Source organism: Stegostoma tigrinum, unplaced genomic scaffold (assembly GCF_030684315.1).
Source record: "Stegostoma tigrinum isolate sSteTig4 unplaced genomic scaffold, sSteTig4.hap1 scaffold_231, whole genome shotgun sequence".
Taxonomy (NCBI): Eukaryota; Metazoa; Chordata; class Chondrichthyes; order Orectolobiformes; family Stegostomatidae; genus Stegostoma; species Stegostoma tigrinum.
Genome location: NW_026728165.1, coordinates 216345 through 360523, shown reverse-complemented (window position 1 = coordinate 360523; position 144179 = coordinate 216345). Strand labels below are relative to the sequence as shown.

The 144179-nt window shown below is 49.7% G+C and overlaps 2 long non-coding RNA genes across 2 annotated transcripts in view; both read left to right on the top strand.

Annotated features, from left to right (window-relative positions):
- LOC132207959 (uncharacterized) overlaps positions 1-7795 on the top strand; it is a 14094-nt gene extending 6299 nt beyond the window's left edge. The window contains exons 3-4 of the long non-coding RNA XR_009444043.1: positions 3246-3514; positions 7628-7795. This is a non-coding gene — a long non-coding RNA (uncharacterized LOC132207959). The remainder of the gene's footprint in view (positions 1-3245; positions 3515-7627) is intronic.
- Positions 7796-52665: 44870 nt separating this feature from the next.
- On the top strand, positions 52666-95389 carry LOC132207958 (uncharacterized). The gene is made up of 3 exons (XR_009444042.1): positions 52666-52779; positions 57171-57283; positions 95290-95389. It is a non-coding gene; the product is annotated as an uncharacterized LOC132207958 (long non-coding RNA).
- The last annotated feature ends 48790 nt before the right edge of the window (positions 95390-144179 follow it).

The following is a 144179-nucleotide window of genomic DNA, read 5'->3' as shown; positions in this document are numbered from 1 at the left end:
TCCACGTCCTTCCTGTGATGGGGCGACCAGAACTGTACGCAATATTCCAAATGAGACCGCACCAGCTTTTTGGACAGTTGCTCTGGATCTCAATCCCACTGCCAATAAAACCTAAAACACCGCAAGCCTTCTTCACAGCACTATCAACCTGGATGGCAATTTTCAGGGATCGACATAGATGGACACCCTCTGCACAGCAACACTACCAAGAATCTTTCCATTGACCCAATATTCTGCCTTCCTATTATTCATCCCAAAGTGAGTCACCTCACATTTATCCGCATTGAACTCCATCTGCCACCTTTCCGCCCAATTCTGCAGTTCATCCAAGTCTACCTGTCACCTGCAACATTCTTCCACATTGTCCACCACTGCACCGACTTGAGTGTCATCTGCAAACTTACCAACCGATCTACCAATGCCTCCGTCCGAGTCATTTATAAAAATGACAAACAGCAGTGGTCCCAAAACAGATCCTTGAGACAAATCAGTAGTAACCAGACTCCAGGCTGAATATTTTCTATCAACCACCACTGGTTGCCTCCTTAGCCAAAGCCAGTTTCGAATCCAACCTGCTAAATCTCCCTCAATCCCATGTCTCCATGTTTTCTCCAATAGCCTACCATGTGGAACCTTATCGAAGGCTTTACTGAAGTCCATGTCCACCACGTCAACTGCCCGACCCTCATCCACGTGCTTGGTCACCTTCCAAAATTACTCAGAGGCTTGTGAGACACGACCTGCCCTTGACAAATCCATGTTGACTTTCATCAAATTGGTGCTTGCTCGATGATTATAAATCCTATCTCGTATAATCCTTTCCAAAACTTTTCCTGCAACAGACGGAAGGCTCACTGGGTTTATAATTAGCTGGGTCATCTCTACTGCCCTCTTTGAACAAGGGCACAACATTTGCAACCCTCCAGCCTTCTGGTACTAAACCTGTAGACAATGAGGATTCAAAGATCAAGGCCAAAGGCTCCGCCGCCTGTTCCGTAGCCTCCCAGAGAATCTGAAAGTTTTGAAGGATGCTGCGTTGTATCCGGAGGTTGGTGGGGTGGTACGTTAGGACGAGGGAGACTTTGTTTTGGTTGTTGTCGCGGGGTGGGGTGAGAGGGATTTGTTGCAGGAAATGCTGGAGACACGGTCGAGGGCGTTATCAACCACAGAGCGGGGCAAGTTGTGCTCCTTGAAAAATGAGGACATCTGAGATATACGGGAATAGAATACCTCATCCTGTGAGTGCAGATGCAGAGGCAAAGGAATGGGGAATAGGGGATGAAGTGTTGCGGGAATATGGTGGGAGGAGGTGTAATCTTGGTAGCTGTGGGAATTGGTGGAGTTGAAATGGATATTTGTTTCTCAGTGGTTGGAAATAGAGTGGTCCAGGTAGGAGAGAGAGGTATCAGAGATTGTCCAGGTTAACTTCAAGTTGGGGAGGAAGGTGTTGGGGAAGTGGATGAACTGTTGGAGCCCCTTGTGGGAACACGGGGCGGTGCCGATACAGTCATCAATGTAACGGAGGAAGAGGTGGGGTTGAGGGCCAGTGGAGGTACGGAAGAGGGAGCGTTCCATGTAACCTCCAAAGAGGCAGGCATAGCTTGGGCCCATTTGGCTACCCTGGCCACCCTCTTTGTCTGTAGGAAGTGGGAGGAATTGAAAGAGAAACTGTTGAGGGTTGTTCAAGGACCGGAACTTGCCCCTCCTCAGTGGTCAAAAACACCCTCGACCGTGTCACCCGCGTTTCCCACAACTCATCCCTCACACCCGCACCCCATAATAACTACCAAAACAGTGTCCTCGTCGCCCTCACGTACCGCCCCACCAACATCCGGATTCAATGCGTCGTCCTCCGACCCTTCTGCCATCCGCAATCCGACCCCGCCACCAAAGACATTTTTCCCACCACCCTTAGGTGACCCCCTTATCCGCTCCACACTCCCCTCTAGCACTCCCTACACCCAGCACTTTTCCCTGCATATCCATAAATGTTGTCATCACAAAGTTTAAAATTGACTGGTCCCGATACCTCACCCCCATCCCAGGCCCCAGGAAGAATTTCCTCATCAAACAGATGTTTACCTGCACATCTGCTCATGTGGTAGACTATATCCACTGTTGCCATTGTGGCCCCCTCTACATCGGGGAAACCAAACAGAGGTATGGGGACCGCTTCACCTGTGCTCAGTTTGTACTAAAGAACTGCACCTCCCAGTCGCGAACTGTTTCGACTCTCCCTACCAATCCACAGGTAACATGTCCATCCTGGGCCTCCTGCAGTGCCACAACGATGCCACCTGAAGGTTGCAGGAGCAGCACCTCATATTGCGCTTGGGAACCCTGCGCTCCATGGTATCAATGTGGACTTGACAAGCTTCAAAATCACCCCTCCCCCTCCCGCATCCCAAAACCAGCCCACCTATCCCATCCTGCCACCTCAAACCCCACCCCCATTTCCTACCTCCTAACCTCTTCCCGCCCCGGAGACCTGTTCGTCCTCCCCGGACTGACCTATCCCCTCCCTACCTCCCCACCTACACTCACCTCTGCTGGTTCCATCCCCACCTCTTTAACTTGTCTGTCTCCTCTCCACCTATCTTCTCCTCTAACCATCTTTGATCCGCCTCCCCCTCTCTCGCTATTTATTTCAGAACTCTCTCCCCCTCCCCCTTTTCTGATGAAAGGTCTCGGCCCAACGTGTCAGCTTTTGTGCTCCTCAGATGCTGCTTGGCCTGCTGTGTCCATCCAGCTGCACGCTTTGTTATCTCTACATCTCTTAACAACCTCATTAAGTGAGTTCTAGAGCGAACTATGCAGGGTAGACTTTGGGTTTATCATTCTAACTTGCCAGTCCTGAAAGATGAAAGTTGGATGTTTGTTTCATAGCTATGAAAGATATCCTGAAAGGATTTTTCAAATCTTTTGTTGAGAATTGTACCCATTTAGTCACTAATCCTTTTCCTTCTTTAAAGTGTCCTTGGTAGTGACAAATTTCAAATATCTGCGGAATTTTATTTGGCTTTGTATTGGTTCTCTGTGATTCTCTGTTAATGGCTCCGCGACCTGCCAGCTAATTACAGAATTTATCATTGATGTGCCTGTACCAAAATCTTTCGTCTTATACTATTTCTCCCAATTTCAGGAGAAAGTCCAGAGAGACCTTTTAAAGGAAAGGGGATTAGAAAGAAAATCTATCGATCAAAATCATGAATAGTTGATAAATTATTTGCATTCCATATTTCCAGAACCTGCCCCGGAAGAGAGAGCCCAGAGAATTGCCAAAGCTGTCCGCAAACAGTCAATAGAAGTGAAGGAAAATTGGGAACAACTGAAAATCCGTGCGAGCAACTGGCAGAAACAGGTGGAAAAGGCGTTGGAGAAACTTCAAGAACTGCAGAAAGTTCTGGATGATCTTGAGGCTCATGTGATAACAGCTGAGGGGGTCCACACTGATTGGCAACCTGTGGGTGACCTGCTTATTGACTCATTGCAGGATCACATTGATAAAACCACAGTAAGTGCAATTACATTACACTTCACTTATGAACAGATGTAACCACAATGTTGTATGGAGACGATCAGTAACATGAGTACTGAAGTAATATTGATTGAATGGTTGTTAACTTAATTTGCAAATTAAAACTTAGTTGAGCATGCCTTCTGATGATATCACATCGTTAATATTAGTATAGTTGAGGATTCTATTAGTCAGTGACATCAGCTGAGTTATCTGCTTGTTGCCATGTTATCAGGGTTAAAGGTAAAGTCTTAGCACGCCATTTGGCGACTCGTTAGAGAGAGACAACTGGTTATGATTTAACCTGAAGATCACCATGCCTCAGGGAAGTAGAGGGGTTGAGGCGAAGACCCTTTGTGGTAAGCTCACTGGTACGGCAATTGAGCCCTCTCTGCAGGGCATCACTCTGCATCACAAACCAACTGAATTTGAATAGAGTTTAGGATTGGAGAGCAATCCATGCAATTTTTTTTTTAATCAATGTTTCTCACTGGGACTCTCTCACTGGTAAACTTTTTAAAAGCCAGCTCAGCCATACAGGCGAGATCAGTTCCTGATCTCAGCTGAATTTTTTGACCTGGGGTGGGTCAGCGTTAGGAGTTCATTGATTGGAATGAATTCTCATTCAGTTAGCGAGAAGGATACTACACGTGAATAGATCGATGTTTTGAAAAGAGGATGAGATATGAGCAAAAGTTTAATTGATGTGGAAGACCAGCCACAATCATCATCGATGGTGGAGCAAGCTTGAGCGGCCATGCAACGTTGTGCTGCCGCTATTTGACTTGTTCTGTGGAAAGGAAGGAAAATGGTCCAAGTGTCAAAAATGCCGAAGACCACATCATTCTACAACCTCAAAATTTGATTGTGTTCAGCACATTATCACTCCTGGTACCCCTAAATCCTGGTCCATCATCTCAGCAGCTCGACTCTGCCCAAAAGCTGGTTACTTGTGACATTTTTGAGGGATCTTCCCAAGTCTGAAAATCATTTTTGTTTTTGTACAATCAGAGTTGGCCAGTGTGGAAGGAGGTCGTTTGGCATATCGTAGCTCTTTGAAATAACTCCCCAATTCGTCCCCCTCTGCTTGGCAATGACTTCAACCACTTATAAAATTTCTTTAATGGAGGGAAACTTTGAAGGCGTGTGATTGGAGTGTTAACGATCCCAGAATACAACTGAGCCTTATTAAGTTGTAAGTTCTGATGATCAAGAGCTTGATGAAAGAGGATTGTTTGAAAAAGTGCCTTAAAAGAGGAAATGTACAGAGGCTAAGAGGTGTAGGAAGTTAGCGAGTTTTGAGAGGATTTGTTGCTTGGCTTGAGGTTCTGGATGTGAGTTTGCTCGCTGAAGGTGTTGGAAGTCTCTTCTTGGGTTTGAAGCCGACACAATTAAATGTTTGGCAACTAGTAGTGGGCCCTTTAAAATCAAGAGTGGGCAAGAGGACATAATTAGACGAGTGCAGATATCCTGAAGTATGGTTGGACTGGTGGAGATTACCAAAATAGCGATAGGCTTAGCCAAGTAACGATTTGTAAACAAAAATGAGAATTTAATAAAATTACTGTTAATAGTATCAGTCAGGTAGAAAGTACAGAGAATAGGAATTGGTTCAAGTTGAGACTCAGGCAGTGGAGTTTTAGACGACCTCAAGTGTTCAATGGACAAATGTGGGTCTCCATCAGGGAATGCATTAGAATTGTCAGGTCCAGAAGTGAAGTAGTTCCAGGTCAAGGTTTCACTGCTAATGAGCCGAGACAATAGACAGGTAGGCAGGATTGAAAAGATGTAAAGAGACAGCTTTAGGGATTGCATGAATGTGTGGTCGGACGTTCATCATGGGATAAACAAGATGCCAAGGTTGTGCTGAGACAAGCGTAATATTACATTGTTGCCAAGGCGGAGTAATGCAATCAGTAGGTAGTGAATAGAGATTGGTGTGGGGACCACAAAGTGGTCTTCCCAGTTTTAAATTGTTATCTCTACATAGTTGCGCAACTTTATGTTCTGTTCAAAAGGCATTACTGACAAGGAAACAGAAGTTAGCCATTTGTTTACTTGTCAATATATCTTGATTTTTCCACCATGTTCTCCAATTATTAACACAACATGTGCACTGTACGAACTGAACCGTTCAAACCTTAAAAGGAAATGTTAAAATTGTGGAATATAAAGTTAAATTTATTTCATTGAAAATTTAAATAAATTACATGAAGGTTTGACCAAGACTGCAAGGAATTAGATGGAACACCAGATGAATAGAACAAGCAGTAGTAAAGTGGTATTAGCTGGATGTTCCTGAAGAAAGAGAACACAGCCAACCTTTCTTCCATAAGGGGGATTAATTGTGTGGTGTCAGACACAGTCAATTCAATCATTCCTTCTGTCTTTGCTGTCTGGCTATACGATGGTTGTAATATTTCCTTTTTTAAATGCTCAAGGTTAGACATACTTGACATTCTCATTTTATAAATTTTAAGAAGTTGACTTATTGTCAAGTCACGGTAGGATTGAAAACACATTCTATAAGTGTTTGAAGTCAGAAGTCACATGACACCAGCTTGTCGTCCAACAGGTTCATTTGAAATCACACAAGCTTTTGGAGTGCAGCCCCTTCATCAGGTGCAGTTTGTGAGGTGACCACAGAGAGACACAGCTTATCAGCAGAGAGATCAAAAGATCATAGAATTGGCGTGAGTGGAGTGTCAGATAATAACTCTATACAGGTGACCAAGAGTGTTAGAGGCAAGTAAAGCGTTTATAAAGTCAATGTCAGTGCTGTGTTGTCATGATAATCAGGCAGCGCAACAGGAATGTACAAAAGGTGACATCTCAGGTCAGACTCTGACTTGTAGTTTAGAGGCTTGTGTTCAGAATCTGTCTGAGAGTTTTAACCTTTATTTCAAAAGCAAGAATTTATAAGATACCACACTGACTGTAACTGCAAGTTGTGTGTTTCTTCAACAAAATATCTGCAAACAAACAAACATCCTGGATGAGGACTTATTATCTGACACTCCACTCACACCAGTTGTATGATGTTTTGATCTGTCTGCTTATCAATTGTGTGCGTGTGTGTTTTCCTCCCTGACCGCACCTGATGAAGGGACTGCACTCCTAAAGCTTGTGTGATTTCAAATAAACGTGTCAGATTATAACCTAATGCCATGTGACTTCTGACTTTGTCCATCCTAGTCCAACACCAGCACCTCCACATTATAACTTTTTGGAACCAAGTCAGTGCAACAGGTACATGTCGAACATTTGACTTCGGAAGAATGCCGAGTGCTGAAAAGTTCATTAATAACAAAGGATTTCTTCATTATGCCATCTATCGTAACATGCTGCGTCTCACAGTCACAATGAAAGGATGGCCACTTGAATTTAGCAGGGCCAAGAACAGTTATGGACATTTTTAGCATGAGAGGAGGCCATTCAACCTATTTTAACTGTCCCAGCTCTCTCCCAGCGCAACAAAATTAATCCTTCTCTCGAACTCATTCCACATATTTCACAGAATTGAAATATATATGTACATACTTAAGAGATTTTAACATCAAGTGAGCAGTTCTCGCACTTCACCTTGTCACTAAAAATGGAAAACGTGACTTCGAAAGAGTGGGTCTTTATTTTGTTCTGTTTTGATGATGAAGCAGATGCAAGTCAAAGTGCTGGAACTGGCATCTTGAACTTAGCAACTGTTCAACGTGTATAAAATGAATTCTGTGCGCATCTACTAAAAGCAGTTTTATGGAAGGAAAAGGTACCAAAGAAGATTTGGTGTATTGTGCTTGATGCTATTATACTCCAACCTGTGAAAACAGAACTCTACGACTGAGAGTGTTGAGATCTGAGAGGGTGCTATCTTGTTTGAATGTGCATTGCTAAGCCTAGGCCTATTTTCCCAACAGCAAAATTGGTAATCCAGCAAGAAATGGATATTTCTCACATTTGTTGGCTGTAAGTGTCTGGTTAAAGTTTGAGTACAGTTTCCTTATATACAGGTGCTTAACCTGCTTTTACAGTTGGAACATGTGTTGTGCCAATGAAAATTTTTTGAATGGTTTCACCTCCAGTTTTCCTCTTTATACATATTTGGTATTTTTTCAGGGTAAGGACTATCTGCAAAATCTGTGATTGGGTTTTGAAAGACAGCAGCCTTTGTTTTGGAGAGATAATGGGAACTGCAGATACTGGAGAATGCGAGATAACAACGTGTGGAGCTGGATGAAGACAGCAGGCCAAGCAGCATATTAGGAGCACAAAAGCTGACATTTCGGGCCGAGAACCTTGTTCAGAAAATGGGGAGGGGGTGCGGGTTCTGAAATAAATGGGGAGAGAGGGGGAGGCGGATGGAAGATGGATGGAGGAGAGGAGAGTATGGGTAGGGAGGCAGGGAGGGGATAGGTCAGTCTGGGGAGGCCGGACAGGTCAAGGGAGCGGGATGAGGGGAAATAGGGGTGCGGTATGAGGTGGGAGGGGGGATGGGTGAGAGGAAGAATAGGTTAGGGAGGCGGGGACGAGCTGGGCTGGTTTTGGGATGCAGTGGCAGGACAGGAGAGTTGGAAGCTTGTGAAATCCACATTGATACCATTGGGCTGCAGGGTTCCCAAGCAGAATATGAGTTGCTGTTCCTGCAACCTTCGGGTGGCGTCATAATGGCACTGCAGGAGGCCCAGGTTGGACATGTCCTCTCGGGAATGGGAGGGGGAGTTGAAATGGTTAGTGACTGGGAGGTGCAGTTGTTTATTGCAAACTGAGCGTAGCTGTTCTGAAAAGCGGTCCCCAAGCCTCTGCATCGTTTCCCCAATGTCGAGGAAGCCACAACGGGGACAGCGGATGTTTTGGATATTTCTTAAGCATTGATTTTCATTCAGAGTTGGTTGGATTTTGCTGAAGCAATAGACATAACTCAATATGACGTAGACAATGTCAGAGTTAATGTTTCGCGTCCTGTGACCCTTCCTCAGATCTCACTCTTCACTGATGCTGCCAGACCTGCTGAGCTTTTCCAGCAACTTCTGCTTTTGTTGCTGATTTACAGTGCCCACTGTTCTTTTTTTTACAACACAGACAAAACTTGATCTCTGCAGGAAGCATGATGCTGCATTCTCCAACTTCCCTGCCTTTTTGTAATATAATATTGTCTTTTTAGGACAGAAGTGGCTTTTTTTTGTTTGTTTTAACTTCCGCACATACTTTCTATGCAGGTTAAAAGTCTATACCTTTTCAGTTCTGTGCTGTATAATGAAGACTTGGAACAATTTTTTTTTTATAAAGTAGAAAATCAGTGTGGTTTGTTTTCCAAAATGTGATGTGTAAGTGCAACGCTTAACAGTGTGTTCATCAAACTATTGTTTCCTTTGATCTTTGTGTTGCAGAAATTTCTAGAATCATTTCATATATATTTTTCTTGATATATTTTAGCAGCTTTCCTGGAGCAAGTCTGTTTTCCTTCGGATGAGACGACTTTCAGACATACTCCCTTTATTATGAGATTTAATTGCGGTAAAATGAGGAGGATTTTTATTCACTGAGACACACATGACTATATGTTTAAAGCATTGGCAAAAGAGTTCTGTTCAGACTGTCATGTTATCTGGTGTTTGTACCAGGCTTTCCGATGAAATGCAAGTGATTAAGGATGCTAATGATGCCACATGTTATTACAAGAGGAAATGAACATTCAAGTAAGGATTTTATGCCACATTTATACATAGCATGGACCATGCAGCATGGATGCAGTGACTGAGTGAAATGGGATGCAGTGACTGAGTGAAATGCTCACACCGACTTGCCCCTCCAGTCCAGATCCGCTCACTGTGACGAGCCCCTGCAGTCCTGACCCGCTCACAGCGACTTTGCCCCTCACTCCTGACCCGCTCACAGTGACTTGCCCCTGCAGTCCTGACCCCCTCACAGTGACCTGCCCCCTCACTCCTGACCCGGTCTGCATTGAGGAAACCAAGCAGAGGCTTGGGGACCGCTTTGCAGAACACCTCCACTCGGTTCGCAACAAACAACTGCACTTCCCAGTCGCGAACCATTTTAACTCCCCCTCCCATTCCTTAGACGACATGTCCATCATGGGCCTCCTGCAGTGCCACAATAATGCCACCCGAAGGTTGCAAGAACAGCAACTCATAATCCGCTTGGGAACCCTGCAACCCACTGGTATCAATGTGGACTTCACCAGCTTCAAAATCTCCCCTTCCCCAACTGCATCCCAAAACCAGCTCAGTTCTTCCCTTGCCCCTACTGCATCACAAAACCAGCCCAGCTGTTCCCTTCCCCCAACTGCATCCCAAAACCAGCCCAGCCTGTCTCCGCCTCCCTAACATGTTGTTCCTCTCACCCATCCCTTCCTCCCACCTCAAGCCACACCTCATCCTGCCTCCTTGACCTGTCTGTCTTCCCTGGACTGACCTATGCCCTCCCTACCTCCTCACCTGTACTCTCCTCTCTACCTATCTTGTTTTCTCTCCATCTTCGGTCCGCATCCCGCCCCCCCTCCCTATTTATTCCAGTTCCCTCTCCCATCCCCCTCTCTGATGAAGGGTCTAGGCCCGAAATGTCAGCTTTTGTGCTCCTGAGATGCTGCTTGGCCTGCTGTGTTCATCCAGCTCCACACTTTGTTATCTTGGATTCTCCAGCTCCCATTATCAGTGGCATTTTCCTCTTCATCAAAGTTTGTGCAAAAGCAACACGATATGGGGCGGCACGGTGGCTCAGCGGTTCGCACTGCAGCCTCACAGCACTGGGGACCCAGGTTCAATTCCAGCCTCAGTCTGTGTGGAATTTGCACCTTGTCCCTGTGTCTGCATGGGTTTCCACCAGGTGCTCCGGTCTCCTCCCACAGTCCAAAGATGTGCACGCTAGGTGGATTGGCCATTCTAAATTGCCCATCGTGTTCAGGGGCGTGGGTCTGGGTGGGATGCTCCAAGGTTTGGTGTGCACTTGTTGGGCCAAAGGGCCTGTATCCACACTGTAGGGAATCTAAACAATCCTGTTCCCACATCTCCATGATATAACCCTGCTGATCACTGCACACAGAGATGTTTGATAACAAAAGGATAACAATAATATTCAAACCCAGTGCTGGAGATGTATTTTAAATACACTGAGGCCAGTGTCGATCTCCAATTAAACTTTTATTTACAAATGAACTGTCTTCAACTTTAGCACTGCCTCATTCAGAGATAGTTGCCAGGGTGTCAGCATCTCTGACCCTCACACTTCTTATCTGTCAGCCAGGGCTCCCTGATTTGGGCTGTTAATATGGAACAATCAGGCAACTCATATTCTGTGAGGTTCAACTGGCCGACCTGGTCACAAACCAGTGCAGTGTGTTCATCGAAAATCAAACGTACCAGAAAGATACCATTCCATACCAGTGCAAAGGAAGGCATGAGGCGAAACTGGGGAGGGAAGGGAACTGCTTATTGGCGGTGGCCCAGAGAGTAGAAGAAAATCGAATGGGAAGAAGACCATTTGAGACTGAGGGAGAGAGATGTAATTGCCTGAATGAGGCATTCCAATTGCGAAATGGATTTTTGTGTGTACACCATGTTCAGTTTCCCCGATCTGTGCTCCTCTTTAAATCATTAGTATCTGAAATTTCTGTATCATTTCCAAATGTTCTGTCTCTAATGTTATGCTGTTGGAATTGGTTGAACTGCAGAGATTATTTATTTGCACAAATGTGTTCAGTGAAATGAGTTGCATGCTATATATTTATTATTCTTCCTGATTCTATTATACACATACAAATTAAAGTTAGTTCCACTTTTGAACAACAAACTGCTTTTAGATGTCTGATGTATCTCATTTGCCTGCCACTTACTCTTGTTGATGAGTTGTGTTTCTGTTTTGTGAAGAAATATGAATGAGCTGGAGCACTAATGGCAATGCCCAATGTGGTGATCTTCCAACATTGCAGCTGGAAGGTGGGGCAGGGAGGGGGATGGGTTTCACAAGAACTATTACAGAGGGAAATGGAGAGACAGGTGATGTATGTGGCAGCACCGAGACAGTGAGGAGAATGAAATGCAGCCTGAAGGGGAATCTGGCTGTCGTCTCAAAGTCACGGGCTGAATGGAAGAGGACAGAAAGGATTCACTCAGAGGAAGAGAAGATCAGACGAGACTAACTGTGAAACAGGCAGTAATCATTGGCAAGTTACTGATCGGAGGGTGAATCAATCGGGCTCACTTTAAGACTGTTTACAGTCACCATATAGTTTGTGGGAGATGTGTAGATCAGGCCAGGCTCATAGAGAAACGCTTCCCGGAGTAATTAACATGGAGACCCCACTGGGAAAGAGTGAGGGGTTGGCCGTCCTGCTTCCACTGCTGCTGGTGATGTCCAGGCCAGTCATTCTGGCCAGAGACTTCAGCTGCATCATCGGCACGAATGAACAATATGGAGGGTATGACAGTGAACTAGACTCGACGTCCAGATTTCTGATGGAAACGGTTAAAGTTGCCAAGCTGCATAACATCTTCAGCACCCCTGCAGACTGAGCATAGAGTAGAAACGCCTGGTCATAGCCAGACGGGTCTATCCACCCATTGGATAGATTTCCTGTTTGCGCCCACACGTCCTCGATCATATCCATTGAAGTCAAGCCGGTGTTCTTCTCTGACTACTGCTGGCTGACTGTCACCTACAGGATGACCAGCGGGCTGGCAAGGGAACACGGAAGTTGAATGTGAAACTGTTGACCCCAGAAAAATCATGAAGAAGCTCAAAAGAGAGCACACAGGTTGGAGAACGATGAAGACCCTTTTTGCACTTTGTGGGAGGCAGTCAAAGGGAACACCAAGAAGTTCTTTGTCCTGAAAAGTGTTCAGAAGGTGAGAGAGAGTTGGGAAAAACTGTTCAAACTCCAGAAACCCGTGCAAAACCTACTCTTGCTACAGACAATCGGGTCAATGTCGCCGAGGAGCCCCAGGAGGCGTCGAGGCAGCAAGCCCCACTCTCTGCCTTGGAGGCCTCCAAGATAATCTTGTGGTTCAGGGTCTGCACTGTGGAGCAAGAGAGAATAACAGTCAGAGACAGACAGCACTGAAGCAGACCGTTTGGTCCAACTTGTTCATGCTGACTCGATATCCTAAATAAATGTAGTCCCATTTGCCAGCATTTGGCCCATATCCCTCTAAACTCTTCCTATTCATTTTCCCATCCAGATGGCTTTTAAATGTTGAAATTGTACCAGCTTCCAGTCCTCTCTCTAGCAGCTCATTTCATACATACACCACCCTCTGCATGAAAATAATGTACCTTAAATCCCTTTTTCGATCTTTCCCCTGTTACTTTAAACCTATGCCCTCCAGTTATGGACTCTCCCACCCCAGGGAACAGACAATGTCTGTAAACCCTATCCATGCCTCTCATGCTGCTACTAATCTCTATCAGGTCATCCCTCAGCCTTTGATGCTCCAGGGAAAATAGACCCAGTCTATTCAGCCTCGTCCTTTAGCTTTAACCCTCCAACCCAGTCACCATCCTTGTAAATCTTTTCTGAACCCTTTCCGGTTTCACAACATCCTTCCGACAGCAGGGAGACTGAAATTAGATACAGTATTCCAATGGAGGCCTAATCAGTGTCCTTTCAAGCTGCATGTGACCTAATGAGATGTGTTCACATTCCTTCTTCTTGAAGATGCTGAAGGAGAGCTCTGTGCTCAGCAGCCTCAAGGATGAACATAGCTCGATAAGTTTGTCTCAATCTGACATCCGGAAGCTCAGCAAATCCTTTTAAGCCAGTCCGTATGACGCTCTGACCACAGCCAGCGCAATGACTCCCAGTCATTCCTGTCCTCGATCCTGGGGGTCTTAGACAACACCAAGCAGGAGATAATAAAATGTGAGGCTGGATGAACACAGCAGGCCAAGCAGCATCTCAGGAGCACAAAAGCTGACGCTTCGGGCCTAGACCCTTCATCAGAGAGACCTCCCACCCACAGCCTCCAACCTCATTGTTCCCCAACCCCGCACGGCCCGTTTCTATCTTCTTCCCAAAATCCACAAACCTGCCTGCCCTGGTCGACACATCGTCTCAGCCTGCTCCTGCCCCACCGAACTCATCTCCACCTATCTGGACTCCATTTTCTCCCCTTTGGTCCAGGAACTCCCCACCTACGTCCGTGACACCACCCACGCCCTCCACCTCCTCCAGGACTTCCAATTCCCTGGCCCCCAACACCTCATATTCACCATGGACGTCCAGTCCCTGTACACCTGCATTCCACATGGAGATGGCCTCAAGGCCCTCCGCTTCTTCCTGTCCCGCAGGCCCGACCAGTCCCCCTCCACCGACACTCTCATCCGCCTAGCTGAACTCGTCCTCACACTCAACAACTTCTCTTTTGACTCCTCCCACTTCCTGCAGACTAAGGGGGTGGCCATGGGCACCCGCATGGGCCCCAGCTATGCCTGCCTCTTTGGAGTAACGTGGAACAGTCCCTCTTCCGCACCTACACAGGCCCCAAACCCCACCTCTTCCTACGGTACATTGATGACTGTATCGGCGCCGCCTCTTGCTCCCCAGAGGAGCTCGAACAGTTCATTCACTTCACCAACACCTTCCACCCCAACCTTCAGTTCACCTGGGCCATCTCCAGCACATCCCTCACCTTCCTGGACCTCTCAGTCTCCATCTCAGGCAACCAGCTTGTAACTGATGTCCATTTCAAGCCCACCGACTCCCACAGTAAAAAAAAGCTCTCTGATGAAGGGTCTAGGCCCGAAACATCAGCTTTTGTGCTCCTGAGATGCTGCTTGGCCTGCTGTGTTCATCCACCCTCACATTTTATTATCTTGGAATTCTCCAGCATCTGCAGTTCCTATTATCTCTGATACCAAGCAGGAGAGCCTGGACCGACCATTATCTCTGGATGAGCTGGAGAAGGCCTTCGAGTCCTTAGAAAAGAATAAAACTCTGGGAAGTGATGCCTTTCCAGCCGAGTTGTATTCCAACTTTGGGAGTTGATTGGCCAGGGCCTGCTGGAGCTGTACGACAGTATGCTTCTGTCAGGTACTATGTGCGAATCCATGAGGAATGGTATCATCACCCTGACCTGCAAGTGGAAGGGATTGAGGGAGGAAGTTCGAAATCAGCGACCAATATAATTGGGGAATGAAGCCTCCAAAATCCTGTCTCAGTCATTTGTAACTGGGTCAGGTCTGCTCTGCGATTGGTGACTGACCCTGACCAAACCTGTGCTGCAGCGGACAGGACGATTTCTGAGAGCCTCGTGCTCCTAGGGATACGATCACCGGCAGGCAGAACAGAGGGGTGGATACCTGCCTCATCAGCCTGGACCAAGAGAAGGCCTTTGGCAGGATATTGCACACCAACATGTGGGATGTGCTTTATAAAATGGGCTTTGGGGAGAGAATCTGCAATTGGGCCCGACAGATCTACACCGACATCATGAGCGCAGTCTCAATCTGCGTATGGGAATCACAGAGCTTACCCATCAGATCCAGGGTCTGGGAGGGCTGCCCACTCTCTCGTGCCTTTTTGTGTGCTCTATCGAGCCCTTTGCTGAGTCCATCAGTAAGGATGTGAGCCTGAGAAGTGTGATTATTCCAGGTAGAGCAGGCCTGCAGGTCAAAGCGTCCCTGTACGATAACGATGTCACCAATCTCTGCTCAGCCCCAGTGTCAGTGCGCAGGTTCATGAGCATCTGTGACCCTTTCAAACTGGCCTCGGGAGCCACGGTAAATCGAGACGAGAGTGAGGCCATGTTCTTTGGGATCTGGCCTGAATGATCCTTCATTCCCTTCACCGTCAGGGCAGATTACCCAAAAGTGCTGGGCACACAGTTCAGAGAGCCTGGGGCGTGCAGAAAGCCTTGGGAGGTGCACATTGTGGGTAAAATCCTGGTCATCAGGTGTGAGGCACTCTCTCTGTCGTTGTGCATGGCACAGTTCTGGCCCATCACCCACACTGCACTGTTTCCCTCATCCGAGCCATCTTCCATTCCTACTGGAAGCCTAAGATAGACCGTGTCTGCAACAACTCCATGTACTAAGCTCTGGCTAAGTGGGGGAAGAACGTACCCAATGTCACCCTCATCCTGATGTCCACCTTGTTGTGCATTAAGCTGTGTGTAGACTCTCAGTACGCAAAGACCAAGTGTCACTTTGTACTGAGGTACGACCTGATCCCAGTGTTGCGAACGAAGGGACTGGCCTCTCTGCCACGGAAAGCTCCAAGTAGTTGGACCGTTCTATAACATATGTCCTTTGTTGTGAAATTTGCAAAGAAACAAACGTCTGACCGCCAGTCCATCAGGTCGTGGTCAGCACGCAGCGTGCTCGAGACCCTGTGGGAAAAGGAGAGGCTGGATCCTGTCGTGTAGTTCCCAGAGCAGACTGACAAAGTCATTTGGTACAATGTGTCATCATCAGAACTTTCCAACAAACAACAAAACATAGATTGGCGGGTGGTGAGAATCCTGTCAGATTGTTTATGTACACCTTGTTGGCCTGTGCCACAGTACACTGCCCTGGAAGTGGCTGTGGGTGAAACCGAAACATCAGCTTTTCTGCTGCTCTGATGCTGCCTGTCGTGCTGTGTTCATCCAGCCCACACCTAGTTATCGCAGACTCCAGCATTAGCAGTTCCTACTCTCTCTCGGCTCAGTGTGAGACCTTTTACAGTTACCGTATAGCTACAGGGAGTGTGTGGATGAGGCCAGGCTCAATGTTTACCTTCAGCATATAGTTATTGGGAGGTGCACGGATGAGGACAGACTTGCTGTGAGACTGTTCACAGTCACCGTACAGTAAGTCGGAAGCATGGAGATGAGGCCAGGCCCACTGTGATACTGTTTACAATCACTGTTTAGTTTCTGGGAGGAGTGTAAATAAGGCCATGCTCGGTGTGAGACTGTTTTGTGTCCCTGTATAATTACTGGAGGTGTGTCAATGAGGTGAGGGCAATTGTCAGACCGTTTACAGTCAAGTAGGACTTCCTGTGAGTTGTGCGAATGAGGCCAGGGCCACTGTGAGACCATTTACAGTCACCGCATCATGACGCGGAAGCGTGTAGATGCTGCCAGGCTCCCTGTCAGTAACCAGGTGGTGTGTCCACGAGGCATAACTGGGATGCACTAAAAGCTTGGGGCATAACTGGGACGATGGGGCTGCTGCTGCCGAGGCACAGTCGGGAAGGACCACTGTCTGAGGTTTTCCTGCTGAAGGTAAATGAGGGTCCATTCAGTTCTCGGACCCTCCCCGTGTCTCACATGTATGTAAATATTTTTGTTGTATGTCTAAGAGAGGTCTTTGGTTCATTGGGTGGAGCCAAAGTCCAATGCTTTATTTGTTTATTTGATATGCAGCTGGACAGAACGCAACTGCAGTTGTGACATTGTACATATACAAAGAGATTTCTTGTGAAAAAGGTGTATTTTTCAAATCAGAAATGTGACTGGGAGGAGTGTGGATGAGCCCAGGCTCACTGTGGGTCTGGTTACGGTCACCACATTGTCTCTAAGATGTGTGTATATGAGGCATGGCTGGCTGTGAGACTGTGAAAAATCACTAATTAATAAGAGTTTGTTTCTTCAATTATTTGTTGGATGTGTGTGTCACTGACTGGTCCAGCATTTATTGCCCATCCCTGATTGCCCTGGAGATGTTGGTGGTGAGCTGCCTTCTCGAACCGCTGCAGTTCGCCTGCTGTGGGTTGCCCCCACAGTGCCATGAGGGAGGGAATTCCCATCTTTTGAACAGTCGCAGTGAAGGATTCCGGATATATTTCTAAATCAGAATCACGAGTGGCTTGGAGTGGGATTGAAGGAGGTGTTCCCATGTACTTGATGCCCTTGTCGTTCGAGATGGAAGCTGTCATGGGTTTGGAAGGTACTGCATGAGGAGCTTTGGCGAATTTCTGCCATGCATCTTGTAGATCGTACACAGTGCTGCTGAGGCCGCTCATCATTGGTGGTGGAGGGAGTGGATGATTGTCGATATCGTGTCAGTCAACTGGGCTGCTTTGTCCTGGATGGAGTCAAGCTTCTTGCATGTTGTTACAGCTGCGGCCATCCTGGTAAATGGGGAGCATTCCATCACAGTCCTGACTTATGCCTTGTAGACAGTGGACACGTTCTGGGGAATCAGGAGGTGGGTTAGTCGCCGCAGCATTCCTCACCTCTGACCTGCTCTTATAGTCACTGTGTTTATCTGGTGAGTCTGGTTCAGTTTTTGTTCAAAGCTCACCCCCACGACGGTGACAGTGTGGGATGCAGTGAATGTAACAAATTGTTTGTCGGGGGGGCGGGGTTGTCTCTTGTTGGTGACGGTCATTGCCTGGTATTTCTGTGGTGTGAATGTAACTTCCACTTGTCTGACCAAGCCTGGGTATTGCCCAGATCTAGTTGCATTTGGACAAGGACTGCTTTAGGATCTGAGGAATCATGAATGATGCTGAACATTGTGCAATCATCAGGAACATCCCAACTTCTGGCCTTATGAAGAATGCAAGTTCATTGATGAAGCAGCTGAAGATGGTTATATCTCGGACACTGCCACGAGAAACTCCTGCAGGGATCCCCTGGAGCTAAGATATCTGACCTCCAATAAGATCATTCATTTTCCTGCGTGCCAGGTATGACTCCAGCAAGTGGAGAATTTGTCCCCTTATACCCATTGAGTCCAGTTTTGCTCGGGCTTCTTGATGCCACACTTGGTCAAATGTAGTCTTGTTGTAAAGGGCTGGAGCTCTCACTTCCCCTCTGGAATGCAGCTGTGTTGTCCATGTTTGAACCAAGGCTGTAATGAGGTCAGGAGCTGAGCTGCCCTGACAACCCAAACTGGCCGTCGCTGAGCAGGTGCTGCTTGATAACAATGTTACTGACACCTTCTATCACTTTCCTGATGATTGAGTACAGCCTGATGGGACAGTATATGGCCAGGTTGGATTTGTCCTATGTTTGCAATCCAGCACATACGTGGGCAATTTTCCACTGTGTCGGGTAGATACCAGTGTTGAAACTGCACTGCAACAGCTTGGCACGGGGAGCGGCACGTTCTGGAGCTCAAGTCTTCAGTATTATTGCCAGAATATTGTCAGGGCCTGTGACCTTTGCAGTATCCAGTGTCTCCAAGTGTTTCCTGACATCACGTGGGGTGAATTGAATTTACTGAAGACCGATATCTGTGATGCTGGCGGAGTCCGAGATGAATCATCCACTTGGCCTTTCTGGCTGAAGATTGCTATGAATACTTCAGCCTTATCTTTTGCACTGATGTGCTGGGCTCTTCCATCATTGAGGATGGGGATATGTGTGGAGTCTTCACGTCCAATCAGTTGTTTAATTGTGCACCACAGTAAATGACGAGATGTGGCAGGACTGCAGAGCTCAGATTTGATCCATTGATGGTGGGATCACTTTGCTGTGTCTATCACTTGTTGGCTATGCTGTTTGGCGGCTTCACCAGGTTTCTTTATTTATTCATTCACAGGACAAGGGCATCATAGAATAGAATCAGAGAATCCCGACTGTGTTTTGGTATTTCCAGGGGGTCCCGGGAGGGGTGGTGTGTCGGTATTTCCAGGGGATCTCAGGGAGTATGTCAAGATTTACAGTGGGTCGCAGGGAGTTTGTCTGTACAGGGGTGTGGGGCTATGTGTCCGTATTTGGAGGAGCTCCTGGGAAATGTGTCAGTGTTTAGAGGGGACCCTGGGAAATGTGTCATTATATACAGGGAGACCCTGGGAAATGTGTCATTATATACAGGGAGTCCCAGGGAGTTTCTCAGTACTAAAAGCGGGGACAGGGAATGTGTCAATATTTGCAGCTGGTCCCGGGGAATATATCAGTATTTACAAAGGGTCCTGGGGAGTGTGGCAGTATTTTCAGGGGTTCTCTGGGACGTTGCCAGTATTTAAAGGGTGTCTAGGGAATGTGTCAGTATTTAGAGGGCTTCCCGAGGAGTGTGACAGAATTTACAGGAGTCCCGGTGATTGCATCAGTATTTGCAGGGTGTCCCAGGGAGAGTATCGGTAGTTACAGGGGGTGGAGTGTGTCAGTGTTTACGGGGGTTCCGTGGAATGTGTCAGTGTTTAGGTGAAGTCTCGGGGAATGTGTTCGTGTTTAGAGGGGTCCCTGGGAAATGTGTCCGTATTTACATGCAGCCCCAGGGAGTTTCTCAGTATTTACAGCGGATTACAGGGAATGTGACAGTAGTTACAGTGTGTCGTGAGGTGTGTGTCGGTATTTACGGGATATCCCAGTATTTGTGGTTAGTTGCGTAGAGTGTGTCTATACGTACAAGGGTCCGGGGATGTGTGTCAGTATACAGAGGAGGCCGAGGGAATTTTTCAGTGTATAAAGCGGGAAATGTGTCAGCGTTTACAGAGGGTCCCTGGGAGTGTGGTGGCATTTTCAGGGATTCTCAGGTACTATGTCAGTATTTACAGGGAGTCCTGCGGAGCGTGTCAGAATTTATAGGGGCTCGGTGCATACTGACACACTCCCCTGGAATCCCTGTAAACACTGGCACACTCCCTGGGACCACCTTGAAATACTGCAGCTCTCCCTAACACCCGCTGAAAAAACAAAGTCCACGGGCCCCCCTGTAACTACTGTCCCCCAAGTCTCCCTGTCAATCCTGACACAATCCCTGAGATGCCCTGTAAATACTGACCCTCCATGGGACCTGTGGGTCAGTTTTACAGGTGGTTTCAGGGGCTTTGTCAGTATTTCCAGGGGGTCACACAGATGTGTCAATATTTACAGTGTGTCCCCGGGGACTCTGTTGGTCTTGACAGGGGATTACCAGGTTGTGTGTCAATATTTACAGGGTGTCACAGGTTGTGTGTGTGTGTGTCAATATTTACAGGGTGTCCCTGTGTGTGTGTGTGTGTGTGTGTGTGTGTGTGTGTGTGTGTGTGTGTGTGTATTTACAAAGAGTCCCTGGGGAGTGTGTCAGTGTTCATTGTGGCTCCAGGAGAGACTGTCAGTATTTATAGGACGTCCAGGGAGACTGTCAGTCTTTACAGGGGGTCTTCAGGAGTTTGTCAGAGGGTGAACGCTGAGGCAGTGCCTCATTATGCAGGTGTCAGAATTCAGATAGTGTCCCTTGATGAGAGGGTCAGTACTGAGGTATTGCAGCTCTGTGAGCAGGTCAGTTCTTAACCAGTGTCTCGTTGTCAAGTGGTCAGTGCTGAGGCAGTGACTCCATGCTGGATGGTCAGTGTCGAGGAAGTGCCTCATTGTCAGAGGAACATTACGGAGGGTAAGTCTCAAGGTAATGGTGACAGAGCTGAGACAGAGCCACATGATCAGAGATTCAGGGCTAAGGGATTGACTCAATCACAGCATTGTCTTGAGGCAGTCCCTCTTTGTGAGAGGTTTCGTTCTGATGGAGCGCATTTGACAGAGGCGGTCCATACCGATCCGTTCTGATGGAGCGCATTTGACAGAGGCGGTCCATACCGATCCAGTGCCTCATTGTGGTGGGGTCAGACTGAGAGGCTGCTAAACAATTATCAAGTCAGTTGTGACATATTACAGTTCTATCCTGGGGTCAGTCCTGACAGAGTGCCTCATTGCCAGAGTATCAGTACTGAGGTATTGAAGCGCTGTCTGAGCATCAGGGGTTAGGGAGTGCCTCATTGTCACAGGGTCAGAAATGTGGGAGTGCGTTATTGTCAAAGGGTCAATGCTGAGGGAGTGCTGCCATTTAAGGGGGACAGAATTAAGGAAGTTGCTCACATTTCAAGGGCCAGTACTGAAATAGTTTTGCACTGGGAGGTCAGTGTGGAGGGAGGGCCTCAGAAGCAGTGGGTCAGTTTGACGGTTTCCCTTATTGTCAGGGGGGCAGTTCTGAGGCACTGACTCGTTGTCAGAGGGTCAGTACGGAGGTATTGAATCACTGTCAGCGTATCAGAAGTGTGGGGCTGTTTTATTGTCACAGCGTCAAAACTGATGGAGCGCATTTGACAGAGGCGGTCCATACCGATCCAGTGCCTCATTGTGGTGGGGTCAGACTGAGAGGCTGCTAAACAATTATCAAGTCAGTTGTGACATATTACAGTTCTATCCTGGGGTCAGTCCTGACAGAGTGCCACATTGCCAGAGTATCAGTACTGAGGTATTGAAGCGCTGTCTGAGCATCAGGGGTTAGGGAGTGCCTCATTGTCACAGGGTCAGAAATGTGGGAGTGCGTTATTGTCAAAGGGTCAATGCTGAGGGAGTGCTGCCATTTAAGGGGGACAGAATTAAGGAAGTTGCTCACATTTCAAGGGCCAGTACTGAAATAGTTTTGCACTGGGAGGTCAGTGTGGAGGGAGGGCCTCAGAAGCAGTGGGTCAGTTTGACGGTTTCCCTTATTGTCAGGGGGGCAGTTCTGAGGCACTGACTCGTTGTCAGAGGGTCAGTACGGAGGTATTGAATCACTGTCAGCGTATCAGAAGTGTGGGGCTGTTTTATTGTCACAGCGTCAAAACTGACGCAGTGCCTCATGAAAAATGGGTTAGAATTGCGAGAGACCCACACATTACACAATCAGCAATGATGTATTGCAGCATTGTGAGATGGTCAGAATGAGAGAGGGCCTGCACTGAGCGATTTCATCATTTTCAGGCACTCCGTAGAGGCAGAGCCTCATTGTGATCGGGTCAGAATTGAGGGAGTGCCACTTGATTACAGGGGCAAGACTGAGGTATTGCAGTTCTGTCAGGTGGTCAAATCTGATGGAGCTCCTCATTGTCAGGAGATCAGCACTGAGGGATTGAAACACTGTCAGAGCATAAGGGCTGAGGTGTTACAGGTCTATGAGAGGTCAGTACTACGGGAGTTCCTCATTGTCAGAGGTCCAGGACCGAGGGAGTGCACAATCGTCAGACTGTCAGTACTGAGGGAATGCCTGATTGTTCAAAGGGTCAGTACACAAGGAATGTCTCAATGTAATGTATGATTAGAGATGCAGTGCTGAAGGAGTGCCTCATTCTCAGTGTCAGTTCTGAGGCAGGGTCACATTGCTGGAGGGTTGTTCTGACTTAGTGCATTAGTAACAGCGGGTCAATACTGAGGCAGTATCTCATTTTAGGGACTTAGAATTCATGGGTGCTGCATAATTAGGAGGTTAGCCCCGAGGTATTGCAGCTCAGGTGCAGTCATAAGTCGGGGGGGAGTGCAACATTGTCAGGGGCCAATTCTGAGGTGTCAGAAAAAGTCCTCCCAGAAACATCAGCAGGACTTGACAAAATCTGTACAAGTGAAGCAATGCCTGGCCCGTTAAATAAGAGCAGGTTTGTTGGAGCCGATATAAACGATAGACCTCAGTGTCATGGAGGAAGCATTGAGGGAATCCTGTACTGATAATACAAGATAATACTTCATACATAATTGCAGCATTGTCAGAGGATCAGAACAGCCAGAGTTCATTATTATGACAGACTGAACACAGAGGAGGAGCATCATTGGAACGGGTTCAGAATTAATGGTGAGCAACAAATTCAGAAGGTCAGTACGGAAGTATTGCATTTCTATTGGAGGCTCAATACTGAGGAATTACCTCTGTCAGAAGTTAGTACTTTGTCAGTAGTGAGGAATTGTGGCATTGTCACTGTGTTGGTCTGACAAAGTGCCTCTTTATCAGAGGGTCAGAATTGATGGGAGTGCTACATGATTAGATGCTCAGGACTAACAGATTGCAGGACTGTCGGCGGGTCAGATCTGTGGGAGTGATCATTGTGAGATGGTCGCTGATGTCCAACCCTAAAACATAGAGCGCCCTGTAAATAACTCCTGAAAAAAAAGGCCCCTTCAACTAAACCCGAAAACAGAGCCCCCGTATTTAAGTCCGAACACACAGAACCCACTAAATTACCCCTAAAACACTAAGCTCACTGTGAATAAACCCCAAACACAGATGGCCCTGTAAATGAACACTAAAGAATAGAGCCTCCGAAAACAAACAGCACCCGTGAAATAAAGCCTAAAACACAGGAACCCCAGTGTATAAACCCTGACATTCAGAGCCCCCTGTAGATAAACACTAAAAAAAAGTAAAAACTAAAAGGAACTGTGGATACAGTAAAATCAGGAACAAAAACAAAATTGCTGGAAAAGCTCAGACCTCACGCTCGCCCAATCCGGCACTCACCAGAGCCTCAGGCCCAAACTAAACCAAGCTTCAGCCGCACTCCTCGCCCTCACACACGGAGCCGCCTGCACAGAGGCCCTCAAACACCTTTCTATAATCCGTAAAAAGCGGGCTTCACTGTAAATAACCCCTAAAACACAGAGTCCTGTTTTAACAAACTTCTACAATGTCAACTTCACCCCCTGTAATTATACGCTCAAATACAGAGACCCCTTTAAAAGAACACGAACACATATCCCCCAGGAAGTAAAAGGTGAAATACCGGGCTCCTTCTTAACAAAGCTGAAGGCACAGAGCACCTGTCAATACACCCCAACATCGAGCCGACCTGGATATTATCCGTAAAACAGGGCCCCTTACAAATAAACCCTAAAAGACAGAGCTGGCTGTAAGTAAAGAGCCCCTTGTAAATAAATACCAAAACACACAGTAAAAACCGGAAGAACTGCGGATGCTGCAAATCAGGGAAAATATCCAAAGTTGCTGGAAGAGCTCAGCAAGTCTGACAGCATCTGTGAGGGAAAAGAAAGAGTTTACGTTTTGGGTCAGGTGATCCTTCCTCAGAATCTCTGGCTGGCGCGTCTTCAGTAATGCAGGGTCAGTTGCTTTAAAATATCCTTTTTCTGTGAGGCTCTATAACATTATAATAGAAAAACATCAGAACTAAGCAGGAGTAGGCCATCCGGCCCCTCGAGACTGCCCCGCTGTTCAATAAGATCCTGGCTGATCTTTTTGATACTCAGCTCCACTCACCCACTCGCTCACCATAAACCTAAATTCCTTTCATGTTCATAACGTGATCTGGTCTTGCCTTAAACACATTCGGCGAGGGAGTTTCAACTGCTTCACTGGGCAGGGTATTCCACAGATTGACAATCCTTTGGGTGAAGAAGTTCCTCCTGTCCTCAGTCTGACATCTGCTTCCTTTTATTTTGAGCTGTACCCGCCTCGTCCTCGTTTCACCTGCCAGTGGAAACAACCTCCCTGTCTCCACCTTATCTGTTCCCTTCATAATCTTGTATGTTGCTATAAGCTCTCCCCTCATTCTTCTGAATTCCAATGAGTATCATCCCAGCCAACTCAGTCTCTCCTCATATTCCAACCCTCTCAAGTCTAGAATCAACCAAGTCAGTCTCCTCTGTGCCCCCTCCAGTGAGAGTATATCCCTTCTCAAGTCAGGAGACCAAAACTGCACACAGTAGTCCAGGTGGAGCTTCATCAGGACCCTATACAGCTGCAGCATAGCCTCCCTGTTTTTAAACTCCATCCTTCTCGCAATGACAGACAAAATTCTATTTGCCTTTATAATTACCTGCTACAATATTACTTTGAGCGATTCCTGCACAACGACACCCAAGTCACTTTGCACAGTAACATGCTGCAATTTTTTTACCATTTGAACCATAGCCTACTTTGTTGTTATTCCTATCAAAATGGATGACCTCACATTTATTGACATTGAACTCCATCTGCCAGACCATTGCCCACTCACTTAGACTGTATAACCATCTGCAGGCCTTCAGTTCTTCTGCACACTTTGCTCTACCGCTCATCTTCGTGTCATCTGCAAATGTTGACACACCACACTTCATCCCCGACTATAAATCATCTGTATCAATTGTAAACATTTGCAGTCCCGACACTGATCCCTGAGACACACTACTAGCCACTGACCGCCAACCAGATAAACACCCATTTACCCCTACTCTTTGTTTTCTGCTAGTCAATCAATCCTCTGCCCATGCCAATACATTATCTGTAATGTCATGCAACTTTATCTCATGTTGCAGCCTTGGCATCTAGTCAAATGCCTTCTTGAAATCCAGATACATGATATCCACAGGTTCTCCATTGTCCACCATGCAAGTATGTCCGCAAAGAATTCCACCAAATTAGTTAATCATGACCTCCCCTTCATCAACCCATGCTGGCTGTTCCCAATGAGACAATTGATATCCAGTTGTCTTGCTATTATCTTCCTTAATGATGGATTCACGCATTCTCCCAACAACCGAAATTAAGCTAACTGACCTATAGTTACATGCTTTTTGGAAAACAGCCAATGTGACACCACTGTTTAAAGAGGAAGTTTACAATCTGCGGGAACCAGCCCAGATTCCAGTGAATTTTGGTAAATAATTACTGGTGCAAGCCTCTTTACTATACTTTTGTACTAAAGGTCCTCTTTACCAATGTACCCACAAGCACTACATATTAGCGCTCTCACGCTCTCATTCATCTATAACTTTACTGACCTCTGACTGGCGTACCTTGTTTAATATTACCGCATTTCATTCATAAAATTGCCATCTTGTCATACCTTTCACTATGAAAGGGAGACTGAATTAAAATGCTCCTTCCACCCCATTTACAGCCCTTTCACAGTTTTAATCCTCACGGCTTTATTTTGCTGACAGCTGCAAAACGTGGCTCTACATCAGTGTCTATCCCTGAGTACATGTTAATTTTCTAACCTGTTCAGAACAATACCATCGTGTCATCGTTTGAAGAAGCATAATATTAATCAGCCCTCAGCAACCGTCTCCCAGGGCTTGAATAGCTTGCAGGATATCAAACAAGTTTTCTGCATTAGCAGAGATAGTAGGAACAGCAGATGCTGGAGAATCTGAGATAACAAGGTGTAGAGGTGGATGAACACAGCAGGGCAAGCATCAGAGGAGCAGGAAGATTGATGTTTCAGGCCTAGATGCTTCTTCAGAAATTGGGAAGGGGAAGGAGGTTCTGAGATAACGAGGGAGAGAGGGGGAGACGGATAGAAGACGCATAGGGGAGAAGGTAGGTGGAGAGGAGACAGACAGGTCAAAGAGGTGGGGATGGAGCCAGTAAAGGTGAGTGTAGATGGGGATGTAGGAAGGAGCTGGGTCAGTCCAGGGAGGATGGACAGGTCAAGGGAGCGGGATGAGGTTAGTAGGTAGGAGGCGGAGGTTGGGGCTTGAGGTAGGAGGAAGGACAAGGGTAGGGAGGCAAGGGCGAGCTGGGCTGGTTTTGGGATGCGATAGGGGGAGGAGAGATTTTGAAGCTTATGAATCTCACATTGACACCATTGGGCCGCAGGGTTCCTAAGCGGAACATGAGATGCTGTTCCTGCAACCTTCGGGTGACATCGTTGTGGCACTGCAGGAGGCTCAAGATGGACATGTCATCTGAGGAATGGGAGGGGGTGTTGAAACAGTTAGCGACTGGGAGGCGCAGTTTTCAGTGCAAACTAAGTGTAGGTATTCTGCAAAGCGGTACCCAAGCCTCCACTTGGTTTCCCCAATGTAGAGGATGCCACAACGCGAGCGGTGGATGCAGTATACCACATTGGCAGATGTGCAGGTGAACATCTGCTTGAGGTGCAAAGTGTTCTTAGGGCCTGGGATGGGGAGTGAGGGGAGTGCTGTAGGAGCAGGTGTAGCACTTCTTGCAGTTGCAGGGAAAAATGTGCCAGGTGTATTGGGGCTGGAGGGGAGTGCGGAGCAGACAAGGCAGTCACAGAGACAGTGGTCCCTCCAGAAAGCAGATAAGGGTGGGGAGGGAGAAATGTCTTTGGTGGAGTCGGATTGCAGATGATGGTTGGAGGATGATACGTTAGATCCAGAGGTTGGTGGCGTGGTACGTGAGGATGAGGGGGATTGTGTTTTGGTTGTTATTGCGGAGAGGGGGCACGAATTACGGGAAATGTGGGAGACGCGGTCAAGGGCGTTCTCGACCACTGTGGGGGTCGGGGGGAGGATTTGCGGTCCTTGAAATATGAGGAAACCTGAGATGTATTGGAGTGGAATGCCCTCATCCTGGGAGCAGGTGTGGCGGAGGTGAAGGAATTGAGAACAGGGGGTGTTATTTTTGCAGGAAGGTGGGTGGGAGGAGATGTATTCTAGGTAGCTGTGGGAGTCGGTGAAATAGATATCAGTTTCGAGGTGGTTGCCGGAGTTGGAAACAGAGAGGTCCAGGAAGGTGAGACAGGTATTAGAAACAGTCCAGGTGAACAGGTATTAGAAATAGTCCAGGTGAACAGGTATTAGAAATAGTCCAGGTGAACTTCTGGTTGGAGTGGAAGGTGTTGGTGAAGTGGATGAACTGTTCAAGCTCCTGGTGGGAGCACGAGGCGACGCCGATACAGTCGTTAAGTTATTGAGGAAGAGGTGGGTTTCGGGCCAGTGTCGCTACGGAAGAGGGACTGTTCCATGCAACCCACAAAAAGGCAGGCACAGCCCATGCGATGTTTCTTGTGACTGCAGCCCCCTGGCGGCCCGCCCGTGGTGGTGCTCATCTTTGCTGCGATCTGCCGGCTCGGTCCCCGAAAGGCAGCATCGGTTCCCAATCTCCGCCCTCCCGACAAACCAACCCTTTAAAGGCGGAAGGCACCCACCCCCTTATCATAAAGGTCAGGTTGCGGGGTGGGGGGGCAGGGCGAGAGGGTGCCAGAGCATTTATGCCAGAGGCGCAACCCTTATCTGGGGGTTATCTAGCACCCGCGCGCCCCCAGAAATAGGGATTATGGATGCACACCGCTAATTTTGGAATCCTCTTTAGAATAAAAAGTAGAGCGGGAGTGTGAATAGGGTTTTGGGATGGGGGATGGGATAGGGTGTGGGGGTGGGGGTGTAGGTCGGGTTGGGGGAGAGGGGGAAGAAGGTGCCCCTCTCCTTCCATTGAAGGGTGCGTACCCACAATTTGGCCCCTTAGGCTCTTTCCTGTTCTGGTTCGGGTTCGGCCGATGGCGAAGGTTAGGGTTTGGGCTAAGGTTAGGGTGAGGGCTGATGCCTGGCACTCCCTCCATACTGACCCTCTAATATCTATGTACACCCTAAAACACAAGAGTTTCCAGTAAATATGCCCTCAATCACAGAGTACCGTGTTAATCAGCCCAAAAAAGACAGGGCCCTGAAGATAAACCCTGTAACGCTGAGTTCACTGTAAATAAACCCTAAAACACAGTGCCCTCTATAAACAAGCTCTAAATCAGAGCTCACCGTAAATATTCCCTAAAACACGGAGATCACTGCAAAAAAGAAACTCAGAACAAAGAGCCGCTCGTAAATTTTCCTAAAACACAGAGTTCCTTGTAAAAAGCCCGAAAACACAGAACCTCCTGTAAATAAAACCTAGAACACAGAACCTTCTGTATTAAACACAGAAACAAAGTTGCTGGAAAAGCTCAGCAGGTCTGGCAGCATCTGTGGAGGAGAAAAATGAGTTAACTTTTCGAGCCTGGGTACCCTTCCATTCTGAGGAAGGGTTGCTGGACCTGAAAAGTTAACTCGTTTTTCTCCTCCACAGATGCTGGCAGACCTGCTGAGCTTTTCCAGCAACTTTGTTTTTGTTCCTGAATTACAGCATCCACAGTTCTTTTGGTTCTTATTAAACACAGAACCCACATTAGATAAAACCTAAAGCACAGAGCTCAAGTACATAAAGTACAGAACCATAAACGCACAGCCCCCAGTAAATAAGATTTAGGGCTGAGGCTAGGTTTCATGTTTATGCAAGTGTGAACATTAGGGCTGAGGCTAGGCTTAGGTTTAAAGCTGGTGTTATCTCTGAGGGTAGCGTGGAAGAAAGCAGCTTTGCATTCCCAGAGACAGAGCTGAGGGAGAGCATCTGTGTATTCCATAGGAGGCACGGGAACAATTGTAACCTTAACAGATCAAATAATATGACAGATTAGTTTACAATTAAAGATCATTGTGACTGTGGTCACAAGGTGAAGAGCTGGATGAACGCAACAGGAAAAGCAGCACCAGAGGAGCAGAAAAGCTGACGTTTCGGGCCGAGACCCTTCTTCAGAAATGGGGGAGGGGAAGGGGGTTGTGAAATAAATAGGGAGAGAGGAGAGGCCGATAGAAGACGGATAGAGGAGAAATTAAGTGGGAGGACGGGATAGGTGGGAGGAAGGACAGGTTAGGGAGGCAGGGACCAGCTGGGCTGGTTTTGGAATGCGGTCAGGGGAGGGGAGATTTTGAAGTTTGTCAAGTCCACATTGACACCATTGGGGTACAGGGTCCCTAACCTGTCATTCCTCCCACCTCAAAACCCAGCCCCATCTCCTACCTACTAACCTCATCCTGCCCCCTTGGCCTGTCCATCCTCCCTGGACTGACCTATCTCCTCCCTAACTCCCACCTACATTCACCTTTACTGGCTCCATCCCTGCCTCTTTGGCTTGTCTGTCTCCTCTCCACCGATCTTCTCCTCTATCCATTTTCTGTCTGCACCCCCCCTCCCTATTTATTTCAGATCCCCCTCCCCCTACCATTTCTGAAGAAGGGTCTCGCCCAAAACGCCAGCCTTCCTGCTCCTTTGCTGCTGCTTGGCCTGCTGTGTTTATCCAGCTCTACACCTTGTTAACCCTGTAAATATGCTCTCAAGCACAGACACCCTTTTAAATAAATCCTAAGAAGGGTCATTCAGGAAATAAAATGTAAAAGAAACCATAAAAGCCAGAGTCCCTGTAAATAAAGTGTAAAACATAGAGCTCCAAGTAAATAAATCCTGAAACACAGTGCCCCCTGCAAATCCTCCCTTAAACTAAGCCTCATGCAAATAAACTCGCAGAGGCGACTGCAAACAAACCCCAAAACACAGGACCTCCAGTTAATAAAGCCTAAAACAGAAGGCCCATTGTAAATCAACATGAAAAAACACAGCTCCCACTGCAGCACTGCGAATTAGTCGGATTGAGTTAGTACCTCAGTCAGCAAGTCAGTTCTGAGGCAGGGCCTCTTTGTCAAAGAGTCAGATTTGAGGGAGTACCATTGGATGATGGTTATTGCAGCACTGTGAGAGTACTGGAGTGAGAGAGCACCTCACTGTCAGAGGGTCAGTACTGAGGGGGTACCTCACTGTCAGCGAATCAGTACTGAGGGAGTTCGTCACTGTCAGAGGGTCAGTACTGAGGGAGTACCTCACTGTCAGAGAATCAGTACTGAGGGAGTACCTCACTGTCAGAGGGTCAGTACTGAGCGAGAACCTCACTGTCAGAGAATCAGTACCGAGGGAGTACCTCACTGTCAGAGGGTCACTACTGAGGGAGTACGTCACTGTCAGAGAATCAGTACTGTGGGAGTACCTCACTGTCAGAGGGTCAGCATTGAGGGAGTTCCTCACTGTCAGACAATCAGTACTGAGGGAGTACCTCACTGTCAGAGGGTCAGTACCGAGGCAGTACCTCACTGTCAGAGGGTCACTACTGAGGGAGAACCTCACTGTCAGAGGGTCACTACTGAGGGAGAACCTCACTGTCAGAGGGTCACTACTGAGGGAGTACCTCACTGTCAGAGGGTCAGTACTGAGGGAGTTCGTCACTGTCAGACGGTCAGTACTGAGGGAGAACCTCACTGTCAGAGAATCAGTACCGAGGGAGTACCTCACTGTCAGAGGGTCAGTACTGAGGGAGTACCTCACTGTCAGAGGGTCAGTACTGAGCGAGAACCTCACTGTCAGAGAATCAGTACCGAGGGAGTACCTCACTGTCAGAGGGTCACTACTGAGGGAGTACGTCACTGTCAGAGAATCAGTACTGTGGGAGTACCTCACTGTCAGAGGGTCAGTACCGAGGCAGTACCTAACTGTCAGAGAATCAGTACTGAGGGAGAACCTCACTGTCAGAGGGTCACTACTGAGGGAGAACCTCACTGTCAGAGGGTCACTACTGAGGGAGAACCTCACTGTCAGAGGGTCAGTACTGAGGGAGAACCTCACTGTCAGAGGGTCAGTACTGAGGGAGCACTTCATTGTCAGAGGGTCAGTACTGATGGAGGACCTCACTGTCAGCGAATCAGTACTGTTGTCATGTTCGTTTTCGGAGACCCTCACGGATTTGTTGCAATATCAAGACACTGACCTGTTTAGGAAAACACGAATCCTTTTATTACCAAGCAAGTACAAGCTGTGGAGAATCACAGTACTTAACCCGGCACAGAGCGCAGAGTCTCGCAGGTAATTCTCCCCGAGCAGCGGACAGTCCCCGCTCTTCATACTTTACAAAATACATGATACATAAAATAATTACACATTTTACAATGACATGATACATAAAACAATTACTACAACAGACAAAGACAGGATACCGAACAATTATTATATCAAGAACATAAAAGACCAGGATTTCGTCCCGAAGATAATAAAATGTGAGGCTGGATGAACACAGCACATCTCAGGATGCTGCTGGACTTGCTGTGTTCGTCCAGCCTCGCATTTTATTTTCTTGGATTCTCCAGCATCTGCAGTTCCCATTTTCACAGGATATAGTATCGATTGCTCGTGAAGTGGCTGCTGATGGCATGAGGCGATTTCAAGTTGTTATCCGGACAGATTGTTCTAGCCAGACACACTGGCAACTTGAAATCACAAATTCAGTTCCCTGGCCCCTTTGTCAGCGACAGAAATTGCATGCTTTAGAAGTTTCACACCTTTACAAATGTTCCCCACCGAACCCTATTTGGCACAGTTTAATTCTAATTGTATTCAGTCAGGAAGCTTAAGACAGTGTCTGCATACCGATGTGTGGGAAGACAAAGAGTTACAAAAGTTTTACACTGAATTCCTAGCTGGGCAGGAAGCTTCAGGGCAGTGCCTGCATCCCTGTGCGTAGGCAGATGAAAGACTTTAATTTGTACAAGTATCGAAATCAATGGGATGTTATACAATAACATCTCATTGTGAGAGTACCTCATGGTCGGAGGGTCAGTACCGTAGACGTGCAGTGTTGTCTGACGGCCAATCGGGTCAGGATTGAGGGCTATTACAGGGACAGGACTGAGGTATTTGAAATAGGGCAATGACTGGTGTGGATCCTTTTTATTTTTTTAAAATTAGACGACACCAGAAAGATTATCAACCCGATGTGATGTGATTGGGTTGACAATCAGTTGATGACAGCAGAAAGGTCAGTGGCCTGATTACCGCGGCCGGGACTTGAGATTTCACTATTGCCGACCTTCTCATTCTTCTCGCTCAATTTCACGGAAGAGCTGTTTTGAGAGAGAGTAGGAACTTTCTGAAAGTGATCGAGGGCCCTAGTCAATATGTATCTAACAGAGAAACAGGTAAAACAGAAACTTGTTTGATGTCGCGCCAGCTATTCAAGTCCTGGGAGACGTTTGTTGAGGGCTGATGAATATTATAATTATTCATAGTTTCGGGTGACACGATGGATGGGAAGATATTGTTCTGAATAGATTAGAAAATTAACACATAGTCAGGGATTGACTCTGATGTAGACACAGGTTTGGACACTGTCAGCAACACGAGTTCAAACTGTGAAAAGGCAGTAATGCGTGGTAGGACATTTTAATTTATAGTCTCCCTTGATTAGTGAAAAGTATGGCAAGATCGCAATTTTATGAATGAATGAATGAAATGCGTAACAGTAAACAGAGGACCCTAGTGCTCTCTCTGATGAAGGGTCTAGGCCCGAAACGTCAGCTTTTGTGCTCCTGAGATGCTGCTTGGCCTGCTGTGTTCATCCAGCCTCACATTTTATTACCCTAGTGAGTGGTCAGTAAAGTTATGAATGAATGAGAGCGCGATAGTGGTCACATGGAGCGCTGTGGGTGCATCGGGAAAGAGGACCTTTCGTGCAACAGGAAAGAGGCTTATGATATAATGTCACACAAAAACCACACAAAAGGATATTTGAAGGCGATTGGCCCTGTATCACGAAAGACACACCAGCCAGCCTCCGGAAGCCTTGTTAAGTGCTAACCGATATGAGTAAACAGGGCAGACCACAGGATATTCAGGGGCAAAGGTTACAAGATTAACAAGTGACCAGTTTTCGGAAGAAGGGTCGAGGCCCGAACCGTCAGCCTTCCTGCTGCTTGGCCTGCTGTGTTCATCCAGCTCGACACCTTGTTCTCTCAGACCACGTGAGCGAACGAGTTTGGCGTGTTTGAGTCTGACTGGTAAATATGTGATACACAACCATTTGATGTTACTGATTGCCTGGTGAATTGAAAACTGAAATAACTGCGGATGCTGCAAATCAGGAACAAAAACAAAGTTTCTGGAAAAGCCCAGCAGAACTGAGGGAGGTTCTGTGGAAGGGTCACCGAACCGGAACCGGTTAGCTCTGTTTTACAGCTGACAAATGCTGCCAGACTTGCTGAGCTTTTGCAGCAACTTTGTATTTGTTTTCTGATTTGCAACATCCGCAGTTTTTTTGGGTTTTTACTCAGTGTTTTAGGGTTTGTTTACAGGGCGCTCTTTATTTATCGCGAGCTCTGTCTTTTAGGGTTTATTTGTGAAGGGCCCTGTCTTACAGATAGTTTACAGGTCGGCTCAGTATTCGGGTGCATGAAGAGGTGCGCTGTGTTTTCGGCTTTATTCAGCCCTGTCTTTGACTCTCTACTTCCTGGAGGATGTGTGTTAGAGTTCATTTTAAAGGGGTCTGAGTATTTGAGTGTACAATTGTAGGGGGCTCTGTGTTTTTCAGTGTCCTGTATGTTTTTGACTTAATTTACAGGGTAGATCTGTGCTTTATGGCTTATTTACCGGGGGCTCTGTGTTGCAGTGCTTCTACACTGGCGGGGTGGGGGGTCTCTGTTTTCGAGTTTATTTACAATGAGGCCTGTGTTTTAGGGTTATTTACAAAGAGCTCTGTGATTTAAGGTTTACGTAGAAAGGCTGTATTCTAACTATATTGACAGAAGGCTGTCTGCTTTAGGGTTTATTTACAGTGAGCAGTGTAGTTTCGGATTTATTTCCAGTGAGCTCTGGGTTTTAGCATTTATTGACAGAAAAATCTTCCTTTCATGGTTTTGTTTCAGTTGGATCTTTGTTTCAGGGGTTTTTTTAAACAATGAGCTCTGTGTCTTATTTACAGTGCCATCTGCGTTTTTGAGTTTATTTGCAGAGCATTCTGTGTTTTTGAGTTTATTTCCAGGAGGCTCTCTGTTTTAGGGTTTGTTTGCAGGATCCTCTGTGTTTTAAGATTTAATTTACTGTTTATTTGCATGGGTACTCTCTGTTTGAGACACTGACTGAGTACTGACCTTCTGACAATGTGGTACTCATTCAGATCTGACCCTGCAGCAATGAGGTACTGTGTCAGAACTGATCCGCTGACAGGAAAGCACTGCCCCCTCAGTTCTGACCCTCTGACAGAGCTGCAATCGTTCAGGACTGAACTTCTGATCATGCTGTACTCCATCAACTCTGAACCCAATGCATTGAGGTACTGACTCAGTATTTACTGTGTGCAACTAATATACTCACTCAGAACTAACCCTCTAGCAATGTGAGCCTGCTTCAGAACTAACCGTGTAACAATGAGGCACTGACCTCAGCACCAAATCTCTAATTACGTGGCTCTCTTCAGTTTTGAGGCACTCCTTCCGTACTGACCCACGAACAATGCGGCACACACTCAAGAATGATCCTTCAATGAGGTATCACCTTATAACAGAGCTACTGACATCAAGGCCCTCTCTTTGGACTGTGTCTGATAATGAGGCACTGACTTGGTTCTGACCCTCTGACAATGAGGCATTCTGTCAAGTCTTAGTGCATTAAAATGAGGCACCCTCTGACTGATCTGAAATGCCTCAGTACAGACCCTCTGACTGATCTGAAACACCACTTCTTGGACCCTCTAAATGACAATCTTTTAATTCTGACACCATTACAGTGAGGGTCTGCCTTGGTGCTGACACTCTGTCAAAGAGACGTTGCCTCAGAACTGAGCTGCTGACAATTAGCCAGTGCCTTAGGTACTGATGAGTGAATAAAAAGGCCCGCTCTCAGCACTGACACTGCAGCAATGAGGTATTGCTACAGAACGAACCCACAAAGGGCTCATAATTGAGGGAGTGCCTACTGATTGAAGGGTGCGGATTGAGGTGTTGCAGAACTGTCAGAGGGTCAGAACTGAGGTATTGCATCATTGTCAGATGGTCCATTCTGAGGCAGTGCCTCAGTGTCAGAATTGAGGGTATGCACATGTTTAACTCATCAGAGATAATGGGAACTGCAGATGCTGCAGAATTCCAAGATAATAAAATGTGAGGCTGGATGAACACAGCAGGCCAAGCAGCATCTCAGGAGCACAAAAGCTGACGTTTCGGGCCTAGACCCTTCATCAGAGAGGGGGATGGGGAGAGGGAGCTGGAATAAATAGGGAGAGAGGGGGAGGCGGACCGAAGATGGAGTGTAAAGAAGATCGGTGGAGAGAGTATAGGTGGGGAGGTAGGGAGGGGATAGGTCAGTCCAGGGAAGACGGACAGGTCAAGGAGGTGGGATGAGGTTAGTAGGTAGCTGGGGGTGCGGCTTGGTGTGGGAGGAAGGGATGGGTGAGAGGAAGAACCGGTTAGGGAGGCAGAGACAGGTTGGACTGGTTTTGGGATGCAGTGGGTCGGGGGGAAGAGCTGGGCTGGTTGTGTGGTGCAGTGGGGGGAGGGGACGAACTAGGCTGGTTTAGGGATGCAGTAGGGGAAGGGGAGATTTTGAAACTTGTGAAGTCCACATTGATACCATATGGCTGCAGGGTTCCCAGGAGGAATATGAGTTGCTGTTCCTGCAACCTTCGTGTGGCATCATTGTGGCAGTGCAGGAGGCCCATGATGGACATGTCATCTAGAGAATGGGAGGGGGAGTGGAAATGGTTTGCGACTGGGAGGTGCAGTTGTTTGTTGCGAATGAGCTTTATGCAGCTCTATCAGAGACTCAGCACTGACTGCCTGCTTCATTCTCATAGGATCAACACTGATATATTGAAGCACTGTTAGATCTTCAGTGCTGAGTGGGTCAGAACTTTGGGAGTGCATTGCTGTCAGAGGCAGTGCCTCATTATGCAGGTGTCAGAATTCAAGGCATGCCCCATGAATGGAGGGTCAGGACTGAGGTATTGCAGCTCTATTCAGAACCAGTGGCTCGTTGTCAAGCGGTCAATGCTGAGGCAGCGACTGAATTCTGTATGGTCAGTCTTGAGGAAGTGCCGCATTATTAGAGGGCCAATACGAAGGGTAAGTCTCAATGCAATTGTGACAGAACTGAGACAGAGGCGCATGATCAGAGATGAGATTACCTACAGTGTGGAAACAGGCCCTTCAGCCCAGTAAGTCCACACCGCCCGTTGAAGCATCCCAGCCAGACCCACCCCCCTCGAACCCACACACCCCTGAACACTACGGGCAATTTAGCATGGCCAATCCACCTAGCCTGCACATCTTTGGTCTGTGGGAGGAAACTGGAGCGCCCACATAGGAGGAGGCCCACATAGATAGCGGGAACTGCCGATGCTGGGGAATCTGAGATAACGAAATGTAGAGCTGGATGAACAAAACAAGCCAAGCAGCATCATCCAGCTCGACACCTGTTATCTCAGATTCTTTAGCGTCCATTTTCTGACGAAAGATCTAGACCAAAAACGTCAGCTTTCCGACTCCTCTGATGCTGCTCGGCCTGCTGTGCTCAATCAGCTCGACCCCGTGTTATCATAGAGACAGCACGTTGGGTGTCTTTGCTACATCATGTTTTGTAAGTGTCATAAGAACTTAGATGAATGGCTTCAACATACAAATAATTTTAATGTGAATAAATTTACATTTGGACTCTGATAAAATAAAAAGGAACCTAGACTTGTTTGAAAATTAACTTGTATTAATTAATTCAGCCATATAATTGGCATAAAAATATAAGAAATTAATCCTACTCTCAATCTTGGAGATATTTTTGTTTGGAATTAGGGTGTTGAAGGTGGAGATGTGGTCAATAAGTAGGAGCTTGACGTAGATGCCCTTGTTATCTGGACATTCCAGAGATGTGTGTAAAGCCAAGGAGAGGGCATCTACCATGGATCTGCTGCATCAGCAGGTGAATTGCAGTGGATCAAGGGAATGTGGGAGACTGGAGTTGATGTGACCCATGACCAACCTCTCAAAACACTTCATAGTCATAAATATGGATGGAAGAGCCGCTGGGCAGTAGTCATTGAGGCTTCTGGAAAAAATTGCTGACATTCAGTGCAAGGATCTTAAAGCATTAGCATGAACGTCAGAAAATTGGAGAAGCCTCGAGCATATGAGCACAGGTAGCTGAGGGTAGGGATGGCGGGTATTACAGAAATCAAAGAGGGCGAGAGAGTGAGTCAGAGATCATAGTGAGCCAATGATTAGCCTGGTAGGCAGTGGAAAATTCATGATTTTACATGGAACATGCAGACATCTTCGAAAAACAGGACATTGAATTTTCAAAGTTTTGGAAATTAGTGTGATAGTTGATTTAAAGTGAATCAAATTACTTTTCACTTTGGTTATGGATTTTGATGAATGGATGGTCCCCCTGAGATTGAAATTGGAGAAAAATTTCAGGATTTTTTCATGTTCCTGTCTTTCTGTTATGCCCCTAGGGAAAAAAGCATTGAAAGTGCCATATTTTGCATGGCAAGCTGCTGAATACGAACCAGTCTCACACCATTGCCATCACCTTGCCCTTGTGAAGGCAGATATGGATAAAGTTTTCAAAGCTGATAGAAAATTGAAAGCACTCGCATCCTGTGACGATGGTAAGTTTCCTTTCTTTAAAAAAATGCTTGCAGCTTAATGAGCATAATATAGAGCACAGTGGCTCTGGTTAACACCGCTGTCTCAATTCCACCCTTTGGTGACTTTCTGTGTGGAGTTTGCACATTCTCCATGTGCCCGCATGCGTTTTCTCCGGGTGCTCGAGTTTCCTCCCGCAGTCAAAAGATGTGCAAGGTTGGTGGATTGGCCATGCTAAATTTCCCAAGGTGTTCAGTGATGTGTAGGTTAGGTGAGTTATAGGTGGATGGGTCTGGGTGGGATGCTTTGAGGGGCAGTCTGGATATGTTGGGCTGACGGACGTGTTTCCACACAGTAAGGGTTCTCTGATTCATGATTCTATGATTTTACTGAGCGCAAAGGTACAATATTAACTTGTCATATTTGTCTCACCTCTTTACACATTGACAAGAAAGCTTTAATGTCAGTTTCTATGCATTTGCAACGTGTCTGCTGTCCATAACAAAGCTGACTATATCTCCTTCTCTCATGCACATCTCCTGTCCCCTGACACTGAGAGGTGACACTTGCTTTTCATTTAGTCCAATCAATAAAACAATCACCTCCATATTACATCCAGCAGCTTCTCTGAACGCTCAGACGCTGTTCTTTTTTTCTCCAGGTATTGACCACTCATCATTTCTAATTCCTCATCTCATCTCTCTCTCATGCTCCCTCTCTCTCTCAGTCTTTATCTCTCCTCTCCCTGTTCTCCCCCATCACTTCACTTACAGGCACAAACAGAAGTTGACAGTCACACTATGTTGCACATGCATATCCTGTCCCTCATGCACAAACATACTGTCCAGACACGCACAGACGCACAGACACACACACACACACACACACACACACACACACACACACACACACACACACACACACACACACACACACACTCTCTCTCTCTTTCTCACACACACATACACACACACTCTCTCTCTTTCTCACACACACTCACACACACACACTCTCTCTCTTTCTCACACACACACATACACACTCCCTCTTTCTCTCACACACTCACCTTCTCTCTCTTTCTCACACACATGCACACACGCGCTTTCGCACACTCTCTCTCTTTTTCACACACACACACACACTCTCTCTCTTTCTCACACACACACTCTCTCTTTCTCACACACACACACACACACACACACACACTCTCTCTTTCTCACAAACGCGCACACACACACACACACTCTCTCTTTCTCACACACACACACATACACACACTCTCTCTCTTTCTCACACACACACACACTCTTTCTCACACACACACACACACACTCTCTCTCTTTCACACACACACACTCTCTCTCTTTCTCACACACACACACTCTCTCTCTCTCACACACACACACGCACACACACAGACACACACACACACACAGTCTCGCTCTTTCTCACACACACAAACACACACACACTCTCTCTTTCTCTCTCACACACACACACAAACACACACACACACACACACACACACACACACACACACACACACACACACACACACACACACACACACACACTCTCTCATGGTCTCACACACACCTCCGTGTGAAGATATTTGTTCCCGTTCAGTTCAGGTGCAACCCATCCCTCTTACACAGGTCACCCCTTGCCGAAGAAGTGGACCCAGTTATCCATGAACTTGAAACCCTGGCCCCTGTACCAGCTCCTTAACCATGCATTCATCTCACCTATCTTTCTATAATTTAGCTCACGAACATGTGGCTCTGGTAGTAACCCAGTAACTATTACCCTCTAGGTCCTGCCTTCCAGCCTCTTTGCTAACTCCTTGTACACAGTCCACAGGATCACATCCCTCTTTCTTCCTACGTCATTGGTACCAATGTGGACAATGGCCTCTGGCTGCTCACCCTCCCCCTTCAGAATTTGTTGCAACCACTCAGAGATGTCCTTGACCTTTGCACCAGGGAAGCAACACACAGCCCTGGTGTCTCAAATGTGGCTACAGACACTATGCCCCCAACGAATGAGCCTCCAACCACAATCACTCACTTGGATTTGCCTGACCCTGTTCCACAGCAGGGCGGTTTGTACCACGGACCTGGCTACTGCTGATTAGATAACTGACCCAGTTTAGTTTTAGATCAGTGTTAACCTTGATGAAGTGGATAGCCAGCACCTCAGTAGTCTACAATACAGGAGAATTAAATTCTTAAGCTCACGGATTCTGTGACAGTCAAAGAGAAGCAGTGAATTTTTCTGACCTCATTTCCAACACCTGGCCCATAGCCCTGCATGGCTTGGATAGCACTTGTACATTTAAAAATAAATGTAAGGATGATGTTCAGGTAAGGACGTGGAATTTTGTGATATGGTCATATTCTCTCTTGTTGGAGCTGATTGCTGCTTAGCACTTGTATGGTGCAAATGTTACTTATCATTTATCAGGCCAAGCCTGATCGTTGTCCAAGTCTCACTGTATTTTCTCATCGTTGACTTCACTGTTGGAAAAGTCATGAATTCTGCTGGACACCTGGACAATATTCAATGAACGTTCATGTCTCCACTTTGGTTCAAATGAAGACATGACTTCAACCAGTGCAGGTATCCAGTGAATGCCACTGACTCAATTTTCAATTCCTCTGCTTAACACCTCATTCAATCAGAAGTTGCCTTGGTGGAAATGACAGATTGCACTTTCCTTCCTTTTCAAGCTCAGGATCTCTGATCATATTTGTGGTAAATCCTGAATGAGGTTACGAGAAGTGTGGCATGACGAAAAGGAAACTGAACCTTAGTGTGCAGCTGTTTGACAGCACTGTCATCCAGATGTTGCATTACTTTGCTGATGATTGAGAATACATTGAGGCCATAATTGGTCAGCACAGTTTGTCTGACTATTACATGATAGGTCATCTTTCTCTGAAATGTGAGTGTCACAAGTGTTTAAAAATGTACTGGAAAACATTTACTGTTGGTGTGCTGACCTTGGGGCACATTGTTCCAATACAGTTTGTCGGATGCTGCCAGGTGCCATGGCATTTGCAGTATCCAGAACATTCAGTCTTGTCATTGCATGAAATAATTTGAATTGCGTGTAAGTTAAGATCTGTGATGCCTCCTTAGGATGAGGGCAAGAAGATCATCCAGACTGATGCTCTGAATGGTTTCATCTGCCTCTTCACCTTTTGTTCGTAACATCTTGTAATAACTGCCATGTAGCCTATGAGAAACTAAAGCTCATCTTGATTCATTTGCATTCGAAGGTGCCTATTTTTCCTAAACAAAAGGACCCATCACTGAGCGGGAAGTATGGAGCATGTTATAGACATCAGTGGTGAGATAATGCTGGATCTTGACCAGAAAACCATTGTTGTGTTGGTGAAATGCAAACAAAAATCTATATGATGTAAACTTTATTCTCAGCTAATGCCTTTGTCAAATGACAGATTGTGATGTTGGTAACTGGAAAGCCTCCATTGTTGGAGGACGAGAAGCCGTATCCAATTGAAGCAGCACAGGCTTCTGCGATGACTGTGGAAACCACTGCTTATGCCTTGCTTCAAGCATTGTCAAGGAATGATATTGACTATGCAACACCGATTGCGAGGTGGCTAACGATGCAACAGAACTATGGTGGTGGATTTCACTCGATGCAGGTAAATGCTTGAGATCACAAGAACAGGCATTCAGATATTTCCATTGATCATGTTACTAACTGGTGGTTGTTGCAGTTTGCAATCAAACTGGACACTGCATTTTCATCTGCAGGTTTGGTGCATTGGCACAAATTCCAGTTCTTCAATGGTGTTAATCCTTTATTCAATTCTTACATGCACTTTGCCTGTGCATCACTTTTCCTTTTGGCATTGTCCTTGAAAAGTGCCTGTTTCTGTAAACCTTCACTTACTTGTCACAGGATCATTGAGGGACAGCATAATAGAGTGCTATGGCAATGGAACAGACCCTTCAGCAAATTGTATGTGCCCTCACAAGATGCAAGTCCCGAACTATTCTCATCACATTTCCCAGCTCTCGACCCAGAGCCTTGTATGCCTTGGCATCGCAAATGCCCAATCAAAGACTTGTTAAATGTTATCATGGTTTCTGCCTCTACCACCCACACAGTCGGTGCGTTCCACATTCTCACCACAGGTTGGGTGCAAAAACAAGTAAGTTTCCTCAAGAGATAGTAGGAACTTGCCAATGCTGGAGAATCTGAGAGAACAAGGTGTAGAACTGGATGAACACAGCGGGCCGAGCAGCATCAGAGAAGCAAGAAAGCTGACGTTTCAGATCGAGATCCTTCTTCAAAACCCGGAGTGGAGAAGGGGAATCTGTAAAAAATAGGGAGAAGTGCGGAGGCAGACAGAAGATGGATAAAAGAGAAGATAGGTGAACTGTCCCGTGCTGTCCACTCACTGTCCCCTGCTCCAGAATCATAGAATCGGAGAATTCTACAGAATTGAACAGGCACTTCATTCCATTGTGTCTGTAACCACTGAAGCCACACTAAGTTGACATTTGGCTCATGTTCTAGCAATAGGCCAATTGCCTTGAATGTTATTTCATTTTAAGTGCTGTACCAACCCTTTTTCTTTAATGTGAAAAGATTATCCACCTCAACTGAAGTCCCAGACAATGAATTCCAACCCCCCAGCACCTTCTGGGTGTCTTTTCTTTCCTGAAATTCCTTCTGAGCTTTTAGCTTAAATGTATGTACCTCTTCCTCTACCACCACCGCCCCCCGACCGACCCCATTATGGACCTTCTTTTTACCTCGCCCCTACCCATATTAATCTAAACAATTTTTTCAGGACCTCCTTCAACCTTCTCTACTCGAAAGAAAACAATCCAACCTTATCCAGATAAAACAGTGATGCTAGATACAATGGGAACTGCAGATGCTGGAGAATCCAAGAGAACAAAGTGTGGAGCTGGCTGAACACAACAGGCCAAGCAGCATCTCGGGAGCACAAAAGCTGATGTTTCAGGCCTCGACCTTTAATCAGAGATCGGCAACAGTGATGCTGCCTGGCCTGCAGTGTTCCTCCAGCTCCACACTGTGTGATCTCAGACTCCAGCATTAGCAGTTATTGCTAACGCAAACGTATCCAGACTCTCCCAAGAGTTAAAATGCTTCACCCCCTCAGAACATCCTGATGAATGTCCTCCACACATGCTCAAATGCAAACACCTCCTTTCTATAATGGAGTGACCAGAACTGCACTGAGCACTTCAGCTGGGGCCTAACCAAAGTCCTGTACAGCTCTTGAGCCATGTGCTTTCTGAACTGTCCTTTTAAGCTGCCATTCCATGTTCAGGAATCTGTGGACAAGCACCCCAAGATCACACCATTCCTCTGATCTTCCTAGTGTCCTGGCATTTCTTTGAATGATTCCTTGCCTTGTTAGTTTGTCCAAATTGCCTCATTGATCAGGGTTAACATTCCATCTACCTTTGACCTGCCCATTTGACCAATCTGTAATAATAATAAAATGTGAGGCTGGATGAACACAGCAGGCCAAGCAGCATCTCAGGAGCACAAAAGCTGACGTTTCGGGCCTAGACCCTTCATCAGAGCTGATGAAGGGTCTAGGCCCGAAACGTCAGCTTTTGTGCTCCTGAGATGCTGCTTGGCCTGCTGTGTTCATCCAGCCTCACATTTTATTATCTTGGAATCTCCAGCATCTGCAGTTCCCATTATCTCTGACCAATCTGTAACTTTGGATTCAACTTGCTGTATTTTCCTGGACCCCCCAAGCTTTACCTTCTTTGCCACGCTCCCATTTGGGACCTTGTCCAAGTCTTTGCTGAAATCTATTTTCATTACATCAACTCCCATCTGCACACTCCGTCACCTCTTTGAAAGAATCATCTAAGTTTGTGAGGCGTGACCTCCCTCTGACAAAGCTATGCTGACGGTCGCTGATCAGACCCCACTTCTTGAAATGGAAATTAAGTCTGCCGTTCAGAATTTTCTCCAATATTTTCCTATCTACTGATGTGATACTCACCGGTCTGAAATACTCTGCTTTATGTTTGTCACGCATTTTGATAAGTGGAACTATGTTACCTGTTCTCCAGTCCTTTGGTACTTTTGAAATCTCTGTATGAGGGCGAGTGGAATGTTTTCTCTCATCTCCCTGGGCATCGTGGCATACACCTCATCCAAACCTGGGATTTGTCCATTTTTAAATTCACGAAAACACCTAACATCTCCCCACTCTCTGTTAATTCTGTCCAAGAATTGTGTGCTCCTTCTCACATGTAAAAGCTGATGTGAAATTCTCGTTTAACACCTGACATTGCCCTCCAGTTCAAACCATTCATTTGCCTCTTCATCCCTAATGAGACCTGGTTTTCCCTGGGTTTTCTCTTTCCCTCTGAGACACTTGTAGAAGATTTTGAGATTCTCCCTCATCCTAATCTTGGTCACCAGCGTTCTGTTGCCCTGTATTTGTTCTCTGAATTGCTATGACGAGATGCCCCTGCACACTATACATCATCATCATGGTGGTTTCTCGCAGATATGGATGACACTCTCCCACTCTCAGGCTGAATTGATCGCCGGCTGTACAGACCGATGCAGCTACCGTCGAACCTGTTGCACTCGGGGCAGAAGGCAGTCGTGGGAAGGGGTGAGGGAGGTGTTGGTGTGGCTGCATGGCTTCCGCTGCTTCCAAAGGCAAGCCGCAAAGTGTTTGATGCCTTCCCAGGTGCTCTTCAGGCTTTAGGCCGTCTGAGACCGGCGATTCCCAGGTGTCTGCAGGAATGTCGCACTTCACCATTGAGGACTTGAGTTTATCACCGAGTGCTTCCTCTGCACATCTGGGTCTCGCCTGCTTTTTTGAAGCTGGGATGAGAACATGTGGAGAGTCTCGTGTCAGTCATACAGATGAAGTGTCCAGCCCATTGTAGCTGATCGAGGATGGTCAGTGCCTCAGTGCTGGGGATGTAGGCCTGGTTGACGTTAGTGCGTCTCCAGGGACTCTTGTTCCCTTGATGACTGTTATACACCTCCCTTTTCCTTTTTATCTGGTCAAAGAACAAAGAAAATTACAGCACAGGAACAGTCGCTTCGGCCCCCCAAGCCTGCGCCAGATCCTATTGAAAGTAGCGTGTTGATGCATTTGTGTAATGATTGTGTTTTGTTTGAGCCCTAACACTCAAAGCAGTGTAAGAATGTCTTTGTGCAGCAGGCAAGTTGTCATGAGATTGAGCCTTCATACACTTGCAAGATGTTGAAAATTTGCCATTATTTATTAAAACACTGATAAATTTCCATGATCAACATTTCTATTACGCTGCAATGATTATCCCGTGGCATGTAAAATCAGAAAGATATGATAAAATGAGACTGGGCCATGCCCTAGTCTTGCGGACTTGGGTCAGCATGCAGGGAGAATGTTTGCATTTCATGTATGTGGAAGTACTGAAATATTTCCATGAATCTAAAAGTCACTTTTCCCTTCATTGAAGGACACAATCATTGCCTTGGAAGCTTCATCATGATACGACATTGCATTTCTGAAGAGGGAAGAAGAAATCAACATGCAAATTCAATTCCATGGTTTTGGAAGTCCCATTGAGAACACGATTCATGTGCGCCGGCATAATGCTCTGACCGAGAAAGAATTGAAGGTGAGTTTGTAGTTTGGAAGATCGCAGCAATTTATGCATCAACTTGTTCATCAATAATGTTCCATTGCTTTCAAACTGCATTTTCCTCTCTGCGAGATAATAACTGTTAGAACAAGCAACAGTATCGGTAGATGGTCTATGGGGAATGCAATGTGACAAAACCCAATCCATTCGACAGCATATTTCAGATATGTCGACAAATTAAATATTCCAGCAGAGGGATAAAACAAGGAAGATGAGAGTGAGGAGGCAAGAGTTCTGATGACAAAAGAACACAAACTTACCTTTATCCATTTGAGCAAAAAAGCAGGCACACAAACAAATAATCAGCTAACAATGCACATGTGCAACAGAGGCTACAGGGGGACGAAGAATGCCGAATTGTTGTCATGCTATTTGCTGAAAGGGTGATTGAAACAGATTCTGTGGTAAATTTGAAGAAATACAGATAATGCATCTCAGGATGTTGGAGAAAGAACATTTATTGACTGAGGCAAATTGTATTGCCCTTTTCAGGAGTTATTTGGGTCATAATGAATTCAAAGACTTTCTTCTGTGCTGAAAGCTTTAGCTTAGTTGCAGCTGGATCACAATTTCTGTTCCTGGTAGTATTTAGCAAACTATTAAAAGTGAATGTCACTGCACAGAATTCCAAACATGACTCCAATCAGTAGAGAAAATATCCAGGGGGTGTGATGAGTTGTATCCTCTCATGTTGAACAATGCAGCTACAGATACAATGGAGGCACTGATGATAATCTTCCAAGAATCCTTAGATTGTGGAAAATTCTCAGAGGATTGAAAGATTGTGAACATAACACCATTATTACAAAGATACTTGGACAAAATAGTAAGCAAGTATTGCCAATTTAGGTCAACCTGGGTAGATGTTCATGCCGGCAATGAAAGATGAAATAACAGGGTACTGAGTGTGCTATAACATCCTACAGAGTTAACATCCTTTCATAACGGGGAAATAATACTTGACAAACTTGCTACAGTGCTTTGAGAAGGAAACAAACATTACTGATGAAGGACCACCAGTTGATGTAGTACATTGAGATTTCAACAAAGCATTTGATAAGCTACAGCTCGTAAGGTGTCTCAAAAGAAAAGAGCCCATGTGTTCAAGGGTAGTATGTTCGGATGGACGGAGGACTGCATCGTAAATAGAAGTAGAGACGTAGCAGCAGGATGGTAACTTACAAGTCATGTACGGCCACAGAGCGAGTGCTGCGGAGGCCGTACACCTCATGTTGACTGGGTTGATTTCGGAAATGGCGGAGGGGATTGCTATGCTTAGGAAAGTTGGGCTACATTCATTGGAGTTTATAAGATTTTAAAAAACTTATTTTTTCGACATTTAAGATTCTTAAGAGGCTTGATAGTGTATATCCGTAGAGATTACTCCCATTTGTGAAAGATTTTACGACCAGAGGCCACATTTTCAAATTGGTTGCCTATTAATTCAGGAAAGAATTACTTCTTTCAGGTTGTAGCAATCTATTGAACACTTTAGCCAAGAAGATTTTCGAGGTAATGCCATTAATCATATGCTAGGTTGTAACGGCCAGGTTAATTTTTAAATCAAGAAACAATGATAATGAGAAAAGGGTCTAGGCCTGAAACGTCAGCTTTTGTGCTCCTGAGATGCTGCTTGGCCTGCTGTGTTCATCCAGCTTCACACTTTGTTATCTTGGATTCTCCAGCATCTGAGCTTCCCATTATCAGTGATAATGAGAAAAGGGTAGTCTTTACAGCTATGCTTCGGAAAGTTGGGCTACATTCATTGGAGTTTATAAGATTGAAAAAAATCTCATTTTTTCAACATTTAAGATGCTTAAGAGACTTGATAGTGTATATCCGTACACATTACTCCTATTTGTGAAAGATTTTACGACCAGAGGCCATATTTTCAAATTGGTTGCCTATTAATTTAGGGGAAGAATGACTTCTTTCAGGTTGGAGCAATTTATTGAACACTTTAGCAGAGAAGGTTTTAGAGGTAATGCCATTAATTATATGCTCGGCTGAGATGGCCAGGTTAATTTTTAAATCAAGGAACAACCACAATGAGAGAAGGGTAGTCTTTACAGTGGAAGATAATTCAAGGATCCCCTTATTACTACAGAACACAGGGAGGAATTAAACACATCACTACCACACCATCACTACCATTAGAGAAGTAGCAATAGACAATCTAATGGAGTAAAAGCAGATTAGACTCTTTGCCGTGATGGTAGACTTTCTAAGATTCTAAACAATGAGCTTCAGAGTCGGTATATGCATTGATTGTAATTTCCCAAAAAGGTTTAGATTCTAGAGAAGCATCTGAGGGCTGGAAAAATGCCGATGTGACGTCCCTATTTAAAAAGGAGAGAGGCAAAAAGAAGATAACTACAATCGAAACAGCCTGACATCTATTGTTGGAAATATGTGGCAATCAACTATGAAGAAAATAATAGCAGAACGTTTGGAAAATCAGAATCTAATCAAACAGAATCACCATAGCCTGCTGAAAGAGAAATTATGTCTGGCTAATTTGTTTGGGTTTTTGGAGGAAGTTTTGGGAGGAGAATTAATAGAGGAAAACCAGTAAATGTGTTGTGTTTGGACTTGGAGAAAGCATTTGAGAATGTACTCAAAAGTAATAAGCTGAGAGCTGAGGTTTTGAAGGTAGTATATTGCTATGGATCAGTATGCTTTGCACGTTCTGGAAGGAGAGATCACATCTCGAGTGAAATGCACCAAGTGAATATATATTTTGGGGAACTTGGTGGCAATGCAGTAAGTCAGTGCAGAGTGTAAGAGGTGCCATTTGCTTGCTTTTTTTGCCTGATAGTTCATAAGCATTTTTTTTTGAGACAGGGTAAATTGAAGCCAGAATCAGGGACCCGGAGGGTGAACCAGGCTCATTCGTTGGTGATCGCTTCTGGTTTAAGAATCTATTATCGGTAGCTTTCAGATTGAAAGTAAATCGGAGAAATATTTACAGGCTACAAACTAAAAGACCAGAATGTTTTCAAATCAAATTAAGATCGAAGTAATTGAAATGGAGATGCCAGGCCAGACGATGATTTATACCTACGTGACGGGGTCGTGGTCAGACCCCATACTCCAGCTCAGGGTTGATGAACTGGAATCTCAGTTTTTACCAATCAACAAATCATGTGGGGGACAGTTACCGGGGAATGCTGTGCCTGAGGAGGCAGTTACACACCTTAGATTAACTAGCTGAAACTTGGTCAGTGGCCAGAGACGTGAGACTGTGACAGAGAACAGGGCAGGTGGAAGGATCCAGGATGTAGTGCAAAAGGAACCTTGGCCTTTGATCTTATCTAACAGGTTTGAGATTCTTTCTTCCTGTGTGGATGAGAGTGCAGGGTATAGGGAAGATGAGTAAACTGACTGTAGCACTGTGGTACAGGGGGGACATTCCAGAGGAGATAAAAAATGAAATGTAGTTATAATCAGAGGTAGTATAGTTAGGGGAATGAACACTGTTGGTTGTGATGAGGATCGAGAGTCTCGAAAGTAGTGTTGCCTGTCTGGTGCCCAGGTTCAGGATATTCCATCTCGGCTACAAAGGAACTTGAAGTGGGAGGAGTAGAAATCCAGCTATCGTGGTCCACACAGGTACAATTGATATGGAAGAAAGAGGAAAGAGGTTCTGCTGAGGGATTATGAGCGCCAAGGTGCTGAGGTGAGAAAGCAGAACCAGAATGGTAATAATCTCTGGATTACTATCTGAGCAATTTGGCACGGTGTGAGCATAATTTATAGATGTAAATGCATTGTTCAAATGGTGGCATGGCAGAAATGTGTTTGAATTCATGGGACATTGGCATCGGTACAGGGAAGGAGGGAGTTGTTCTGGTGGTATCGGCTCGACGAGAATCATATTAGGACAAGTCTCCTGGCAAAATACAGAGCAAGGTCTCGGGGTAGGGCGCTAAAATAAAATGCCTGGAGTGGGTGAGCGCAGTTGCATGGAAAATTATGGAAAAAGTTAGAAGCTGGTAAGTGCTCAGCAAAGTTTCCAGAGCAAGTAATAGGACAAAAAGTTTGGAAATGGTCACGACTCTCACTTCAGCTGCAGCAGATAAGAAGGGTGGCTGTAAATGCCAGACTGAAGATGTTGTATTGAATTGCAGGGAGTGTATGAAACTGAGTGAATGAGTTTGTGGTGCGCATTGAAATTGACAGATACATCACTCTGGGTATCACAGAGACAAGGTTGTTAGGGGTAAGTGTTAGGAACGAAATATCCAATGATTCATGTCCGATAGAAAGAACAGGCAAATGGACAGAGATAAGTAAGTGTGGAACTGGATGAGCAGAGCAGGCCAAGCAGCATCTCAGGAGCACAAAAGCTGACGTTTCGTGCCGAGACCCTTCTACTTCTGTGTGTTCATCCTGCTGTGTTCATCCAGCTCCACACTTTGTTACCTTGGATTCTGAAGCATCTTCAGTTCCCATTATCTCCGATGCAAATGGACAGAGATGCCAGGGTTGGCTTGTCAGTAAGAAATGAGGTCGCGCTGAAGGAACCACAGCTCTTGTGCTTGTTTATTAATGACTTGGAAGAAAGAGGTGCATGTGCTGTGGCTAAATTTGTGGATGACTCAAAAATATTTCGAAAGACAAGGCATGACAGAGAAACAGAGATTTACCAGGATGTTCCTTGGATTGAAATGTATGAGCTACAAGGAGGGTTTGGTGGAAATGTTGTATCATGATAAATGCAATGAGATCAACAATGACCTCACAGAATGATGGAGGAAATTCAATGGGCCAAGTAACTTTTTTAGTGAGTCTTCTCGTTTGACAATGCATTCATAAGGGTGTTTTTTTTCTCTCTTGAATGAAATGTGAAAATGAAATGTATACACTTCCTTTTCATCTGGGAATAAATAATTGTTCTGAATGATTTCCATTGACTAATAGCAATCTGACAAGCATCACAATGTAAAGAGATTTTTAGCTTCTTTTTAATTGTCAAGTTATTCTTTGGAATTAATTCGGCATATATTATTTGCATCTCAGGAAGTATGTTCATCACTGCACCTCAAAAAGTGCTCTGTTGTATGACAACAGCTTTTTAAAGATCACTTCAATGGTTGTGATTTTCAGTTGCCATAACACACATTAGATTACATTGTTGGCCAATCTGTCCATGGTGATTTCATTATCTTACGTTTCAAACAGACAAGGAAATATTGGTGATGCAATGAAGAGTTTGATTCTCAAATATAATTGCTGTTATAGTTTCCACTTGGAAGAAAGATTCACATCAAATTGACTGGTCAAGGAAATGGGACACTGACTGTGAGTACTTTGAATGTTCGAGTTATTCCTAAAATGAAAGTCATGACCTTGATGATTTTTCTTGCATGCAGATATGAAGAGACTCTTTTAAAATATCCTCTAGGTTAGTGGTTCAGGCATAAAAGTGTTATATGTATACAGATGTACATGCGTAATCTGAAAAGAAAATGACGAAAAATCACTTGTTGCAAGGTGAGAATGAGTTATCCAGATGGTAAGACCTGCCAATGTTGGTGTCTGAGATAACACATTGTGGAGCTGGAGAGCACAGCAGGGCAGGCAGCATCAGAGGCTCAAGAAAGTTGAGGTTTTGGGTCAGGACCCTTCCTCAGAAATGGAGGGTGGAAGGGAGCTCAGAAACAAATAGCGTGGACGGGGAGGAGGTGCTGGGGAAGGTAGGTGGGATGGTAATAAGTGAGTACTATCCAGATTGGAACAGATTTTCCCCAGGGGGTATTGAGTACGAATTCCAAATCACTCTCAAAATCTTAGTGACTGTTAACATTGATGTTTTTTGTCTGTGTGTTTCAGTAATTGCATGACAGTTGAATGGTTCGTTGAGAGTGAGGAACCTATGGACTTTCACACACCAAGATGGAATTTAGTTCGAAGAGTGACTTCAAAATAGTTGCTTCCTTTTAAAATCTTGACCGTTTTTGCTGTCCAGTTGAATGAATTTAGCTTCATACTGCTTCAATAGGAATTAGTGTTTAATAGGAACATATTTGTGAAACTTACAGTTCCGCAAGTTTTACCATAAACTGGTGCAGCCTTTCGGTGCTTGCAAAAAGGCTCACCTCTCCGTTAATACCAAATGAAAATTGGAGTTTAAAAGTAAGTTCACCCGCTGTCAGGGAATGAAATGTTAATGTTGACTCGAATATAATTTTTAAAAAAGTAATATATTTGTGTAACACTGAACTCAAATTAAAATTTGGATTTGCCGGTTTTATAGATGGTTGGACGTTGGATTCATTTTAAATGACTGTGAAGATCACTTTAAATCCAGCGTATTTGTGAAGAAAAGAAATAGCATGTCAAATAAAATTAACTGCATGACTCTACATAGCCCTATATGTAGAATTTTCTTCTGAACTATGAGACAGTTGTGACCCCATACTACCTCAGTGCTCATGGCAAGAGTAAGACTCCTGTTTGACGCGCTGTGCACTGCATGGAATGGCGACATCAGATTCATTGATGCTTGAGAATCAAACAAATATGACGATGAGATTTAAAATCAAAATCTCATTGAACATTTCAAACAATGTATTGCAGGAAGAGGGGGAAAGCATGTATGACGAATAGAAGGTGGTGGCACAGATCAAATAGACCTGTGTGCGAAAACTTATCACAAATTTCACATTGAATGGAACAGTTTAATCAGGCTGGAGGAAGCAGACATGGCAGCTCAGACTTTTTGAATTTGAGCATTCTGTTCGTAAACATCAGCAAAAGTGTGGGAAACATGTTTATTCTTTCTCTTTTATTGCACAGAACCATACGATTAGACTGTTTTGATGAGGAATTTAAAGATTACGAGTCCCATCCGTTTGACCCACAGTTTGGTACCATAGGTTGGTACAATCTTCGTTCGAGAAGGAAAAGGGATGTTCCAGATACAGAAAATCGTCAAGCCATTTACTACAAAGTCTGTGTCTGGTTAGTATTAATTAATGCAGTTAACATTTTTAGCTCGACATGATTGCACAATGGAGTCAATAATAAAATTCGATCTGATATTCCACATAAATTTTAAGTGGATATTAAAGCAGCTCATTTCTTTTTCACGCTGTCTGCTGCTTTTAAGAATGGTTGTCTTATTGTCGAAATGTTTAGCTTTGACTCCATGGCTTCTTCCATGAGCTCACATTGAAACACATGTTTCTTCAGCCAAAAATGCACGTTTACCCGGTGATGACTAACCTTCCCCTGAAATCCCCTGCGGTCGCTCCCCTGAAAAACAACTATACCGTTTTGGATACTGTTCCGGGGGACGACTTACCAGGGGCATGCAGGAGGGTCCAGGTCTCTGGCACAGAGTCTGTCCCTCTTGCACGGAAGGGAAGCGGGGATAGGAAGAGAGTGATAGTCACTGGGGACTCAATAGTTTGAGGGACTGATAGAAGATTTGATGGGAAGGAAAGACACTCACGATTGGTGTGTTGCCTACCAGGTGCCAGGGTCTGTGATGTCTCGGATAGTGTGTTTCGGGTCCTGAGGGGAGAGGGTGACCAGCCCCAAGTCGTGGTCCACGTAGGCACCAACGACATAGGTAGAAAGAGTGATAGGGATGTCAGGCAGGATTTGAGGGAGCTATGGTGGAAGTTGAGAGCTAGAACAAACAGAGTGGTCATCTCTGGTTTGTCACCCGTACCACATGATAGCGAGGCAAAGAACAGGGAGAGATTTCAGCTGAAGACGTGGCTGCAGGGATGGTGCAGGTGGGAGGGCTTCAGGTACATGGACAAGTGGGGCTCATTCTGGGGAAGGTGGGACCTGTACAAACAGGACGGTCTCCACTTGAACCAGAGGGGCACGAATATCCTGGGTGGGAAATTGGCTCGTGCCATTCGGTTGGATTTAAACGAGCTCGGAAGGGGGATGGGAAACTGAGGTGTAGTCCTAGTACACAGGAGGATGAGCGTCGGGAGGACATGGTCAGGACCTCACTGTCACAGAAGTGTGCTGGCAGACAGCAAGCTTGATTGAAGTGTGACGACTTTAATGCCAGGAGTATCCAGAATAATGTCGGTGAGCTTGCAGCTTGGATAGGTACCTGGGACTTCGATGTTGTGGCCATTTCGGAGACATGGATAGAGCAGAGTCAGGAATGGATGTTGCAGGTTCCAGGGTTTAGATCTTTGATTAAGGTCAGGGAAGGTGGTAAAAGAGGGGGAGGTGTGGCTTTGTTGGTCAAGGACAGTATAACGGCAGCTGAAAGAACCTTTGAGGACTCGTCTACTGAAGTGGTATGGGCTGAGTTTGCCAAGGAAGGTTTGTCGACTGAGTCAGTGTGGGTGGAAGTTCGGAACAGCAAGGCAGCAGTCACTTGACTGGGGGTTTTCTACAGACCCCAGATAGCAGTTGGGAGATCGAAGAACTCATTGGCCGGCAGATTGTTGAAAAGTGCAAACGGCTCAGGGTTGTTGTTATGGGTGACTTCAACTTTCCCAATATAGATTGAAACCTCCTTAGTGCAGATGGTTTGGATGGAGCCGTTTTTGTCAGGTGTGTTCAGGAGGGTTTCCTTCCTCAGTATGTGGACAGGCCGACGAGGCGGGAGGCCATTTTGGATTTGGTGCTCGGCGATGAGCCAGGACAGGTGTCAGATCTCGTGGTGGGAGAGCACTTTGGCGACAGTGACCACAACAGCCTCTCATTTACTATAGCCGTGGAAAGGGAAAGGAGCAGTTACCAGGGGAAGATATTTAACTGGGGTAAAGGAAACTATGACGCTATCAGACAGGAGTTGGGAAGTACAGATTGGGAGCAATTGTTCCACAGAAAGGGCACAGCAGACATGTGGAGGCTGTTCAAGGAGCAGTTGTTGCGAGTGATGTATAAATTTGTTCCTCTGAGACAGGTAAGAAGGGGTAAGATTAAGGAGCCTTGGATGACGGGTACAGAGGTGCTTCTTGTCAAAAAGAAAAAGGCAGCGGACGTAAGGTGGAGGAAGTGAGGGTCTGGCACAGCTTTAGAGTATTACAGGCTTGCTCGGAAGGGGCTCAAAAGATATTGCGTGTACAATTGTTACCTGTTACAACCTTTGCGTCCACGCTTGCTCATTCAATGGTGTCAAGATGCTAGCAGTGCATGTACCTTCTCCATCCCATAATGCCGTCAGCTCACACAAGACATAGTCCTTACTTAAAATCTTCTGATCAACCAAAGTTCATTGTAATGGACATTTTAGTTATCTGTCATAAAACGAAAACTGATTCTGACTGGCATGACCTGCAGTGCAAATGAATATAACTTGCGAAACGAGATTCCTTATGGGCTTGCATCCACTACAGATAATTGCTTTTCAAAGACGTTGCATACATGCATTTTTTTCTCCTATCACCTTAGATTTTTTTTTGTTTATGCATGTTGTGTGGGTTTCCAGTCAGGCCCATAAACACAGGTTGATGCAGTGACTGTTATAACACGGTATTGACGGAGAATTTGTGATCTTTGGAGTTTCATTCCAGTGTCTGAAGGAGTGCACCATCAAGCCACTTCAGATCTCTACTGGTGACCATATTGTTGCAAGTTTTCAAGTGTTACCAATGGTCACATAAAATATGGCCTTTTTGTTGTTGCACTATTCATCTTAACTGCACCTTATCTAGTATTTAGGCTTGGAAACAATTTTAACTTTTTTGATTTACTAATTCAGAATCATTTATGATTGTTGTCATGATATCTACAATATGTTATTTTGGTTGGACATACAGGATTGGATCTGTCTTTCCCCAAATAAAGTATGCGCTTATAAAACCCCTTATGGTCAAGGTAGTTGCTCAGTGGTTAGAGCTGCTCATGCACTGGGGAGCCAATTGAGATTCCAGTCTTGGGTAATTATCTGTGTGGAATTGACATGTCCTCCCCGCGTCTGCGAGGGGCTTCTGCCAGGTGCTGCAGTTTCCTCCCATTGTTCAAAGATGTGCAGGTCCTTATATGTGATTTGTGAAGCATTTCTTCAATGTTTCAATCCTGCCAGCATCCAGTGCCTTGGACAAAATAACTGGAGATGAATAAAAGATACTGGCCTTTTGACACCATTTCCTGCTGGATTTTCATCAATCCTGCTTAATATCGGTGACAACTTCCATGACCTTTTTGATGCTATGTCTGAATTGACAGTCTGGTTCCAAATATTTGTTGTGCAGTATTTCAAGGTCTCTGTTACAGCATACCCATGAATGTCCACTTCAAAAGATACTTTCATATCATAGAATCCCTACAGTGTGGAAACAACCCCCTTTTGACCCAACAAGTCCACAGCCACCCTCCAAAGAGCATCTCACCCTGACCCATCCCTCGACCCTTTCCTCGGTAACCCTACATTTCCCATGACTAACACACTGAATCTACACATCCCTAAACACAATGGGCAAGTTTGGCATGGCCCATACACCTAGCCTGCACATCTTTGGACTGTGGGAGGAAACCAGAGCACCCAGCAGGAACCCATGCAGGCATGGGCAGAATGTACAAACTCCGCACAGAAGATCGCCCAACGGTGGGATCGAACCTGGGTCCCTGGCGCTGAGAGTCAGCAGTGCTAACCACTGAGCCACCGTGCTGCCCTTGGAGTTAGACAGAGCTTGCTTGTTCCTGGGTGGCCTCAAACTGCCAACCTCCACTTCGTGGCAAAAGTGCTGACCAACTGCACTCATCTTCACTGGTTTTTGCTTTGTATCATTGAATTCAATCCTTCAAACTCTATGATAAATATTTAAATTTCCATTGATATTTGAGGGTTTTTAGTACACAGTATTGGTTTATTATGTTTTATTGCTAAATAATGAATATTGTATGTATATGCAAATGGGCAAGTTGGTAACGATGCAGTCCACAGACCTGGAGGATAATAACACTGTCCTTCAATCGCCCACAATGCCCTCTGCAAATTGGTCGAAAACAAAAATTTCCATAAAATTCATCTCTCCTCCCGTCAGTCAATCAAAATTAATTCAGGATTTTGTGCAGGCCAATAACTGTAAGATTACGTGAGCCTAAACAAAACTACTGGCTCATATTAGTTCAGTAAAGTGAAAGGGCTACAATAGAGGCAGTAGGAACTGCAGATGCTGGAGAATCTGAGATAAGAAGGTGTAAAGCTGGATGAACACAGCAGGTCAAGCAGTATCATCCGGCTCTACACCTTGTTATCTCAGATTCTCCAGCGCCAATTTTCTGAAGCAGGGTCTCGTCCCGAAACATCAGCTTTCTTGCTCCTCTGATGCTGCTTGACCTGCTGTGTTCATCTAGCTCTCCACCTTGGGCAACAGTAGAGTATGTTTTAAGTCACTAGATATGTTACGTGGGTTTGTCTTCCTTAGTTTGGAGTTAGTGGAACCGAAAAAGATGTCTCCCTCACAGCGTTTGTGACAAAAGAATTGCATCGTTCCTTGGCGGCCTTTCAACAGAAGAATATTCAGAGATTTCCGGAGTGGTAAGAATGTAACTTCTTTTACTTCTCTTTATCTCACTTTTTCCAACAATTGGAAAATAGATTTTAGAAATAACATCGAGCTGATGAAGTGTGAAAAGAAGAATAATTCCAAGCAGTGGTGGGAGCTGGTCAGTGAGGTGGGAGGAGTGGATTGTTGGGAGAGAAGGCGGACAGGTCATGGAGGCGGGGATGAGGGGAGGAACTAGTCTTGGGGTGAGGCTGGCGGGTGGGGAGATTTTGAGGGTGGCAAAGTCCACATTGAGGCTATTGAGTTGGAAGCTCCCGAGGTGGAATATGAGGTGCTGCTCCTCCAGTTTCTGGGTGGTGTGATTGTGACACTGGAAGAGGCCCAGGATGGACATGTCGTTCAGGGAGTGGGAGGGGGAGTTGAAGTGATGCAATGATTTGGATATGAAAATAGAAGGTGTGGTTAGTAAGTTTCCCAATGATTGAAGGTGTAGTAGCCAGCCAAGAAGGTCACCTCAGAATACAATGGGACATTGACAAGGGCCAATAAACTGAGGAGTGGCAGATGGAGTTGAGGTTAGATAAATGTGAGGTGCTACATTTTGGAAAGGCAAATCAGGGCAGCACGTATACACTGAAGGTTGTGCGGAGTGTTGCTTAATAAAGAGACGCTGGAGTGCAGTTTCGTAGTTCCATCAAACTACAGCCACTGGTAGAAAGGATATGAAGGAGACATTTGGTGTGCTCGCCTTTATCGGTCAGTGCATTGAGGATAGGAGTTGGGAGATCACTTAGCAGCCATATAGGACATTGATTCGGCTGCTTTTGGAATACTGCAATCGATTTTGGTCTCCTTGTGAGAGGAAGGATGTCGGCGCAACATTGAGGGCCGAAGGGCCTGTTCTGCGCTGTATTGTTGTATGTTGTAAACTTGAAAGGGTTCAGAGAAGATCTACAAGGTTGTTACGAGCATCGGAGGTTGGAGGTATACCGTGGGCTTGAATAGGCAGCTATTTCTTGGAACTTTGGAGTTCAGGGCTGACCATATGGAAGTTTATACAATTACGAGGGACGTGGATAGAGCGAACAGCCAAGATCTTTTCCCCGGGTTGCTGGAATCCAAAACTGGAGGGAATAGGTTAAAAATGAGAGAGGGAAGATTTAAAATGGACCGGATTTTTTTCATAGTGGTGCATGTATGGAATGAGCTGCCAGAGGAAGTGGTGGAGGCTTGTACGTTTAAAAGGCATGTGGATGGGTATATGAATAGGATGGGTTGAGAGGAATATGGGCCAAATGCTGGCAAATGGGACTAAATTAACTTAGGATATCTGGTCAACATAGACAAATTGGGCCAAAGGATCTGTTTCCCTACTGTACATCTCTCTGACTCTAAGTGTCTTTCTTCTGAACCACGTGGCCCATAATTAGAAAAACTTGAATCAGGATTTGGGAATGTGACAATTCTAATTGGATCTGTTTGATGAAATTAACTCTGTCAGTAATGGTGGTTGAATTATGATTTATCAAATTTGAGTTTATTGCAGCATCTTATAGAATAGAGGAAACACAAGTAATCAAAATTGAAAATCAAAACTTGGTAAAATTTTGCATTGGAAATACATGACCAGCCATTGGAGGAGATTCATGACCATTGCATTCAAGTGAGAACAACAAATGCGATTCAGTGACTCAGCGAAACGGGATGCAGTGACTCAGTGAAATTGGATGCAGTGACTGAGGGTAATGGGATGCAGTGACTGAGTGAAATGGGATGCAGTGACTCAGTGAAATGGGATGCAGTGACTGTATGAACTGGGATGCAGTGACTGAGGGAAATGGGATGCAGTGGCTTGTGGGAATGGGAAGCCGTGAGTGACAAAAGGAGATGCAGTGACTGTGGGAAATGGGATGCAGTGACTGAGGGAAAGGAGATTCACTGACTGTGGGAAATGGGATTCAGTGACTCTTGGTAATGGGATGCAGTGACTGAGGGTAATGGGATGCAGTGACTGAGGGTAATGGGATGCAGTGAGTGAGGGTAATGAGATGCAGTGACTGCAGGAAAGGAGATGCAGTGACTGCGAGAAAGGAGATGCACTGACTTAGGGAAAGGAGATGCAGTGACTGAGTGAGATGGGATGCAGTGACTGAGTGAGATGGGATGCAGTGACTGAGTGGAATGGAATGCAGTGATTGAAGGAAATGGGGGCAGTGACCGATGGATATGGGATGCAGTGACTGAGTGAACTGGGATTCAGTGACTGAGCGAAATGGGATGCAGTGACTGAGGGTAATGGGATGCAGTGACTGATGGTAATGGGATGCAGTGACTGATGGTAATGGGATGCAGTGACTGAGGGTAATGGGATGCAGTGCCTGATGGTAATGGGATGCAGTGTCTCAGTGAAATGGGGTGCAGTGTCTCAGTGAAATGGGATGCAGTGACTGAGTGAAATGGGATGCTGTGGCTGTGAACTGGGATGCAGTGTCTGTTTGAAATGGGATCCTGCGACGGAAGTTAATGGGATGCAGTGACTGAGTGAAATGGGATGCTCTGACTGAGTGAAATGGGATGCTGTGACTTAGGGACATGGGATGCTGTGACTGAGGGTAATGCGATGCAGTGACTGAGGGAATGGAGATGCAGTGACTGTGGGAAATGGGTTGCAATGACTGAGTGAAATGTGATGCAGTGACCGAGTGAAATGTGATGCAGTGACTGAGTGAAATGGGATGCTGTGACAGAGGGAAAGGAGACGCACTGAATGTGGGAAATGGGATGCAGTGACTGAGTGAAATGGGGTGCAGTGACTGAGTGAAATGGGATGCAGTGACTGACTGAAATGGGATGGAGTGACTGAGGAAAGGAGATGCAGTGACGATGGGAAATGGGATGCAGTGACTGCCTGAAATGGGATGCAGTGACTGAATGAAATGGGATGGAGTGACTGACTGAAATGGGAGTCAGTGACTGAGTGAAATGGGATGGAGTGACTGAGTGAAATGGGAGTCAGTGACTGAGTGAAATGGGATGCAGTGACTGAGTGAAATGGGATGCAGTGACTCAGTGGAATGGGATGCAGTGACTGAGGGAAAGGTGATTCAGTGACTGTGGGAAATGGCAAGCTGTGACTGAGGAAAGGAGATGCAGTGACTGTGGGAAATGGGACGCAATGACGGAGGGAAATGGGACGCAGTGACTGAGTGAAATGGGATGCAGTGACTGAGTGAAGTGTGATGCAGTGACTGAGTGAAATGGGATGCCGTGGCTGAGTGAAATGGGATGCCGTGGCTGAGTGAAATGGGATGCCGTGGCTGAGTGAAATGGGGAGCAGTGACTGAGGGAAATGGGAAGCAGTGACTGAGGGAAATGGGATGCAGTGACTGAGTGAAATGGGATGCAGTGACTGAGTGAAATGGGACGCATTGACTGAGTCAAATGGGACGCAGTGACCGAGTGAAACGGGGTGCAGTGACCGAGTGAAACGGGGTGCAGTGACTGAGGGAAATGGGAGGCAGTGGCTGAGTGAAATGGGATGCAGTCAATGAGGGAAATGGGATGCAGTGATGGATGGTAATGGGATGCAGTTACTGAATGAAATGGGATGTGGTGACTGAATGAAATGGGGTGCAGTGACTGAGGGAAATGGGAGGCAGTGACTGAATGAAATGGGATGCAGTGACTTTGGGAAATGGGAGGCAGTGGACGGAGTGAAATGGGATGCAGTGGCTGAGTGAAATGGGATGCAGTGGCTGAGTGAAATGGGATGCAGTGGCTGAGTGAAATGGGATGCAGTGACTGATTGAAATGGGATGCAGTGACTTTGGGAAATGGGATGCAGTGGCTGAATGGAATGGGATGCAGGGCCTGAGGGAAATGGGATGCTGTGACTCAGTGGAATGGGATGCAGTGACTGAGGGAAAGGTGATTCAGTGACTGTGGGAAATGGCAAGCCGTGACTGAAGAAAGGAGATGCAGTGACTGTGGGATATCGGACACAATGACGAAGGAAAATGGCACGCAGTGACTGAGTGAAATGGGATGCCGTGGCTGAGTGAAATGGGATGCCGTGGCTGAGTGAAATGGGAAGCAGTGACTGAGGGAAATGGGATGCAGTGATTGAGGGAAATGGGACGCAGTGACGGAGTGAAATGGGATGGAGTTACTGAATGAAATGGGATGCAGTCACTGAGTGAAATGGGGTGCAGTGACTGAATGAAATGGGGTGCAGTGACTGAGTGAAATGGAATGCGGTGACTGTGGGGAATAGGGTGCGGTGACTAACGGAAACGGATGCACTGTCTCAGCTGAATAGTGTTCACTGTCTTCGTTAAATGGGATGCAGTGACTGAGGGAAAGGACATGCAGTGAATGTGGGAAATTGGATGCAGTGACTGAGGGAAATGGGAGGGAGTGACTGACTGAAATGGGAGGGAGTGACTGACTGAAATGGGAGGGAGTGACTGACTGAAATGGGAGGCAGTGACTGAGTGAAGTGGGAGGCAGTGACTGAGTGAAATGGGAGGCAGTGACTGAGTGAAGTGGGAGGCAGTGACTGAGTGAAGTGGTTGGCAGTGACTGAGTGAAGTGGGATACAGTGACTGAGTGAAATGGGTGGCAGTCACTGAGTGAAATGGGATGCTGTGACTGAGGGTAATGTAATGCAGTGACTGAGTGAAATGCGATGCAGTTAATGGCAAAAGGAGATGCAGTGACTGAGTGAAGAAGGTGGCAGTGACTGAGTGAAATGGGTGGCAGTGACTGTGTGAAGTGGGAGGCAGTGACTGTGTGAAGTGGGAGGCAGTGACTGAGGGGAATGGGATGCAGTGACTGAGGGAAATGAGATGCAGTGACTGAGGGGAAGGAGATGCAGTGACTATGGGAAATGGAATGCTGTGTCTGAGTGTAATGGGATGCACTGTCTCAGTTAAATGGGATGCAGTGACTGAGTGAAATGGGAGGCAGTGACTCAGTGAAATGGGAGGCAGTGACTGAGTGAAATGGGATGCTGTGACTGAGGGTAATGTAATGCAGTGACTGAGTGAAATGCGATGCAGTTAATGGCAAAAGGAGATGCAGTGACTGAGTGAAGTAGGGGGCAGTGACTGAGTGAAATGGGAGGCAGTGACTGTGTGAAGTGGGAGGCAGTGACTGTGTGAAGTGGGAGGCAGTGACCCGGTGAAATGGGATGCAGTGACTGAGTGAAGTGGGAGGCAGTGATTGCGTGAAGTGGGACGCAGTGACTGAGTGAAATGGGATGCACTCACTGAGTGAAATGGGATGCTGTGACTGATGGAAATGGGATGCAGTGACTGAGGTTAATGGGATGCAGTGACTGAGTGAAATGGAATGCAGTGACTGTGGGAAATGGGTTGCAGTGACTGTGGGAAATGGGACGCAGTGACTGAGTGTAATGGGACGCAGTGACTGAGTGTAATGGGACGCAGTGACTGAGTGTAATGGGACGCAGTGACTGAGTGTCATGGGACGCAGTGACTGAGTGTAATTGGACGAATTGACTGAGTGAAATGGGACGCAGTCACTGAGTGAAATGGGATGCTGTGACTGAGGGAAATGTGATGCACTGTCTGTGTGAAATGTGATGCAGTGACTGAGGGTAATGGGATGCAGTGGCTGATGGAAATGGGTTGCAGTGACTGAGTGAAATGGAATGCAGTGACTGATGGAAATGGAATGCAGTGACTGATGGAAATCTCATGCAGTGACAGGGAAAGGAGATGCAGTGACTGTTAATGTGGGATGCTGTGACTGAGGGAAATGGATGCACTGTCTCAGTTGAATAGGATTCACTGTATCCGTTAACTGGGATGCAGTGCCTGAGTGAAATTGGATGCAGTGCCTGAGTGAAATGGGCTGCAGTGCCTGAGTGAAATGGGATGCAGTGACTGATGGAAATGGGATGCAGTGACTGAGGGAAAGCAGATGCAGTGCCTGTGGAAACGGGATGCTGTGACTGAGTGTAATGGGTTGCAGTGACTGAGTGAAATGGGATGCAGTGACTGAGTGAAATGGAATGCCGAACTGAGGGAAGTGGGTTGCAGTGACTGAGTGAAATGGGATGCCATGGACTGAGTGAAATCGGATGCAGTCAATGTGGGAAATGGGATGCAGTGACTGAGGGAAATGGGATGCAGTGACTGAGGGAAAGCAGATGCAGTGCCTGTGGAAACGGGATGCTGTGACTGAGTGTAATGGGTTGCAGTGACTGAGTGAAATGGGATGCAGTGACTGAGTGAAATGGAATGCCGAACTGAGGGAAGTGGGATGCAGTGACTGAGTGAAATGGGATGCCATGGACTGAGTGAAATCGGATGCAGTCAATGTGGGAAATGGGATGCAGTGACTGAGGGAAATCGATTGCAGTGACTGAGAAAATGGGATTCAGTACCTGACGGAAATTGAATGCAGCATCAGTGAGAAAGGGGATGCAGTGACTGAGTGAAATGGGATGCAGTGACTGAGGGAAATGGGATGCAGTGACTGTGGGAAATGGGATGGAGGGACTGACGGAAATGGGACGCTCTGACTGTGTGTAATGGGACGCACTGACTGAGTGTCATGTGATGCAGTGAATAAGTGAAACTGAATGCAGTTACTGTGTGAATTGGGATGCAGTGGCTGTGTGAGTTGGGATGCAGTGACTGAGTGAAATGAGATGCAGTGACTGAGTGAAATGGAAAGCATTGGCTGATGGAAATGGGATGCAGTTGCTGAGTGAAATGGGATGCAGTGGCTGAGTTAAATGTGATGCAGTGGACGGAGTGAAATGGGAGGCAGTGACTTAGTAAAATGGGTTGCAGTGACTGAGGGGAATGGGATGCAGTGGCTGAGGGGAATGGGATGCAGTGGCTGATGGAAATGGGATGCAGTGACTGAGGGGAAGGATATGCAGTGACTGTGGGAAATGGAATGCTGTGTCTGAGTGTAATGGGATGCACTGTCTCAGTTCAATGAGATTCTCTGTCTCAGTTAAATGGGATGCAGTGACTGAGTGAAATGGGAGGCTCTGACTGAGTGAAGTGGGATGCTGTGACTTGGGGACATGGGATGCTGTGACTGAGGGTAATGCGATGCAGTGACTGAGGGAATGGAGATGCAGTGACTGTTTGAAATGGGTTGCATTGACTGAGTGAAATGGGATGCTGTGACAGAGGGAAAGGAGACGAACTGAATGTGGGAAATGGGATGCAGTGACTGAGTGAAATGGGGTGCAGTGACTGAGTGAAATGGGATGCAGTGACTGACTGAAATGGGATGGAGTGACTGAGGAAAGGAGATGCAGTGACGATGGGAAATGGGATGCAATGACTGCGTGAAATGGGATGCAGTGACTGAATGAAATGGGATGGAATGACTGACTGAAATGGGATGGAGTGACTGAGTGAAATGGGATGGAGTGACTGAGTGAAATGGGAGTCAGTGACTGAGTGAAATGGGAGTCAGTGACTGAGTGAAATGGGAGGCAGTGACTTTGGGAAATGGGATGCAGTGACTGAGTGAAATGGGGTGCAGTGACTGAGTGAAATGGGACGCAGTGACTGAGTGAAATGGGACGCAGTGACTGAGTGAAATGGGACGCAGTGACTGAGTGAAATGGGACGAATTGACTGAGTGAAATGGGACGAATTGACTGAGTGAAATGGGATGCAGTGACTGAGTGAAATGGGATGCAGTGACTGAGTGAAATGGGATGCCGTGACTGTGGGGAATAGGGTGCGGTGACTGAGGGAAATGGATGCACTGTCTCAGTTGAATAGGATTCAGTGCCTCCGTTGAATAGGATGTAGTGACTGAGTCAAATGGGATGCTGTGACTGAGTGAAATGGGATGCAATGTCTGAGTGAATATGATGAAGTGGCTGAGTGAAATGGGGATGCAGTGACTGAGGAAAATGAGATGCAGTGACTGAGGAAAATGAGATGCAGTGACTGAGGGAAAGGAGATGCAGTGACTGTGGGAAATGGAGTGCTGTGACTGAGGGTAATGGGATGCACCGTCTCAGTTCAATGAGATTCACTGTCTCAGTTAAATGGAATGCAGTGACTGAGTGAAACGGGATTCTCTGACTGAGTGAAATGGGATGCTGTGACTGAGGGAAAGGAGATGCAGGGACTGTGCGAAATCGATTGCAGTGACTGTGGGAAATCGATTGCAGTGACTGTGGGAAATCGATTGCAGTGACTGTGGGAAATCGTTTTCAGTGACTGTGGGCAATGGGTTCCAGTGACTGAGGGAAATGGGACGCACTGACTGAGGGAAATGGGACGCACTGACTGAGGGTAATAGGACGCACTGACTGAGTGAACTGGGACGCAGTGACTGAGGGAAATGGGAAGCAGTGACTGCGGGAAATGGCATACCGTGACTGATGGAAATGGGATGCAGTGTCTGAGGGAAAGGAAATGAAGTGACTGTCGGAAATGGTATGCAGTGACTGAGGGAAATGGGATACAGTGACTGAGTGCAATGGGGTGCAGTCACTGAGCGAAATGGGATGCAGTGACTGAGGGAAATGGGATGCAGTGACTGATTGAAATGGGATGCAGTGACTGATTGAAATGGGATGCAGTGACTGAGTGAAATGGGATGCAGTGACTGCGTGAAATGGGATGCAGTGACTGAGGGAATTGGGATGCAGTGGCTGAAGGAAAGGAGACGCAGTGACTTTTGGAAACGGGTTGCAGTGATTGAGTGAAATAGGATGCAGTGATTGAGTGAAATGCGATGCAGTGACTGAGTGAAATGGGAGTCAGTGACTGAGTGACATGGGATGCAGTGGCTGAGTGAAATGGGGTGCAGTGGCTGAGTGAAATGGGATGCTGTGCCTCAGTGGAATGGGATGCAGTGATTGAGGGAAAGGTCATTCAGTGACTGTGGGAAATGGCAAGCTGTGACTGAGGAAAGGAGATGCAGTGACTGTGGGAAATGGGAAGCAATGACGGAGGGAAATGGGATGCAGTGGCTGAGTGAAATGGGATGCCGTGTCTGTGGGAAACGGGATGCAGTGACTGTGGGAAATGTGATGCAGTGACTGAGGGAAATGGGATTCAGTGACTGCGTGAAATGGGATGCAGTGACAGCGTGAAATGGGATGCAGTGACTGAGATAAATGGGATGCAGTGACTGAGGGAAAGGAGATGCAGTGCCTGTGGAAACGGGATGCTGCGACTGAGGGTAATGGGTATGCAGTGACTGAGTGAAATGTGATGCAGTGACTGAGTGAAATGTGATGCAGTGGACGGAGTGAAATGGGATGCAGTCGCTGAGTGAAATGGAATGCAGTGGCTGAGTGAAATGGGATACAGTGGCTGAGTGAAATGGGATGCAGTGACTTTGGGAAATGGGATGCAGTGGCTGAATGGAATGGGATGCAGGGCCTGAGGGAAAGGTGATTCAGTGACTGTGGGAAATGGCAAGCCGTGACTGAAGAAAGGAGTTGCAGTGACTGTGGGAAATCGGACACAATGACGGAGGAAAATGGCACGCAGTGACTGAGTGAAATGGGATGCCGTGTCTGAGTGAAATGGGATGCCGTGGCTGAGTGAAATGGGACGCAGTGACGGAGTGAAATGGGATGTAGTTACTGAATGAAATGGGATGTAGTGACTGAATGAAATGGGGTGCAGTGACTGAGTGAAATGGAATGCGGTGACTGTGGGGAATAGGGTGCGGTGACTAACGGAAACGGATGCACTGTCTCAGCTGAATAGTGTTCACTGTCTTCGTTAAATGGGATGCAGTGACTGAGGGCAAGGACATGCAGTGAATGTGGGAAATTGGATGCAGTGACTGAGGGAAATGGGAGGGAGTGACTGACTGAAATGGGAGGGAGTGACTGAGTGAAGTGGGAGGCAGTGACTGAGTGAAGTGGGAGGCAGTCACTGAGTGAAGTGGGAGGCAGTCACTGAGTGAAATGGGATGCTGTGACTGAGGGTAATTTAATGCACTGACTGAGTGAAATGCGATGCAGTTAATGGCAAAAGGAGATGCAGTGACTGAGTGAAGTAGGTGGCAGTGACTGAGTGAAATGGGTGGAAGTGACTGTGTGAAGTGGGAGGCAGTGACTGTGTGAAGTGGCATGCAGTGACCCGGTGAAATGGGATGCAGTGACTGAGTGAAGTGGGAGGCAGTGACTGAGGGGAATGGGATGCAGTGGCTGATGGAAATGGGATGCAGTGACTGAGGGAAATGAGATGCAGTGACTGAGGGGAAGGAGATGCAGTGACTATGCGAAATGGAATGCTGTGTCTGAGTGTAATGAGATGCACTGTCTCAGTTAAATGGGATGCAGTGACTGAGTGAAATGGGATGCTCTGACTGAGTGAAGTGGGATGCTGTGACTTAGGGACATGGGATGCTGTGACTGAGGGTAATGCGATGCAGTGACTGAGGGAATGGAGATGCAGTGACTGTGGGAAATGGGTTGCAATGACTGAGTGAAATGTGATGCAGTGACCGAGTGAAATGTGATGCAGTGACTGAGTGAAATGGGATGCTGTGACAGAGGGAAAGGAGACGCACTGAATGTGGGAAATGGGATGCAGTGACTGAGTGAAATGGGATGCAGTGACTGACTGAAATGGGATGGAGTGACTGAGGAAAGGAGATGCAGTGACGATGGGAAATGGGATGCAGTGACTGCCTGAAATGGGATGGAGTGACTGAATGAAATGGGATGGAGTGACTGACTGAAATGGGATGGAGTGACTGAGTGAAATGGGAGTCAGTGACTGAGTGAAATGGGAGTCAGTGACTGAGTGAAATGGGAGTCAGTGACTGAGTGAAATGGGAGGCAGTGACTGATTGAAATGGGAGGCAGTGACTGAGGAAAGGAGATGCAGTGACGATGGGAAATGGGATGCAGTGACTGCCTGAAATCGGATGCAGTGACGATGGGAAATGGGATGCAGTGACTGCCTGAAATCGGATGCAGTGACTGCCTGAAATCGGATGCAGTGACTGAATGAAATGGGATGGAGTGACTGAGTGAAATGGGATGGAGTGACTGAGTGAATGGGAGTCAGTGACTGAGTGAAATGGGAGTCAGTGACTGAGTGAAATGGGAGTCAGTGACTGATTGAAATGGGAGGCAGTGACTGAGGGGAATGGGAGGCAGTGACTGAGTGAAATGGGATGCAGTGGCTGAATGGAATGGGATGCAGGGACTGAGGGAAATGGGATGCTGTGACAGGGTAATGGGTATGCAGTGACTGTGGGAAATGGGATGCAGTGACTGAGTGAAATGGGATGCAGTGGCTGAATGGAATGGGATGCAGGGACTGAGGGAAATGGGATGCTGTGACTCAGTGGAATGGGATGCAGTGACTGAGGGAAAGGTGATTCAGTGACTGTGGGAAATGGCAAGCTGTGACTGAGGAAAGGTGATGCAGTGACTGTGGGAAATGGGACGCAATGACGGAGGGAAATGGGACGCAGTGACTGAGTGAAATGGGATGCAGTGACTGAGTGAAGTGGGATGCAGTGACTGAGTGAAATGGGATGCCGTGGCTGAGTGAAATGGGATGCCGTGGCTGAGTGAAATGGAAAGCAGTGACTGAGGGAAATGGGATGCAGTGACTGAGGGAAATGGGATGCAGTGACTGAGTGAAATGGGACGCATTGACTGAGTCAAATGGGACGCAGTGACCGAGTGAAACTGGGTGCAGTGACTGAGGGAAATGGGAGGCAGTGGCTGAGTGAAATGGGATGCAGTCACTGAGGGAAATGGGATGCAGTGATGGATGGTAATGGAATGTCGTGACTGAATGAAATGGGGTGCAGTGACTGAGGGAAATGGGAGGCAGTGACTGAGTGAAATGGGAGGCAGTGACTGAATGAAATGGGATGCAGTGACTTTGGGAAATGGGATGCAGTGACTGAGTGAAATGGGAGGCAGTGACTGAGTGAAATGGGATGTCGTGGACGGAGTGAAATTGGATGCAGTGACTGAGTGAAATGTGATGCAGTGGCTGAGTGAAATGGGATACAGTGGCTGAGTGAAATGGGATGCAGTGACTGATTGAAATGGGATGCAGTGACTTTGGGAAATGGGATGCAGTGACTCAGTGGAATGGGATGCAGTGACTGAGGGAAAGGTGATTCAGTGACTGTGGGAAATGGCAAGCCGTGACTGAAGAAAGGAGATGCAGTGACTGTGGGAAATCGGACACAATGACGGAGGAAAATGGCACGCAGTGACTGAGTGAAATGGGATGCCGTGGCTGAGTGAAATGGGATGCCGTGGCTGAGTGAAATGGGAAGCAGTGACTGAGGGAAATGGGATGCAGTGACTGAGGGAAATGGGATGCAGTGACTGAGGGAAATGGGACGCAGTGACGGAGTGAAATGGGATGCAGTTACTGAATTAAATGGGATGTAGTGACTGAATGAAATGGGGTGCAGTGACTGAGTGAAATGGAATGCGGTGACTGTGGGGAATAGGGTGCGGTGACTAACGGAAACGGATGCACTGTCTCAGCTGAATAGTGTTCACTGTCTTCGTTAAATGGGATGCAGTGACTGAGGGAAAGGACATGCAGTGAATGTGGGAAATTGGATGCAGTGACTGAGGGAAATGGGAGGGAGTGACTGACTGAAATGGGAGGGAGTGACTGACTGAAATGGGAGGGAGTGACTGAGTGAAATGGGAGGGAGTGACTGACTGAAATGGGAGGGAGTGACTGAGTAAATTGGGAGGCAGTGACTGAGTGAAATGGGAGGGAGTGACTGAGTGAATTGGGAGGCAGTGACTGAGTGAATTGGGAGGCAGTGACTGAGTGAATTGGGAGGCAGTGACTGAGTGAAATGGGATGCACTCACTGAGTGAAATGGGATGCTGTGACTGATGGAAATGGGATCCTGTGACTAAGGTTAATGGGATGCAGTGACTGAGTGAAATGGGATGCAGTGACTGAGTGAAATGGGATGCAGTGACTGAGTGAAATGGGATGCAGTGACTGTGGGAAATGGGACGCAGTGACTGAGTGTAATGGGACGCAGTGACTGAGTGTAATGGGACGCAGTGACTGAGTGTAATGGGACGCAGTGACTGAGTGTAATGGGACGAATTGACTGAGTGAAATGGGACGCAGTCACTGAGTGAAATGGGATGCCGTGACTGAGTGAAATGTGATGCAGTGCCTGTGGAAACGGGATGCTGCGACTGAGGGTAATGGTATGCAGTGACTGTGGGAAATGGGATGCAGTGACTGAGTGAAATGTGATGCAGTGGCTGAATGGAATGGGATGCAGGGACTAAGGGAAATGGGATGCTGTGACTCAGTGGAATGGGATGCAGTGACTGAGGGAAAGGTGATTCAGTGACTGTGGGAAATGGCAAGCTGTGACTGAGGAAAGGAGATGCAGTGACTGTGGGAAATGGGACGCAATGACGGAGGGAAATGGGACGCAGTGACTGAGTGAAATGGGATGCAGTGGCTCAGTGAAATGGGATGCAGTGACTGAGGGAAATGGGATGCAGTGACTGAGGGAAATGGGACGCAGTGACTGAGGGAAATGGGACGCAGTGGCTGAGTGAAATCGGACGCATTGACTGAGTGAAATGGGACGCAGTGACCGAGTGAAACGGGGTGCAGTGACTGAGGGAAATGGGATGCAGTGACTGAGTGAAATGGCAGGCAGTGACTGAGTGAAATGGGATGCAGTGACGGAGTGAAATGGGATGCAGTGACGGAGTGAAATGGGATGCTGTGACCGATGGAAATGGGATACTGTGACTGAGGTTAATGGGATGCAGTGACTGAGTGAAATGGGATGCAGTGACTGAGTGAAATGGGATGCAGTGACTGTGGGAAATGGGTCGCAGTGACTGAGTGTAATGGGACGCAGTGACTGAGTGTAATGGGACGAATTCACTGAGTGTAAAGGGACGAATTGACTGAGTGAAATGGGACGCAGTCACTGAGTGACATGCGATGCCGTGACTGAGTGAAATGTGATGCAGTGCCTGTGGAAACGGGATGCTGCGACTGAGTGAAATGGGATGCAGTGGCTGAATGGAATGGGATGCAGGGACTGAAGGAAATGGGATGCTGTGACTCAGTGGAATGGGATGCAGTGACTGAGGGAAAGGTGATTGAGTGACTGTGGGAAATGGCAAGCTGTGACTGAGGAAAGGAGATGCAGTGACTGTGGGAAATGGGACGCAGTGACTGAGTGAAATGGGATGCAGTGGCTCAGTGAAATGGGATGCAGTCACTGAGTGAAATGGGATGCCGTGGCTGAGTGAAATGGGATGCCGTGGCTGAGTGAAATGGGAAGCAGTGACCGAGGGAAATGGGATGCAGTGACTGAGGGAAATGGGATGCAGTGACTGAGTGAAATGGCAGGCAGTGACTGAGTGAAATGGCAGGCAGTGACTGAGTGAAATGGGAGGCAGTGACTGAGTGAAATGGGAGGCAGTGACTGAGTGAAATGGGAGGCAGTGGCTGAGTGAAATGGGATGCAGTGACGGATTGAAATGGGATGCAGTTACTGAATGAAATGGGATGTAGTGACTGAATGAAATGGGGTGCAGTGACTGAGGGAAATGGGTGCAGTGACTGAGGGAAGTGGGTGCAGTGACTCGGGGTAATGGGATGCACTGACTGAGTGAAATGTGATGCAGTGGCTGAGTGAAATGTGATGCAGTGGCTGAGTGAAATGGGATGCAGTCACTGAGTGAAATGGGATGCAGTGATGGATGGCAATGGGATGCAGTGACTGAGTGAAATGGGATGCAGTGACTGAGTGAAATGGGATGCACTGAGAGTGAAATGGGATGCAGTGAGTGAGTGAAATGGGAAGCAGTGACCGCGGGAAATGGAATGCGGTGACTGTGGGGAATAGGGTGCGGTGTCTAACGGAAACGGATGCACTGTCTCAGCTGAATAGTATTCACTGTCTTCATTAAATGGGATGCAGTGACTGAGGGAAAGGACTTGCAGTGTGTGTGGGAAATTGGATGCAGTGACTGAGGGAAATGGGAGGGAGTGGCTGACTGAAATGGGAGGGAGTGACTGACTGAAATGGGAGGGAGTGACTGAGTGAATTGGGAGGCAGTGACTGAGTGAAATGGGAGGCAGTCACTGAGTGAAATGGGAGGCAGTCACTGAGTGTAATGGGATGCAGTGACTGAGTGAAATGCGATGCAGTTAATGGCAAAAGGAGATGCAGTGACTGAGTGAAGTGGGTGGCAGTGACTGAGTGAAATGGGACGCGGTGACTGAGTGAAATGGTTTGCGGTGACTGTGGGGAATAGGGTGCGGTGACTGACGGAAACGGATGCACTGTCTCAGCTGAATAGTGTTCACTGTCTTCATTAAATGGGATGCAGTGACTGAGGGAAAGGACATGCAGTGAATGTGGGAAATTGGATGCAGTGACTGAGGGAAATGGGAGGGAGTGACTGACTGAAATGGGAGGGAGTGACTGACTGAAATGGGAGGGAGTGACTGAGTGAAATGGGAGGCAGTGACTGAGGGTAATGTAATACAGTGACTGAGTGAAATGCGATGCAGTGAATGGAAAAAAGAGATGCAGTGACTGAGTGAAGTGGGAGTTAGTGACTGAGTGAAGTGGCAGGCAGTGACTGTGTGAAGTGGCAGGCAGTGACTGTGTGAAGTGGGAGGCAGTGACTGTGTGAAGTGGGTTGCAGTGACTGAGTGAAATGGGACGCAGTGACTGAGTGAAATGGGACGCAGTGACTGAGTGAAATGGGAAGCAGTGAGTGAGGGTCATGGGATGCAGTGAGTGAGGGTCATGGGATGCAGTGAGTGAGGGTCATGGGATGCAATGACTGAAGGAAATGGGATGCTGTGACTCAGTGAAATGGGATGCAATGACTGAGTGAATATGATGAAGTGGCTGAGTGAAATGGGATGCAGTGACTGAGTGAAATGGGATGCAGTGACTGAGGAAAATGTGATGCAGTGACTGTGGGGAATAGGGTGCGGTGACTGATGGAAATGGATTCACTGTCTCACTTGGATAGCATTCACTGTCTCTGTTAAATGGGATGCAGTGACTGAGTGAAATGGGAGGGAGTGACTGAGTGAAATGGGAGGCAGTGACTGAGTGAAATGGGATGCAGTGACTGAGTGAAATAGGAAGCAGTGAGTGAGGGTCATGGGATGCAATGACTGAAGGACATGGGATGCTGTGACTCAGTGAAATGGGATGCAATGACTGAGTGAATATGATGCAGTGGCTGAGTGAAATGGGATGCAGTGACTGAGTGAAATGGGATGCAGTGGTTGAGTGAAATGGGATGCAGTCGCAAAGTGAAATGGGATGCAGTGGCTGAGTGAAATGGGATGCAGTGACTGAGGAAAATGTGATGCAGTGACTGAGGGAAAAGAGATGCAGTGACTGAGGGTAATGGGTTGCACCGTCTCAGTTCAATGAGATTCATTGTCTCAGTTAAAAGGGACGCAGTGACTGAGTGAAATGGGGCGCAGCGACTGAGTGAAATGTGATGCCGTGACTGTGGGGAATAGGGTGCGGTGACTGATGGAAATGGATTCACTGTCTCACTTGGATAGGATTCACTGTCTCTGTTAAATGGGATGCAGTGACTGAGTGAAATGGGAGGGAGTGACTGAGGGAAAGGAGATGCAGTGAATGTGGGAAATGGGAGGCAGTGACTGAGGGAAATGGGAGGCAGTGACTGAGGAAATGGGTTGCAGTTCCTGATGGAAATTGAATGCAGCGTCAGTCAGAAACGGGATACAGTGACTGAGGGAAATGGGATGCAGTGACTGAGGGAAATGGGATGCAGTGACTGAGTGAAATGGGATGCACTGAATGAGTGACATGAGATGCAGAGACTGATGGAAATTGCATGCAGTAAGAGAGTGACATGAGCTGCAGTGACTGAGTGAAATGGGTTGCAGTGACTGTGCAAGTGGGATGCAGTATCTGACGGAAATTTGATGAAGTGTCAGTGAGAAACGGGATGCAGTGACTGAGTGAAATGGGACGCAGTGACTGAGGGTAATGGGACGCACTGACTGAGGGAAATGAGATGCAGTGACTGAGTGAAATGGGGTGCAGTGACTGAGTGAAATGGGATGCAGTGACTGAGGGAATTGGGATGCAGTGACTGAGTGAAATGGGATGCAGTGACTGAGGGAATTGGGATGCAGTGACTGATTGTAATGGGATGCAGTGACTGAGTGAAATGGGATGCAGTGACTGAGTGTAATGGGATGCAGTGACTGAGTGAAATGGGACGCACTGACTGAGGGATATGGGATGCAGTGACTGAGTGCAATGTGATGCCGTGACTGTGGGGAATAGGGTGTGGTGACTGATGGAAGTGGATTCCCTGCCTGATTTGGACAGGTGTCACTGTCTCCTGCTCAGAGGGACTGGCCCCCGCAGCCATGACCCGCTCAGAGGGACTGGCCCCCGCAGCCAGATCCGCTCAGAGGGACTAGCCCCCGCAGCCCTGACCCGCTCACTGCGACTTGCCCCCTGCAGTCCTGACCCGCTCACAGGGACTGGCCCCCGCAGCCCTGACCCGCTCACAGGGAATGGCCACCACAGGCCTGAACCGCTCACTGCGACACTGCCCCCGGCAGCCCTGACCCGCTCACTGCGACAGGCACCCCCCGCAGCCCTGACCCGCTCAGAGCGACTTGCCCCCCGCAGCCCTGACCCGCTCAGAGGGACTGGCCCCCGCAGCCCTGACCCGCTCACTGCGACCTGCCCCCCGCAGCCCTGTCCCGCTGACAGGGACATGCCCCCGCAGCCCTGACCCGCTCGCAGGGACTGGCCCCCCGCAGTCCTGAACCGCTCAAAGCGACTTGCCCCCCGCAGCCCTGACCCGCTCACTGCGACACTGCCCCTCGCAGCCCTGACCCGCTCACTGCGACTTGCCCCCAGCACCACTGACCCGCTCACTGCGACTGGCCCCCCGCAGCCCTGACGCGATCACTGCGACTTGCCCTCCGCAGACCTGCCCCGCTCACTGCGACACTGCCCCCCGCAGCCCTGACCCGCTCACTGCAAGTTGCCCCTCGCAGCCCTGACCCGCTCACAGGGACTTCCCCCCGCAGCCCTGACCTGCTCACTGCGACTTGCCCCCCCAGCCCTGACCCGCTCACTGCGACACTGCCCCCCGCAGCCCTGACCCGCTCACTGCGACACTGCCCCTCGCAGCCCTGACCCGCTGACAGGGGCTTGCCCCCGCAGCCCTGACCCGCTCTTTGCGACTGGCCACCCGCAGCCCTGACGCGCTCACTGCAACTTGCCCCCCGCAGACCTGACCCGCTCACTGCGACCTGCCCCCCTGCAGGCCTATCCCGCTGACAGGGTCCTGCCCCCCAGCAGTCCTATCCCACTGACAGGGACATGCCCCCGCAGCCCTGACCCGCTCACAGGGACTGGCCCCGCAGCTGTTACCTGCTCACAGGGACCGGCACCCTGCAGCCATGACCCGCTCACTGCCACATTGCCCCCTGCACCCCTGACACGCTCGCTGCGACTTGCCCCCCGCACCCCAGACCCGCTCACTGCGACTTGCCCCCCGCAGCCCTGACCCGCTCACTGACACCTGCCCCCCGCAGACCTGTCCCGCTCACTGCGACTTCCCCCCGCAGTCCTGACCCGCTCTCTGCGACTTGCCCCCTGCAGTCCAGTCCCGCTGCCAGGGACTGGCCCCCGCAGCCCTGACCTGCTCACAGGGACTGGCCTCCCGCAGCCCTGACCCGCTCACTGCGACACTGCCCCCCGCAGCCCTGACCTGCTCACTGTGACTTGCCCCCCGCAGCCCTGACCCGCTCACTGCGACTTGCCCCCCGCAACCCTGACCCGCTCAGAGGGACTGGCCCCCGCAGCCCTGAACCGCTCTCTGCGACTTGCCCCCCGCAGACCTGTCCTGCTCACTGTGACTTCCCCCCGCAGTCCTGACCCGCTCTCTGCGACTTGCCCCCCGCAGTCCTGTCCCGCTGCCAGGGACGGGTCCCTGCAGCCCTGACCCGCTCACTGCGACACTGCCCCCCGCAGCCCTGACCCGCTCACTGCGACACTGCCCCCCGCAGCCCTGACCTGCTCACTGCGACTTGCCCCCCGCAGCCCTGACCCGCTCACTGCGACTTGCCCCCCGCAGTCCTGACCCGCTCTCTGCGACTTGCCCCCTGCAGCCCTGACCCGCTCACAGGGCCTGGCCCCCGCAGCCGTGACCCGCTCAAGAGGACTGGCCCCCGCAGCCCTGACCCACTCAGTGCGATTTGCTCCCCGCAGCCCTGACCCGCTCACTGCGACTGGCCCCCCGCAGCCCTGACCCGCTCACTGCGACCTGCCCCCCTGCAGTCCTGTCCCGCTGACCGGGACCGGCCCCCCTGCAGTCCTGTTCCGCTGACAAGGACATGCCCCCGCAGCCCTGACCCGCTCACAGGCACTGGCCCCCCGCAGCCCTGACCCGCTCACTGCGACATTGCCCCCCGCACTCCAGACCCGCTCACTGCGACTTTGCCCCCCGCACCCCAGACCCGCTCACTGCGACTTGTCCCCCGCAGCCCTGACCCGTGGACAGGGACTGGCCCCCGCAGCCCTGACCCGCTGACAGGGACTGGCCCCCGCAGCCCTGACCAGCTCACAGGGACTGGCACCCCGCAGCCCTGACCCGCTCACTGCGACTTGCCCCCCGCAGACCTGTCCTGCTCACTGTGACTTCCCCCCGCAGTCCTGACCCGCTCTCTGCGACTTGCCCCCCGCAGTCCTGTCCCGCTGCCAGGGACTGGTCCCCGCAGCCCTGACCCGCTCACTGCGACACTGCCCCCCGCAGCCCTGACCCGCTCACTGCGACACTGCCCCCCGCAGCCCTGACCTGCTCACTGCGACTTGCCCCCCGCAGCCCTGACCCGCTCACTGCGACTTGCCCCCCGCAGCCCTGACCCGCTCACTGCGACTTGCCCCCCGCAGTCCTGACCCGCTCACTGCGACTTGCCCCCCGCAGCCCTGACCCGCTCACTGCGACTTGCCTCCCGCAGACCTGAACCGCTCTCTGTGACTTGCCCCCTGCAGACCTGACCCGCTCAGAGGGACTGGCCCCCGCAGCCCTGACCCGCTCACTGCAACTTGTCCCCCGCAGAGCTGACCCGCTCACAGCGACCTGCCCCCCGCCACCCTGACCCGCTCAGGGGGCCCGGCCCCCGGCAGCCCTGACCCGCTCACTGCGACTTGACCCCGGCAGCCCTGACCCGCTCACTGCGACTTGCACCCCTGCAGTCCTGTCCCGCTGACAAGGACATGCCCTCGCAGCCCTGACCCGCTCACAGGGACTGGCCCCCGCAGCCCTTCCCCGCTCACAGGCACTGGCCCCCCGCAGCCCTGACCCGCTCACGGGTACCGGCCCCCCGCAGCCCTGACCCGCTCACTGCGGCACTGCCCCTCGCAGCCCTGACCCGCTCACTGCGACTTGCCCCCCGCACCCCTGACCCGCTGACAGGGACTTGCCACCGCAGCCCTGACCCGCTCACTGCGACTGGCCCCCAGCAGCCCTGACGCGCTCACTGCGACTTGCCCCCCGCAGTCCTGTCCCGCTGACAGGGATTTGCCCCCGCGGCCCTCAACCGCTCACTGCGACTGGCCCCAAACCGCCCTGACCCGCTCACTGCGATTTGCCCCCCGCAGCCCTGACCCGCTCACTGCGACCTGCCCCCCGCAGACCTGTCCCGCTCACGGGGTCCGACCCCCCGCAGCCCTGACCCGCTCACTGCGACACTGCCCCTCGCAGCCCTGACCCGCTCACTGCGACTTGCCCCCCGCACCCCTGACCCGCTGACAGGCACTGGCCCCCCGCAGCCCTGACCCGCTCACTTCGACTTGCCCCCCGCAGTCCTCACCCGCTGAGGGGGACCGGCCCCCCGCAGCCCTGACCCGACTCTGCGACCTGCCCCCCTGCAGTCCTGTCCCTCTGACCGGGACCGGCCCCCTTGCTGTCCTGTCCCGCTGACAAGGACATGCCCCCGCAGCCCTGACCCGCTCACAGGGACTGGCCTCCTCTGCCCTCACCCGCTCACAGGCACTGGCCCCCCGCAGCCCTGACCCGCTCACAGGGACAGGCCCCCCGCAGCCCTGACCTGCTTACTGCGACTTGCCCCCCTCTGCCCTGACCCGCTCACTGCGACTTGCCCCCCGCAGACCTGACCCGCTCACTGCGACTTGCCCCCCGCAGCCCTGACCCGCTCACTGCGACTTGCCCCCCGCAGTCCTGTGCCGCTGACAGGGACTGGCCCCCCGCAGTCCTGTCCCGCTGACAGGGACTCGCCCCCGCAGCCCTGACCCGCTCACTGCGACTTGCCCCCCCCAGTCCTGTCCCGCTGACAGGGACTGGCCCCCCCAGTCCTGTCCCGCTGACAGGGACTCGCCCCCGCAGCCCTGACCCGCTCACTGCGACACTGCCCCCCGCAGCCCTCACCCGCTCACTGTGACTTACCCGCCGCAGACCTGACCCACTCACTGCGACTTGTCCCCCGTCGTCCTAACCCGCTGACAGGGACAGGCCCCACGCAGCCCTTACCCGCTCACAGGGACTGGCCCCCCGCAGTCCTGACCTGCTCACTGCGACTCGCCCCCCGCAGTCCTGTCCCGCTGACAGGGACTCGCCCCCGCAGCCCTGACCCGCTCACTGCGACACTGCCCCCCGCAGTCCTCACCCGCTCGCTGCCTCTAGCCACCCGCAGCCCTCACCCGCTCACTGCGACTTGCCCCCCGCAGACCTGACCCGCTCAATGCAACTTGCCCCCCGCAGCCCTGACCTGCTCACAGGGACTGGCCCCCCGCAGTCCTGACCCGCTCACTGCGACTTGACCCCGCAGTCCTGTCCCGCTGACAGGGACTCGCCCCCGCAGCCCTGACCCGCTCACTGCGACACTGCCCCCCACAGTCCTCACCCGCTCACTGCCTCTAGCCCCCCGCAGCCCTCACCCGCTCACTGCGACTTGCCCTCCGCAGACCTGACCCGCTCAATGCAACTTGCCCCCCGCAGCCCTGACCCGCTGTCAGGGACTGGCCCCCGCAGCCCTGACCTGCTCACAGGGACTGGCCCCCTGCAGTCCTGACCCGCTCACTGCGACTTGCCCCCCGCAGTCCTGACCCGCTCACTGCGACTTGCCCCCCGCAGCCCTGACCCGCTCACTGCGACTTGCCTCCCGCAGGCCTGAACCGCTCTCTGCGACTTGCCCCCTGCAGACCTGACCCGCTCAGAGGGACTGGCCCCCGCAGCCCTGACCCGCTCACTGCAACTTGTCCCTCGCAGAGCTGACCCGCTCACAGCGACCTGCCCCCCGCCACCCTGACCCGCTCAGGGGGCCCGGCCCCCGGCAGCCCTGACCCGCTCACTGCGACTTGACCCCGGCAGCCCTGACCCGCTCACTGCGACTTGCACCCCTGCAGTCCTGTCCCACTGACAAGGACATGCCCTCGCAGCCCTGACCCGCTCACAGGGACTGGCCCCCGCAGCCCTTCCCCGCTCACAGGCACTGGCCCCCCGCAGCCCTGACCCGCTCACTGCGACTTGCCCCCCGCAGTCCTGTCCCGCTGACAGGGACTGGCCCCCCGCAGTCCTGTCCCGCTGACAGGGACTCGCCCCCGCAGCCCTGACCCGCTCACTGCGACACTGCCCCCCGCAGCCCTCACCCGCTCACTGTGACTTACCCGCCGCAGACCTGACCCACTCACTGCGACTTGTCCCCCGTCGTCCTAACCCGCTGACAGGGACAGGCCCCACGCAGCCCTTACCCGCTCACAGGGACTGGCCCCCGCAGCCCTGAACCGCTCTCTGCGACTTGCCCCCTGCAGCCCTGACCCGCTCACAGGGCCTGGCCCCCGCAGCCGTGACCCGCTCAAAAGGACTGGCCCCCGCAGCCCTGACCCACTCAGTGCGATTTGCTCCCCGCAGCCCTGACCCGCTCACTGCGACTGGCCCCCCGCAGCCCTGACCCACTCACTGCGACTTGCCCCCCGCACCGCTGACCCGCTGACAGGGACTTGCCCCCACAGCCCTTACCCGCTCACTGAGATGGGTCCCCGCAGCCCTGACGCGCTCACTGCGCCTTGCCCCCGGCAGTCCTCACCCGCTCAGGGGGACCGGCCCCCCGCAGCCCTGACCCGCTCACGGGGACCGGCCCCCTGCAGCCCTGACCCGCTCACTGCGACCTGCCCCCCTGCAGTCCTGTCCCGCGGACCGCGACCGGCCCCCCTGCAGTCCTGTTCCGCTGACAAGGACATGCCCCCGCAGCCCTGACCCGCTCTCAGGCACTGGCCCCCCGCAGCCCTGACCCGCTCACTGCGACATTGCCCCCCGCACCCCAGAACCGCTCACTGCGACTTTGCCCCCCGCACCCCAGACCCGCTCACTGCGACTTGTCCCCCGCAGCCCTGACCCGTGGACAGGGACTGGCCCCCGCAGCCCTGACCCGCTGACAGGGACTGGCCCCCGCAGCCCTGACCAGCTCACAGGGACTGCCACCCCGCAGCCCTGACCCGCTCACTGCGACTTGCCCCCCGCAGACCTGTCCCGCTCACTGTGACTTCCCCCCGCAGTCCTGACCCGCTCTCTGCGACTTGCCCCCCGCAGTCCTGTCCCGCTGCCAGGGACAGGTCCCCGCAGCCCTGACCCGCTCACTGCGACACTGCCCCCCGCAGCCCTGACCCGCTCACTGCGACACTGCCCCCCGCAGCCCTGACCTGCTCACTGCGACTTGCCCCCCGCAGCCCTGACCCGCTCACTGCGACTTGCCCCCCGCAGTCCTGACCCGCTCACTGCGACTTGCCCCCCGCAGTCCTGACCCGCTCACTGCGACTTGCCCCCCGCAGCCCTGACCCGCTCACTGCGACTTGCCTCCCGCAGACCTGAACCGCTCTCTGCGACTTGCCCCCTGCAGACCTGACCCGCTCAGAGGGACTGGCCCCCGCAGCCCTGACCCGCTCACTGCAACTTGTCCCCCGCAGAGCTGACCCGCTCACAGCGACCTGCCCCCCGCCACCCTGACCCGCTCAGGGGGCCCGGCCCCCGGCAGCCCTGACCCGCTCACTGCGACTTGACCCCGGCAGCCCTGACCCGCTCACTGCGACTTGCACCCCTGCAGTCCTGTCCCGCTGACAAGGACATGCCCTCGCAGCCCTGACCCGCTCACAGGGACTGGCCCCCGCAGCCCTTCCCCGCTCACAGGCACTGGCCCCCCGCAGCCCTGACCCGCTCACTGCAACATTGCCGCCCGCACCCCAGACCCGCTCACTGCGACCTGCCCCCCTGCAGGGCTGTCCCGCTGACAGGGACTTGACCCGCAGCCCTGACCCGCTCACGGGTACCGGCCCCCCGCAGCCCTGACCCGCTCACTGCGGCACTGCCCCTCGCAGCCCTGACCCGCTCACTGCGACTTGCCCCCCGCACCCCTGACCCGCTGACAGGGACTTGCCACCGCAGCCCTGACCCGCTCACTGCGACTGGCCCCCCGGAGCCCTGACGCGCTCACTGCGACTTGCCCCCCGGAGTCCTGTCCCGCTGACAGGGATTTGCCCCCGCGGCCCTCAACCGCTCACTGCGACTGGCCCCAAACCGCCCTGACCCGCTCACTGCGATTTGCCCCCCGCAGCCCTGACCCGCTCACTGCGACCTGCCCCCCGCAGCCCTGTCCCGCTCACGGGGTCCGACCCCCCGCAGCCCTGACCCGCTCACTGCGACACTGCCCCTCGCAGCCCTGACCCGCTCACTGCGACTTGCCCCCCGCACCCCTGACCCGCTGACAGGGGCTAGCCCCCGACGACCTGACCCGCTCACTGCGACTTGCCCCCCGCAGTCCTCACCCGCTGAGGGGGACCGGCCCCCCGCAGCCCTGACCCGCTCACTGCGACCTGCCCCCCTGCAGTCCTGTCCCTCTGACCGGGACCGGCCCCCTTGCTGTCCTGTCCCGCTGACAAGGACATGCCCCCGCAGCCCTGACCCGCTCACAGGGACTGGCCCCCTCTGCCCTCACCCGCTCACAGGCACTGGCACCCCGCAGCCCTGACCCGCTCACTGCGACATTGCCCCTGGACATCACTGCTGTTTGGGGTCCTGCCATTAACTGTGTATCCCTTTCCTTAACACTTGGTCTCCTAAAATGTAACACCTCATGCCTGCCCAGATTAAATTCCATCGGCCATTTCTCCGCTCATGTTTGCAATTGGTCACTATCTTGCTGTCCGCACCCCAGACCCGCCCACTGCGACTTGCCCACTGCGACTTGCCCCCTGCGACTTGCCCCCTGCAGCCCTGACCCGCTCAGAGAGCCTGCCCCCGCAGCCCTGACCTGCTTACAGGGAATGGCCCCCACAGCCCTGACCAGCTCACTGCGACACTGCCCCCCGCAGCCCTGACCCGCTGACTGCGACTTGCCCCCCGCATCCCTGACCTGCTCACTGCGACTTGCCCTCCCCCAGCCCTGACCCGCTCAGGGGAACCGGCCCCCCGCAGCCCTGACCCGCTCACTGGGACCGGCCCCCCGCAGCCCTGACCCGCTCACTGCGCACTGCCCCCCGCAGCCCTGACCCGCTCACTGCGACACTGCCCCCCGCTGCCCTGACCCGCTCACTGCGACACTGCCCCTCGCAGCCCTGACCCGCTGACAGGGGCTGGCTCCTGCAGCCCTGACCCGCTCTCTGCGACTGGCCCCCCGCAGCCCTGATCCGCTCACTGCGACTTACCCCCCCCCCCCGCAGCCCTGACCCGTTTACTGCGACTTGCCCCCCGCAGCCCTGACCCGCTCAGAGGGACTGGCTCCCGCAGCCCTGACCCGCTCACAGGGACAGGCCCCCCGCAGCCCTGACCTGCTTACTGCGACTTGCCCCCCTCTGCCCTGACCCGCTCACTGCGACTTGCCCACCGCAGACCTGACCCGCTCACTGCGACTTGCCCCCCGCAGCCCTGACCCGCTCACTGCGACTTGCCCCCCGCAGTCCTGTCCCGCTGACAGGGGCTGGCCCCCCGCAGTCCTGTCCCGCTGACAGGGACTCGCCCCCGCAGCCCTGACCCGCTCACTGCGACTTGCCCCCCGCAGTCCTGTCCCGCTGACAGGGACTGGCCCCCCCGCAGTCCTGTCCCGCTGACAGGGACTCGCCCCCGCAGCCCTGACCCGCTCACTGCGACACTGCCCCCCGCAGCCCTCACCCGCTCACTGTGACTTACCCGCCGCAGACCTGACCCACTCACTGCGACTTGTCCCCCGTCGTCCTAACCCGCTGACAGGGACAGGCCCCACGCAGCCCTTACCCGCTCACAGGGACTGGCCCCCGCAGCCCTGAACCGCTCTCTGCGACTTGCCCCCTGCAGCCCTGACCCGCTCACAGGGCCTGGCCCCCGCAGCCGTGACCCGCTCAAAAGGACTGGCCCCCGCAGCCCTGACCCACTCAGTGCGATTTGCTCCCCGCAGCCCTGACCCGCTCACTGCGACTGGCCCCCCGCAGCCCTGACCCGCTCACTGCGACTTGCCCCCCGCACCGCTGACCCGCTGACAGGGACTTGCCCCCACAGCCCTTACCCGCTCACTGAGATGGGTCCCCGCAGCCCTGACGCGCTCACTGCGCCTTGCCCCCGGCAGTCCTCACCCGCTCAGGGGGACCGGCCCCCCGCAGCCCTGACCCGCTCACGGGGACCGGCCCCCTGCAGCCCTGACCCGCTCACTGCGACCTGCCCCCCTGCAGTCCTGTCCCGCTGACCGGGACCGGCCCCCCTGCAGTCCTGTTCCGCTGACAAGGACATGCCCCCGCAGCCCTGACCCGCTCACAGGCACTGGCCCCCCGCAGCCCTGACCCGCTCACTGCGACATTGCCCCCCGCACCCCAGACCCGCTCACTGCGACTTTGCCCCCCGCACCCCAGACCCGCTCACTGCGACTTGTCCCCCGCAGCCCTGACCCGTGGACAGGGACTGGCCCCCGCAGCCCTGACCCGCTGACAGGGACTGGCCCCCGCAGCCCTGACCAGCTCACAGGGACTGGCACCCCGCAGCCCTGACCCGCTCACTGCGACTTGCCCCCCGCAGACCTGTCCCGCTCACTGTGACTTCCCCCCGCAGTCCTGACCCGCTCTCTGCGACTTGCCCCCCGCAGTCCTGTCCCGCTGCCAGGGACTGCCCCCCGCAGCCCTGACCCGCTCACTGCGACACTGCCCCCCGCAGCCCTGACCCGCTCACTGCGACACTGCCCCCCGCAGCCCTGACCTGCTCACTGCGACTTGCCCCCCGCAGCCCTGACCCGCTCACTGCGACTTGCCCCCCGCAGTCCTGACCCGCTCACTGCGACTTGCCCCCCGCAGTCCTGACCCGCTCACTGCGACTTGCCCCCCGCAGCCCTGACCCGCTCACTGCGACTTGCCTCCCGCAGACCTGAACCGCTCTCTGCGACTTGCCCCCTGCAGACCTGACCCGCTCAGAGGGACTGGCCCCCGCAGCCCTGACCCGCTCACTGCAACTTGTCCCCCGCAGAGCTGACCCGCTCACAGCGACCTGCCCCCCGCCACCCTGACCCGCTCAGGGGGCCCGGCCCCCGGCAGCCCTGACCCGCTCACTGCGACTTGACCCCGGCAGCCCTGACCCGCTCACTGCGACTTGCACCCCTGCAGTCCTGTCCCGCTGACAAGGACATGCCCTCGCAGCCCTGACCCGCTCACAGGGACTGGCCCCCGCAGCCCTTCCCCGCTCACAGGCACTGGCCCCCCGCAGCCCTGACCCGCTCACTGCAACATTGCCGCCCGCACCCCAGACCCGCTCACTGCGACCTGCCCCCCTGCAGGGCTGTCCCGCTGACAGGGACTTGACCCGCAGCCCTGACCCGCTCACGGGTACCGGCCCCCCGCAGCCCTGACCCGCTCACTGCAACATTGCCGCCCGCACCCCAGACCCGCTCACTGCGACCTGCCCCCCTGCAGGGCTGTCCCGCTGACAGGGACTTGACCCGCAGCCCTGACCCGCTCACGGGTACCGGCCCCCCGCAGCCCTGACCCGCTCACTGCGGCACTGCCCCTCGCAGCCCTGACCCGCTCACTGCGACCTGCCCCCCTGCAGGGCTGTCCCGCTGACAGGGACTTGACCCGCAGCCCTGACCCGCTCACGGGTACCGGCCCCCTGCAGCCCTGACCCGCTCACTGCGGCACTGCCCCTCGCAGCCCTGACCCGCTCACTGCGACTTGCCCCCCGCACCCCTGACCCGCTGACAGGGACTTGCCACCGCAGCCCTGACCCGCTCACTGCGACTGGCCCCCCGCAGCCCTGACGCGCTCACTGCGACTTGCCCCCCGCAGTCCTGTCCCGCTGACAGGGATTTGCCCCCGCGGCCCTCAACCGCTCACTGCGACTGGCCCCAAACCGCCCTGACCCGCTCACTGCGATTTGCCCCCCGCAGCCCTGACCCGCTCACTGCGACCTGCCCCCCGCAGCCCTGTCCCGCTCACGGGGTCCGACCCCCCGCAGCCCTGACCCGCTCACTGCGACACTGCCCCTCGCAGCCCTGACCCGCTCACTGCGACTTGCCCCCCGCACCCCTGACCCGCTGACAGGGGCTTGCCCCCGACGACCTGACCCGCTCACTGCGACTTGCCCCCCGCAGTCCTCACCCGCTGAGGGGGACCGGCCCCCCGCAGCCCTGACCCGCTCACTGCGACCTGCCCCCCTGCAGTCCTGTCCCTCTGACCGGGACCGGCCCCCTTGCTGTCCTGTCCCGCTGACCAGGACATGCCCCCGCAGCCCTGACCCGCCCACTGCGACTTGCCCCCTGCAGCCCTGACCCGCTCACTGCGACTTGCCCCCCGCAGCCCTGACCCGCTCACAGGGACTTGCCCCTTGCAGTCCTGTCCCGCTGACAAGATCTTGCCCCCGCAGCCCTGACCCGCTCACTGCGACTTGCCCCCCGCAGCCCTGACTCGCTCACAGGGACTTGCCCCTTGCTGTCCTGTCCTGCTGACAGGAACTTCCCCCCGCAGCCCTCACCCGCTCAGAGGGACTGGCCCCCGCAGCCTTGACCCGCTTACTGCGACTTTCCCCCCGCTGCCCTGACCAGCTCACTGCGACTTGCCCCCCCGCAGACTTGACCCACTCACTGCCACCTGCCACCCGCAGTCCAGTCCTGCTGACAGGGACCTGCCCCTTGCAGTCCTGTCCCGCAGACAGGGACTTGCCCCCGCAGCCCTGACCCGCTCACAGGGACTGTCCGCCGCAGCCCTGACTCGCTCACAGGGTCTGGCCCCCCGCAGCCCTGACCCGCTCACTGCGACACTGCCCCCTGCAGCCCTGACACGCTCACTGCAATTTGCCCCCCGCACTCCTGACCTGCTCACAGCGACTGGCCCCCGCAGCCCTGACCCGCTCACTGCGACTTGCACCCCGCAGCCCTGACCCGCTAACTGCGACTTGCCCCCCGCAGACCTGTCCCGCTCACTGCGACTTGCCCCCTGCAGTCCTGACCCGCTCACTGCAACTTGCCCCCCCGCATTCCTGTCCCGCTGACAGGGGCTGGCCCCCGCAGCCCTGACCCGCTCACAGGAACTGGCCCCCCGCAGCCCTGACACGCTCACTGCGACTTTCCCCCCGCAGCCCTGACCCGCTCACAGGGACTGGCCCCCCGCAGCCCTGACCCGCTCACTGCGACTTGCCGCCCGCAGCCCTGACCCGCTCACAGGGATTGGCCCCCGCAGCCCTGACCCGCTCACAGGGATTGGCCCCCGCAGCCCTGACCCGCTCACTGCGACTTGCCCCCCGCAGCCCTGACCCGCTCACTGCGACTTGCCCCCCGCAGTCCTGACCCGCTCACTGCGACTTGCCCCCCGCAGTCCTGACCCGCTCACTGCGACTTGCCCCCTGCAGTCCTGACCCCCTCACAGGGACTGGCCCCCGCAGCCCTTACACGCTCATTGCAACTTGCCCCCTGCAGTCCTGTCCCGCTGAACAGAGACTTGCCCCTGCAGCCCTGACCCGCTCACTGCGACTTGCCCCCGCTGCCCTGACCCGCTCACTGCGCCTTGCCCCCTGCAGCCCTGACCCGCTCAGAGGGACTGGCCCCCGCAGCCCTGACCTGCTCAGAGGGACTGGCCCCCCGCAGCCCTGACCCGCTTCCTGCGAGTTGGCCCCCGCAGACCTGACCCGCTGACTGCGACTTGCCCCCCGCTGCCCTGACCCGCTCACTGCGACTTCCCCCCCACCGTCCTGACCCGCTGACTGCGACTTGCCCCCCGCAGTCCTGTCCCGCTGACAGGGACTTGCCCCCGCAGCCCTGACCCGCTCACTGCGACTTGCCCCCCTCTGCCCTGACACGCTCACTGCTACTTGCCCCCTGCCGCCCTGACCCACTCACTGCGACATTGCCCCCCGCACCCCAGACCCGCTCACTGCGACTTCCCATCGCAGCCCTGACCCGGTCAGAGGGACTGCCCCCCGCAGCCCTGACCCGCTCACAGGGACTGGCCCCCGCAGCCGTGACCCGCTCACAGGGACTGGCCCCCGCAGACGTGACCCGCTCACAGGGACTGGCACCCCGCAGCCCTGACCCGCTCACTGCGACTTGCCCCCCGCAGCCCTAACCCGCTCACAGGGCCTGGCCCCCGCAGCCGTAACCCCCTCACAGGGACTGGCCCCCGCAGCCCTGACCTGCTCACTGCAACTTGCCCCGCGCAGTCCTGTCCCGCTGACAGGGACTTGCCCCTGCAGCCCTGACCCGCTCACTGCGACTGGCCCCCTGCAGCCCTGATCCACTCACTGCGACTTGCCCCCCGCTGCCCTGACCCGCTCACTGCGCCTTGCCCCCCGCAGCCCTGACCCGCTCAGAGGGACTGGCCCCCGCAGCCCTGAGCCGCTCAGAGGGACTGGCCCCCCGCAGCCCTGACCCGCTTACTGCGAGTTGGCCCCCGCAGACCTGACCCGCTCACTGCGACTTGCCCCCCGCAGTCCTGACCCGCTCACTGCGACTTGCCCCCCGCAGCCCTGACCCGCTCAGAGGGACTGGCCCCCGCAGCCCTGACCCGCTCAGAGGGACTGACCCCCGCAGCCCTGACCTGCTCACAGGGACTGGCACCCTGCAGCCCTGACCCGCTCACTGCGACTTGCCCCCCGCAGCCCTGACCCGCTCACTGCAACTTGCCCCCCGCAGCCCTGACCCGCTCACAGGGACTTGCCCGCCGCTGCCCTGACCCGCTCACTGCGCCTTGCCCCCCGCAGCCCTGACCCGCTCAGAGGGACTGGCCCCCGCAGCCCTGACCCGCTCAGAGGGACTGGCCCCCCCGCGGGACTGGCCCCCCGCAGCCCTGACCCGCTTACTGCGAGTTGGCCCCCGCAGACCTGACCCGCTCACTGCGACTTGCCCCCCGCAGCCCTGACCCGCTGACTGCGACTTGCCCCCTGCAGACCTTACCCGCTGACTGCGACTTGCCCCCCGCCGCCCTGACCCACTCACTGCGACATTGCCCCCCGCACCCCAGACCCGCTCACTGCGACTTCCCATCGCAGCCCTGACCCGGTCAGAGGGACTGGCCCCCGCAGCCGTGACCCGCTCACAGGGACTGGCCCCCGCAGCCGTGACCCGCTCAGAGACTGGCCCGCCGTAGCCCTGAACCGCTCACAGGGACTGGCCGCCGCAGACCTGACTCGCTCACTCCGACTTGCCCCCTGCAGTCCTGACCCCCTCAGAGGGACTGGCCCCCGCAGCCCTGACCCGCTCACTGCAACTTGCCCCCCGCAGCCCTGACCCGCTCACAGGGCCTGGCCCCCGCAGCCGTAACCCCCTCACAGGGACTGGCCCCCGCAGCCCTGACCCGCTCACTGCGACTTCCCCCCCGCAGTCCTGTCCCGCTGACAGGGACTTGCCCCCGCAGCCCTGACCTGCTCGCTGCGACTTGCCCCCCTCTGCCCTGACACGCTCACTGCGACTTGCCCCCCGCCGCCCTGACCCACTCACTGCGACATTGCCCCCCGCACCCCAGACCCGCTCACTGCGACTTCCCATCGCATCCCTGACCCGGTCAGAGGGACTGCCTCCCGCAGCCCTGATCCGCTCACAGGGACTGGCCGCCGCAGACCTGACTCGCTCACTCCGACTTGCCCCCTGCAGTCCTGACCCCTTCAGAGGGACTGGCCCCCGCAGCCCTGACCCGCTCACTGCAACTTGCCCCCCGCAGCCCTGACCCGCTCACAGGGCCTGGCCCCCGCAGCCGTAACCCCCTCACAGGGACTGGCCCCCGCAGCCCTGACCCGCTCACTGCAACTTGCCCCCCGCAGTCCTGTCCCGCTGACAGGGACTTGCCCCTGCAGCCCTGACCCGCTCACTGCGACTGGCCCCCTGCAGCCCTGATCCACTCACTGCGACTTGCCCCCCGCTGCCCTGACCCGCTCAGTGCGCCTTGCCCCCCCAGCCCTGACCCTCTCAGAGGGACTGGCCCCCGCAGCACTGACCCGCTCAGAGGGACTGGCCCCCCGCAGCCCTGACCCGCTTACTGCGAGTTGGCCCCCGCAGACCTGACCCGATGACTGCGACTTGCCCCACGCAGTCCTGACCCGCTCACTGCGACTTGACCCCCGCAGCCCTGACCCGCTGACTGCGACTTGCTCCCTGCAGACCTTACCCGCTGACTGCGACTTGCCCCCTGCAGCCCTGACCCGTTCACAGGGACTGGCCCCCGCAGCCCTGACATGCTCACTGCGATTTGCCCCCCGCAGTCCTGTCCCGCTGACAGGCACTTGCCCCTTCCAGTCCTGACCCACTCAGAGGGACTGGCCCCCGCAGCCCTGACCCGCTCACAGGGACTGACCCCCGCAGCCCTGACCCGCTCACTGCGACTTGCACCCGGCAGTCCTGTCCTGCTGACAGGGACTGGCCCCCGCAGCCCTGACCCGCTCACTGCGACTTGCCCCCCGCAGCCCTGACCCGCTCACAGGGACTGGTCCCCGCAGCCCTGACCTGCTCACAGCAACTTGTCCCCTGCATTCCTGTCGCGCTCACAGCGTCTGGCCCCCTACAGCCCTGACCCGCTCACAGGGACTGGTCCCCGCAGCCCTGACCCGCTCACTGCGACTTGCCCCCCGCAGCCCTGACCCGCTCACTGCGACTTGCCCCCTGCAGACCTCACCCGCTCACTCCGACTTGCCCCCTGCAGTCCTGACCCGCTCAGAGGGACTGGCCCCACCAGCCCTGACCCGCTCACTGCAACTTGCCTCCCGCAGCCCTGACCCGCTCACAGGGCTGGCCCCCGCAGCCCTGACCCGCTCACTGCAACTTGCCCCCCGCAGTCCTCTCCCGCTGACAGCGACTTGCCCCTGCTGCCCTGACCCGCTCACTGCGACTGGCCCCCTGCAGCCCTGATCCACTCACTGCGACTTGCCCCCCGCTGCCCTGACCTGCTGACTGGACCTGCCCCCCTCCAGTCCTGTCCCGCTGACAGGGACCTGCCCTCCTGCAGTCCTGCCCCGATGACAGGGACCTGCCCTCCTGCAGTCCTGTCCCACTGACGTGCACTGGCCCCCGCAGCCCTGACCCGCTCACTGCGACTTGCACCCCGCTGCCCTGACCAGCTCACTGCGACTTGCCCCCCGCAGCCCTGACCTGCTCACTGCGACTTGCCCCCCGCTGCCCTGACCAGCTCACTGCGACTTGCCCCCCGCAGCCCTGAACCGCTCACTGCGACTTGCCCCCCGCAGTCCTGACCCGCTCACAGGGACGGGCCCCCGTATCCCTGACCCGCTCACTGCGACTTCCGCCTGCAGCCCTGACCCGCTCACAGGGACTGGCCCCCGCAGCCCTGACCCGCTCACAGGGACTGGCCTCCCGCAGCCCTGACCCGCTCACTGCGACTTGGGCCCCGCAGACCTGACCCGCTCACTGCGACTTGCCCCCTGCAGTCCTGTCCCCCTGACAGGCACTTGCCCCTTGCAGTCCTGTCCCGCTGACAGGGACTGGCCCCCGCATCCCTGACCCACTCACAGGGACTGGCACCCCGCAGCCCTGACCCGCTCACTGCGACTTGGCCCAGGCAGATCTGACCCGCTCACTGCGACTTGCCCCCCGCAGACCTGACCCGCTGACAGCGACTTGCCCCCCGCAGGCCTGACCCGCTCACAGGGACTGGCACCCCGCAGCCCTGACCCGCTCACTGCGACTTGCCCCCCGCAGCCCTGACCCGCTGTCTGCGACTTGCCCATCGCAGTCCTGACCCGCCTAGAGGGACTGCCACCCGCAGCCCTGACCCGCTCACAGGGACTGGCCCGCCGCAGCCATGACCCGCTCACAGGGACTGGCACCCGCAGCCCTGACCCGCTCACAGGGACTGGCCCCTGCAGCCCTCTCCAGCTGACAGCAACTGGCCCCCTCAGCCCTGACCCGCTCACTGGGACTGGCCCCCGCAGCCCTGACCCGCTCATAGCGGCTGGCCCCCGCAGCCCTGACCCGCTCACAGGGACTGGCCCCCGCAGCCCTGACCCGCTCACAGCAGCTGGCCCCCGCAGCCCTGATCCTCTCACAGGGACTGTCCTCCGCAGCCCTGACCCGCTCACAGCGATTTGCCCCCTGCAGTCCTGTCCCGCTGACAGCGACTTGCCCCCGCAGCCCTGTCCCGCTGTCAGCGACTTGCCCCCGCAGCCCTGACCCACTCACTGCGACCTGCCCCCGCCGCCCTGACCCGCTCACAGCGACTTGCCCCCTCAGTCCTGACCCTCTCACAGGCACTGGCCCCCTTCGTCCTGATCCGCTCACACCGACTTGCCCCTGCAGCCCTGACCTGCTCGCAGCGACTTTCCCCTCCTTCCTGACCTGCTCACAGGCACTTGTTCCCTCCGTCGTAACCCGCTCACAACGTCTTGTCCCCTCTGTCCTGACCCGCTCACAGCGTTTTGCCTCCCATCCCTCTTGCACAGGTCACCCCTTGCTAAGAAACGGTCCCAATTATCCATGAACCGGAAACCCTGCCCCCTGTGCCAGCTCCTTAACCATGCATTCATCTCACCTATCTTTCTATGACTTAGCTCACTAACATGTGGCACTCATGGAAACCCATAAATTATTACCCTCTGGGTCCTGCCTTTCAGCCTCTTTGCTAACTCCTTGCACATAGTCCGCAGGATGTCATCCCTCTTTCTGCCTATGTCATTGGTACCAACGTGCCCCGTGGCCTCTGGCTGCTCACCCTCCCCTTTAAGAATTTGTTGCAACCACTCAGAGATGTCCTTGACCTTGCACCAGGGAAGCCACACGCGGCCCTGGTGTCTCAAATGTGGCGACAGAATCTATGCCCCCAACGAATGAGTCTCCAACCACACTCGCTCACTTGGATTTGCCTTACTCTGTCCCACAGCAGGGTGGTTTGTACTATGGACCTGGCTACTGCTGATTATATAACTGACCCAGTTTAGTTTTCGATCAGTGTTAACCTTGGTTTAGTGGATAGCCAAGCACCTCAGTAGTCTACAATACAGGAGAAATACATTCTTAAGCTGACAGATTCTAACAGTCAAGGACAAGCACTGAATTGTTCTGACCTCATTTCCAACACCTGGCCCATAGCCTTGCATGGCTTGGATAGCACTTGCACATTTAAAAAAAAATAAATGTAACGATGATGTGAGGGTAAAGACATGGAATTTTTTTGATATGGTCATATTCTGTCTTGTTGGAGCTGATTGCTGCTGAGCACTTGTCTGGTGCAAATGTAACTTATCCTTTATCAGGCCAAGCCTGATCGTTGTCCAAGTCTCACTGTATTTTCTCATTGTTGACTTAATGTTGGTTAAGCCCAACAGTGTTGTACATACCCTGCCTATTCTGAAACTCTACCACTTAATATTAAGTCTAATAAAGACAAGTATCCAATGTGCCTTCCAAACCACTTCAACGACCTGGTCCGTTACATTGGGGGATCAACAGGCATGCACATCAAGATCCTGAGATCCCTCTGATCATTGGTGCTTGTGAGGTCCCTATGATTCATCATGGGCTCCAAGATCTGATTGTGCTGTGTCACCTCATCCTTATCCCGTTCGTCCTTCGATGAAATAATGTTCACAAACGCTTCTCAAAAATTCTTCCCAATCCTCCTTTTTGCAATCATGATACAAGTGAGCATAAAACTTGGAACACGACAGCAACAGGAATGTGCCCTTTGGCCCACCATGTTGGGGCAACATGACCACAAATGAAATAATCCCTTCTGCCTGTCCTTGATCCATAGTCCTCCATTCCTTGCATATTCGTGCACTTAACTAAAAGTCCCTTTCAAATGCTTTCATCGTATCTGCATCCACTACGACCCCAGGCAATGTATTCCACACTTTTAACATGCTTCGTGTGAAATACTTGCCCCTCACATCTCTTTTGAACTCCCCCCCCGCCCCCGCCTCAGCTTAAATGCATGCCCCCTAATAGTGGACACTTCAACTCCGGGGGAGAAATTTTCTGACCGTTAGCTGTATTTATGTATCTCCTAATTTTATAGACTTCTATCAAGCCTGCCCTCAGCTTCTACTGCCCCAGAGAAAACGAAGAGTTTTTTCCAGCTCCTCCCTCTCGTTCATACCCTCTATTCCAGTCAGCATGCTGGTAAATCTCTTCTGCACCCTGTCCAAAGCCTGCACATCCTTAGTGTAATGTGGCGGCCAGAATTGGATGCAATACTCTGTGTGGTCTCACCAAAGTCTTGTAAAGCTGCAGTGTGACATCCTGACTCTTGCACTGAGTTCCCCTATGAATAAAGGCAAGCATGCGATATGCCTTCTTGACCACCCTATCTACTTGTGTGGCTACTGTCAGGGAGTTATGGTCTAGGACCCCAAGATCCCTCTGGACATCACTGCTGTTTGGGGTCCTGCCATTAACTGTATCCCTTTCCTTAACACTTGGTCTCCTAAAATGCAACACCTCATGCCTGCCCAGATTAAATTCCATCGGCCATTTCTCCGCTCGAGTTTGCAATTGGTCTGTATCTTGCTGTGTCCTTTGACAACCTTCCATGCTGTCCACAAGTCCATTGGTCCTTATATCATCTGCAAATTTAGTAATCCCCCATCTACATTTGCAACCAAGTCATTTACATATATCACAAACAGCAGAAGTCACATCGATGTGGAACACCACTCGTCACTGAGCTGCAGCCAGAAAAACAGCTTTCCACCACTGAGACGGCAAGAACTGTAGATGCTGGAATCAGAGTTAGCCAAGTGTGGAGCTGGAGGAACGCAGCAGGTCAGGCAGCATCAGAGGAACAGGAAAGCTGACATTGTTGATGCTGCCTGGCCTGCTGTGTTCCTCCAGCCCTATACTGTGTTATCTTTGTTAGCCTTCCACCGCTACCGTCTGCCTTATATGGGCAGGCCAAGTCACCATGGATCTCATGGATCTTAATCTTCTGGATGAGCATGCCATGAGGGACCTTTTTGAAAACCTTCGTAAAATCCATGGATATGTTATCAACTGTTCTACCCTAATTGATCACCCTTGTCACCTCCTTGAAAACTTCAACTGACTTGGTAAGACATAACCTGCCCCGCATAATGCCATGCTGGCTGTCCCTTATTAGCCCATACCTTTGAGACATGAGACACTCACCAGTCTGTAGTTTCCTGCAAAGTCCCTGTTTTCCTGCTTGAACAGAGGAATGACTTTATCCACTCACCAGTCTCCGCAACCCCTCCAGTGCCTGGCAAGGATATCAGACCCTGTTGAAAGTGGTGTGTTGATGCATTTGTGTCATGATTGTGTTTTGTTTGAGCCCTTACATTCAAAGCAGTGTAAGAATGTCTTTGTGCAGCAGGCGAGGTGTGATGAGACTGAGCCTTCATACAATTGCAAGATGTTGAAAATTTGCCATTATTTATGAAAACAGTGATAAATTTCCATGATCAACATTTCTTTTACACTTCAATGATTATCCCATGGCATGTAAAATCAGAAAGATATGATAAAATGAGACTGGGTCATATGCAGGGAGAATGTTTGCCTTTCACGTCTATAGAAGTAGTGAAATATTTCCGTGAATCTAAAAGTCACTTTTCTGTTCATTGAAGGACACAATCATCGCCTTGGAAGCTTCATCACGATACTACTTTGCATTTCTGAAGAGGGAAGAAGAAATCAACATGCAAATTCAATTCCATGGTTTTGGAAGTCCCATTGAGAACACGATTCATTTGCGCCGGCATAATGCTCTGACCGAGAAAGAATTGAAGGTGAGTTTGTAGTTTGGAAGATCGCAGCAATTTATGCATCAACTTGTTCATCGATAATGTTCCATTGCTTTCAAACTGCATTTTCCACTCTGCGAGATAATAACTGTTAGAACAAGCAACAGCATCGGTAGATGGTCTATGGGGAATGCAAAGTTACAAAACCCAATCCATTCAACAACATATTTCAGATATGTCAACAAATTAAATATTCCAGCACAGGATAAAACAAGGAAGATGAGAGTGAGGAGGCAATAGCTCTGATGACAAAAGAACAGAAATTTACCTTTATCCATTCGAGCAAAAAAGCAGGCACGCAAATAAATAATCATCTAACAATGCACATGTGCAACGGAGGCTACAGGGGGACTAAAAATGCCGAATTGTTGTCATGCGTATTGCTGAAAGGATGATTGGAACAGAATCTGTGGTAAATTTGAAGAAATACAGATGATGCATCTCAGGATGTTGGAGGAAGAACATTTATTGACTGAGGCAAATTGTATTGCCCTTTTCAGGAGTTATTAGGTTCATAATGAATTGAAACACTTCCTTCTGTGCTGAAAGCTTTAGTTTAGTTGCAGCTGGATGACAATTTCTGTTCCTGGTAGTATTTAGCAAACTGTTAAAAGTGAATGTCACTGCACAGAATTCCAAACATGACTCCAATCAGTAGAGAAAATATCCAAGGGGTGTGATGAGTTGTATCCTCTCATGTTGAAGAACGCAGCTACAGATACAATGGAGGCACTGATGATAATCTTCCAAGAATCCTTAGATTGTAGAAAATTCTCAGAGGATTGAAAGATGGTGAACGTAACACCATTATTACAAAGATACTTCGACAAAATAGTAAGCAAGTATTGCCAATTTAGGTCAACCTGGGTAGATGTTCATGCCGGCAATGAAAGATGAAATAACAGGGTACTGAGTGTGCTATAACATCCTACAGAGTGAACATCCTTTCATAAAGGGGAAATAATACTTGACAAACTTGCTACAGTGCTTTGAGAAGGAAACAAACATTCCTGATGAAGGACCACCAGTTGATGTCCTACATTGAGATTTCAACAAAGCATTTGATAAGGTACAGCTCGTAAGGTGTCTCGAAGGAAAAGAGCCCGTGTGTTCAAGGGTAGGATGTTCGGATGGACAGAGGACTGCATCGTAAATAGAAGTAGAGTTGTAGCAGCAAGATGGTAACTTACAAGTCATGTACGGCTACAGAGCGAATGCTGCGGAGGCCGTACACCTCATGTTGACTGGGTTGATTTCGGAAATGGCGGAGGGGATTGCTATGCTTAGGAAAGTTGGGCAGGCAGGGACTACGTTCATTGGCGTTTATAAGATTGAAAACAATCTTATTTTTTCAACATGTAAGATTCTGAAGAGGCTTGATAGTGTATATCCGTCGAGATTACTCCCATTTGTGAAAGATTTTATGACCAGAGGCCACATTTTCAAATTGGTTGCCCATTAATTCAGGAAAGAATTACTTCTTTCAGGTTGTAGCAATTTATTGAACACTTTAGCCAAGAAAGTTTTAGAGGTAATGCCATTAATCATATGCTAGGCTGTAACGGCCAGGTTAATTTTTAAATCAAGAAACAATGATAATGAGAAAAGGGTCTAGGCCTGAAACGTCAGCTTTTGTGCTCCTGAGATGCTGCTTGGCCTGATGTGTTCATCCAGCTTCACACTTTGTTATCTTGGATTCTCCAGCATCTGCAGTTCCCATTATCAGTGATAATGAGAAAAGGGTAGTCTTTACAGTGGAAGATACTTCAAGGATCCCCTTATTACTAAAGAATACAGGGAGGAATTAAACACATCACTACCACACCATCACTACCATTAGAGAAGTAGCAGTAGACAATCTAATGGAGTGAAAGCAGATTAGACTCTTTGCCGTGATGGTTTACTTTCTAAGATTCTAAACAATGAGCTTCAGAGTCGGTGTATGCATTGATTGTAATTTCCCAAAAAGGTTTCGATTCTAGAGAAGCATCTGAGGGCTGGAAAAATGCCGATGTGACATCCCTGTTTCAAAAGGAGAGAGGCAAAAAGAAGATAACTACAACCGAACCAGCCTAACATCTATTGTTGGAAATATGTGGCAATCAACTATGAAGAAAATAATTGCAGGACATTTGGAAAATCAGAATCTAATCAAACAGAATCACCATAGCCTGATGAAAGAGAAATTATGTCTGGCTAATTTGTTTGGGATTTTGGAGGAAGTTTTGGGAGGAGAATTAATAGAGGAAAACCAGTAAATGTGTTGTGTTTGGACTTGGAGAAAGCATTTGAGAATGTACTCAAAAGTAATAAGCTAAGAGCTGAGGTTTTGAAGGTAGTATATTGCTATGGATCAGTATGCTTTGCACGTTCTGGAAGGAGAGATGACATCTTGAGTGAAATGCACCAAGTGAATATATATTTTGGGGAACTTGGTGGCAATGCGGTAAGTCAGTGCAGAGGGTAAGAGGTGCCATTTGCTTGCTTTTTTTGCCTGATAGTTCATCAGCATTTTTTTTTGAGACAGGGTAAATTGAAGCCAGAATCAGGCACCCGGAGGGTGAACCAGGCTCATTGGTTGGTGATCGCTACTGGTTTAAGAATCTATCATCGGTAGCTTTCAGATTGAAAGTAAATCGGAGAAATATTTACAGGCTACAAACTAAAAGACCAGAATGTTTTCAAATCAAATTAAGATCGAAGTAATTGAAATGGAGATGCCAGGCCAGATGATGATTTGTACCTACATGACGGGCGAGTGGTCAGGCCCCATACTCCAGCTTAGGGTTGATGAACTGGAATCTCAGTTTTTACCAATCAACAAATCATGTGGGGCAGAGTTACCAGGGAATGCTGTGCTTCAGGAGGCAGTCACGCACCTTAGATTAACTAGCTGAAACTTGGTCAGTGGCGAATGACAAAGAACAGGGCAGGTGGAAGGATTCAGGATGTAGTGCAGAAGGAACCTTGGCCTTTGATCTTATCTAACAGGTTTGAGATTCTTTCTTCGTGTGTGGATGAGAGTGCAGGGTATAGGGAAGATGAGTAAACTGACTGTAGCACTGTGGTACAGGGGGACATTCAAGAGGAGATAAAAAGTGAAATGTAGTTATAATCAGAGGTAGTATAGTTAGGGGAATGAACACTGTTCGTTGTGACCAGGATCGAGAGTCTCGAAAGTAGTGTTGCCTGCTTGGTGCCCAGGTTCAGGATATTCCATCTCGGCTACAAAGGAACTTGAAGTGGGAGGAGTAGAAATCCAGCTATCGTGGTCCACACAGGTACCATTGATATGGAAGAAAGAGGAAAGAGGTTCTGCTGAGGGATTATGAGCACCAAGGTGCTGACGTGAGAAAGCAGAACCAGAATGGTAATAATCTCTGGATTATTAACTGAGCAATTTGGCACGGTGTGAACATTATTATAGATGTACATTGTTCAAATGGTGGCATGGCAGAAATGTGTTTGAATTCATGGGACATTGGCATCGGCATGGGGAAGGAGGGAGTTGTTCTGGTGTTATAGGCTCGACGAGAATCATATTGGGACAAGTATCCTTGCAAAATACAGAGCTAGGCCTGGGGCTAGGGCGTTAAAATAAAAAGTGTGGAGTGGGTGAGCTCAGTTGCATGGAAAATTGTGGAAAAAGTTAGAAGCTGGTAAGTGCTCAGCAAAGTTGCCAGAGCAAGTAATAGGACAAAAAGTATGGAAATGGTCAGGAGTCTCACTTCAGCTGCAGCAGATAAGAAGGGTGGCTGTAAATGCCAGACTGAAGATGTTGTATTGAATTACAGGGAGTGTATGAAACAAAGTGAATGAGCTTGTGGTGCAGATTGAAATTGACAGATACATCACTCTGGGTATCACAGAGAGGTGGTTGTTAGGGGATAAGTGTTGGGAACGAAATATCCAATGATTCATGTCCGATAGAAAGAACAGGCAAATGGACAGAGATAAGAAAGTGTGGAGCTGGATGAGCACAGCAGGCCAAGCAGCATCTCAGGAGCGTAAAAGCTGACATTTTGTGCTGAGACCCCTCTACTTCTGCGTGTTCATCCTGCTGTGTTCATCCAGATCCACCACTTTGTTATCTTGGATTCTGAAGCATCTGCAGTTCCCATTATCTCCGATACAAATGGACAGAGATGCCAGGATTGGCTTGTCAGTAAGAAATGAGGTCGCGCTGAAGGAACCACTGGTCTTCAGCTTGTTTATTAAGGACTTGGAGGAAAGAGGTGCATGTGCTGTGGCAAAATTTGTAGATGACTGAAAAAATATTTAGAAAGACAAGGCATGGCACAGAAACAGAGATTTACCGGGATGTGACTTGGATCGGAATGTATTAGCTATAAGGAGGGTTTGGTGGAAATGTGTCATGATAAATGTAATGAGATCAACCATGATCTCACCGAATGAAGGAAGAATATTCAATGGGCCAAATGACTTTTTTTCTGAGTCTTCGGGTTTGACAATGCATTCATGAAGGCGTTTTTTTTCTCTCTCTTGGATAAGATGTGAAAATGAAATGTATACCCTTCCTTTTCATCTGGGAATAAATAATTGTTCTGAACGATTTCCATTGACTAATAGCAATCTGACAAGCTTCGCAATGTAAAGAGATTTTCAGCTTCTTTTTAATTGTAAAGGTATTCTTTGGAATTAATTTGGCATATATTATTTGCATCTCAGGAAGTATGTTCATCACTGCATCTCAAAAAGTGCTCTGTTGTATGACAACAGCTTTTTAAAGATCACTTCAATGGTTGTGATTTTGAGTTGCCATAACACACATTAAATTACACTGTTGGCCAATCTGTCCATGATTATTTCATTATGTTATGCTTCAAACAGACAAGGAAATATCGGTGATGCAATGAAGTGTTTGACTCTCAAATATAATTGCTGTTATAGTTTCCACTTGGAAGAAAGATTCACATCAAATTGACTGGTCAAGGAAATGGGACACTGACTGTGAGTACTTTGAATGTTCGAGTTGTTCCTAAAATGAAAGTTATGACCCTGATGATTTCTCTTTCATGCAGATATGAAGAGACTCTTTCAAAATATCCTCTAGGTTAGTGGTTCAGGCATAAAAGTGTAATATGTATATTTATGTATATACATGTACATGCGTCATCTGAAAAGATAATGAGTATAAATCACTTGTGACAAGGAGAGAATGAGTTATCCAGATAGTAAGAACTGCCAATGTTGGTGTCTGAGATAACACATTGTGGAGCTGGAGGAACACAGCAGGGCAGGCAGCATCAGAGGCTGAGGAAAGTTGAGGTTTTGGGTCAGGACCCTTCCTGAGAAATGGAGGGTGGACGGGAGCTCAGAAACAAATAGCGTGGAGGGGGAGGAGGTGCTGGGGAAGGTAGGTGGGATGGTAATAAGTGAGTACTATCCAGATTGGAACAGATTTTCCCCAGGGGATGTTGAGTACGAATTCCAAATCACTCTCAAAATCTTAGTGACTGTTAACATTGATGTTTTTCGTCTGTGTGTTTCAGTAATTGCATGACAGTTGAATGGTTCGTTGAGAGTGAGGAACCTATGGACTCGCACACACCAAGATGGAATTTAGTTCGAAGAGTGACTTCAAAATAGTTGCTTGCTTTTAAAATCTTGACCGTTTTTGCTGTCCAGTTGAATGAATTTAGTTTCATACTGCTTCAATGGTTATTAGTGTTTAACAGGATCATATTTGTGAAACTTACAGTTCTGCAAGTTTCAGCATAATCTGGTGGAGACTTTCGGTGCTTGCAAAAAGGCTCACCTCTCCATTAATACCGAAGGAAAATTGGAGTTTAAAAGTAAATTCACCCGCTGTCAGGGAATGAAATGTTAATGTTGACTCGAACATAATTTTTAAAAAAGTCATATATTTGTGTAACACTGAACTCAAATTAAAATTTTTACAGATGGTTGGATATTGGATTCATTTTAAATGAGGGTGAAGATCACTTTAATTCCAGCATATTTGTGAAGTAAAGAAATAGCATGTCAAATAAAATTAACTGCATGACTCTTCATAGCCCTACATGTAGAATTTCATTCCGAACTATGAGACAGTTGTGACCCCATACTACCTCAGTGCTCATGGCAAGAGTAAGACGCCTGTTTGACGTGCTGTGCACTGCATGGAATGGCGGCAACATCAGATTCATTGATGCTTGAGAATCAAAAGAATATGACCATAAGATTTAAAATCAAAATCTCATTGAACACTTCAAGGAATGTATTACAGGAAGAGGGGGAAAGCATGTATGACTAATCGAAGGTGGTGGCGCAGATCACATAGACCTGTGTGCTAAAACTTATCACAAATTTCACATTGAATGGAACAGTTTAAACAGGCTGGAGGAAGCAGACATGCCAGCCCAAACCTTTTGAATTTGAGCATTCTGTTCGTAAACATCAGCAAAATTGTGGGAAACATGTTTATTCTTTCTCTTTTATTGCACAGAACCATACGATGAGACTGTTTTGATGAGGAATTTAAAGATTATGTTTCCCATCCGTTTGACTCACAGTTTGGTACCATAGGTTGGTACAATCTTCGTTCGAGAAGGAAAAGGGATGTTCCAGATACAGAAAATCGTCAAACCATTTACTACAAACTCCGTTTCTGGTTAGTATTAATTAATGCAGTTATCATTTTTAGCTCGACATGATTGCACAATGGAGTCAATAAGAAAATTTCATCTGATATTCCACATAAATTTTAAGTGGATATTAAAGCAGCTCATTTCTTTTTCACGCTGTATGCTGCTTTTAAGAATGGTTGTCTTATTGTCGAAATGTTTAGCTTTGACTCCACGGCTTCTTCCATTAGCTCACATTGAAACATATGTTTCTTCAGCCAAAAATGCACGTTTACCCGGTGTAGCTTGACTTACCTTCCCCTGTGGTCGTTCCCTTGAAATCGCCTGCGGTAGCTCCCCTGAAAAACAACTGTACCATGTTTGAGATGATGGGAACTGCAGATGCTGGAGAATTCCAAGATAATAAAATGTGAGGCTGGATGAACACAGCAGACCAAGCAGCATCTCAGGAGCACAAAAGCTGACGTTTCGGGCCTAGACCCTCTGATGAAGGGTCTAGGCCCGAAACGTCAGCTTTTGTGCTCCTGAGATGCTGCTTGGCCTGCTGTGTTCATCCAGCCTCACATTTTATTATCTTATACCATTTTGGATACTGTTCCAGGGGACGACTTAGCAGGGGTATGCAGTAGGATGCAGGTCTCTGGCACAGAGTCTGTCCCTCTTGCACAGAAGGGAAGCGGGGATAGGAAGAGAGTGATAGTCATTGGGGACTCAATAGTTAGAGGGACTGATAGAAGATTTGCCGGGAACGAAAGAGACTCACGATTGGTGTGTTGCCTCCCAGGTGCCAGGGTCTGTAATGTCTCGGATCGTCTCTTTCGGGTCCTGAGGGGAGAGGGTGACCAGCCCCAAGTCGTGGTCCACATAGGCACCAAGGACGTAGGTAGAAAGAGTGATAGGGATGTCAGGCAGGATTTGAGGGAGCTCGGGTGGAAGCCGAGAGCTAGAACAAACAGAGTGGTCATCTCTGGTTTGTCACCCGTACCACGTGATAGCGAGGCAAAGAACAGGGAGAGATTTCAGCTGAAGACGTGGCTGCAGGGATGGTGCAGATGGGAGGGCTTCAGGTACATGGACAATTGGGGCTCATTCTGGGGAAGGTGGGACCTGTACAAACAGGACGGTCTCCACTTGAACCAGAGGGGCACTAATATCCTGGGTGGGAACTTGGCTAGTGCCATTCGGGTGGATTTAAACTAGCTCAGAAGGGGGATGGGAAACTGAGGTGTAGCCCTAGTACACAGGAGGATGAGCGTAGGGAGTACATGGTCAGGACCTCACTGTCACAGGAGTGTGCTGGCAGACAGCAAGCTGGATTGAAGTGTGACGACTTTAATGCCGGGAGTATCCGGAATAAGGTAGGTGAGCTTGCAGCTTGGATAGGTACCTGGGACTTCGATGTTGTGGCCATTTCGGAGACATGGATAGAGCAGAGTCAGGAATGGATGTTGCAGGTTCTCGGGTTTAGATCTTTGATTTAGGTCTGGGAAGGTGGTAAGAGAGGGGGAGGTGTGGCTTTGTTGGTCAAGGACAGTATAACGGCAGCTGAAAGAACCTTTGAGGACTCGTCTACTGCGGTGGTATGGGCTGAGGTTGCCAAGGAAGGTTTGTCGACTGAGTCAGTGTGGGTGGAAGTTCGGAACAGCAAGGCAGCAGTCACTTCACTGGGGGTTTCAGCAGACCCCAAATAGCAGTTGGGAGATCGAAGAACTCATTGGCCGGCAGATTGTTGAAAAGTGCAAACGTATCAGGGTTGTTGTTATGGGTGACTTCAACTTTCCCAATATAGATTGAAACCTCCTCAGTGCAGATGGTTTGGATGGAGCCGTTTTTGTCAGGTGTGTTCAGGAGGGTTTCCTGACTCAGTATGTGGACAGGCCGACGACGCGGGAGGCCATTTTGGATTTGGTGCTCGGCGATGAGCCAGGACAGGTGTCAGATCTCGTGGTGGGAGAGCACTTTGGCGACAGTGACCGCAAGAGCCTCACATTTACCATAGCCACGGAAAGGGAAAGGAGCAGTTACCAGGGGAAGATATTTAACTGGGGTAAAGGAAACTATGATGCTATCAGACAGGAGTTGGGAAGTACAGATTGGGAGCAATTGTTCCACAGAAAGGGCGCAGCAGACATGTGGAGGCTGTTCAAGGAGCAGTTGTTGCGAGTGATGTATAAATTTGTTCCTCTGAGACAGATAAGAAGGGGTAAGATTCAGGAGCCTTGGATGACGGGTACAGAGGTGCTTCTTGTCAAAAAGAAAAGGCAGCGTACGTAAGGTGGAGGAAGTGAGGGTCTGGCACAGCTTTAGAGTATTACAGGCCTGCTCGGAAGGAGCTCAAAAGATATTGCCTGTACAATTGTTACCTGTTACAACCTTTGCGTCCACGCTTGCTCATTCAATGGTGTCAAGATGCCAGCAGTGCATGTACCTTCTCCATCCCCTAATGCCGTCAGCTCACACAAGACATAGTCCTTACTTAAAATCTTCTGATCAACCAACGTTCATTGTAATGGACATTTTAGTTATCTGTCATGAAACGAAATCTGATTCTGACTGGCGTGAACTGCAGTGCAAATGCATATAATCTGCGAAACGAGATTCCTTATGGGCTTGCAGCCGCTACAAATAATTGCTTTTCAAAGACGTTGCATACATACATTTTTTTCTCCTGTCACCTTAGATTATTTTTTTGTTTATGCATGTTGTGTGGGTTTCCAGTCAGGCCCATAAACACAGGTTGATGCAGTCACTGTTACAACATGGTATTGAAGGAGAATTTGTGATCTTTGGAGTTTCATTCCAGTGTATGAAGGAGTGCACCATCAAGCCACTTCAGAGCACTACTGGCGACGAATTGTTGCAAGTTTTCAAGTGTTACCGATTGTCACATAAAATATGGCCTTTTTGTTGTTGCGCTATTCATCTTAACTGCAACATATCTAGTATTTAGGCTTGGAAACTATTTCAATTTTTTTGATTTACTTATTCAAAATCATTTATGATTGTTGTCATGATATCTACACTATGTTATTTTGATTGGACATCGAGGATTGGATCTGTCTTACCCCAGCTCTTAATGGAAATAAAGTATGCGCTTATAAAACCCCTTCTGGGCAAGGTAGTTGCTCAGTGGTTAGAGCTGCTCATGCACTGGGGAGCCAATTGAGATTCCAGTCTTGGGTAACTATCTGTGTGGAATTGACACGTCCTCCCCGCGTCTGCGAGGGGCTTCTGCCAGGTGCTGCAGTTTCCTCGCATTGTTCAAAGATGTGCAGGTCCTTATATGTGATTTGTGAAGCATTTCTTAAATGTTTCAATCCTGCCAGCATCCAGTGCCTTGGACAAAATAACTGGAGATGAATAAGAGATACTGTGCCTTTTGACACCATTTCCTGCTGGATTTTCATCAATCCTGCTTTGTATCGGTGACAACTTCCATGACCTTTTTTGATGCTATATCTGAATTGACAGTCTAGTTCCAAATATTTGTTGTGCAGTATTTCAAGGTCTCTGTTACAGCATACCCATGAATGTCCACTTCAAAAGATACTTCCATATCATAGAATCCCTACGGTGTGGAAACAAGCCCCTTGTGACCCAAGAGGTCCACGGCCACCTTCCAAAGAGCATCTCACCCTGACTCATCCCCCGACCCTTTCCTCAGTAACCCTACGTTTCCCATGACTAACACACCTAATCTACACATCCCTAAACACAATGGGCAAGTTTGGCATGGCCCATACACCGAGCCTGCACATCTTTGGACTGTGGGAGGAAACCAGAGCACCCAGCAGGAACCCATGCAGGCATGGGCAGAATGTACAAACTCCGCATAGAAAATCGTCCACCGGTGGGATCGAACCTGGGTCCCTGGCGCTGTGAGTCAGCAGTGCTCACCACTGAGCCACCGTGCTGCCCTTGGAGTTAGACAGAGCTTGCTTGTTCCTGGGTGGCCTCAAACTGCCAACCTCCACTTAGTGGCAAAAGTGCTGACCAACTGCACTCATCTTCACTGGTTTTTGCTTTGTATCATTGAATTCAATCCTTCAAACTCTATGATAAATATTTAAATTTCCATTGATATGTGAGCGTTGTTTTTAGTACGCAGTATTGGTTTATTATGTTTCATTGGTACATGATGAATATTGTATGTATATGCAAATGGGCAAGTTGGTAACGATGCAGTCCACAGACCTGGAGGATAATAACACTGTCCTTCAATCGCCCACGATGCCCTCTGCAAATTGGTAGAAAACAAAAATTTCTATAAAATTCATCTCTCCTCCCGTCAGTCGATCAAAATTAATTCAGGATTTTGTGCAGGCCAATAACCGTAAAATTACACGAGCCTAAACAAAACTACTGGCTCATATTAGTTCAGTAAAGTGAAAGGGCAACAATAGAGGTAGTAGGAACTGCAGATGCTGGAGAATCTGAGATAAGAAGGTGTAAAGCTGGATGAACACAGCAGGTCAAGCAGTATCATTCGGCTCTACACCTTGTTATCTCAGATTCTCCAGCGCCAATTTTCTGAAGCAGGGTCTCGTCCCGAAACATCAGCTTTCTTGCTTCTCTGATGCTGCTTGACCTGCTGTGTTCATCCAGCTCTCCACCTTGGGCAACAATAGAGTATGCTTTAAGTCACTAGATATGTTACGTGGGTTTGTCTTCCTTAGGGTGGAGTTAGTGGAACCGAAAAAGATGTCTCCCTCACAGCGTTTGTGACAAAAGAATTGCATCGTTCCTTGGCGGCCTTTCAACGGAAGAATATTCAGAGATTTCCCGAGTGGTAAGAATGTAACTTCTTTGACTTCTCTTTATCTCACTTTTTCCAACAATTGGAAAATAGATTTTAGAAATAACATGGAGCTGATGAAGTGTGAAAAGAAGAATAATTCCAAGCGGTGGTAGGAGTTGGTCAGTGAGGTGGGAGGAGTGGATAGGTGGATAGTCCACATTGAGGCTATTGAGTTGGAAGCTCCCGAGGCGGAATATGAGGTGCTGCTCCTCCAGTTTCTGGGTGGTTTGGTTGTGACACTGGAAGAGGCCCAGGATGGACATGTCGTCCAGGGAGTGGGAGGGGGAGTTGAAGTGATGCAATGATTTGGATATGAAAATAGAAGGTGTGGTTAGTAAGTTTCCCAATGATTGAAGGTGTAGTAGCCAGCCAAGAAGGTCACCTCAGAATGCAATGGGACATTGACAAGTGCCAATAAACTGAGGAATGGCAGGTGGTGTTGAGGTTAGACAAATGTGAGGTGCTACATTTTGGACAGGCAAATCAGGGCAGCACGTTTACACTGAAGGTTGTGGGGAGTGTTGATTAATAAAGAGACGCTGGAGTGCTGTTTCGTAGTTCCATCAAAGTACAGCCACCGGTAGAAAGGATATGAAGGAGACATTTGGTGTGCTCGCCTTTATCGGTCAGTGCATTGAGTATAGGAGTTTGGAGATCACTTAGCCACCATATAGGACGTTGGTTCGGCTGCTTTTGGAATACCCCAATCGATTTTGGTCTCCTTGCGAGAGGAAGGATGTCGGCGCAACATTGAGGGCCGAAGGGCCTGTTGTGCGCTGTATTGTTGTATGTTGTAAACTTGAAAGGGTTCAGAGAAGATCTACAAGGATGTTACGAGCATCGGAGGTTGGAGGTATACCGTGGGCTTGAACAGGCAGCTATTTCTTGGAACTTTGGAGTTCAGGGCTGACCATATGGAAGTTTATACAATTACGAGGGACGTGGATAGAGCGAACAGCCAAGATCTTTTCCCCGGGTTGCTGGAATCCAAAACTGGAGGGAATAGGTTAAAACTGAGAGAGGGAAGATTTAAAATGGACCGGATTTTTTTTCATAGTGGTGCATGTATGGAGTGAGCTGCCAGAGGAAGTGGTGGAGGCTTGTACGTTTAAAAGGCATGTGGATGGGTATATGAATAGGACGGGTTGACAGGAACATGGGCCAAATGCTGGCAAATGGGACTAAATTAACTTAGGATATCTGGTCAACACAGACAAATTGGGCCAAAGGATCTGTTTCCCGACTGTACATCTCTCTGATTCTAAGTGTCTTTTTTCTGAACTACGTGGCCCATAATTAGAAAAACTTGAATCAGGATTTGGGAATGTGACAATTCTAATTGGATTTGTTTGATGAAATTAACTCTGTAGGTAATGGTGGTTGAATTATGATTTGTCAAATTTGAGTTTATTGCAGCATCTTATAGAAGAGAGGAGACACATGTAATCACAATTGAAAATCAAAACTTGGTAAAATTTTGTATTGGAAATACATGACAAGCCATTGGAGGAGATTCATGACCATTGCATTCAAGTGAGAACAACAAATGCGATTCAGTGACTCAGTGAAACGGGATGCAGTGACTCAGTGAAACGGGATGCAGAGACTGAGGGTAATGGGTTGCAGTGGCTGAGTGAAATGGAATGCCGTGTCTCTGTGAATTGGGATGCGCTGAGTGTGGGGAATGGGATGCAGTGACTGAGGGAAATGGGATGCAGTGACTGAGGGAATGGAAATGCAGTGACTGTGGGAAATGGGATGCAGTGACTGAGTGAAATGGGCTGCAGTGAATGTGTGAACTGGGATGCAGTGACTCATGGAGATGGGATGCTGTGACTGAGTGAAATGGGATGCTGTGACTGAGGGTAATGGGAGGCAGTGACTGAGGGAAAGGAGATGCAGTGTCTGTGGGAAATGGCATGATGTGACTGAGAGAAATGGCATGCTGTGCCTGAAGGTTTTGGGATGCAGTGACTCTTAAATGGGATGCAGTGACTGCGTGAAGTGGGCTGCAGTGACTGTGCGAAATGGGTTGCAGTGACTGAGGAATGGAGATGCACTGACTGTGGGAAAAGGGGTGCTGTGACTGAGGGAAATGGGATGCAGTGTCTGATGGAAATGGGATCCAGTGACTGAGGGAAATGGGATGCAGTATCTGAGTGCAATGGGATGCAGTGAATGAGTGAAATGCGCTGCCCCAACTGAGTGAAATGGGATGCAGTAACGGAGGAAAGGAGATGCGGTGACTGTGGGAAATAGCATGCTGTGTCTGAGGGGAATGGGATGCAGTGACTGTGGAAATGGGATGCAGTGACTGTTAAATGGGCCGCAGTGACTGAGTGTAATGGGCAGCAGTGACTTCGTGAAATGGGATGCAGTGACTGAGGAAAGGAGATGCAGTGACTGTCTGAAATGGGACGCAGTGACTGAGCTAAATGGGATGCATGACTGATGGAAATGGGATGCAGTGACTGAGGGGAATGCGATGCAGTGACTCATGGAAATGGGATGCTGTGACTGTGGAAATGGGTTGCAGTGACTGAGTGAAATGGGCTGCAGTGACTGAGGGAAATGGATGCACAGTCTCAATTGAATGGGATTTCCTGTCTCCGTTAAATGGGATGCAGTGACTGAGTGAAATGGGATGCAGTGACTGAGTGAAATGGGATGCTGTGACTGAGGGAAAGGAGATGCCGTGACTGAGGGAAAGGAGATGAAGTGTCTGTGGGAAATGGCATACTGTGACTCAGGGTAATGTGATGCAGTGACTGAGGGGAATGAGATGCAGTGACTGTGAAATGGGCTGCAGTGTGTGTGTGTGAACTGTAATGCAGTGACTGTTTGATCTAGGATGCGGTGGCCGAGTGAAATGGGGTGCAGTGGCTGAGTGAAATGGGATGCAGTGACTGAGTGAAATGGGATGGAGTGACTGAGTGAAATGGGATGCAGTGACTGAGGGAAATGGGATGCAGTGACTGAGGGGAATGGGATGCACTGAGTGTGTGGAAATTTAATGCAGGGTCTGAGAAATACGGGAAACAGTGACTGATGAAAATGGGATGCAGTGACTGTGGGACATGGGATGCAGTGATTGTGTGAAATGTGATGCAGTGACTGTGTGATCTAGGATGCGGTGGCCGAGTGAAATGGGATGCAGTGGCTGAGTGAAATGGGATGCAGTAATTGGTGGAAATGGGATGCAGTGACTGAGGGAAATGGGATGCAGTGACTGTGTCAAATGGATGCAGTGACTGAGTGGAATGGGATGCAGTGACTGATGGAAATGTGATGCGGTGACTGACAGTAATTGGATGGAGTGACGGACGGTAATGGGATGCAGTGACTGAGGGAAATGGGACGCAGTGTCAGAGTGAAATAGGATGCAGTCAATGAGTGAAATGGCCTGCAGTGATTGAGTGAAGTGGGATGCAGTGACTGAGGGAAATGGGATGCAGTGGCTGAGTGAAATGGGATGCACTGACTCTTGGAAATGGGATGCAGTGACTGTTGGAAATGGATTGCAGTGACTGTTGGCAATGGGATGCAGTCACTGTTGGAAATGGGATGCAGTGACTGTGGGAAATGGGATGCAGTGACTGAGGAAAAGGAGATGCAGTGACTGTGGGAAATGGCATACTGTGACTCAGGGTAATGGGATGCAGTGACTGAGGGGAATGGGATGCAGTGACTGAGTGAAATGGGATACTGTGACTGAGGAAAGGAGATGCAGTGACTATGGGAAATGGGATGCAGTGACTAAGTGAAATGGGATGCAGTGACTGAGGGGAATGGGATGCAGTGACTGATGGTAATGGGATGCAGTGACTGATGGGAATGGGATGCAGTGTCTGAGGGAAATGGGATGCTGTGACTGAGCGTACTGTGATGCAATGACTGAGGGTAATGGGATGTAGTGACTGATGGTAATGGGATGCAGTGACTGAGGGAAATGGGAAGCGGTGACTGAGTGGAATGTGAAGCATTGAATCAGTGAAATGAGATGCAGTGACTGTTTGAAATGGGATGCAGTGGCTGTGTGAACTGGGATGCAGTGGCTGTGTGAACTGGGATGCGGTGACGTGTGAACTGGGATGTGGTGACTGTGTGAACTGGGATGCGGTGACTATGTGAACTGGGATGCAGTGGCTGAGTGAAATGGGATGCAGTGACTGAGTGGAATGGGATGCAGTGACTGAGTGGAATGGGATGCAGTGACTGAGTGAAATGAGATGCAGTGACTGATGGAAATGGTATGCAGTGACTGAGGGAAATGGGATGCAGTGACTGACGGAAATGGGATGGAGTGTCTGTTTGAAATGGGATCCTGCGACTGAAGTTAATGGGATGCAGTGACTGAGGGTAATGGGATGCAGTGACTGAGTGAAATGGGACGCAGTGACTGATGGGGAAAGAAGATGCAGTGACTGTGGGAAATGGCATACTGTGACTCAGGGTAATGGGATGCAGTGACTGAGGGGAATGGGATGCAGTGACTGAGGGACATGGGATGCAGTGACTGAGGGACATGGGATGCAGTGACTGAGGGACATGGGATGCAGTGACTGAGGGAAAGGAGATGCAGTGACTGTGGGAAATGGCATACTGTGACTCAGGTTAATGGGATGCAGTGACTGAGGGGAATGGGATGCACTGACTGAGGGACATGGGATGCACTGACTGAGGGACATGGGATGCAGTGACAGAGGTACTGGGAAGGAGTGACTGAGTTAATAGGGAATCAGTGCCCGAGCGGGCTTGGGGTGCAGTGACTGAGGGAAATGGGATACAGTGCCTGATCGAAAAGGGACGCACTGACTGTGTGAAATGGGATGCAGTGACTGAGGGACATTGGATCCTGTGAGACATGGACATGGGATGCAGTGACTGTGGGAAATGTGATGCAGTGATTGAGTGAAATGTGATGCAGTGATTGAGTGAAATGTGATGCAGTGACTGAGTGAAATGGGATGCAGTGACTGAGTGAAATGAGGTGCAGTGACTGAGGGAAATGGGATGCAGTGACTGTGGAAAGGAGATGCAGTGACTGAGGAAATGGGATGCAGTGACTGATGGAAATGGTATGCAGTGACTGAGGGAAATGGGATGCAGTGACTGAGTGAAATGGGATGCAGTGACTGAGTGAAATGGGATGCAGTGACTGAGGGTAATGGGATGCAGTGACTGAGTGAAATGGGATGCAGTGACTGAGGGGAATCGGATGCAGTGACTGAGTGAAATGGGATGCAGTGACTGAGGGTAATGGGATGCAGTGACTGAGGGTAATGGGATGCAGTGACTGAGGGTAATGGGATGCAGTGACTGAGTGAAATGCGATGCCGTGACTGAGGGGAATCGGATGCAGTGAATGAGGACAATGGGATGCAGTGACTGAGGGTAATGGGATGCAGTGACTGAGGGCAATGGGATGCAGTGACTTAGGGCGATGGGAGGCAGTGACTGAGGGGAATGTGATGCAGTGACTGAGGGAAATGATATGCGGTGACTGAGGGAAATGGGATGCAGTGTCTGTGAGATAGGGGAAACAGTGACTGAGGGACATGGGATGCAGTGACTCTGGTGAAGGAGATGCAATGATTGAGTGAAATGGGATGCAGTGATTGAATGAAATGGGAAGCACTGACTGAGTGAAATGGGATGCACTGACTGAGTTAAATGTGATTCAGTCACTGAGTGAAATGGGATGCAGTCAGTGAGTGAAATGTGTTGCAGTGACTGAGTGAAATGGGATGCAGTGACTGAGTGAAATGGGATGCAGTGACTGAGTGAAATGGGATGCAGTGACTGAGGGAAATGGGATGCAGTGACTGAGGGGAATGGGATGCAGTGAGTGTGTGGAAATTTAATGCAGGGTCTGAGAAATACGGGAAACAGTGACTGATGAAAATGGGATGCAGTGACTGTGGGAAATGGGATGCAGTGATTGTGTGAAATGTGATGCAGTGACTGAGTGAAATGTGATGCAGTGACAGAGTGAAATGGGCTGCAGTGACTGTTGGAAATGGGATGCAGTGACTGTGGTGAAGGAGATGCAGTGATTGAGTGAAATGGGATGCAGTGACTGAGTGAAATGAGATGCATTGACTGAGGGAAATGGGATGCAGTCAGTGAGTGAAATGTGTTGCAGTCACTGAGTGAAATGGGATGCAGTGACTGAGTGAAATGGGATGCAGTGACTGAGTGAAGTGGGATGCAGTGACTGAGGACAATGGGATGCAGCGACTGAGGGCAATGGGATGCAGCGACTAAGGGCAATGGGATGCAGTGACTGAGGGACATGGGATGCAGTGACTGAGGGACATGGGATGCAGTGACTGAGCGACATGGGATGCAGTGACTGAGGGACATGGGATGCAGTGACTGAGGGACATGGGATGCAGTGACTGAGGGAGATGGGACGCAGTGACTGATGGGGAAAGAAGATGCAGTGACTGTGGGAAATGGCATACTGTGACTCAGGGTAATGGGATGCAGTGACTGAGGGGAATGGGATGCAGTGAGTGTTGGAATTTGAATACAGCGTCTGAGAGATACGGGAAACAGTGACTGATGGAAATGGGATGCAGTGACTGTGGGACATGGGATGCAGTGATTGAGTGAAATGTGATGCAGTGACTGAGTGAAATGAGGTGCAGTGACTGAGGGAAATGGGATGCAGTGACTGTGGTGAAGGAGATGCAGTGATTGAGTGAAATGGGATGCAGTGACTGAGTGAAATGCGAAGCAGTGACCGCCTTAAATGGGATGCAGTGACTGCGTGAAATGGGACGCAGTGACTGAGTGAAATGGGATGCAGTGACTGACTGAAATGGGATGAAGTGACTGTGGGACGTGGGATGCAGTGACTGTGGGACGTGGGATGCAGTGACTGAGGGAAATGGATGCAGTGACTGAGAGACGTGTGATGCAGTGAATGACGGACGTGGGATGCAGTGACTGAGGGACATGGGATGCAGTGACTGCGTAAAATGGGATGCAGTGACTGAGTGAAATGAGATGCGGTGACTGAGGGAAATGGGATGCAGTGACTGAGGGACATGGGATGCAGTGACTGAGGGACATGGGATGCATCGACTGAGTGAAATGCGATGCAGAGACTGAGGGAAAGGAGATGCTCTGACTGTGGGAAATGGGATGCAGTGAGTGTGGGAAATTGAATGCAGTGTCTGTGAGATACGGGAAACAGTGACTGTTGGAAATGGGATGCAGTGACTGTGGTGAAGGAGATGCAATGATTGAGTGAAATGGGATGCACTGACTGAGTTAAATGTGATGCAGTGACTGAGTGAAATGTGATTCAGTCACTGAGTGAAATGGGATGCAGTCAGTGAGTGAAATGTGTTGCAGTGACTGAGTGAAATGGGATGCAGTGACTGAGTGAAATGGGATGCAGTGACTGAGTGAAATGGGATGCAGTGACTGAGTGAAATGGGATGCAGTGACTGAGGGAAATGGGATGCAGTGACTGAGTGAAATGGGATGCAGTGACTGAGGGAAATGGGATGCAGTGACTGATTGAAATGGGATGCAGTGACTGAGTGAAATGGAATTGCCGTGACTGTGGAAAGGAGATGCAGTGTCTGAGGAAATGGGACGCGGTGACGGATGGTAATGGGATGCTCTGACTGAGTGTAAAGTGAAGCATTGAGTGAAATGGGATGCAGTGGCTGTGTGAAATGGGATGCAGTGGCTGTGTGAAATGGGATGCAGTGGCTGTGTGAAATGGGATGCAGTGGCTGTGTGAAATGGGGTGCAGTGGCTGTGTGAACTGGGATGCAGTGACTGTGTGAATAGGGATGCAGTGACTGAGGGAAAGGAGATGCAGTGTCTGTTTGAAATGGGATGCTGCGACTCAAGTGAATGGGATGCCGTGTCTGTGGGGAATGGGATGCAGTGACTGTGGGGAATGTGATGCAGTGACTGAGGGACATGGGATGCAGTGACTGAGGGACATGGGATGCAGTGACTGAGCGATATGAGATGCCGAGACTGAATGAACTGGGATGCAGTGACTGATGGAAATGTGATTCAGTGACTGCGTGAAATGGGATGCAGTGAATGAGTGAAATGAGATGCAGTGACTGATGGAAAGGTGATGCAGTAACTGAAGGAAATAGGATGCAGTGACTGAGGGAAATGAGATGCAGTGTTTGTAGGAAGTAGGATGCAATCACTGAGTGAAATGCGATGCAGAGACTGAGGGAAAGGAGATGCTGTGACTATGGGAAATGGGATGCAGTGCGTGTTGGAAATTGAATGCAGCGTCTGTGAGATACGGGAAACAGTGACTGTTGGAAATGGGATTCAGTGACTGTGGTGAAGGAGATTTAGTGACTGAGGGAAATGGGATGCAGTGACTGAGGGAAATGGGATGCAGTGACTGATGGAAATGGGATGCAGTGTCTGAGGGAAATGGAATGCCGTGACTGAGGGAAATGGGATGCAGTGACTTACGGAAATGGGATGCAGTGACTGACGGAAATGGGATGAAGTGACTGATGGAAGTGGGATGCAGTGAATGAGTGAAATGCGATGCAGTGACTGAGTGAAATGGGCTGCAGTGACTGTTGGAAATGGGATGCAGTGACTGTGGTGAAGGAGATGCAGTGATTGAGTGAAATGGGATGCAGTGACTGAGTGAAATGCGAAGCAGTGACCGCCTTAAATGGGATGCAGTGACTGCGTGAAATGGGATGAAGTGAATGAGTGAAATGGGATGCAGTGACTGAAGGTAATGGGATGCAGTGACTGAGGGAAATGGATGCAGTGACTGAGGGACGTGGGATGCAGTGAATGACGGACTTGGGATGCAGTGATTGAGTGAAATGTGATGCAGTGATTGAGTGAAATGTGATGCAGTGACTGAGTGAAATGAGGTGCAGTGACTGAGGGAAATGGGATGCAGTGACTGTGGTGAAGGAGATGCAGTGATTGAGTGAAATGGGATGTAGTGACTGAGTGAAATGCGAAGCAGTGACCGCCTTAAATGGGATGCAGTGACTGCGTGAAATGGGACGCAATGACTGAGTGAAATGGGATGCAGTGACTGACTGAAATGGGATGAAGTGACTGTGGGACGTGGGATGCAGTGACTGTGGGACGTGGGATGCAGTGACTGAGGGAAATGGATGCAGTGACTGAGGGACGTGTGATGCAGTGAATGACGGACGTGGGATGCAGTGACTGAGGGACATGGGATGCAGTGACTGCGTAAAATGGGATGCAGTGACTGAGTGAAATGAGATGCGGTGACTGAGGGAAATGGGATGCAGTGACTGAGGGACATGGGATGCAGTGACTGAGGGACATGGGATGCAGTGACTGAGGGACATGGGATGCATCGACTGAGTGAAATGCGATGCAGAGACTGAGGGAAAGGAGATGCTCTGACTGTGGGAAATGGGATGCAGTGAGTGTGGGAAATTGAATGCAGTGTCTGTGAGATACGGGAAACAGTGACTGTTGGAAATGGGATGCAGTGACTGTGGTGAAGGAGATGCAATGATTGAGTGAAATGGGATGCACTGACTGAGTTAAATGTGATGCAGAGGCTGAATGAAATGGGATGCAGTGACTGAGTGAAATGTGATTCAGTCACTGAGTGAAATGGGATGCAGTCAGTGAGTGAAATGTGTTGCAGTGACTGAGTGAAATGGGATGCAGTGACTGAGTGAAATGGGATGCAGTGACTGAGTGAAATGGGATTGCCGAGACTGTGGAAAGGAGATGCAGTGTCTGAGGAAATGGGACGCGGTGACGGATGGTAATGGGATGCTCTGACTGAGTGTAAAGTGAAGCATTGAGTGAAATGGGATGCAGTGGCTGTGTGAAATGGGATGCAGTGGCTGTGTGAAATGGGATGCAGTGGCTGTGTGAAATGGGGTGCAGTGGCTGTGTGAACTGGGATGCAGTGACTGTGTGAATTGGGATGCAGTGACTGAGGGAAAGGAGATGCAGTGTCTGTTTGAAATGGGATGCTGCGACTCAAGTGAATGGGATGCCGTGTCTGTGGGGAATGGGATGCAGTGACTGTGGGGAATGTGATGCAGTGACTGAGGGACATGGGATGCAGTGACTGAGGGACATGGGATGCAGTGACTGAGCGATATGAGATGCCGAGACTGAATGAACTGGGATGCAGTGACTGATGGAAATGTGATTCAGTGACTGCGTGAAATGGGATGCAGTGAATGAGTGAAATGAGATGCAGTGACTGATGGAAAGGTGATGCAGTAACTGAAGGAAATAGGATGCAGTGACTGAGGGAAATGAGATGCAGTATTTGTAGGAAGTAGGATGCAATCACTGAGTGAAATGCGATGCAGAGACTGAGGGAAAGGAGATGCTGTGACTATGGGAAATGGGATGCACGGCGTGTTGGAAATTGAATGCAGCGTCTGTGAGATACGGGAAACAGTGACTGTTGGAAATGGGATTCAGTGACTGTGGTGAAGGAGATTTAGTGACTGAGGGAAATGGGATGCAGTGACTGAGGGAAATGGGATGCAGTGTCTGAGGGAAATGGAATGCCGTGACTGAGGGAAATGGAATGCCGTGACTGAGGGAAATGGGATGCAGTGACTGACGGAAATGGGATGAAGTGACTGACGGAAGTGGGATGCAGTGACTGAGTGAAATGCGATGCAGTGACTGAGTGAAATGGGCTGCAGTGACTGTTGGAAATGGGACGCAGTGACTGACGGAAGTGGGATGCAGTGACTGAGTGAAATGCGAAGCAGTGACCGCCTTAAATGGGATGCAGTGACTGCGTGAAATGGGATGAAGTGAATGAGTGAAATGGGATGCAGTGACTGAGGGTAATGGGATGCAGTGACTGATGGAAATGGTATGCAGTGACTGAGGGAAATGCGATGCCTTGACTGACGGAAATGGGATGCAGTGTCTGTTGGAAATGGGATCCTGCGACTGAAGGTAATGGGATGCAGTGACTGAGGGTAATGGGATGCAGTGACTGAGTGAAATGGGATGCAGTGACTGAGGGGAATCGGATGCAGTGAATGAGGACAATGGGATGCAGTGACTGAGGACAATGGGATGCAGTGACTGAGGGCAATGGGATGCAGTGATTTAGGACAATGGGATGCAGTGACTTAGTACAATGGGATGCAGTGACTGAGGGGAATGTGATGCAGTGACTGAGGGAAATGTGATGCAGTGACTGAGGGAAATTGGCTGCAGTGACTGGGAATTGGGATGCAGTGACTATGGGAAATGGGACGCAGTGACTGAGTGAAATGGGACGCAGTGACTGATGGAAAGGAGATGCAGTGACTCTGTGAAATGGGATGCAGTGACTGAGTGAAATGGGATGCAGTGACTGAGTGAAATGGGATTGCCGTGACTGTGGAAAGGAGATGCAGTGTCTGAGGAAATGGGACGCGGTGACGGATGGTAATGGGATGCTCTGACTGAGTGTGAAGTGAAGCATTGAGTGAAATGGGATGCAGTGGCTGTGTGAAATGGGATGCAGTGGCTGTGTGAAATGGGGTGCAGTGGCTGTGTGAACTGGGATGCAGTGACTGTGTGAATAGGGATGCAGTGACTGAGGGAAAGGAGATGCTGTGTCTATGGGAAATGGGATGCAGTGCGTGTGGGAAATTGAATGCAGCGTCTGTGAGATACGGGCACCAGTGACTGATGGAAATGGGATGCAGTGACTGTGGTGAAGGAGATGCAGTGACTGCGTGAAATGGGATGTAGTGACTGCGTGAAATGGGATGCAGTGACTGCGTGAAATGGGATGCAGTGACTGCGTGAAATGGGATGCAGTGACTGCGTGAAATCGGATGCAGTGACTGAGTGAAATGTGATTCAGTCACTGAGTGAAATGTGATTCCGTCATTGAGTGAAATGTGATGCACTCACTGTGTGAACTGTGATTCAGACAGTGAGTGAACTGTGATGCAGTGACTGAGTGAACTCTGATGCAGTGACTGAGTGAAATGGGATGCAGTGACTGAGTGAAATGGGATGCAGTGACTGAGTGAAATGGGATGCAGTGACTGAGGGAAATGGGACGCTTTGACTGAGGGAAATGGGACGCTTTGACTGAGGGAAATAGGACGCTTTGACTGAGGGAAATAGGACGCTTTGACTGAGGGAAATGGGATGCCTTGACTGAGGGAAATGGGGCGCAGTGACTGAGGGAAATGGGACGCTTTGACTGAGGGAAATGGGACGCTTTGACTGATGGAAATGGGATGCACTGACTGAGTGAAATGGGATGCACTGACTGAGTGAAATGGGATGCAGTCAGTGAGAGAAATGTGTTGCAGTCACTGAGTGAAATGGGATGCATTCCTGATTGAAATGGGCTGCACTGACTGAGAGAAATGGGCTGCAGAGACTGAGAGAAATGGGCTGCCGTGACTGAGAGAAATGGGCTGCCGTGACTGAGAGAAATGGGCTGCAGTGACTGAGAGAAATGGGCTGCAGTCACTGAGTGAAATCTGTTGTAGTCACTGAGTGAAATGTGATGCATCACTGACTTGAATGGGATGCAGTGACTGAGGGAAAAGGGATTCAGTATTTTTGGGAAGTAGGATGCAATCACTGAGTGAAATGCGATGCAGAGACTGAGGGAAAGGAGATGCTGTGAGTGTGGGAAATTGAATGCAGCGTGTGTGAGATACGGGGAACAGTGAGTGATGAAAATGGGATGCAGTGACTATGGTGAAGGAGATGCAGTGATTGAGTGAAATGGGATGCAGTGACAGAGTGAAATGGGATGCAGTGTCTGCGTGAAATGCGGTGCAGTGACTGCGTGAAATGCGGTGCAGTGACTGCGTGAAATGGGATGCAGTGACTGCTTCAAATGGGATGCAGTGACTGAGTGAAATGGGATGCAGTGACTGAGAGAAATGCGATGCAGTGACTGAGTGAAATGAGATGCACTGACTGATGGAAATTGGATGCAGTGACAGAGTGACATGAGCTGCAGTGACTGAGTGAAATGGGATGCAGTATTTTTGGGAAGTAGGATGTAATCACTGATTGAAATGAGATGCAGAGACTGTGGGAAGGGAGATGCTGAGTCTATGGGAAATTGGATACAGTGAGTGTCGGAAATTGAATGCAGCGTCTGTGAGATACGGGAACCAGTGACTGATGGAAATGGGATGCTGTGACTGTGGTGAAGGAGATGCAGTGATGGAGTGAATTGGGATGCAGTGACTGAGTGAAATGTGATGCAGTGACTGAGTGAAATGGGATGCATTACTGATTGAAATGGGCTGCACTGACTGAGCGAAATGGGCTGCAGAGACTGAGAGAAATGGGCTGCAGTGACTGAGAGAAATGGGATGCAGTGACTGAATGAAATGAGATGCACTGACTGAGCGAAATGGGATGCAGTATTTTTGGGAAGTAGGATGTAATCACTGATTGAAATGAGATGCAGAGACTGTGGAAAGGGAGATGCTGAGTCTATGGGAAATTGGATACAGTGAGTGTCGGAAATTGAATGCAGCGTCTGTGAGATACGGGAACCAGTGACTGATGGAAATGGGATGCTGTGACTGTGGTGAAGGAGATGCAGTGATGGAGTGAATTGGGATGCAGTGACTGAGTGAAATGTGATGCAGTGACTGAGTGAAATGTGATGCAGTGACTGAGTGAAATGTGATGCAGTGACTGCCTGAAATGCGATGCAGTGACTGCCTGAAATGCGATGCAGTGACTGCGTGAAATGCGATGCAGTGACTGCGTGAAATGCGATGCAGTGACTGCGTGAAATGGGATACAGTGACTATGTGAAATGGGACGCAGTGACTGACTGTAATGTGATTTAGTCACTGAGTGAAATGTGATTCCGTCACTGAGTGAAATATGATGCACTCACTGAGTGTACTGTGATTCAGTCACTGAGTGAACTGTGATGCAGTTACTGAGTGAAATGGGATGCAGTGGCTGAGTGAAATGGGATGCAGTGGCTGAGTGAAATGGGATGCAGTGGCTGAGTGAAATGAGATGCAGTGACTGAGTGAAATGAGATGCAGTGACTGAGTGAAACGGGGTGCAGTGACTGAGTGAAATAGACGGCAGTGACTGAGAGAAATGGGCTGCAGTCACTGAGTGAAATCTGTTGCTGTCTCTGAGTGAAATGTGCTGCATCACTGAGTTGAATGGGATGCAGTGACTGAGGGATATGAGATGCAGTGACTGAGGGAAAGGAGATGCAGTGACTGAGGGAAAAGGGATTCAGTATTTTTGGGAAGTAGGATGCAATCACTGAGTGAAATGCGATGCAGAGACTGTGGGAAAGGAGAAGCTGTGACTATGGGAAATGGGATGCAGTGACTGTGGGAAATTGAATGCAGTGTGTGTGAGATACGGGGAACAGTGAGTGATGAAAATGGGATGCGGTGACTATGGTGAAGGAGATGCAGTGACTGAGTGAAATGGGATGCAGTGTCTGCGTGAAATGCGGTGCAGTGACTGCATGAAATGCGGTGCAGTGACTGCGTGAAATGCGGTGCAGTGACTGCGTGAAATGGGATGCAGTGACTGCTTCAAATGGGATGCAGTGACTGAGTGAAATGGGATGCAGTGTCTGCGGGAAATGGGATGCAGTGACTGAGTGAAATGGGATGCATCACTGAGTGAAATGGGATGCATCACTGAGTGAAATGGGATGCATCACTGAGTGAAATGAGATGCAGTGACTGAGTGAAATGGGATGCAGTGACTGAGTGAAATGCGATGCAGTGACTGAGTGAAATGCGATGCAGTGACTGAGTGAAATGCGATGCAGTGAATGAGTGAAATGAGATGCACTGACTCATGGAAATTGGATGCAGTGACAGAGTGACATGAGCTGCAGTGACTGAGTGAAATGAGATGCATTGTTTGATGGAAATATGATGCAGTAACTGAGGGAAATGAGATGCATTGCTGAGGGAAATGGGATGCAGTGACCAAGGGAAATGGGATGCAGTGACTGAGTGAAATGAGATGCAGTGACTGAGCGAAATGGGATGCAGTATTTTTGGGAAGTAGGATGCAATCACTGATTGAAATGAGATGCAGAGACTGTGGGAAAGGAGATGCTGAGTCTCTGGGAAATGGGATACAGTGAGTGTCGGAAATTGAATGCAGTGTCTGTGAGATACGGGAACCAGTGACTGATGGAAATGGGATGCTGTGACTGTGGTGAAGGAGATGCAGTGATGGAGTGAATTGGGATGCAGTGACTGAGTGAAATGTGATGCAGTGACTGCGTGAAATGCGATGCAGTGACTGAGTGAAATGGGATGCAGTGACTACGTGAAATGGGACGCAGTGACTGACTGTAATGTGATTTAGTCACTGAGTGAAATGTGATTCCGTCACGGAGTGAAATATGATGGACTCACTGAGTGTACTGTGATTCAGTCACTGAGTGAAGTGTGAGCAGTTACTGAGTGAAATGGGATGCAGTGGCTGAGTGAAATGAGATGCAGTGACTGAGTGAAATGGGATGCAGTGACTGAGTGAAATGAGATGCAGTGACTGAGTGAAACGGGCTGAAGTGACTGAGTGAAATGGGCTGCAGTGACTGAGAGAAATGGGCTGCAGTCACTGAGTAAAATCTGTTGCTGTCTCTGAGTGAAATGTGATGCATCACTGAGTTGAATGGGATGCAGGGACTGAGTGAAATGAGATGCAGTGACTGATGGAAAAGGGATTCAGAATTTTTGGGAAGTAGGATGCAATCACTGAGTGAAATGCGATACAGAGACTGAGGGAAAGGAGATGCTGTGACTATGGGAAATGGGATGAAGTGAGTGTGGGAAATTGAAAGCAGCGTGTGTGAGATACGGGGAACAGTGAGTGATGAAAATGGGATGCAGTGACTGCGGTGAAGGAGATGCAGTGATTGAGTGAAATGGGATGCAGTGACTGAGTGAAATGGGATGCAGTGACTGAGTGAAGTGGGATGCAGTTACTGCGTGAAATGCGGTGCAGTTACTGCGTGAAATGCGGTGCAGTTACTGCGTGAAATGCGGTGCAGTAACTGCGTGAAATGGGATGCAGTGACTGAGTGCAGTGGGATGCAGTGACTGAGTGCAGTGGGATGCAGTGACTGAGTGAAATGGGATGCATCACTGAGTGAAATGGGATGCAGTGACTGACGGAAATGGGATGAAGTGACTGACGGAAGTGGGATGCAGTGACTGAGTGAAATGCGATGCAGTGACTGAGTGAAATGGGCTGCAGTGACTGTTGGAAATGGGACGCAGTGACTGACGGAAGTGGGATGCAGTGACTGAGTGAAATGCGAAGCAGTGACCGCCTTAAATGGGATGCAGTGACTGCGTGAAATGGGATGAAGTGAATGAGTGAAATGGGATGCAGTGACTGAGGGTAATGGGATGCAGTGACTGATGGAAATGGTATGCAGTGACTGAGGGAAATGCGATGCCTTGACTGACGGAAATGGGATGCAGTGTCTGTTGGAAATGGGATCCTGCGACTGAAGGTAATGGGATGCAGTGACTGAGGGTAATGGGATGCAGTGACTGAGTGAAATGGGATGCAGTGACTGAGGGGAATCGGATGCAGTGAATGAGGACAATGGGATGCAGTGACTGAGGACAATGGGATGCAGTGACTGAGGGCAATGGGATGCAGTGATTTAGGACAATGGGATGCAGTGACTTAGTACAATGGGATGCAGTGACTGAGGGGAATGTGATGCAGTGACTGAGGGAAATGTGATGCAGTGACTGAGGGAAATTGGCTGCAGTGACTGGGAATTGGGATGCAGTGACTATGGGAAATGGGACGCAGTGACTGAGTGAAATGGGACGCAGTGACTGATGGAAAGGAGATGCAGTGACTCTGTGAAATGGGATGCAGTGACTGAGTGAAATGGGATGCAGTGACTGAGTGAAATGGGATTGCCGTGACTGTGGAAAGGAGATGCAGTGTCGGAGGTAATGGGACGCGGTGACGGATGGTAATGGGATGCTCTGACTGAGTGTGAAGTGAAGCATTGAGTGAAATGGGATGCAGTGGCTGTGTGAAATGGGATGCAGTGGCTGTGTGAAATGGGGTGCAGTGGCTGTGTGAACTGGGATGCAGTGACTGTGTGAATAGGGATGCAGTGACTGAGGGAAAGGAGATGCTGTGTCTATGGGAAATGGGATGCAGTGCGTGTGGGAAATTGAATGCAGCGTCTGTGAGATACGGGCACCAGTGACTGATGGAAATGGGATGCAGTGACTGTGGTGAAGGAGATGCAGTGACTGCGTGAAATGGGATGCAGTGACTGCGTGAAATGGGATGCAGTGACTGCGTGAAATGGGATGCAGTGACTGCGTGAAATGGGATGCAGTGACTGCGTGAAATCGGATGCAGTGACTGAGTGAAATGTGATTCAGTCACTGAGTGAAATGTGATTCCGTCATTGAGTGAAATGTGATGCACTCACTGTGTGAACTGTGATTCAGACAGTGAGTGAACTGTGATGCAGTGACTGAGTGAACTCTGATGCAGTGACTGAGTGAAATGGGATGCAGTGACTGAGTGAAATGGGATGCAGTGACTTAGTGAAATGGGATGCAGTGACTGAGGGAAATGGGACGCTTTGACTGAGGGAAATAGGACGCTTTGACTGAGGGAAATAGGACGCTTTGACTGAGGGAAATGGGATGCCTTGACTGAGGGAAATGGGGCGCAGTGACTGAGGGAAATGGGACGCTTTGACTGAGGGAAATGGGACGCTTTGACTGATGGAAATGGGATGCACTGACTGAGTGAAATGGGATGCACTGACTGAGTGAAATGGGATGCAGTCAGTGAGAGAAATGTGTTGCAGTCACTGAGTGAAATGGGATGCATTCCTGATTGAAATGGGCTGCACTGACTGAGAGAAATGGGCTGCAGAGACTGAGAGAAATGGGCTGCAGTGACTGAGAGAAATGGGCTGCCGTGACTGAGAGAAATGGGCTGCAGTGACTGAGAGAAATGGGCTGCAGTCACTGAGTGAAATCTGTTGTAGTCACTGAGTGAAATGTGATGCATCACTGACTTGAATGGGATGCAGTGACTGAGGGAAAAGGGATTCAGTATTTTTGGGAAGTAGGATGCAATCACTGAGTGAAATGCGATGCAGAGACTGAGGGAAAGGAGATGCTGTGAGTGTGGGAAATTGAATGCAGCGTGTGTGAGATACGGGGAACAGTGAGTGATGAAAATGGGATGCAGTGACTATGGTGAAGGAGATGCAGTGATTGAGTGAAATGGGATGCAGTGACAGAGTGAAATGGGATGCAGTGTCTGCGTGAAATGCGGTGCAGTGACTGCGTGAAATGCGGTGCAGTGACTGCGTGAAATGGGATGCAGTGACTGCTTCAAATGGGATGCAGTGACTGAGTGAAATGGGATGCAGTGACTGAGAGAAATGCGATGCAGTGACTGAGTGAAATGAGATGCACTGACTGATGGAAATTGGATGCAGTGACAGAGTGACATGAGCTGCAGTGACTGAGTGAAATGGGATGCAGTATTTTTGGGAAGTAGGATGTAATCACTGATTGAAATGAGATGCAGAGACTGTGGGAAGGGAGATGCTGAGTCTATGGGAAATTGGATACAGTGAGTGTCGGAAATTGAATGCAGCGTCTGTGAGATACGGGAACCAGTGACTGATGGAAATGGGATGCTGTGACTGTGGTGAAGGAGATGCAGTGATGGAGTGAATTGGGATGCAGTGACTGAGTGAAATGTGATGCAGTGACTGAGTGAAATGGGATGCATTACTGATTGAAATGGGCTGCACTGACTGAGCAAAATGGGCTGCAGAGACTGAGAGAAATGGGCTGCAGTGACTGAGAGAAATGGGATGCAGTGACTGAATGAAATGAGATGCACTGACTGAGCGAAATGGGATGCAGTATTTTTGGGAAGTAGGATGTAATCACTGATTGAAATGAGATGCAGAGACTGTGGGAAGGGAGATGCTGAGTCTATGGGAAATTGGATACAGTGAGTGTCGGAAATTGAATGCAGCGTCTGTGAGATACGGGAACCAGTGACTGATGGAAATGGGATGCTGTGACTGTGGTGAAGGAGATGCAGTGATGGAGTGAATTGGGATGCAGTGACTGAGTGAAATGTGATGCAGTGACTGAGTGAAATGTGATGCAGTGACTGAGTGAAATGTGATGCAGTGACTGCCTGAAATGCGATGCAGTGACTGCCTGAAATGCGATGCAGTGACTGCGTGAAATGCGATGCAGTGACTGCGTGAAATGGGATACAGTGACTATGTGAAATGGGACGCAGTGACTGACTGTAATGTGATTTAGTCACTGAGTGAAATGTGATTCCGTCACTGAGTGAAATATGATGCACTCACTGAGTGTACTGTGATTCAGTCACTGAGTGAACTGTGATGCAGTTACTGAGTGAAATGGGATGCAGTGGCTGAGTGAAATGGGATGCAGTGGCTGAGTGAAATGGGATGCAGTGGCTGAGTGAAATGAGATGCAGTGACTGAGTGAAATGAGATGCAGTGACTGAGTGAAACGGGGTGCAGTGACTGAGTGAAATGAGATGCAGTGACTGAGTGAAACGGGGTGCAGTGACTGAGTGAAATAGACGGCAGTGACTGAGAGAAATGGGCTGCAGTCACTGAGTGAAATCTGTTGCTGTCTCTGAGTGAAATGTGCTGCATCACTGAGTTGAATGGGATGCAGTGACTGAGGGATATGAGATGCAGTGACTGAGGGAAAGGAGATGCAGTGACTGAGGGAAAAGGGATTCAGTATTTTTGGGAAGTAGGATGCAATCACTGAGTGAAATGCGATGCAGAGACTGTGGGAAAGGAGAAGCTGTGACTATGGGAAATGGGATGCAGTGACTGTGGGAAATTGAATGCAGTGTGTGTGAGATACGGGGAACAGTGAGTGATGAAAATGGGATGCGGTGACTATGGTGAAGGAGATGCAGTGACTGAGTGAAATGGGATGCAGTGACTGCGTGAAATGGGATGTAGTGACTGCATGAAATGGGATGCAGTGACTGCGTGAAATGGGATGCAGTGACTGCGTGAAATGGGATGCAGTGACTGCGTGAAATCGGATGCAGTGACTGAGTGAAATGTGATTCAGTCACTGAGTGAAATGTGATTCCGTCATTGAGTGAAATGTGATGCACTCACTGTGTGAACTGTGATTCAGACAGTGAGTGAACTGTGATGCAGTGACTGAGTGAACTCTGATGCAGTGACTGAGTGAAATGCGATGCAGTGACTGAGTGAAATGCGATGCAGTGAATGAGTGAAATGAGATGCACTGACTGATGGAAATTGGATGCAGTGACAGAGTGACATGAGCTGCAGTGACTGAGTGAAATGAGATGCATTGTTTGATGGAAATATGATGCAGTAACTGAGGGAAATGAGATGCATTGCTGAGGGAAATGGGATGCAGTGACCAAGGGAAATGGGATGCAGTGACTGAGTGAAATGAGATGCAGTGACTGAGCGAAATGGGATGCAGTATTTTTGGGAAGTAGGATGCAATCACTGATTGAAATGAGATGCAGAGACTGTGGGAAAGGAGATGCTGAGTCTCTGGGAAATGGGATACAGTGAGTGTCAGAAATTGAATGCAGTGTCTGTGAGATACGGGAACCAGTGACTGATGGAAATGGGATGCTGTGACTGTGGTGAAGGAGATGCAGTGATGGAGTGAATTGGGATGCAGTGACTGAGTGAAATGTGATGCAGTGACTGCGTGAAATGCGATGCAGTGACTGAGTGAAATGGGATGCAGTGACTACGTGAAATGGGACGCAGTGACTGACTGTAATGTGATTTAGTCACTGAGTGAAATGTGATTCCGTCACGGAGTGAAATATGATGGACTCACTGAGTGTACTGTGATTCAGTCACTGAGTGAAGTGTGAGCAGTTACTGAGTGAAATGGGATGCAGTGGCTGAGTGAAATGAGATGCAGTGACTGAGTGAAATGGGATGCAGTGACTGAGTGAAATGAGATGCAGTGACTGAGTGAAACGGGCTGAAGTGACTGAGTGAAATGGGCTGCAGTGACTGAGAGAAATGGGCTGCAGTCACTGAGTGAAATCTGTTGCTGTCTCTGAGTGAAATGTGATGCATCACTGAGTTGAATGGGATGCAGGGACTGAGTGAAATGAGATGCAGTGACTGAGGGAAAAGGGATTCAGAATTTTTGGGAAGTAGGATGCAATCACTGAGTGAAATGCGATACAGAGACTGAGGGAAAGGAGATGCTGTGACTATGGGAAATGGGATGAAGTGAGTGTGGGAAATTGAAAGCAGCGTGTGTGAGATACGGGGAACAGTGAGTGATGAAAATGGGATGCAGTGACTGCGGTGAAGGAGATGCAGTGATTGAGTGAAATGGGATGCAGTGACTGAGTGAAATGGGATGCAGTGACTGAGTGAAGTGGGATGCAGTTACTGCGTGAAATGCGGTGCAGTTACTGCGTGAAATGCGGTGCAGTTACTGCGTGAAATGCGGTGCAGTAACTGCGTGAAATGGGATGCAGTGACTGAGTGCAGTGGGATGCAGTGACTGAGTGCAGTGGGATGCAGTGACTGAGTGAAATGGGATGCATCACTGAGTGAAATGGGATGCAGTGACTGACGGAAATGGGATGAAGTGACTGACGGAAGTGGGATGCAGTGACTGAGTGAAATGCGATGCAGTGACTGAGTGAAATGGGCTGCAGTGACTGTTGGAAATGGGACGCAGTGACTGACGGAAGTGGGATGCAGTGACTGAGTGAAATGCGAAGCAGTGACCGCCTTAAATGGGATGCAGTGACTGCGTGAAATGGGATGAAGTGAATGAGTGAAATGGGATGCAGTGACTGAGGGTAATGGGATGCAGTGACTGATGGAAATTGGCTGCAGTGACTGGGAATTGGGATGCAGTGACTATGGGAAATGGGACGCAGTGACTGAGTGAAATGGGACGCAGTGACTGATGGAAAGGAGATGCAGTGACTCTGTGAAATGGGATGCAGTGACTGAGTGAAATGGGATGCAGTGACTGAGTGAAATGGGATTGCCGTGACTGTGGAAAGGAGATGCAGTGTCTGAGGAAATGGGACGCGGTGACGGATGGTAATGGGATGCTCTGACTGAGTGTGAAGTGAAGCATTGAGTGAAATGGGATGCAGTGGCTGTGTGAAATGGGATGCAGTGGCTGTGTGAAATGGGGTGCAGTGGCTGTGTGAACTGGGATGCAGTGACTGTGTGAATAGGGATGCAGTGACTGAGGGAAAGGAGATTCTGTGTCTATGGGAAATGGGATGCAGTGCGTGTGGGAAATTGAATGCAGCGTCTGTGAGATACGGGCACCAGTGACTGATGGAAATGGGATGCAGTGACTGTGGTGAAGGAGATGCAGTGACTGCGTGAAATGTGATGCAGTGACTGAGTGAAATGTGATGCAGTGACTGAGTGAAATGTGATGCAGTGACTGCCTGAAATGCGATGCAGTGACTGCCTGAAATGCGATGCAGTGACTGCGTGAAATGCGATGCAGTGACTGCGTGAAATGGGATACAGTGACTATGTGAAATGGGACGCAGTGACTGACTGTAATGTGATTTAGTCACTGAGTGAAATGTGATTCCGTCACTGAGTGAAATATGATGCACTCACTGAGTGTACTGTGATTCAGTCACTGAGTGAACTGTGATGCAGTTACTGAGTGAAATGGGATGCAGTGGCTGAGTGAAATGGGATGCAGTGGCTGAGTGAAATGGGATGCAGTGGCTGAGTGAAATGAGATGCAGTGACTGAGTGAAATGAGATGCAGTGACTGAGTGAAACGGGGTGCAGTGACTGAGTGAAATGAGATGCAGTGACTGAGTGAAACGGGGTGCAGTGACTGAGTGAAATAGACGGCAGTGACTGAGAGAAATGGGCTGCAGTCACTGAGTGAAATCTGTTGCTGTCTCTGAGTGAAATGTGCTGCATCACTGAGTTGAATGGGATGCAGTGACTGAGGGATATGAGATGCAGTGACTGAGGGAAAGGAGATGCAGTGACTGAGGGAAAAGGGATTCAGTATTTTTGGGAAGGAGGATGCAATCACTGAGTGAAATGCGATGCAGAGACTGTGGGAAAGGAGAAGCTGTGACTATGGGAAATGGGATGCAGTGACTGTGGGAAATTGAATGCAGTGTGTGTGAGATACGGGGAACAGTGAGTGATGAAAATGGGATGCGGTGACTATGGTGAAGGAGATGCAGTGACTGAGTGAAATGGGATGCAGTGACTGCGTGAAATGGGATGTAGTGACTGCATGAAATGGGATGCAGTGACTGCGTGAAATGGGATGCAGTGACTGCGTGAAATGGGATGCAGTGACTGCGTGAAATCGGATGCAGTGACTGAGTGAAATGTGATTCAGTCACTGAGTGAAATGTGATTCCGTCATTGAGTGAAATGTGATGCACTCACTGTGTGAACTGTGATTCAGACAGTGAGTGAACTGTGATGCAGTGACTGAGTGAACTCTGATGCAGTGACTGAGTGAAATGCGATGCAGTGACTGAGTGAAATGCGATGCAGTGAATGAGTGAAATGAGATGCACTGACTGATGGAAATTGGATGCAGTGACAGAGTGACATGAGCTGCAGTGACTGAGTGAAATGAGATGCATTGTTTGATGGAAATATGATGCAGTAACTGAGGGAAATGAGATGCATTGCTGAGGGAAATGGGATGCAGTGACCAAGGGAAATGGGATGCAGTGACTGAGTGAAATGAGATGCAGTGACTGAGCGAAATGGGATGCAGTATTTTTGGGAAGTAGGATGCAATCACTGATTGAAATGAGATGCAGAGACTGTGGGAAAGGAGATGCTGAGTCTCTGGGAAATGGGATACAGTGAGTGTCGGAAATTGAATGCAGTGTCTGTGAGATACGGGAACCAGTGACTGATGGAAATGGGATGCTGTGACTGTGGTGAAGGAGATGCAGTGATGGAGTGAATTGGGATGCAGTGACTGAGTGAAATGTGATGCAGTGACTGCGTGAAATGCGATGCAGTGACTGAGTGAAATGGGATGCAGTGACTACGTGAAATGGGACGCAGTGACTGACTGTAATGTGATTTAGTCACTGAGTGAAATGTGATTCCGTCACGGAGTGAAATATGATGGACTCACTGAGTGTACTGTGATTCAGTCACTGAGTGAAGTGTGAGCAGTTACTGAGTGAAATGGGATGCAGTGGCTGAGTGAAATGAGATGCAGTGACTGAGTGAAATGGGATGCAGTGACTGAGTGAAATGAGATGCAGTGACTGAGTGAAACGGGCTGAAGTGACTGAGTGAAATGGGCTGCAGTGACTGAGAGAAATGGGCTGCAGTCACTGAGTGAAATCTGTTGCTGTCTCTGAGTGAAATGTGATGCATCACTGAGTTGAATGGGATGCAGGGACTGAGTGAAATGAGATGCAGTGACTGAGGGAAAAGGGATTCAGAATTTTTGGGAAGTAGGATGCAATCACTGAGTGAAATGCGATACAGAGACTGAGGGAAAGGAGATGCTGTGACTATGGGAAATGGGATGAAGTGAGTGTGGGAAATTGAAAGCAGCGTGTGTGAGATACGGGGAACAGTGAGTGATGAAAATGGGATGCAGTGACTGCGGTGAAGGAGATGCAGTGATTGAGTGAAATGGGATGCAGTGACTGAGTGAAATGGGATGCAGTGACTGAGTGAAGTGGGATGCAGTTACTGCGTGAAATGCGGTGCAGTTACTGCGTGAAATGCGGTGCAGTTACTGCGTGAAATGCGGTGCAGTAACTGCGTGAAATGGGATGCAGTGACTGAGTGCAGTGGGATGCAGTGACTGAGTGCAGTGGGATGCAGTGACTGAGTGAAATGGGATGCATCACTGAGTGAAATGGGATGCAGTGACTGACGGAAATGGGATGAAGTGACTGACGGAAGTGGGATGCAGTGACTGAGTGAAATGCGATGCAGTGACTGAGTGAAATGGGCTGCAGTGACTGTTGGAAATGGGACGCAGTGACTGACGGAAGTGGGATGCAGTGACTGAGTGAAATGCGAAGCAGTGACCGCCTTAAATGGGATGCAGTGACTGCGTGAAATGGGATGAAGTGAATGAGTGAAATGGGATGCAGTGACTGAGGGTAATGGGATGCAGTGACTGATGGAAATTGGCTGCAGTGACTGGGAATTGGGATGCAGTGACTATGGGAAATGGGACGCAGTGACTGAGTGAAATGGGACGCAGTGACTGATGGAAAGGAGATGCAGTGACTCTGTGAAATGGGATGCAGTGACTGAGTGAAATGGGATGCAGTGACTGAGTGAAATGGGATTGCCGTGACTGTGGAAAGGAGATGCAGTGTCTGAGGAAATGGGACGCGGTGACGGATGGTAATGGGATGCTCTGACTGAGTGTGAAGTGAAGCATTGAGTGAAATGGGATGCAGTGGCTGTGTGAAATGGGATGCAGTGGCTGTGTGAAATGGGGTGCAGTGGCTGTGTGAACTGGGATGCAGTGACTGTGTGAATAGGGATGCAGTGACTGAGGGAAAGGAGATTCTGTGTCTATGGGAAATGGGATGCAGTGCGTGTGGGAAATTGAATGCAGCGTCTGTGAGATACGGGCACCAGTGACTGATGGAAATGGGATGCAGTGACTGTGGTGAAGGAGATGCAGTGACTGCGTGAAATGTGATGCAGTGACTGAGTGAAATGTGATGCAGTGACTGAGTGAAATGTGATGCAGTGACTGCCTGAAATGCGATGCAGTGACTGCCTGAAATGCGATGCAGTGACTGCGTGAAATGCGATGCAGTGACTGCGTGAAATGGGATACAGTGACTATGTGAAATGGGACGCAGTGACTGACTGTAATGTGATTTAGTCACTGAGTGAAATGTGATTCCGTCACTGAGTGAAATATGATGCACTCACTGAGTGTACTGTGATTCAGTCACTGAGTGAACTGTGATGCAGTTACTGAGTGAAATGGGATGCAGTGGCTGAGTGAAATGGGATGCAGTGGCTGAGTGAAATGGGATGCAGTGGCTGAGTGAAATGAGATGCAGTGACTGAGTGAAATGAGATGCAGTGACTGAGTGAAACGGGGTGCAGTGACTGAGTGAAATGAGATGCAGTGACTGAGTGAAACGGGGTGCAGTGACTGAGTGAAATAGACGGCAGTGACTGAGAGAAATGGGCTGCAGTCACTGAGTGAAATCTGTTGCTGTCTCTGAGTGAAATGTGCTGCATCACTGAGTTGAATGGGATGCAGTGACTGAGGGATATGAGATGCAGTGACTGAGGGAAAGGAGATGCAGTGACTGAGGGAAAAGGGATTCAGTATTTTTGGGAAGTAGGATGCAATCACTGAGTGAAATGCGATGCAGAGACTGTGGGAAAGGAGAAGCTGTGACTATGGGAAATGGGATGCAGTGACTGTGGGAAATTGAATGCAGTGTGTGTGAGATACGGGGAACAGTGAGTGATGAAAATGGGATGCGGTGACTATGGTGAAGGAGATGCAGTGACTGAGTGAAATGGGATGCAGTGACTGCGTGAAATGGGATGTAGTGACTGCATGAAATGGGATGCAGTGACTGCGTGAAATGGGATGCAGTGACTGCGTGAAATGGGATGCAGTGACTGCGTGAAATCGGATGCAGTGACTGAGTGAAATGTGATTCAGTCACTGAGTGAAATGTGATTCCGTCATTGAGTGAAATGTGATGCACTCACTGTGTGAACTGTGATTCAGACAGTGAGTGAACTGTGATGCAGTGACTGAGTGAACTCTGATGCAGTGACTGAGTGAAATGCGATGCAGTGACTGAGTGAAATGCGATGCAGTGAATGAGTGAAATGAGATGCACTGACTGATGGAAATTGGATGCAGTGACAGAGTGACATGAGCTGCAGTGACTGAGTGAAATGAGATGCATTGTTTGATGGAAATATGATGCAGTAACTGAGGGAAATGAGATGCATTGCTGAGGGAAATGGGATGCAGTGACCAAGGGAAATGGGATGCAGTGACTGAGTGAAATGAGATGCAGTGACTGAGCGAAATGGGATGCAGTATTTTTGGGAAGTAGGATGCAATCACTGATTGAAATGAGATGCAGAGACTGTGGGAAAGGAGATGCTGAGTCTCTGGGAAATGGGATACAGTGAGTGTCGGAAATTGAATGCAGTGTCTGTGAGATACGGGAACCAGTGACTGATGGAAATGGGATGCTGTGACTGTGGTGAAGGAGATGCAGTGATGGAGTGAATTGGGATGCAGTGACTGAGTGAAATGTGATGCAGTGACTGCGTGAAATGCGATGCAGTGACTGAGTGAAATGGGATGCAGTGACTACGTGAAATGGGACGCAGTGACTGACTGTAATGTGATTTAGTCACTGAGTGAAATGTGATTCCGTCACGGAGTGAAATATGATGGACTCACTGAGTGTACTGTGATTCAGTCACTGAGTGAAGTGTGAGCAGTTACTGAGTGAAATGGGATGCAGTGGCTGAGTGAAATGAGATGCAGTGACTGAGTGAAATGGGATGCAGTGACTGAGTGAAATGAGATGCAGTGACTGAGTGAAACGGGCTGAAGTGACTGAGTGAAATGGGCTGCAGTGACTGAGAGAAATGGGCTGCAGTCACTGAGTGAAATCTGTTGCTGTCTCTGAGTGAAATGTGATGCATCACTGAGTTGAATGGGATGCAGGGACTGAGTGAAATGAGATGCAGTGACTGAGGGAAAAGGGATTCAGAATTTTTGGGAAGTAGGATGCAATCACTGAGTGAAATGCGATACAGAGACTGAGGGAAAGGAGATGCTGTGACTATGGGAAATGGGATGAAGTGAGTGTGGGAAATTGAAAGCAGCGTGTGTGAGATACGGGGAACAGTGAGTGATGAAAATGGGATGCAGTGACTGCGGTGAAGGAGATGCAGTGATTGAGTGAAATGGGATGCAGTGACTGAGTGAAATGGGATGCAGTGACTGAGTGAAGTGGGATGCAGTTACTGCGTGAAATGCGGTGCAGTTACTGCGTGAAATGCGGTGCAGTTACTGCGTGAAATGCGGTGCAGTAACTGCGTGAAATGGGATGCAGTGACTGAGTGCAGTGGGATGCAGTGACTGAGTGCAGTGGGATGCAGTGACTGAGTGAAATGGGATGCATCACTGAGTGAAATGGGATGCAGTGACTGACGGAAATGGGATGAAGTGACTGACGGAAGTGGGATGCAGTGACTGAGTGAAATGCGATGCAGTGACTGAGTGAAATGGGCTGCAGTGACTGTTGGAAATGGGACGCAGTGACTGACGGAAGTGGGATGCAGTGACTGAGTGAAATGCGAAGCAGTGACCGCCTTAAATGGGATGCAGTGACTGCGTGAAATGGGATGAAGTGAATGAGTGAAATGGGATGCAGTGACTGAGGGTAATGGGATGCAGTGACTGATGGAAATTGGCTGCAGTGACTGGGAATTGGGATGCAGTGACTATGGGAAATGGGACGCAGTGACTGAGTGAAATGGGACGCAGTGACTGATGGAAAGGAGATGCAGTGACTCTGTGAAATGGGATGCAGTGACTGAGTGAAATGGGATGCAGTGACTGAGTGAAATGGGATTGCCGTGACTGTGGAAAGGAGATGCAGTGTCTGAGGAAATGGGACGCGGTGACGGATGGTAATGGGATGCTCTGACTGAGTGTGAAGTGAAGCATTGAGTGAAATGGGATGCAGTGGCTGTGTGAAATGGGATGCAGTGGCTGTGTGAAATGGGGTGCAGTGGCTGTGTGAACTGGGATGCAGTGACTGTGTGAATAGGGATGCAGTGACTGAGGGAAAGGAGATTCTGTGTCTATGGGAAATGGGATGCAGTGCGTGTGGGAAATTGAATGCAGCGTCTGTGAGATACGGGCACCAGTGACTGATGGAAATGGGATGCAGTGACTGTGGTGAAGGAGATGCAGTGACTGCGTGAAATGGGATGTAGTGACTGCGTGAAATGGGATGCAGTGACTGCGTGAAATGGGATGCAGTGACTGCGTGAAATGGGATGCAGTGACTGCGTGAAATCGGATGCAGTGACTGAGTGAAATGTGATTCAGTCACTGAGTGAAATGTGATTCCGTCATTGAGTGAAATGTGATGCACTCACTGTGTGAACTGTGATTCAGACAGTGAGTGAACTGTGATGCAGTGACTGAGTGAACTCTGATGCAGTGACTGAGTGAAATGCGATGCAGTGACTGAGTGAAATGCGATGCAGTGAATGAGTGAAATGAGATGCACTGACTGATGGAAATTGGATGCAGTGACAGAGTGACATGAGCTGCAGTGACTGAGTGAAATGAGATGCATTGTTTGATGGAAATATGATGCAGTAACTGAGGGAAATGAGATGCATTGCTGAGGGAAATGGGATGCAGTGACCAAGGGAAATGGGATGCAGTGACTGAGTGAAATGAGATGCAGTGACTGAGCGAAATGGGATGCAGTATTTTTGGGAAGTAGGATGCAATCACTGATTGAAATGAGATGCAGAGACTGTGGGAAAGGAGATGCTGAGTCTCTGGGAAATGGGATACAGTGAGTGTCGGAAATTGAATGCAGTGTCTGTGAGATACGGGAACCAGTGACTGATGGAAATGGGATGCTGTGACTGTGGTGAAGGAGATGCAGTGATGGAGTGAATTGGGATGCAGTGACTGAGTGAAATGTGATGCAGTGACTGCGTGAAATGCGATGCAGTGACTGAGTGAAATGGGATGCAGTGACTACGTGAAATGGGACGCAGTGACTGACTGTAATGTGATTTAGTCACTGAGTGAAATGTGATTCCGTCACGGAGTGAAATATGATGGACTCACTGAGTGTACTGTGATTCAGTCACTGAGTGAAGTGTGAGCAGTTACTGAGTGAAATGGGATGCAGTGGCTGAGTGAAATGAGATGCAGTGACTGAGTGAAATGGGATGCAGTGACTGAGTGAAATGAGATGCAGTGACTGAGTGAAACGGGCTGAAGTGACTGAGTGAAATGGGCTGCAGTGACTGAGAGAAATGGGCTGCAGTCACTGAGTGAAATCTGTTGCTGTCTCTGAGTGAAATGTGATGCATCACTGAGTTGAATGGGATGCAGGGACTGAGTGAAATGAGATGCAGTGACTGAGGGAAAAGGGATTCAGAATTTTTGGGAAGTAGGATGCAATCACTGAGTGAAATGCGATACAGAGACTGAGGGAAAGGAGATGCTGTGACTATGGGAAATGGGATGAAGTGAGTGTGGGAAATTGAAAGCAGCGTGTGTGAGATACGGGGAACAGTGAGTGATGAAAATGGGATGCAGTGACTGCGGTGAAGGAGATGCAGTGATTGAGTGAAATGGGATGCAGTGACTGAGTGAAATGGGATGCAGTGACTGAGTGAAGTGGGATGCAGTTACTGCGTGAAATGCGGTGCAGTTACTGCGTGAAATGCGGTGCAGTTACTGCGTGAAATGCGGTGCAGTTACTGCGTGAAATGCGGTGCAGTAACTGCGTGAAATGGGATGCAGTGACTGAGTGCAGTGGGATGATGTGACTGAGTGCAGTGGGATGCAGTGACTGAGTGAAATGGGATGCATCACTGAGTGAAATGGGATGCAGTGACTGAGTGAAATGGGATGCAGTGACTGAGTGAAATGCGATGCAGTGACTGAGTGAAATGCGATGCAGTGACTGAGTGAAATGCGATGCAGTGAATGAGTGAAATGAGATGCACTGACTGATGGAAATTGGATGCAGTGACAGAGTGACATGAGCTGCAGTGACTGAGTGAAATGAGATGCATTGTTTGATGGAAATATGATGCAGTAACTGAGGGAAATGAGATGCATTGCTGAGGGAAATGGGATGCAGTGACCAAGGGAAATGGGATGCAGTGACTGAGTGAAATGAGATGCAGTGACTGAGCGAAATGGGATGCAGTATTTTTGGGAAGTAGGATGCAATCACTGATTGAAATGAGATGCAGAGACTGTGGGAAAGGAGATGCTGAGTCTCTGGGAAATGGGATACAGTGAGTGTCGGAAATTGAATGCAGTGTCTGTGAGATACGGGAACCAGTGACTGATGGAAATGGGATGCTGTGACTGTGGTGAAGGAGATGCAGTGATGGAGTGAATTGGGATGCAGTGACTGAGTGAAATGTGATGCAGTGACTGCGTGAAATGCGATGCAGTGACTGAGTGAAATGGGATGCAGTGACTACGTGAAATGGGACGCAGTGACTGACTGTAATGTGATTTAGTCACTGAGTGAAATGTGATTCCGTCACGGAGTGAAATATGATGGACTCACTGAGTGTACTGTGATTCAGTCACTGAGTGAAGTGTGAGCAGTTACTGAGTGAAATGGGATGCAGTGGCTGAGTGAAATGAGATGCAGTGACTGAGTGAAATGGGATGCAGTGACTGAGTGAAATGAGATGCAGTGACTGAGTGAAACGGGCTGAAGTGACTGAGTGAAATGGGCTGCAGTGACTGAGAGAAATGGGCTGCAGTCACTGAGTGAAATCTGTTGCTGTCTCTGAGTGAAATGTGATGCATCACTGAGTTGAATGGGATGCAGGGACTGAGTGAAATGAGATGCAGTGACTGAGGGAAAAGGGATTCAGAATTTTTGGGAAGTAGGATGCAATCACTGAGTGAAATGCGATACAGAGACTGAGGGAAAGGAGATGCTGTGACTATGGGAAATGGGATGAAGTGAGTGTGGGAAATTGAAAGCAGCGTGTGTGAGATACGGGGAACAGTGAGTGATGAAAATGGGATGCAGTGACTGCGGTGAAGGAGATGCAGTGATTGAGTGAAATGGGATGCAGTGACTGAGTGAAATGGGATGCAGTGACTGAGTGAAGTGGGATGCAGTTACTGCGTGAAATGCGGTGCAGTTACTGCGTGAAATGCGGTGCAGTAACTGCGTGAAATGGGATGCAGTGACTGAGTGCAGTGGGATGCAGTGACTGAGTGCAGTGGGATGCAGTGACTGAGTGAAATGGGATGCATCACTGAGTGAAATGGGATGCAGTGACTGACGGAAATGGGATGAAGTGACTGACGGAAGTGGGATGCAGTGACTGAGTGAAATGCGATGCAGTGACTGAGTGAAATGGGCTGCAGTGACTGTTGGAAATGGGACGCAGTGACTGACGGAAGTGGGATGCAGTGACTGAGTGAAATGCGAAGCAGTGACCGCCTTAAATGGGATGCAGTGACTGCGTGAAATGGGATGAAGTGAATGAGTGAAATGGGATGCAGTGACTGAGGGTAATGGGATGCTGTGACTGAGGGTAATGGGATGCAGTGACTGATGGAAATTGGCTGCAGTGACTGGGAATTGGGATGCAGTGACTATGGGAAATGGGACGCAGTGACTGAGTGAAATGGGACGCAGTGACTGATGGAAAGGAGATGCAGTGACTCTGTGAAATGGGATGCAGTGACTGAGTGAAATGGGATGCAGTGACTGAGTGAAATGGGATTGCCGTGACTGTGGAAAGGAGATGCAGTGTCTGAGGAAATGGGACGCGGTGACGGATGGTAATGGGATGCTCTGACTGAGTGTGAAGTGAAGCATTGAGTGAAATGGGATGCAGTGGCTGTGTGAAATGGGATGCAGTGGCTGTGTGAAATGGGGTGCAGTGGCTGTGTGAAATGGGGTGCAGTGGCTGTGTGAACTGGGATGCAGTGACTGTGTGAATAGGGATGCAGTGACTGTGGGAAAGGAGATGCTGTGTCTATGGGAAATGGGATGCAGTGCGTGTGGGAAATTGAATGCAGCGTCTGTGAGATACGGGCACCAGTGACTGATGGAAATGGGATGCAGTGACTGTGGTGAAGGAGATGCAGTGACTGCGTGAAATGGGATGTAGTGACTGCGTGAAATGGGATGCAGTGACTGCGTGAAATGGGATGCAGTGACTGCGTGAAATGGGATGCAGTGACTGCGTGAAATGGGATGCAGTGACTGCGTGAAATCGGATGCAGTGACTGAGTGAAATGTGATTCAGTCACTGAGTGAAATGTGATTCCGTCATTGAGTGAAATGTGATGCACTCACTGTGTGAACTGTGATTCAGACAGTGAGTGAACTGTGATGCAGTGACTGAGTGAACTCTGATGCAGTGACTGAGTGAAATGGGATGCAGTGACTGAGTGAAATGGGATGCAGTGACTGAGTGAAATGGGATGCAGTGACTTAGTGAAATGGGATGCAGTGACTGAGGGAAATGGGACGCTTTGACTGAGGGAAATAGGACGCTTTGACTGAGGGAAATAGGACGCTTTGACTGAGGGAAATGGGATGCCTTGACTGAGGGAAATGGGGCGCAGTGAATGATGGAAATGGGACGCTTTGACTGAGGGAAATGGGACGCTTTGACTGATGGAAATGGGATGCACTGACTGAGTGAAATGGGATGCACTGACTGAGTGAAATGGGATGCAGTCAGTGAGAGAAATGTGTTGCAGTCACTGAGTGAAATGGGATGCATTCCTGATTGCAATGGGCTGCACTGACTGAGAGAAATGGGCTGCAGAGACTGAGAGAAATGGGCTGCAGTGACTGAGAGAAATGGGCTGCCGTGACTGAGAGAAATGGGCTGCAGTGACTGAGAGAAATGGGCTGCAGTCACTGAGTGAAATCTGTTGTAGTCACTGAGTGAAATGTGATGCATCACTGACTTGAATGGGATGCAGTGACTGAGGGAAAAGGGATTCAGTATTTTTGGGAAGTAGGATGCAATCACTGAGTGAAATGCGATGCAGAGACTGAGGGAAAGGAGATGCTGTGAGTGTGGGAAATTGAATGCAGCGTGTGTGAGATACGGGGAACAGTGAGTGATGAAAATGGGATGCAGTGACTATGGTGAAGGAGATGCAGTGATTGAGTGAAATGGGATGCAGTGACAGAGTGAAATGGGATGCAGTGACAGAGTGAAATGGGATGCAGTGTCTGCGTGAAATGCGGTGCAGTGACTGCGTGAAATGCGGTGCAGTGACTGCGTGAAATGGGATGCAGTGACTGCTTCAAATGGGATGCAGTGACTGAGTGAAATGGGATGCAGTGACTGAGAGAAATGCGATGCAGTGACTGAGTGAAATGAGATGCACTGACTGATGGAAATTGGATGCAGTGACAGAGTGACATGAGCTGCAGTGACTGATTGAAATGGGATGCAGTATTTTTGGGAAGTAGGATGTAATCACTGATTGAAATGAGATGCAGAGACTGTGGGAAGGGAGATGCTGAGTCTATGGGAAATTGGATACAGTGAGTGTCGGAAATTGAATGCAGCGTCTGTGAGATACGGGAACCAGTGACTGATGGAAATGGGATGCTGTGACTGTGGTGAAGGAGATGCAGTGATGGAGTGAATTGGGATGCAGTGACTGAGTGAAATGTGATGCAGTGACTGAGTGAAATGGGATGCATTACTGATTGAAATGGGCTGCACTGACTGAGCGAAATGGGCTGCAGAGACTGAGAGAAATGGGCTGCAGTGACTGAGAGAAATGGGATGCAGTGACTGAATGAAATGAGATGCACTGACTGAGCGAAATGGGATGCAGTATTTTTGGGAAGTAGGATGTAATCACTGATTGAAATGAGATGCAGAGACTGTGGGAAGGGAGATGCTGAGTCTATGGGAAATTGGATACAGTGAGTGTCGGAAATTGAATGCAGCGTCTGTGAGATACGGGAACCAGTGACTGATGGAAATGGGATGCTGTGACTGTGGTGAAGGAGATGCAGTGATGGAGTGAATTGGGATGCAGTGACTGAGTGAAATGTGATGCAGTGACTGAGTGAAATGTGATGCAGTGACTGAGTGAAATGTGATGCAGTGACTGCCTGAAATGCGATGCAGTGACTGCCTGAAATGCGATGCAGTGACTGCGTGAAATGCGATGCAGTGACTGCGTGAAATGGGATACAGTGACTATGTGAAATGGGACGCAGTGACTGACTGTAATGTGATTTAGTCACTGAGTGAAATGTGATTCCGTCACTGAGTGAAATATGATGCACTCACTGAGTGTACTGTGATTCAGTCACTGAGTGAACTGTGATGCAGTTACTGAGTGAAATGGGATGCAGTGGCTGAGTGAAATGGGATGCAGTGGCTGAGTGAAATGGGATGCAGTGGCTGAGTGAAATGAGATGCAGTGACTGAGTGAAATGAGATGCAGTGACTGAGTGAAACGGGGTGCAGTGACTGAGTGAAATGAGATGCAGTGACTGAGTGAAACGGGGTGCAGTGACTGAGTGAAATAGACGGCAGTGACTGAGAGAAATGGGCTGCAGTCGCTGAGTGAAATCTGTTGCTGTCTCTGAGTGAAATGTGCTGCATCACTGAGTTGAATGGGATGCAGTGACTGAGGGATATGAGATGCAGTGACTGAGGGAAAGGAGATGCAGTGACTGAGGGAAAAGGGATTCAGTATTTTTGGGAAGTAGGATGCAATCACTGAGTGAAATGCGATGCAGAGACTGTGGGAAAGGAGAAGCTGTGACTATGGGAAATGGGATGCAGTGACTGTGGGAAATTGAATGCAGTGTGTGTGAGATACGGGGAACAGTGAGTGATGAAAATGGGATGCGGTGACTATGGTGAAGGAGATGCAGTGACTGAGTGAAATGGGATGCAGTGTCTGCGTGAAATGCGGTGCAGTGACTGCATGAAATGCGGTGCAGTGACTGCGTGAAATGCGGTGCAGTGACTGCGTGAAATGGGATGCAGTGACTGCTTCAAATGGGATGCAGTGACTGAGTGAAATGGGATGCAGTGTCTGCGGGAAATGGGATGCAGTGACTGAGTGAAATGGGATGCATCACTGAGTGAAATGGGATGCATCACTGAGTGAAATGGGATGCATCACTGAGTGAAATGAGATGCAGTGACTGAGTGAAATGGGATGCAGTGACTGAGTGAAATGCGATGCAGTGACTGAGTGAAATGCGATGCAGTGACTGAGTGAAATGCGATGCAGTGACTGAGTGAAATGCGATGCAGTGAATGAGTGAAATGAGATGCACTGACTGATGGAAATTGGATGCAGTGACAGAGTGACATGAGCTGCAGTGACTGAGTGAAATGAGATGCATTGTTTGATGGAAATATGATGCAGTAACTGAGGGAAATGAGATGCATTGCTGAGGGAAATGGGATGCAGTGACCAAGGGAAATGGGATGCAGTGACTGAGTGAAATGAGATGCAGTGACTGAGCGAAATGGGATGCAGTATTTTTGGGAAGTAGGATGCAATCACTGATTGAAATGAGATGCAGAGACTGTGGGAAAGGAGATGCTGAGTCTCTGGGAAATGGGATACAGTGAGTGTCGGAAATTGAATGCAGTGTCTGTGAGATACGGGAACCAGTGACTGATGGAAATGGGATGCTGTGACTGTGGTGAAGGAGATGCAGTGATGGAGTGAATTGGGATGCAGTGACTGAGTGAAATGTGATGCAGTGACTGCGTGAAATGCGATGCAGTGACTGAGTGAAATGGGATGCAGTGACTACGTGAAATGGGACGCAGTGACTGACTGTAATGTGATTTAGTCACTGAGTGAAATGTGATTCCGTCACGGAGTGAAATATGATGGACTCACTGAGTGTACTGTGATTCAGTCACTGAGTGAAGTGTGAGCAGTTACTGAGTGAAATGGGATGCAGTGGCTGAGTGAAATGAGATGCAGTGACTGAGTGAAATGGGATGCAGTGACTGAGTGAAATGAGATGCAGTGACTGAGTGAAACGGGCTGAAGTGACTGAGTGAAATGGGCTGCAGTGACTGAGAGAAATGGGCTGCAGTCACTGAGTGAAATCTGTTGCTGTCTCTGAGTGAAATGTGATGCATCACTGAGTTGAATGGGATGCAGGGACTGAGTGAAATGAGATGCAGTGACTGAGGGAAAAGGGATTCAGAATTTTTGGGAAGTAGGATGCAATCACTGAGTGAAATGCGATACAGAGACTGAGGGAAAGGAGATGCTGTGACTATGGGAAATGGGATGAAGTGAGTGTGGGAAATTGAAAGCAGCGTGTGTGAGATACGGGGAACAGTGAGTGATGAAAATGGGATGCAGTGACTGCGTTGAAGGAGATGCAGTGATTGAGTGAAATGGGATGCAGTGACTGAGTGAAATGGGATGCAGTGACTGCGTGAAATGCGGTGCAGTTACTGCGTGAAATGCGGTGCAGTTACT